This window comes from Mercenaria mercenaria, chromosome 7 (genome assembly GCF_021730395.1).
Source record: "Mercenaria mercenaria strain notata chromosome 7, MADL_Memer_1, whole genome shotgun sequence".
Taxonomy (NCBI): domain Eukaryota; kingdom Metazoa; phylum Mollusca; class Bivalvia; order Venerida; family Veneridae; genus Mercenaria; species Mercenaria mercenaria.
Window position 1 is genome coordinate 55,566,373 of NC_069367.1, and position 136,199 is coordinate 55,702,571.

The following is a 136,199-nucleotide window of genomic DNA, read 5'->3' on the forward strand; positions in this document are numbered from 1 at the left end:
TTTCCAGAAACGTTAAGTTTACATTTAAAAAAGTTAAACATTTGGACATTTTAGCGAATAAGATTTCTCCACCTTAATTAAACATTTCTTTAAATAGTTTTTTTTTGTCTTACAAGATCAGCGAACGGCAACTGTTACAACCTTATCATAGATGTTACAATCAAGATTTGCGTTACCAAAGTAACAAAACCTACTCTATCTGTATCCTGAGCGGTTTCAGTGTAAAAATTTACAACAGATGTTATTTTGTTTTGCTTCAAAAAGCTGTTGCTGATCAATAAAAGTAACAGCAGAGAGTGTAAAATTTTACGAAACAGTTGATACAGATAACCTCAGTGTACATATCATGGTCTTGTTACACACGAATATACTGATATTACTTTATCCAGTTATCACATAATTAGAAACGCTCCCATCATTGGCCCGTCATTGGCCAAGCTACATAGAGTGATCATAAGGGGCTGACCATTTGATATTCTGTGTTTGTGTTTGTGTGTGTGGTGGGGGGGGGGGGGGGGGGGGGGGGGGGGGGGGGGGGGGGGGGGTGTAAATTTCCTGACTCCCGAATCACTGAAAGTACAATTTCTGGCTCCAAGCCATATTTTTTTTTAATTCCATTACTCTGAAACCATATTCTTTGCTTTGAAATTGCTTTTAGATTTAATATTTTATAGCTATGTAAAAAGTTTAGTATCGATATCATAATTTGTGACATAACATTTTTCCTCGTTATTAAGGAAGAGCAGCATTCTGGCTACAGAATTATTCTTGACGGTTTAAATACGACATTTCAGTAAAAAATATTAATTCATTAGCAAATATAACTATTTTATTGAAACAATATCTTGTAACAAGTAGCATAATGTTACCCACAACATCAACATTTTATTGAACACTGCTGAAGAGAAGTGCGCGACTGATTTGAAAGAGGTGTAATTTTATTCAGCAGTTGGCTTTAATCAACTACCGTACCATTTCCTACAAGGATTTTGCACCCTATTAAAAACACTTTTTTCCAAGGCTTATTAACATTACATAACTTAAACATAAAGTAATCGACAACCATATTTTTCAGTGTTGAAATTCCCTTAGAGTTCAGGATTTGGCATGCACAAATTGCAAACTTTTATGGGGGAGGACCCCCCCCCCCCGCCCCCCACACACACACCCCGCCATCATCATACAGACATAATACAACACTTTCTCAAAATAACATTACCATTTTATTAAGAACAACTCTCAAACACACAGACCAAAGAATGTTAATAACATTATTTATGATTTTCAATTCTTTATAATAAAACTTTCTTTTACAATACAAAATTTTCTTCGGGTAACAAAATGTTAAACACTAAAGTCTTGTGAAACTTCAGTTAATGACAGAAATGGATTTCTCTTAAAACTCAGCAATATGCAGGATTAAGTGTTCAAAATACAAAAATATTGCAGGATGGGATTCGCCCTCGAATAGTCTCCCCACCCTCCTACACCCTGGCATACATACACACATATATAATACTGTGTAAACACTATCTGAGTCAAGTGCACCCAACACACCATTGTTCCTAAAAAATCTGCAAGTACGTGTATATTTTATTAAAGCCTAGAATTCAGTTCTCAGAGCATTTTAAAAGAATTTTTCAGCTCGCTGCGCTCGCAAATCCGGTATCATTTAAGTATTATATTAAGCCCAAGTCCAGGAATGAGCAGAAAACGAACTCGCTGTCTTCTAGCTGTACATGATATTTTGCTTCTTCTCCTTTTCTATACCCATCAGACTACTTGTACCTTGTATAAGGTCACCTTTGATTTACATAAAAGAAGTTATTGTTCAAATATACTTTTGCTTGCATTTACATCAGATAAGCCACATAAGATCCAGAGGCCAGGGCATACACCCACACACCCACCCTGATACCTAATTTGTCCCGATAAGTTTTGACTGACTTTGTCCATTGGGGCTCATTTATCTTTTATAATTCATTCATGTATATGAACATTAAAAACAACATTTTTTTACCATTTTTGCTTAAAGAAGTATGTCACTGTGCTCAAAATATGGAACTGTGATTTGGGTCTTATTGCTTCTTATTTAAAACTTTGACCATACAGACCTGCATTTAGCTATTTCATGTGTACTTACTGCAAATTACTGAATACAGAATGTATGTCTTTATCGTGATTGTTAGTTTTGAATAACATAAGTATAACAAAAAATCTGACAAAAAAGAAATTATCTTTGGTTTACTCTGAAAACATAATCCGGCCTTCAAGTTCTAAAAAAATCTGACATTCATAGGAGGCAAAAAAGAATCCAAGTAAAATCCCCCCCCCCCCCCCCCCCCCCCCCCCCCCCCCCCCCCCCCCCCACTTCAAGTTCGAATGGTCGGCTCCTTAGGAAAATATGACTTGTATAAACATTTCCTCTCCAAATGAGAAACGATTAGAGAGCACGAAGCATTGGCTAGTGGTCCTGTAGTTTGAACAGCATTTATACAAGCCTCATACTGGAGTTACTAAACTAAGAATAGACCAAATAATAATAATAATAACTTCATCTAATGAAGATAACATATTTGTCAATAGCTAGTATTTTAATATGTAACATAGACGATTAAATGAGAGATATGAATTAGAACAACGAATATGTGAACAAACTAATCCTTAGTGACAAAAAAATATCGAATAGTAGCATTCTAATTAATATAAAACATTGACGAACAATCCGACTAAACATGTCATTACCTACCGCACGTTCGTTCATACGCTTGAAACACGTTTTCTATTCTTCCGTTATAATCAGTGCGGCAGATTGCTTATATCACTTTCCAGTCATCACATATGTTCAATATGGTCTATTTTACCGACAGTTCTACATGTTGATTAAAGCATTTTTTTCTGAAAGGCATGCAAAATGTAAATGAAATGTTAACAATAATCCTTATACGCGGCACCTTATTAATGAAACTGTATATTGCTGAATAACATGAGGCTTTGTGTAACTTGTTTAGAACTGACTTCCTTTAATTTCTTATGCATTTTATTTTGGCCTTAGTATAATATCCGAGTATTGAGTCTCTTGTATTCCTGCCTTTTCAAGAATCGTACTCGATGTATATTTCCGTATCCTATAAAATTAATACCATAAGTCATGAAGGGCTGAGTTGTGCAGGTGGGAATATATGAACATAATATAAAAGCAAATAATGCGAGTTCCTGAACTTTGTGTAACAAGGACGGTCTGGGAACAATCGCTAGTGGTTCCCTACCAAGTTTGTCCAAGCCTGGTCACTAAAACTTGGTAATTCTTGACACATTAATATGTACGCAGATTTAAGGAAACAATTTTTACCCTCAAGGTTTTGAAAAAGACCAAGTATGTTTAAATTCATCAATCTTATTAATTCAGAAAACACTGTTATAGTAAAAAATCTTGCAAGCTTTGTAGAAAAAGCTTTTGAATTAAGATCTCGTTTACTTTATATAAGACAGTAGTCTGTCACATTATGTTATATAACATCAGCATCAATACAGCAGCTCGAATGATAATCCAAATATTAACGTGATTTATAAACTTTATTGTCTCAGTATTTTGTATAACTATTATGCAGGTAAATTTCATGCACTTAGTATTTAGGTTTTGTAGCATTTCCTATGCATATGAATAACCAAGTTGTCTAATCTTGTCAGTTTTCGCATCCTGACAAGGCGGACTTGTCAACTTTCGCATTCGGACAAGATGGACAACATAATGGTAAATAGTGTGTTGATGTTATACATGATCTAGTTTGATTGTGATGTATGTTTTTTTTTTTTGAGATTTTCTTGATATTTTGTAAATATAATTCAGTTTGCAAAGCATTTTGTAAACAGATGCATGTCTCACTGTTGTTATCTTGTCAACTTTCGTTTTCGGACAAGGTTTACAACGTAGTGGAAAGTTTTGAGTGTTGATCTGAAGTAAGTTTTCATGTCTAGCTCTTCTGTATTAGTATTCAGATATTTAATCATATGTTTCACAATATAGTCATTTTTAGTATAGTTAGTATACTGACACTATGTACTTGAAGTAGTAGATACTATTATGTTATTAGTGCTCGCATTCAGGTACACAAATACAGAGTACATTACAACCGATTATATTTATTTTCAATTTCAGTGTCTCTTTCTGACCAGTCCGTGGCGATTTATTAAATTTCATTCTAAACTTCTATACTACTAATTGTCTAACGTTTTACTTGACGTTATATTTGATATGACCAATGTCTATATTGCTACAATCAATTGTATTACTAGTTATAAACTTTAAGTCACATTTGATATGATGACTGTATATACTGTTAACTTTCGTTTGCTGTCACCATATACTTATAAATGCTGTATTTTGCCACATGGGTCTATGACCTTCTGGTTTGTATGAAATAAAATCTTGAAATCTTGAAATCTTGACATATACATGGATCGGTGCTTGTTTATAAGATTCCGCATAACAGAGGATAATATGACAAAAGTACATTGTGATGCATTTCAACAGGTTTAAGTTCAAAAAGAAAACAACAACGTGTGTTTTATATGGAACCGCCCAGGTGCAAGTACAGAATTTGCAGTAAGTCATATGTATGACTCACAAACTCTTTTGTAACAAACTTCTAATTGGGCTAAAAATAATAATCTTGGGATGTCACAAAATATGATACAATACTGAAGTGAGTTGTCTGCTGTTCTTAAAAGATATTCATTGTAGAAAAAGCCGGTTCTTCTGCAAAACAAACAAAGACAAGCATAAGTAATAGCAAAATTATTAATAAACCAAAATATTTTTGTTGGGTTTAACGATACACCGACACAGCTATAGGTCAAATGGCGACTTTCCAGCTTTTGGTGCAGATGCCCCCCCCCCCCCCCCCTTGCATTATTTAATCGCGGGCGGGCATCTGGGTAGAACCATTGGCTTTCCGTAAGCCAGATGGATTGCTTCCTCACATGAAGAATTCAATGTTCCGAGTGAGGCTCGAACTCACATCGGTGACGGAAAGACCAAAAATAAAAGATTAAAGAAACATGTAAGAATAATATACTTTATATGAGATTTTCCTACAATTAAACTGACAGACTTGAAAAATTGCTGATCTAACTTTATTACTAAAAATGGACTGAAAGGAATTTAATCAAATGATTCATGAAAAAAGGGACAGGACTACGGCTAACCCAGGTTTAGTAAGCTCTAAAAACCTGTGCATCAAAAAGGGTTGTGGCTGAGAAAACTACATGTTCTTCACACAATAAAAATCTGTCAAGTGACATGACTATTGCAAATAACCACCAGACAGGTGAATTTAGTGCACAGCCAATCAAAACTTGTTTATAAGTCACTCATAATTTTAGGCATGATAATATCAAATTATTTCCATGACTCTGACATTCTCCCCTGCCTTTAAAATGTCTACTGACATTTCAAAACAAAAACATGGTAATTCCTACATTAACTCGTTATAATAATATTTTATCAGCATAATTTCCTACAAATCTCTCTGCCGGCACCAGGATATACTTCCATACCAGATCATTAGTGCAAAGGGCGAGTTGTTTATTAACTTAAATTATTATTCCAATTCGAAATTTTGATTTACAGTACAACTAGCATTAAGAGACCACCTAAGAGAATGGAAAAAGTGGTCTCTTAACACAACTGATCTCTTAATACAACATACTTTGTTCCTTAGCAACACAAAAAGGACTGAAAAAAATCGGTCTCCTAATTTCTCTCCAGCAAGTATGACTGTATGTAAATAGAACGTTTAGGCGTTCCGAGTTGCTAACTCATTTATGGACGTAGATGTATAAAATCAGATACTCGACATTTCGAGTAGCTAACTTTCATATTTGGACGTAGTTTTGTAAACCCCGGAAAAGACCAAGTATTTTTGGTTGCCCTTAGGTAGCCCTAGAGGGTCATAGAAATAGACTGGTTGGTGTTTACACTGAAGAAAACATCACTTGTGCTATTGTAAACATGTTTTTCACTCAATTCTGGTCCCTTTGGTAAATGCGAAGTTACAAGTGTTGGCTACCGCCTTAGCTTCAAAGGGCAATGAAGGTCATAAAAGGTTACTGGTTAGTGTTTGAAATTAGAGCTTTTCACCATTTTGGACAAATCTGGATGCTTTACGACCTGGTTCGAGCCCTTACGCCCTTAACCTATACACATACTATACGTGCACACACATGTATACATATGTTCTGGCGACACTTTTTAAGTATCATCAAGGTTATAGGGTATGGTACTTTTGAATATACACATGTTCTAGGTTACGTTTCGACCCTTTCTCAAGACCCTACATACTGGGTCCTACAAGTACCACCCTACATACTGGGTCCTACAAGTACCACACTACATACTGGGTCCTACAGGTACCATATATGAGGTGTAGGTAGATACATCCACTTTACATTTTTTATTTTCTCTGTGTCAATAAACGACTTCCAAACTGAGATGTTTAAGAGAAGTACGTAGCTATAACACACTTGTTTTTAAAATTTTGATATTTGGCAGGCAGGCCGAAAGTTTGAATAATGGCGAAATACTAAATGCTTAGTTCATTCCGTCCAACTTTTTTTTAAATCACTACATTTCATAAATACATGTGAAAATATTATCGTATAACGGAGATCGATACAAATAGTCTTCATAGTATTAAAATGAAATCTCATTGTCTGTAATAACGCATGTAATTTTAACTTGATCATGTTTATAATTGATTTTAGAATTCGTACATATCAACGCCCTGAACATTGTTTGGTACACGAAGCACAAAGATTTGGAGTTTTCCACATCGACCAAATCGACTTCAAGTCTGCGATGAACGGACACATGGTTGATGCTTCTGCAAAATGAATTTTAACACATGGTAGCAATTGAAAAAGCCTTCAATTTTAAGGTTTACAATTAATTATACTTTTTCAGCGTCGCATTCGTTGGGATGTATAGATGCTTGAAGGCTACAAAACATGTCTAAAAGATTTTATTCAGAATGTTAGCATTATTTATTCAAATACATTTAAATAAGAATAGAACAGAACAGAAAGTTTGAAGTGAATGTTTAAAAAGTACAAATATAAAAGGATTACATGCATTTAGCAAATATTATTACAATGATATAAGTGAATGTACACACTTTACACAATCATGTCCCATTCAATTTATTTTGCTAAACACTCACCAAAAGTGCGCGCTGACTAAAATCTCCTTGTGCAAGTTTCCGCCGTTGTGTAAGTCTAAATTCGGTAAAAACAAAGGTTTTATGTAAATATGTTTGTTTGAAAATATTTCACTTTGTTTGTACATGTTTATATTAATTGAAACAAATATTGTTTAAAGTACGATTTCATTTAAACAAACACATAATGTCGATGAAAAAAAAGAATCTACGGTGTTCTATTTGGACCATCGATATTTTTATTTCTGAATCCCATATCTCGAAAATCGAAATCACGAAACTACGGTGATGAAGGTCGAAAACTCGTTGGTGAAAGTCGAAATCAGGATGGTGAACTCGAAACTCCGATGATGTAAATCGAAGTCACGAAACCACGATGATGAAAACGCAATATCATTTCGCGTTTTCAACATCTTGGTTTCGTGTGTTTATCATCGTGCTCTCGACTTTCGCCATCGTGATTTCGACTTTCACCATCGCGGTTTCAACTTTCATCATCGTCGTTTCGTGATTTCGAATAAAAAAATCTCGATGCTCCAAACGGGACACCGTAAGAATCAGTATTTCCTTATAATGAATAAATATTTCATAATATCAAACTCATATTTCGCAAATGAAAAAAGAATTAAGATTTCGATAAAATTATATAAAGCATTAAGTGTGTAGGATGGATAAGAAATAAATTCTGCAGTTCAAAGCGCGTTCATGTGTGATTTTAACAAACATACAGAGATTTTCTACACGTATGCATATACACGTGCAATACTCGTATAACAATAAGCTTTGACAATGAATCAACCTTAAGTAAAAAAATCATAGCATTTCAGTACAGTATCTCAAAGAGAAGGGGAGATGTATTTCTTTTATAAATAGTATGTCTGGCCACAACTCTCCCATTTTCTGTATTCCATCGGTCGTGATTATCTGGAAAATTTTGGTGATAATAAAATACTTCCTATAATGCGAGAAGCTTTCGGGCATGAAAATTACAGGGCAGTATTCTTGTAATTATTGTGTAAGCAAAACCTCGGACTAGCATTGATACGGCACTATGCCTTGCTTATGATCTGGGAAAAAAACACCACAAAATACAAATATACTTTTGTTGTGAAAATATTGTACGTTAACCGGATGATCAGTTGGCTATTTTTTTCTATAATTACCATCCTCTAGTACAAGCGACAGTTTGAACGTGCGTGATCTTAGGCTGAAGTATTTAAACAAGACATTCTAGCTGTAGAGACAGCAATACACAATATCTGACAAATGATATGCTCAGCTGTATATTGACTACTCTTTCAAGAATTTTTGCATACAGCTGATGGCTGTGATTTCTTTCCAGTTCTTATTGATCAATTTGCAGGGTTAGAATGTATTCCCTTCACTATGTGGGGGAGTGTTACTACATGTTGCTTTTAAGTCATTAATCTCTTAAGTACAGTCGGAAACGCTTTACTGTTTACTAAAACCGCTAGATACTGTATTGTGTATCGGCAAAACAATTTTAGGAATGCGCTTTTAAAATGAAGCATTTTTTCTCTTAAATCCAAATGGATGATGTTCCCCGCTATTGCATTTAACGATTCATTAACGTTGAGGATAAACTAGTTTTTCGGAATTTTGTTCAACTGAATGCATTTGCCTGCGGCTGAATGCAGCACAAAGAGATAGAGATATAATTCTAACGGTCAATGTCATTTAACGATCAGCCAGATAGCGATAAAATCAGCTTCTTTGATAAGTAATAGGGGGAGAGTGTGCACTAAAGATTATCAGACTTGAAGATCCATGGCGCATGCGCGATCATTTGGTTTCAATCAGAAGAGTTTTTCGAAACCTCCAAGATGGCGGTACCTCTAGGAGGTGTTACTGAATTCAACAAGTTGAAAAAGTGGGAAATTTAATCAAGTAAATGATGGCTTTCATATAAATCGGTAAAAAGCCGTAGGAAATATAGAACGGAATACAATTCTCACATCTGTTCCACAGGATTATCGTTATACAGTGTTAATGGCGTGCTAGCGCAGAAATTAGAATCCGTGATTTTAACATCACCGTACACAAACTATTATTCGAGAAGATATTATTACGGATGAAGTTAAAACGTCCTCTGTGACGGGAGACATTGTTTAATGGAATCTCATGTGCCCGTTCAACGCTGGAAACGAGAATAAGTAATGTGATCTCATTTTAATGCATTCGCTGTCTGGATATTTTTTTTTCTTTTAGATTTATGAAATAGAACTTTCTAGGCAAAATATAGATATTGAAAATAAAAATCACGCGTGAACATTTTACGTTAAATTTTCTCTTTGCGTTGAGTTTCTATGGTAACTTGACCATTTGTTCCTATTTTATACAATACACACGAATCAATGTATTTAATAACAGCGTGGATTTCTTGATAAAACGATAAATTAGTTTGCCTTCAGGTCTCATTTAGCTATATGTATTAATTAAACATTGGATTCCTGTATAGCGCTATCATGAAATCTGCTTCCAGGGAATATTCTATAACAATAATTAGTAATCAAGGGCAGAATGTTTACAGCAAAAAGTCTGGATTTATATGTGTTTATACGTTACAATCTGGATCACTTGTCTACATGAACGGTAAATGGTTTTAGCTTGTTTCTCTTTCTGGTAACACACTTAATTAACGTAATTAACGTTCATAGCTATTTGAGTGATTTTAAATATATAAAAAAGCATTGCTGGTATTTCTAAAGAATACTTTATATGTCGAAAGCTTAGCAAGGGTTTTTTTTCTTTCAAAATACTCTATAGACTTATTAAGTGAATTGATTAGATATACATTTAATCAAAAACTCAATTTGATGGTGTTTCTCTGATTAAAGAAATTAAATATTTCACATAGAGAAATTATTATTACAAACAAGCCAAAGTGAATACAATTAATCAGATAATCCATGAAACGTCGTGTTCCCCAGTTATTGAACAAAATACAAATATAAATACAGATTTTAACGAATTTAAAAATTAAAAACATTTCTTATAATTTTATACTTCCACATTTCTACATAGTAGAACATTAATTTCAAAAATTTGAGAGTCGTATGTATACTTTTCTGCTCGTAAATATGTAGAGAAGTCCTCCAAAACTAGGTTTTTGTGAGAAAAAAAAATGTTTCAAATTTTCTTGCGCTCATTGAGTTATTTGCACTTTTCTCAAAGGTATTGATCTGTGCGTGTGCACTTACAGGTATCATCAAGTACAAAACTCGATAAAAACTTCAATATGGAATCCTCCACCGCCAAAATGAGCTGTGCATGTACCTAGATCTATAGGTAAATAGATTAGAGTATCTGTACAGAGCTGCTGGTCTGACATACCGAAGGCATATGTGTAATCGTAGGTAATTCAGGCTTGGATTTATGTTTATTTATCTAGGAAACATAGCAGAATAATTTGCCAGAACGTATACTACCGGAAGATTTTTAAAACTTGGTGAAAAATAGTGGATCTAACTACTGGATGTAATATACCCTAAGAAATGAATTGGTACACCAGGAGTTGAACAGTTTGGAATTTAAGTGTTTTCTTTATCAAATCTTGGAATTAGAGTGAGAAGTGAGAAGGTGTGCTGTGAAATTCCGAGAACCGGCACAAAATCGTTTATTTATGTGGAATTTTCGTGTCTTGTAAAGGTAATGAACATAATGTAAAAGTCGTGAAACAAAGGAATATACACCTGGATGAGAAAAGAACTTGTTTAAAAAAAAAGTACGTGTACGTGTTTGATTAAAGTAGTATCACGTGTTTGGCAGAAGGTCAAGGTCACTTCACTACACGTGATATGACGGAGCCCTGTAAAATTGACCTGGATGTGTTCTCAGTCGCAACACCGTTACCCTGGAAACTATGGTCAATACAGGACGACATGGAGACATCAAGTTAGAGTATAAACCATGTCAGAAGCACAGCGCATGCTCGGAATATATTGTACAAAGAGGGTCGTCTCCTTTGTCGCACAATCAAAACGGGTCAAATAACAAAGTTCATGCACACAATACCTCAGAAACAGCTCGCAATAAACAGCCACCTGACAACATTACATTGTACAAATATCATCAAATTGCACCGGAATCACCTTCATACAGCTGTATCTCCCCTACATGTCATGTGGGTGGGGAATCAAACAACCAGTTACTGGATACATTGCCATATCTTGAAATACCCTTATCACATGGGTCAAGGTCAGTAAGTACTTTTCGTTCAAAAAGTCCAGAATTATACTCAGTACCAAGATTATTTGGAAGTTCTAGACTGAAGCTTGCCATTTTAAGCATAATCATATCAATGTTGTTACTGTGTAAGGGCTGCACGTGCTTCTGCTCAGAGAATTTGGCTGTGTCGGTGCCGTTAAATCCGTATTTAACCCAATTCAATGAATCCAATATGGCGGCCGTTTCCGGGCAGTGCCTTACAGTGACCGGAAGTTTAGTGGATTCAATATGTGAACAATCAAAAAAGGAGAAAAGTCGTAGTGCATTGCTCCGTGATTTAAGCACAGATTTTTGTGGGCTTCCGTTAGATAATATTTTATCACCGCAAGAAAAAAACAGTGTGCAATGTGCACGCGATAATGGCTGTGGACGAGTGATAAATCGCGTGCAGGAAATAGATGAGGAATTACGTAAAATGTATTGTCAATTCTCAGATGTACTAGAAAGGATAGATTGTGGAGATATGTTCCCAACAACTGGTGATTGTGATCTATGTAAGGTAAGAAATTATCTTTTCTCTACTATATACAGTATACCTTGCTACATGTGAGGGGGTACAGTCATGCTTCACCTACTTGACATTAGTCTGGAAAAGGAAGGGATAATAATGTTTGACCTATTTGTACTGAAAACTGTTTTACCTCGCGGGTATTATACTATGGTTGTGCCACTGAAATACATGTTATTTCTTGTCTATCTATGAAAATTACCGTAATATGATTTATTTTCAGCAGCTGTGTTCATATATTGTTAGTGTTCGTTTTATTACATTCAGCTCTCAGATCTTTTGCAGAGAATTACGTCATATTAAAGCGAGTCTCAGTTTACCATGAAATACGAGGCACACAATATATCACCGAGACTACAGTTAAAATAATGTACACGATATAGCAAAATGTCATGTTTTATTACATCTCTAAACATGTTAGATAATATTTGATAAACATATATTAAAACAACATTTGATTTGTTACAAGTGGAGTCTATTAGTTTGGTATGTGTAGCAATTTTGCTATAACATACTTATAAAAGTGGCATTATACAGTCTACTCGGGTGTTTCGAAACGGGCTATAATGTGGTTTATCTACACATTTACTGTTGAGGACAATAGATACCCTGACAAAAATAGGAAACCGTCATTTTTGTAAATTTCAAGTGCTTCTGGACCTTAAACAACGCAGATTATAACATTTTCCGGTTTGTTGTTGTATATTGACTAGAAATATATATATAGCTACTCTGGTCAAGGGACGCTTACTTTATTTTCCGATGATATACGCAACGTAAACAATTAATGGACATGAAGTAGTTATCACACTAGAAGTGTATACATTTTGAAATATTTGTTTGTTTGTTTGTTTTGGGTTTAACGTCGTTTTTCAACAGTATTTTAGTCATGTAACGGCGGGCAGTTAACCTAACCAGTATTCCTGGATTCTGTACCAGTACAAACCTGTTCTCCGCAAGTAACTGCCAACTTCCCCACATGAATCAGGCGTGGAGGACTAATGATTTCATTCACAATGTCGTTTATCAAATAGTCACGGAGAACATACGCCCCGCCCGAGGATCGAACTCGCGACCCCGATATCCGTAGACCAACGCTCTTACCTACTGAGCTAAGCGGGCGAGCTTAATGAAAAGGATACTCATAACACAAAATTCACAACATAATTATGGATTATTTAAATCACCATATTTCTGTTCTATTCTATATACCAAATACACATGTAGTTGTTTATCCATAGCTTTTGTTTCGACTCTCATTCACCATCCTTAAAACCCTTAAATAGTCACCAGTGTTTCAATATGATTTGAAAGATCGCAGAGTCATGTAGCACTCTGAATCTCATTTCACTAAACTTGTACGCAAAGTAGTCCTCTACAGGTAGAAATGAATAACAGAGTAATTTGAAGTACCGGAAATCATATATATGTTGGAGCATAAGTCCCATTTAAATATTCTCAAAACTGGTTCAGAATACCCAAGTAGACTGTTTCGCTGTTTATAGTTTTACAAAATTATGATATAGTTTGTTCTTTTCCAATACTGGTGTAGTTTTAGAACATGCGTAGTTCAACAGCAGAAATTCATTGTGTTGGTATATTTCATTTTTTACTTCATGTTTTATCAATATTTTACTTCTATGCAATCCCTAAGCGCCCCTTCTTTTAATCTATTCTTGTCTAGACTCAGTTTGACTTAAAAATGTTTTAATTTACATTTATTGTATTACTGTTATATAGATGTATCTGTAACTTCACGTTTATAGATCTACAAAGACAGGCAGACGGCCTCTGAAGTCCCACAATTGTCTCATTTTGTCAATAAAAATCAAAATATCCTACTCTCAGATCGTAAGTGTATGGTTATATATATGTGTGTAGGAATGGGGTGTGGACGGTTTGGATGTATGTACCATGTACCATATAGTATACAACAGTTCTTGGAATTTGATTGATTTTTCTTAAGAACGAAGGGTTATATTATCATCAACAAAGAGAATCTATAGACCAAATTCCATTTTCTCATATAATGAGTATTTTGTCCCTTGGTAAACATTGACGTTTCTCTGTGGACGGAAAATACTTTGTTTGGTATAATTTTCAACACATTCATGCATTCTTATTATTTAGCCGCCATTCTTAATGAATTTACGACTAAGCGACAGTGTCGTTGCAATGTATATAGGAAAACTTCCATCTACGAGGAGATTAAACTGTTGGAAAACATCAATTCCACAGAGTGTCAGTTTGAAACGGGTTAGATTCTTTGCTGTTCTATCAACTCTTACCCGTTATATAGACTTCAGTCAGAGAAAATTTGCAAAGGTTTGGAGACGGCTTTTTACATAATTTCTTTTTATTGTAATATACATTTAACAAAACTGCTGACTCCTCCTCAATTTTAGTATCTTTCATATTTAAGGTTGTGATTATTTTTTATTATTACTCATGAAGTTTCAGGCTCACGTGTATAGAACAATGTGTTAAATAAATTCCAGTCTCGATCAGATTTTAAAAAGTCACAAAAACGAACGCAATTCCTTATAAGGCAGAGGAAAACGAAATTCCTTGTAAGACAGAAATATCTTGACAATCACAAAATGACTTCTTTATCCTGTCATATCTCAGAATTAAATGTGACTGGTGAGTTTTGATCGTACATCATAAATGATTCAATTTGTACCCCTCAATATCCCAATAACCTTATAAATGGTATCTACACGCTAATTAAAAACAAAATACAGATATTCTCGTATTTTGCAACTTGATTAAAATAGAGATTCAGTTAAATGCATAACTACTTTCCTTCTTAACATGTGAGAAAGTTCGTATATGAACCGTACGTATGTTTTGTACTTACGAAAGGTATTGCAAAAACTACCGAAGTCTAGAATTTTTGCTACGTATACATATATTTTCATGTTAATCTTCAAAGAAAACTGAAATTTAGAAGAAGTTAATGAATCAGATATAAACTATGTTTACGAATGCATATTTAAAGAGCACAATTTTATACCAATTTAAAATCAACATATATGGGATAAAAATAACGTACCGACCACTTAATTTACTTAGGAAAAAAATACAAGTCTGTCTTGAACATTTCTTGATTTTCCAAGTTAATAAGACTGTGCTTGATTTATGGCACCATTTAATTCTATATCTGGCATGAATGACATATTGATCGTGATACTGAAAGAATGTTGATACAATTGTAGATCTTGGTAACATGTGCGTATTATATAGCCCAGAGAAACAACTGAAAATAAATAAATGGATTTTTTAAAATACGGATCCGTTTAAAACCATTTTAGAGTATAAAACTTTCTTTGAAATGGAAGTACAGAGTATATCTGAAAGTTAAATAAAATGAAATATCGATTTGATTTGCCGTATCGTGTACAAATATGAATGACGATATCAGAGACGCCCCACATAAAAGAGCTTTAAGTTAGAGTAAAAGGGATAGGATCATGGAATAGATCTTTTATTGTTAGACACATATTTCAAAGTAACGTATCAGTTCATTTACATATCATAAGATGGTCATGAATAAATGTGGTCAACAGGGTTGTGTTCGCACATTTTTAAAAACGAGCACTGCCAAAGTAAGATATGATAAAAGTATCAATACAGTCTCGATGTAACCGTTTGTCTGTGCATGTTTTGTGTCTGAGCATTATATACATGTATGTTTGCCATTAAGACTCTATCGCGATATTACAGTAACAAGGTATCGGTATAATGTCCATGAAATGCATCACATAAATGTATAGACATAACAACATCTTAGATAATGATAGTTATACATAAACAGTATTACGTTATCACAAAACTTGTGGTAACACGACCATAGAAAATTCGAATTCGGCACCTCCACGTGAAGAGTACACCACCTATCTCTTCTGGTCCTGGTTGGAGAAAAAGAAGTCCCTCTGTATTGTGCAAAACGTCACGAAGGCTCAGTGAGATACCGATATAATTTGGTTGTGAAGTTAACCTCTAGACTGCTGGCGGCAAGTGATTCTGCCTTTGCGACCAGTGCAAACCAAGATCTGCATGCACATCTGTGCAGGCCGATCACGGTCTGCACTGTTTGCTTATTCAGTCAGTAAATTCAATGAATATCCCTTCAAATGATAATGGTACTGCCAAAATTGGATGATAGACCAGTCCATTTTAGAAAGCAGTGTAAATGTTTATACGACAAAACCGTTTTATTAGTCAGTATCCATTAGCGGGGCGAATTTGAAACAGAATTTACGGAATATGTCATAATACACAGTTAAGAGGAAATATCCAGTTAACATCTCTATAGGGAACTCACAGTAATTGTTTTACAACTAATAATTTTCGTTATGTACTAAAAGTGTCTGTTATGAACAAGTAATTCGGTCGTCGTACTGGGACTGTAAAGTTTCACGAGAAATACGTGCAAATAAAGCACATAAACAATGACAATCTTAACTTATATTAAGAAAGCTAGATCATTCTTGACAGAAAGACAAGGTATAAAATTCATCTTGACATTTCATAAGATGTTCCCGAAACGTAAAATAGTCTTTAAATTTAGTTTTAAACATTCCGAACAGTTTCTGAACAGTCAGTAAAGTTAACACAGGCACAACAAACATCTTGGGCATTTTCAATTGTGATAAAACGAATCATCAAAAATAGACAAAAATTCGGAAATTTGTTTTTGAAGTAAACTTACTGATATTGATAATAGTATTCATTTTCTTAGAGATTTTTCTATCATCTAAATATGGTTATGGGGTTAGGGCTGGAGATTTTGCGATCCAATTACTATCATTTAATCGTCATATATTTGCTAGGCTTGAATTAAAATTTGTCGTTAATAAAACACTTTTGAATGGCTTAGCCAATAAGTATATAATGGTCTTGTATTAATGCCTAGTCATTTCACACATCATAAATAAATAGCACTAATGATCACACGAGACATTTTATATACATGAATATTATACGTGCAGAACTGACCTAACTGCAATTTCTGTTAACGAGTTGATGTTTTTGTCGTGAGTAAGTTTATTTATTCAATTCCAATAGGCTAAAAGCCCACGAGGACATAAACAGGCACAGTTTCTGATGAACAGTGAAATTAGCATGCATACATAAATAATTGTGTATATGTGTCTACACAAACTACTCTTGATAGATATTTGGAATTATATCAATCCACGATTATATGTGTTATATACACACAAACACACACAACGCGATTCACAAAAAACAAAAAGAAGAAGAACTAAAGGCTTTTACCCCATAAATTCAGAGTTCATCAGAAAAAAAAACCAGTTTGTTCTTTGCGCCTTATTTGTGTTAGTAATTAGCAAACCTTGCTTCTACAGCACTTATTAATGATTTGGTGAGGTTTTATTATGACAGTTAATCGCAGACAGGTGCTATTAGATCACTTGAACGCTCCTATTTAAATGGATTTAAACTGGTTACACTAGAGAGTACACTAGAGAGAGAATTTCTTTTGCAATGTTATTCATGCTCAATTTAAAGATTACAAATGGTACAAAAAGGCGTAGCACTGTGCAGATTTTACATTTCATACTGCTGTTGGTTATCGCATCTATCAAGCGTGAGTTGTTTTTACAATGCACAGTTTGTGTAAACAAAATTATGCACATGTTTGCTGCTTTAGTTCAAAATATTCCATATAATACTTATACTGCTGTTATGGATGACTTAATATCTCCTTGAAATATTCTAAATTTTGAATACGTATCGAAAGATTTTTTTAAGTGTGGAAAGAAAATTACTTGATCAGTTCACAAAAGTGTACATAATATGTAAGGCAATTTCTAATTAATGAACAAAATAGTAGGCGTGCGAAACATCAGAGAGAATTGTACGCGTATGTGTAATAAATTATCCGGAAATTAATTGGGAGTTCCGCTGCACCTAACTTGATTTAGGATTAAACGGCTATTGTTTTATTGTGCAAACGTTTGAACTTTTATTACAGATGTATCTTGGAATAATTGTACCACAGAGAGTGTTCTAAAAGGCTTGAATATATAATAAAATGAAAAACATACAAAGTATCGGCCACCATGATATCTTTTACATTTTGTCTATTTTTAGAACACCACTATTTTGCATTTAATTATAAAATATTGCAAGTATATAAGTTACAAAAAATATAAATGATTCATTATACATGTCCTTTATAATAGAGGTGGCAAATAGTAATCTTCAGGGATCCTTGTTATATGTATAATTTGTTGAATTTTAATATTGGCCGCAAGGGTCGTCAGTTTGTGAAATTTGGAATATCATTAATTCCTAGAAATATATAAATGTTTCAATAATAAAAATACTAGTGTAAAAAAATGTACATATCTTCTTGTAAACGTAGTCTCAGAGCTATGAAATCCTTATGACTGAATATGAAATATGTTTGCTGAAAAAAAAATCGTCAGTGAAATGTCTATGAAATAGAGGATATTTGTTTATTTCGGTGTAAGATTGAAATATCTTTCACGAGTAAACACCAGATAGAGTGGCATAGCCACGAGTGAAATGAAAGAAATGGTGGTCATGAGTAAAGATATTTTGCTCTCACTTGAAAAAAAACAAACACATTTTCTTTTTATTTCAAGTTTTGACTAAATTTACCCATTCTATAGCTTTTCACCAGTGCAAAATAAAATTGATGTTTTCCACCGTGAAAATACCATATATATTTCACTCTAATATTTCGATAATTAACTGAAAAAAAAAAAAAAAAAAAAAAAAAAAAAATTGTTACAATATAAAGTATTGTGCACGTGACAAATTTCAAAGGTAAATGACATCTTGATAAATATGATTTTTTTTTCGTTTTAACCACACGAGTTGAAAGTTAGGCATTTTTAAAGTGCTAGCGCCACTATTCGCTTAATTCATATTGATATTTGCAACATTACATAACAACATGTGATTATATTCAAGTGGGTTATTATCTTTGAAACTATTTCAAGATAACTCCACATAATGGCTCACTGCAGTCTCAGAATGTTTTTAAATGGCGTCTTTAAATTACTAGCATGCTTGCTTTTATGAAATATATTCTACGGTCTCTTGTTAGGGGCTTCGGTTTTTTTTCGACTTTCGTATAGTCGTTTTCGCTTTCATATGTTGGGGTTACAGTTGCAATCGCCTTCATCTCATCTTTGATTATTGTTGGGGTTGTAGCTGTTCATCTCTTCATTGTCATCTGATTATGTTTGGTTACAATCTCCATCTTGATTATTTGATTATGTGGGATTGTCTGTTTCAGTCGACCATTTTTTATTAATGTTAGTGATGTGCCTGTTACAGTCGTCCTTCATCTTTTGATTGTTGTTGGAGATGTGTCTGTTTCAGTCGTCCATTTTTTTTTAGGAGTCGTCCTTCTTCTTTTGATTATTGTAAGCGATGTGCCTGTTACGGTTGTCCTTCTCTTTTGATTATTGTTGGGATTTGTCAGTTTCAGTCGTTATCATCTTTTGATTATTGTTAGGGATGTGTACTCTCTCTTTAACAAGTTCGTCTCCATCATCTTTTGATTATTGTTAGAGATGTGCCTGTTAAGTCGTCTTCATTCTTTTGATTATTGTAAGGATGGCCTGTTACAGTGTTCTCTTGTAGGGCTTCTCGTCATATTTTTGATTATTGTTAGGATGTGCCTGTTAAGTCGTCTTCATCTTCGATGTGATCTTTGATTATTGTTGAGGATGTGCTGTTCAGTCGTCCTTCTTCTTTTGATTATTGATTAGTAGATTGTGCATATCGTTGTTTAGAGTCGTCCTTCGTCTTTTGATTATTGCTGGGGATTTGTCAGTTTCAGTCGTCCATCATCTTTTGATTATTGTTAGGGATGTGCCTGTTACAGTCGTCCTTCATCTTTTGATTATTGTAAGAGATGTGCCTGTTAAAGTCGTCCTTCTTCGTTTGATTATTGTGATGTGCTTAGAGTCGTCCTCATCTTTTGATTATTGTAGGGGATTTCATCAGTTTCAGTTGTCCCTACTTTTGATTAATTGTTTGGAATGTCTTTAGTCGTCCTCCTCTTTGCATATGGGAGTTGCGTTACGTCTTCTCTTTTGTATTGTAAGAAGAATTGCCTGTTAGAGTTACTGCCTCGCTTTTGATAATTGTAATATGTAGGCAGTTCCAAAACATCATGATATAGAACTACAGTCGTCCTTCATCTTTTGATTATTGTTGGGGATTTGTCAGTTTCAGTCGTCCATCATCTTTTGATTATTGTTAGGGATGTGCCTGTTACAGTCGTCCTTCATCTTTTGATTATTGTTGGAGATGTGTCAGTTTCAGTCATCCATCGTTTGAATAATGTGCCTGTTACAGTCGTCCTTCATCTTTTGATTATTGTTAGGGATGTGCCTGTTACAGTCGTCCTTCATCTTTTGATTATTGTTAGGGATGTGTCTGTTACAGTCGTCCTTCATCTTTTGATTATTGTTGGGGATGTGTCAGTTTCAGTCATCCATCGTTTGAATAATGTTAGGGAAGTGCCTGTTACAGTCGTCTTTCATCTTTTGATTATTGTTAGGGATGTGTCTGTTACAGTCGTCCTTCATCTTTTGATTATTGTTGGGGATGTGTCATGTTACAGTCTCCTTCGTCTTTAAATATTGTTAGGGAGTGCTGTTACAGTCGTCATTTCATCTTTTGATTATGTTAGGGATGTCCTGTTACAGTCGTCCTTCATCTTTTGATTATTGTAGAGGTATGTGTCTGTTACAGTCGTCCTATCTTCTTATTGTTTGTAGGATGTGCCTGTTACAGTCGTCCTTCGTTTTGATATTGTAGGGATGTGCATGTTCAGTCTATTTGCATCTTTTGATTATTGTTAGGGATGTGTCTGTTACAGACGTCCTTCATCTTTTGATTTTTGTTGGGGATGTGTCAGTTTCAGTCATCCATCGTTTGATTATTGTTTGGGATGTGCCTGTTACAGTCGCCCTTCATCTTTTGTTTGGGATTTGTCTGTTTCAGTCGTCCATCATCTTTTGATTATTGTTAGGGATGTGTCATTTCGTCCTTTCATCGTTTGAATAATTTTGGGATTGTGCTGTTTAGTCGTCCATCACTTTGATTATTGTTGGGGATTGTCAGTTTCAGTCGTCCATCATCTTTTGATTATTGTTAGGGATGTGCCTGTTACAGTCGTCCTTCATCTTTTGATTATTGTTAGAGGATGTGTCTGTTTACAGCGTCCTTCATCTTTTGATTATGTAGGATGTGTCCTGTTACAGTCCTTCATCTTTGATTAATTGTAGGGATGTGCCTGTTAGTCGTCCTTCATCTTTTGATTATTGTTAGGATGTGTCTGTTACAGTCGTCCTTCACCCTTTTGATTATTGTTGGGATGTGTCAGTTTCAGTCATCCATCGTTTGAATAATGTTAGGGATGTGCCTGTTACAGTCGTCCTTCATCTTTTGATTATTGTAGGGGATTTGTCAGTTTCAGTTGTCCAACATCTTTTGATTATTGTTGGGGATGTGTCAGTTTTAGTCGTCCTTCATCTTTTGAATAAAGTTAGGGATGTGTCAGTTTCAGTCGTCTTTCATCTTTTGATTATTGTTAGGGATGTGTCTGTTACAGTCGTCCTTCATCTTTTGATTATTGTTGGGGATGTGTCAGTTTCAGTCATCCATCGTTTGAATAATGTTAGGGATGTGCCTGTTACAGTCGTCTTTCATCTTTTGATTATTGTTAGGGATGTGTCTGTTACAGTCGTCCTTCATCTTTTGATTATTGTTGGGGATGTGTCAGTTTCAGTCATCCATCGTTTGAATAATGTTAGGGATGTGCCTGTTACAGTCGTCCTTCATCTTTTGATTATGTTGGGATTTTGTAAGTTTCAGTGTCCATCATCGTTTGAATTAATTGTAGGGATTGCTGTGTTACAGTCGTCCTTCATCTTTTGATTATTGTAGGGATTTGTCATGTTCAGTCGTCTTCATCTTTTGATTATTGCTTGGGATTTGTCTGTTACAGGTCGTCCATCACTTTTGATTATTAATAGGATTTGTCAGTTTCAGTCATCTTCTTTGAATAATGTTAGGGATGTGCCTGTTACAGTCGTCCTTCATCTTTTGATTATTGTAGGGGATTTGTCAGTTTCAGTCGTCCTTCATCTTTTGATTATTGCTTGGGATTTGTCTGTTACGGTCGTCCTTCATCTTTTGATTATTGCCAGGTATTTGTCTGTTACAGACATCCTTCATCTTTTGATTATTGCTGGGGATTTGTCAGTTTCTGTCGTCCATCATCTTTTGAATAACGTTAGGGATGTGCTTGTTACAGTCGTCCTTCATCTTTTGATTATTGCTGGGGATTTGTCAGTTTCAGTCATCCATCGTTTGAATAATGTTAGAGATGTGCCTGTTACAGTCGTCCTTCATCTTTTGATTATTGTTAGGGATTTGTCTGTTACAGACGTCTTTCATCTTTTGGTTATTGCTGGGGATTTGTCAGTTTCGGTTGTTCATCATCTTTTGAATAATGTTAGGGATGTGCTTGTTACAGTAGTCTTTCATCTTTTGATTATTGCTAGGGATTTGTCTGGTTTTAGCAGAGAGCAAGTTTGTACTGTACTGCAGAATGAACTCTGGAACCATTCATTGAATAATCGTGCTGTGGTATCTAGATTACTTTATGTATTTTGAACCTTAGTAGTTTAGATAACATACTCTAGAGAATAGAATTCTAATAATATCATTTGTAAAGAGAGAAATGTTTTACACACACTGAACAATACTGAGAAACATATCTGCTACATCGTATTATAAAAACTGTTATTATTTACACCTACGTAGTTAGATATGAACCAGATATGATACGTATGGTTTTTAGTCTGTAATTGTTTTTACTGAAATGAAAATTTCTCGAGTATTGTAACAATAAAACACGCACGCATGCATACACGCACACACGCAAGCACGCACGCACACAAGTTACATTTTCATAATTTGAACATATGTGGTGGTAATGAACAAGATTATATAGGTCTGCTGTAAACAAAGTTGTCGTCTGCTCTGGAATGTTCTGGAAATAAAACTATGATTCTACCGATTAACCATTTTTCGAAACGTGTATTTAGTCATGTAAAAATGTGATCACTGACTACCGACAATAATATCATTTTGTCGTGATAATTTTGGCTCTTCGTAGTCTATTACTACTAGTTCTCTCAAGATAGTATTTATCTATAACCATTGCTGGTTTCCGGAACAAACACACAATGTCGTTATTGAAGGTGCCATAAAACGTCAAGTCTTATTGTCGTTAGGCCGTAGCGGGAGCAAGGGTCATCCACACGATTTCTAGTGTCCGCAAATCGATCTCTTGTCGTGTATAAACAGCAATAACGGCCGTTCATTAATATACACTGACAGTGAATGCCTCTCATTTGCATTACAGTGTCCACGGACAAAATCACACGCTATTTTATGACGGAATCGTATTGCTATTACAAATTCATACTGTTTTACTTCCCTATAGTCCATTGTAATTGCAAAGCCATAAAACCACATTGTACAAGGCAGTGATTCTGTTCTCATTGCTTAACTATGTGATTGGACCTTGATCATGTTCCCTTAAAATACACTGTTAAAAAATAAATATTTGTATGATACAACAAATATTTATACCTACTTAATGTATGAGGATAAACTGGACTGGCCGGTTTCCGAAGCAGACAGCTGGATAAAAAGTAAATTGAAAGTTTCGCTTTTGTATTCAGAATTTAAAATTTCCAGCAACAGCAGCAGCAGCAACAACAACAACAACAACAGCAGCTACGACAGCAAGAAAAGAAAATCGGATTCAAAGTACATATATCATATTAATGCATACTGTATTATATTTTCCAGTAACATAAAATGTTACATTTTATATTTACATGTATAGTCAAGCTTATGCAATGGAAACCCTAGTAACATGACGTCCACTCGTGCTAAGACCATTATTTGTAAAATTGTTCTCTAGGGTATAATCAGTTTCATAACATAATAGCCCAAGCATTTTGTAGATTGGAATAATTCAGATATAACGGATAGTCAGATTTCAGTGTTAACTGTTCCAGTGGGGTTAGCCTATACAATTTTATGTATACTTGGCGTGAATTTCATATGATGGTTAATATTTCTGTATAAATTGAGAAATAATTCACGCATGCGCAGTTACAACGTGACGAACATCAAATAAAGGATATGCTTAGTAATCAAAATACTGTTCCATTTTGTAAAATAAAGTCGAAACGCAAAAACAGTGCGATCCCATTTTCATGCCTACTTTGTATATTTGCTTTTGTTAGGGCACAATTTATGTAAAATTAGAATATTTTTGAAACGTAGCTCTATATAGAATATTTTTTATAAAAGGTGAACAAAATATTAAAGCCGAACAACTTGGAACATAGTCTGGCTCCCTGGCTGCATGGTTATTTGTTTTCATAAATGTGGCAAAACATTTTATGAGTACATTTGAAGCCTCTAAAATAGCACATTTCTATCTTTTGGCTGTACATTTAAAGATATCCAACCATTAGTTATCTTTCATTATTTTGATATTGACTTCAAATTTAGAAATCCTCATCAAATGTAATTAATTTTCCTAATTATGCATATTGTGTATGTATAGCTACACTATTAAATGTCATGCAACAACAGTCTATTGCTTAAACTTAGCGGTAGTACACATTTATACTGTTTTCCGCTATACATATATTCAGCGTGTTCTATTTTTAACCTTATGCATAGTATGTTAATGCAACTCACCGTGTTGTTGTACTTATAATATAGACTGGCTCGGTTTATAGGTTGGTCACGGCTACGGATATGTATTATATTTTGCCATCGAAACATTTCTATAAAATGCTTCTTCCCCTTCCGTTTGGATCCGGCCATGTTTACAAACACGTTTGTTTATTTTATGGGCTGCACACATAGACTTTTTATTTTTATGTTTACAAACTATATATAGTACTTGTTCATGTTTTCAAATATGAAGTTTGGGTCTAGTATACCTGCTGGAGTTACTTCCACTGCTAAAGAAGAAAAATATCATAGAACAAACAAAGGGATGGGGACCAGCCAACTAGAAACAGAAGAACAGTTTCTGTAATAACACTTTGGTCATGTTTGACATAATGATCTTATCTTTCTCAGATTTCAGGTTTAATAGCGATACTAAGATATACAAAATTAGACTTTAATTTAAAAGTATTTATTTTTAGATTTCAGTTAAAATTCCAACTGAGTTTCGACCTGCCTTAATGATATTCGTTAATTTAATTTTTGTATCAATGTCCATATTAGGAACGCGATGACGTCATAGTGCTCAAAATGGCCGTCGCTGCTTTAATAGAATTTTGAATTTACTTTATCGTCAAAAATATTTATCCAGTTCTCTTGTGTTTTTAGCTCACCTGAGCACAAAGTGCTCAGGGTGAGTTATTGTGATCGCTCACTGTCCGGCGTCCGTCCACACTTTCCTTTAAACAACATCTCCTCCTAAACCAACAGGCCAATTTTGATGAAAGGGATGTTCCTTGGATGGTCTTCTTTAAAAATTGTCCAAAGAATTGAATTCCAAAAAGATTTCTGGTTGCCATGGCAACCAAAAGGAAAAACTTTAAAAATCTTCTTCTCAAAAACCAGAAGCCCTAGAGCTTAGATATTTGGTGTGAAGCATTGCCTAATGGACCTCTATCAGATTTATTCAAATCTTAACCCCAGGGTCAAAATTGACCCCGCCCCAGGGGTCACTTGATTTTACATAGGAAAATCTTAAAAAATCTTCTTCTCAAAAACCAGAAGCCCTAGAGCTTAGATATTTGACATGTAGCATTGCCTAGTGGACCTCTACTAAAATTATTCAAATCATACCCCGGGGTCAAAATTGACCTCACCCCAGGGGTCACTTGATTTTACATAGGAAAATCTTCAAAAAATTTCTAAAAATAAACCAGAAGGCCTACGGCTTAGATATTTGACATGTAGCGTTGCCTAGTAGACTTCTACAAAATTTGTTCAAATCATACCCCCGGGGTCAAACTGACCCCGCCTCATGGGGTTACTTGATTGTACATAGAAAAATCTTCAAAATAAACCAGAAGGCCTAGAGCTTAGATATTTCATTTGTAGCATTGCCTAGTGGACCTCTACAAAATTTGTTCAAATCATGACCCCCGTGGTTAAAATTGACCCCACCCCAGGGGTCACTTGGTTTTATGTAGGAAAATCTTCAAAAAATTTCTAAAAATAAACCAGAAGGCATAGAGTTTAGATATTTCACATGTAGCATTGCCTAGTGGACCTCTACAAATTTATTCAAATCTTGACCCCCGGGGTCAAAACTGACCCCGCCCCAGGGGTCACTTGATTTTACATAGGAAAATCTTCAAAAAAATTCTAAAAATAAACCAGAAGGCCTAGATCTTAGATATTTGACATGTAGCATTGCCCAATAGACTTCTACAAAATTTATTCAAATCATGACCTCCGGGGTCAAATTGACCCCACCCCATGGGGTTACTTGTTTAGCTTTAGAAAATAATTTTTTTCAAGAGAGCAATTAAATTCAGGTGAGCGATAAAGGGCCATCATGAACCTCTTGTTTTACTTCTGCCTGCCTCTGAAGCTTTTACAAACGCGTTGAAATATATTTAACAACCCCAAAACTATCTTTAACGTATTGAAACTATGTACACTTCAATGTGCCAGAAAATGTAAAAGCGTGTTACTGTTTAAATTCAACATAAACATGTTTAAGATCACTGTCCGCTTATATACACAAGCTTAACACTCACCGTCCATCTATTGATTGCAATGTCTCTAAATTGAGATAACAGAAATCTATAAACGAGGCTGTAATTAAGCAAAACCGAAGATTCTGTCAAGATAACACACTAACATACTATAAAAAGGCCAATAATATAATATTGTTTCCTGTCTTGCGCCTGTAAAAGCGTCCTTAACTATGAACCAGTCACTTTCATCTGTATTTCCTTGACCTGGAAGAGCTCTTGACTGACCCGTTGGTATAATATAAACCAAGAGCCCGACTCCGATCCCCACGGAATACAACCTTAAAGTTCAGAAACAAATACATGTACTATTGTTGATAAAAGCATACATGTAATTATTTCATGATTAACCACTGTTTCATACAAGTTGTGTGAACGACAAAGTATTTGGTAAGAGAAATTAGCCAGTTATGCATATATAAGCAACATATTTTATCTCTCTTTGTCTAAATATTAATACAAGTAGGGTCCTGTCATCATAGTACAAAGTAACGTTACTGCGTACTTCTTTGTTTCCTCAACACATGCCTCTTCTTATGCTTCATTCATGAGTTCTAGAATTTGTAAACGTTTTTTTTTACTTTAATTTATTAAGCAATTAACTCTCTCTCTGTCTCTCTCTAACATAGTTGTAAGATTTGAAATAAAATTAGGTTTAATTGTTGCCAACAGCGATCACATTTAGCGTTAAATAAGTTACGTTTACCGCAGAACTCATCAGGCTGTTCTTGTAATTAAAAGTTATTTGTATATCGCAATTTTCTACGTTAGGGTCAATTTTGTTCTACAATTAAGAGTTTGACAGTAGATTGGTCCGACGTGGATTCTTTAGGAATATCACAGTTTCGATGACATTTTCGTAAATGGAAATAATTTTTTAATGATTTTTTTTTCACACGTGTAAACCAAGATCGGCAGTGTTTGTTATACGGTCACATAAAAGTTCAAAGTCCGTTTGCTTATTTTGTAGGTATGTACGCATTTTATCAGAGTAACGGATATAAGATTTTTAAATTATTTCACGTGTCATCATAAATTTCATAAGATGGAAGTAATGTTCCTGTTTTATAAAGTCATTTTATGCACAGGTTCTATTATAAGTTATTCTGATAAAAATTACGTCATAAAATGACATGATTTTATGACGTCATGACTTCCGTTTTATCAAACGGACAGACCTGTCCTAAAATACATACCAAAGTCTATAATATCATACACGAATTTATCAAGTTAGGTAGATATATTAGGAATAATTAAAACAAGAAGTATCTATAAAAAAGATACACGGGCGAATTAGTTAATGAACACTTTATGCTACGGAAAGTGCATGCATTCTGCACTTTTACATACTATCGGGTATTTATAAAGCAAAACAAAATGTAGTATTTAAAATAAAATGTTTTTTATGTAGAATATATTTTACAGAATACATATTTTACGTCATAATTATATTAATCATAATCTAGGGGAGGAATGACCATTTTTGAAATCGTCAAGGGATACGAAATGACAAAAATGGGGACGAGTTGACTAGGGGACGAGTTGACTGTAAATCGTTTACTGGAGATCACACCGTATCATAGTTTTACAAGCTATTTCCACAGGAACTTTCATCCACCAATCGAAATGTACAGTTTTAATCAGCTGTTAAATGATCTTCGCTCCAGGTATAAACAGGAAATAAATATGAAATCAATACCGGCCTGCGGCCGGACAAAAACAACGAGATGTCCATATTTACAGCAACTCACGACGCGCACAACTGAACTACATTATATTTATTTTCCTTTTTATTAAACGGCTGTATGCTTTGTCGAAATAACTTTTAGCCGAAGATACTGAACTTATTTCTTTAAGGCAGTAAGCAACGAATACTCGTCTTTTTTCTCAGAATTAATTGCAACTCTTGGCATTTTGTTTCATATAATAAATCAAACGAAAGTTCGTGCATTCTATCATTCACCTGTGTATGTATTAACGTGCGGTATTCATACCTGACTTCCTGGCAGCCAATCAAACACATACCGTATATATCTTTCCCACAGGTGTGAACGAAAAGGTGCTGATGACGTCACTAAGCTGCAATCCTTCCCAGATGGAACTTATACGTCATAGGATTTTAGCTGCTTTGAAAATGTCTAGCAACGTTTGCTTGTCATTAAACCTATGTGAATGTTAACTAAAAAGAGACTGATTTGATAATTGATAGTCCCGACTTGAAAGAATATTGTGATCCAGCGAGAAAATCAGTTATGTATAATTATATATCTTAAAACGTCAACTTTAATTTAGTTTAGGTAAGCAGTTTTCATGGGCAGTTGGTCGTGTGGAATTTATACAGTAATGTTTAGTATTTGGTGCGCCCTGTGAGTTCATTATAAATAGCTGTCGAAGGTTACATTATCCATTTGTTATCGAGGTTAGCCTAATTAATCCTAGTGTTGACAGTTATAAAAATCAAGGGAACCATTCCTGTCCGTAACGATATCCTGTCCGAGATGACCGAGGCTGTTTACTGTGCTGACAGTTGTTACACTATTCAGACCTGTTTCATTGGCTGGCATTCGTTATACTTTTCTAATCCGGTTGACCGCTGTTGCGTGATCCTCACCGGGTAGGCAGGAAAATATAGTGACATCCGAAACAGTATCCTTATTTTGGCCTGACCGAAGTGGTTTACTTTGGGACTATTTGGGAGCAGTTTACTGTAATAACTGTTGTTAAGTTATCCTGATCAGTGAAAGCATGGCTGTTTACTTCACTTCGCGTTTCCGTTTCATTGTACAAATCAGGAAATATAGGTTTTCCATGTGTTGATTGCCGGTCAGCAGACGGACTATTTACGAGGGACTGTTTAGGGCTTATTACCTTAGTCTGGGAATAAATAGCTATATACTATGAGAAAAGTATTTCTGAACCTAATGCCCCCGTAATTAGTTGCGGCATTTATACCTCTCATTTTCCTCATCTGTATCTACTCTATAAGTAAATTGTGTCCTCGAAGACACACCCCTTTGATATCAATTTTCAAATTAATGATGTTATTTCCCGTATGTGAAAATAAACTTTCCAAATATAACAATCTTCATGTTTGCTCTAGGCAAACAAAGACCACGTAGACGGTAAAAGTCAGGCATTGTACGTCGACCTTTCTCTACATAACTAGACAGATTAAACGCACACCACTTTAACATTTGGTCGTTGTTTCCATAAATCTTTCCTATGTTTTCCTAGCAATGTTTCTTTTTTTAACTCCCACAAATTGATTTCAACTTGAATTGATTGTCACAGAACGCATAACGCTGTCAAATTTGCATATGCTTGCCCCGTGGCACTGGTTTACGTAACCGTATACAATAAAGCAAACTTTCTGATAATGATATCAGACTACTAGATGAAACAAATTCTGTTAAAAATAGTTCCATTTTGCAATAAACTGTACTAAAGCATAAATCAACGCTCCTAGTCACAAAGATAGGAGCGTCATAAACTATGAATGTATAATTTCTGTCTTGGACCAACTAAATCATGACGTTTCTGATGACTTATACGGACTATGAAAAGACGCATCTAATTCCAGTGCATGCCGGGATAAGTAAGATCGCCAGAAATAATTTTCATTTTACGTACTCTGTTTGCAGGGTTCTTAATTTATAAACAAATAGATAAAAAATAGACACAGAACAACATCTGACATTGCCTATTTGTGCAATATGGTGTACATACATATGCAGTTATTGAAAAAATCCTTGCCACTCATCAGAGGCTTGTACACATTTCAATATTGCAAAGGTCAGTGTTACTCTTGAGGTTCTTACACTTTTCAGTATTGCAAAGGTTAGTGTTATTTTTGAGATTCTTCCACATTTCAATTTTGCAAATGTTAGTTTACTCTTGAGATTCTTACACATTTCAATATTGCAAAGGTCAGTGTTATTCTTGAGACTCTTACACTTTTCAATATTGCAAAGGTTAGTGTTATTTTTGAGATTCTTACACTTTTCAATATTGCAAAGGTTAGTGTTATTTTTGAGATTCTTACACTTTTCAATATTGCAAAGATTAGTGTTATTTTTGAGGTTATTCTTACACATTTCAGTATTGCAAAGGTTAGTGTTACTCTTGAGATTCTTACACTTTTCAATATTGCAAAGGATAGTGTTTTGTTTTAGATTCTTACACATTGCAAAGGTTAGTGTTATTTTTGAGATTCTTACACATTGCAATATTGCAAAGGTCAGTGTTATTCTTGAGGTTCTAACACTTTTCAAATTTGTAAAGGTTAGTGTTTATTTTTGAGATTCTTACAGATTTCAGTATTGCAAAGGTTAGTGTTACTCTTGAGATTCTTACACGCTGCAAAGGTCACGATTCTTACACGTTGCAAAGGTCAGTGTTACTCTTGAGATTCTTACACATTTCAATATTGCAAAGGTTAGTGTTACTCTTGAGATTCTTACACGTTGCAAAGGTCAGTGTTATTCTTGAGATTCTTACACATTTCAGTATTGCAAAGGTCAGTATTACTCTTGAGATTCTTACACATTTCAATATTGCAAAGGTCAGTGTTACTCTTGAGATTCTTACACATTTCAATATTGCAAAAGCCAGTGTTATTCTTGAGGTTCTTGCACTTTTCAATATTGCAAAGGTCAGTGTTATTTTTAAGATTCTTCCACATTTTGCAAAGGTTGGTTCCACTCTAGAGAATCTGACAAGTTTTAGTATTGCAAAAATCCTTGCAAATCACACTTGAATAATTGTACAAATCTAATAATGGCAAAAGACTTTCGGTTAGTGTTACATTTTTTAGATTCTTCCACATTTCAATACTAGTATTGCATAAGTCAGTGTTACTCTTGAGATTCTTACACATTTCAATATTGCAAAGGTCAGTGTTATTCTTGAGATTCTTACACATTTCAATATTGCAAAGGTCAGTGTTATTCTTGAGATTCTTACACATTTCAATATTGCAAAGGTCAGTGTTATTCTTGAGATTCTTACACATTTCAATATTGCAAAGTAGTTAGTGTTTATTTTTTAGATTCTTCCACATATTCAATTATTGCAAAGGTCAGTGTTACTTTTGAGATTCTTCACATTTCAATATTGCAAAGGTTTCAGTGTTATCTGAGTCTTACATTTCAATTGCAATGGTCATGTTATTTTTGAGATTCTTCCACATTTCAATATTGCAACGGTCAGTGATATTCTTGAGATTCTTATACATTTCAATATTGCAAAGGTCAGTTTTATTTTTTAGATTCTTCCACATTTCAGTATTGCAAAGGTCATTGTTATTTTTGAGATTCTTACACATTTCAATATTGCAAAGGTTAGTTCCACTCTAGAGAATCTGACAAGTTTAAGTATTGCAAAAATCCTTGCAAATCGCACTTGAACAATTGTACAAATCCAATAATGGCAAAAGACTTTGCCAATTTTCGACGATTTTTCCATGTGTTTTTATTGCAAAAAGTCTCTGCCACTCGCAGAAGATTTATACACATGCAAATAGCAAAACTCCTTGTCACTCTTTGATGATTTATTTTAATGCAATTATTGCAAAGTCTTTCTCTACTCTTAAGACGAAGATCTGAACATATGCAATAATAGCTAGAGTCCTTGTCATTCTTCGAGTATTTGTACAGACCTAACAACGGCGTAAATGATTGAAGGTCTGTACATAATGCAGTTATTGTGAAAGGCTTTGTCATCTTTTAACGACAGTCAGACAGACAGTCATATATTGCAAAAGAAAATGCCACTCTTTAAATATGTGTACATATGCAGTAATTGCAAAGTTTTTGTCACTTTTTTTAGAATTTGCAAATGGCATAGATAAAGGAGAAAGATGACAAATACTTTGTAAAAACTGCGTAGGTGAAATAAAAAGATTCAAATATTTGTACAATTACTGTCAAGTTAAAAGAAAAGAATGGCCTTAAACTGGTTGCTTTCAATGCATACGACTAAAAGGAGAAAGTAGCAGGGTCGACGTACCTTTTAAAACATTACTTTTTATCTTTTCTTAGAAATCTCGAAAAAGAATATAGTAACAGCTTCTATTATAAAATTGTCAGGAAGTTTTAGATTGACAACAGAAACCTCTTGTTGTTTTAAAACATATTTTTGAACACTCCGATTTTTTAGATGGTTCCGTTTCTACACTACGAGGCGTATAGATGTTCCTGTCTTTTCCACTTATAAGAAAGCATGATTAGACATTTTTATTAATGGAAACTGAAGTGCATAGCTAATTTGTCACTTTATCTACTATATGCTTTAACTTGGATAAAGGAAGAGAGTACCACTCCTTACCTTTATGAGAACTTTGTATGATGAACGCAGATATGAATAACGAATAACTTCTGTTTGTTTTCTTTAATCAAAAATTTATGTTTTATGTCGCTGTAAAGAAACCATGGTGTTGAAATATCTTTTGAAATCCCCATTCATTAATGCCTTCACAAATTAATTAGAGCTCGCTCACTCAGTTCTACTTCCAAAGACCTCTCTTTGAATTTTGATATCATGCCAAGTTCTCATTTAAAACTGTCTCTGTACATAAATTGAAATTAGATCGGCAAATATTTCTATTCAACGTTCGAATTATACGACACGACGTCTTAATTTCAACACCGTAGCTCTCCCAATCCGGTAAAGCTAGGATCAAATTTCTTGACTTCAGACCGCTAATTCGCAGTTAGAGCCGCAAAAATACAAATCGATAATATTACTTTAGATGACAATTTTATGTCTGTTTTGTGAGCAGTAACTTTAAAGAGACTCTTGGTTAAATGGGTCACAATTTGAAAATCAATGAAATTTGTCATAAAATAAATGATGCTAGCTTCGGTTATAAACACTTTAAGGTAGACGGATAGCTTAATGTAGAAGCTTAGTGTGTTTTAACTTTAAGGTATTATGAACACTTTAAGGTAATAGCAGGATTGAAAGACAACTGATTACATACTCTACGAGGTCGTTTTATACAAAATACAGAAGTTGATTTTCTTATTTCACCGGAGTTCACGTTGATCTGTCTTACACCAGAGGTAAAGTTATTTGAACATGGAAATGAAATGAAAATTTGAGTGAAATAAAACATGTATCTACTGTAGTCACGCATATATGTACTCGTTTATTTATAGAAATAAACGCATCTGCTCTGTATTTTATCTTACCGTATTTTGGTATCATATTAAAGCATACAAAAACATCTACAACCTACTTTACTTTAAATCTAAATTTACTTTAACTCTGTATAACATTCACCTCAACATCTTATCTTATTTTACTTCGAACTCTTACTTTTCATAACAACAGTATATGATATATCTCAGCTTTTTACTTATCTTCAGTATTTGTCTTCACCTCAATAATTTTACTGGACCTCTTTGTCTTATTTACGTTCCTGTCGTTCAGAATTTTCCTTAGTGAGACTAATCTCTCACGCTCACACTTCACCGCTCTCCTCGTTTTATGCATAGGAGGTTAGAATGATCCCCATATCGCGTGCTGGGACCTAATTTAGTCTAGTTTTGTGTTTGATTATGTATGGAATAAACGATAGAATGTGTCTTGTCGCAACACGTGTTCTCATAGTCGACCACTACGGTGTTATTTATTTTCTCTTCGATTATCCATAAAACCTGCCTGAATATCCGCGCTACTTTACTGATATAGTTATTTAAAGCAATCTCTTTCACGTTTCAATATGCTCTAGTGTTTTATGTATGTCGGTTGCATGTCCTCGTTAGCTGGGTCAACGAAAGAGGCGGATACATGTATATGCAACATGTTTCTTGCTCGTCACATTTGAAAACGTTGCTACAAGATGCTTAATCAATCAATATACCCTCTTAGAATATTTTGAAAATGTTATATCAACATGCACTGATAAGTTAACCGTTTTGTATTGGGGAAAATGTTTCTGTACGATCCTTAATTTATTTTATGGAGTATATTAGATATTAATTTTTAAGGAAATAATTTTGAGATTAGTTTTCTTAATTCAATCTGCACATCTTATAATACCACACGATCAATTTCAAAATAAATATTCATTTATGTCAAAGTTGGTTTGTCGATTAAAAAAATCGGGCGTTGAGACTTTGTAGAAATAATAATGTACGTACTGCGAAACCTGAATACCAGTAATAAGTAGGGCTGGCCTTGTGTTATTTCACACTACAATAAAATAATTAATCTGAAAAAAATGGTTGAGAGGTACATAGTTTTAATTTTCACTTCGTTGCAGGCGTTGTAGGTATTAAATTCTTACTAAGCGGGAAGAGAGTATTGAGAACCTCCCACGTGCCTAAGTAAGCGGGGGCTTGTATTTCGCACTTGTTCGTTGACATTTAACATTTTAGACTAGTAAATGTAAGAAGTATCATTTAATTTACAACAAAACCTGATGACAGAAAGTGAAACTTTATATAAAGATTAAATGGCGTGTACGCCCCCGATGTGTTTGTCATTTGAATTATCGGTCATATTTTACACCACGCCAGTGATCTCTTGCAGAAGCTCCGGGATTATTATTTCTGAGCTATGTAAGTATACAAGACATGCTTGAGATAAAAAGTTACAAATTAAGAACTACTCATTCAAACTGAGAGATCATTTTCTATTTCCTCATATACTCGCATTTTGAAGTATTATATGTATAAGGTAAGGGAAAAAGGTTAACAAATGTTACACTAGAACCTGTTTGAATGGAACAGTATCGAGACCGACAGAGAAGAATCTGAAGTCAAGAAGAGCCTAAACCATAATAAAAAGATTTAACTATACATAACATATGAACCTTCAGTGTTGAGGGTTCATATATTCTGTAGTTTATGGTATACACTGTGTACAATATAATGTAAATACGCATTTATGATGTTGCATTTGTTCATAAATTGTTAATCATACCTCCCAGATACAGAGTAAGTGTTGGTTATACTAGGAGCCACGCGTGGCTGTCAGTCGATATATCTGCCCACCTTTTTCCAGAGCCCTTTGATAGATTTTCAAAAAGTGCACATGAGAATACTATAACGAAATTTATTTACGACCGGGATCACTAGGTCCAACTGAGAGATCAGATGTGAAATAGCTTTATTTTGTGTTAGCTCTATATGATCCTAATAGCTATAACCCATGGATGATAGATCTACTAGCCTTATCCAGGTCGTTCATACTATGTCCTTTTAAGTTGCAGCTGACTGCTGACGTGTTTTAAAATGAATTTTAAAGAAGTATATTATATACCCTTCTCAAATGCGCTCATTTGATTGGTCGAAATGAGTGCACGCGCGGGTCTGCAAAAAGCGATATTGACCTGCAAAAGTGATAATGACTCTTGTGATATCACTTTTTCTTATATGTATGAAATATGGGCCGTTCAAATGAATGAGAAGGGCATATAATATAACAATTATAGACTTATGTTTCGATCAATATGTGTTTTAACGGACCTGTAAAAACGATATTGACCGAGGACGCACTGCGTCCTCGATCAATATCGTTTTTACAGATCCGTAAAAACACATATTGACCTCAACATAAGTCAATAACTGTATCATATCCGATCATATCGAAATGGTACAGCTATCTGAAACGAACTCGAATTCAGACTACGAAAATACAAAAAAAAAAAAAAAATATCGTTAGTCCTCTCCGGTTTCTCTTGTGGTTTTCCGCCGCTCATACCTATAGGTGTCCATCCGTCCGTCAGTCCATCACACAGCATGGTATATGGATAAATGACAATATGGAGAATATGCATGTTCTTCCATTTTATTTAGTGTTGGATTAAGACAAAATTCAAAAAAAGGTATTTCATCACGAAAACTTGGACATAGATAGAAGGCAATATGGAGAATCTGCACACGAGTTCGTCATTTTCTCGAAGTTTTGTCAATCTGTTCGTCTATCTGTCAATCACAAAAGGTTGATTATGAGTTGTTTTTAAAAATACAAAATATTTTGTCAAGAAACCAGGTTTAAAAATGGTGTATTATTTGGAGAATGTACAGATCCTTGAAATTTAGTTTTAGCATATACAAGAGTGGTTCTGGTGGCAGGACATTTGACAAATGGCCCTATATTGCTAGGTCATAGTTTTTTTCATATGCTATTATTCTGAAAGTACGACACTTGCTTCAATTCTTTTACCGTCCAGTTCTAAGTTTTTCGATTTAATATATCATTGCATGCAAGTAGTATTTCTAACATATACCGCCAAAATTGTCCAGATGTGCTCAAATTGATAGATTAGATAATAAGAACGTTAAATGTCGTGTTATGGTTGGAATGAGACAATAACTTATATATACTTTACGAAAGCATATTATATATCTTTCTTCAATATCTAATCAGGAGTTCCTTAACAGCTTCTTAAGATAACAAATGTTTCTTTCATTTAGCTGCGTCTTTCGTTGAAATTACCTTTTTCCGACAGTGAATTATCGATTTTGCTAACATGATCACATATTGTCACACACTTTGGTCTATACACTTCGCGCCAACCTTCTCTCTCCAGTCATCAGTTATGGTATGTAATTACCATATGGAAACAAATTGATAGTGGCGAACATTTGCCATCAGTGTTTTCTGGACCCGTATTCTTCAACATTCTGTTATATGTAATTTATACAGAAACATTAGTATCTCTAATTTTACTGAGTTACAAGTGGCATAATGTTAGAAAACAATTCTTTAAGTTACAGGTGTTTTATTTTAAAACATACGTACATTATCTTGTTCATATTCTGTTGCTTAGCATAAATACATTATACTGTAAGTAAGGATTGGACAGGAAGCTATATAAGACTTAAGATTGCCCTTCCCTATCACAACGAGGTGCATACTATCATGACATAATAATGCTTCTAATGCATTGTAAGATTATAGGCAATTACTAAGAGATATAACCAAACGGAAAGGTATATAATAAACAGCTAACAAGATAATATAAGAACAAAATAAGAAGAGATAGACAACAAAACTAATAGTGTTCAATTAAGTTATTATTGTTACAATCATTTGATACAATTATGAACGTTGAAAAACTGTTTCTGTAATAAGCTTTTTTCTTATAAATGCATTTACAGAAAAAATCAAAACCTTTTAGATTTGACAATGTAAAACGGAACAGCGGTAAAAATTGCAGCGTTTGATGCATCTGATGAAACAGAATTACCATTTAAAATAATATCTAATGTAGGAATGCAAACCTGGGGTTTGACATTTGACATGTCTATTCAAGATGAGACTATCGCGGGCGTACGAATAAAATAGTGATACGTGGTTTCTACTTCACCGCATTCACATACTAGACACTCACTAATGTCTTTGGCATACAGCTAAGAAGAAAGAGAGTTGCGTTGGGTGTATAAAATATTTGGTGTACTTAAGGAATAGTAGGAATGTCATTATTTAACATACGCTGCAAGGCGCTAGATAACAAGCATAGCGTATTTCGTCTGAAGAAGCATTCAAGTCCATAAAGATTGCTTGTTTAACGCTTTGTGCACACTTGTCAAAAAGAAAATCGACAGACTTAAAAGTATATGATTTCTAAATGACTATGAAAGAGTTTCTATCAAAGTAAATCTATAACTTTTCATGATATTTGTTGGCGTCCAAGCTTTCTTTGATACCTGAGCAATTTGTTTAGTCCACCTAAGGTCATTTGAAAGAAAAATACCAAAACGTTTGTGAATATAGGCTTGGCGTTTATGTTGACTTTGCACTAATAATGATATTATGAACTTTGTTATATTTGCGGGACACCAACAATAACTCTGGTTGTAGAAGAATCAAACTAGCACTCCTGATAGGCAGTTTGAAAATGTGAAGATCAGAATTCAAGATAGGTAGAAGTATTTGAGTTATCAACTCGTGTCGTCTGCAAATAATTGATATGCGCTTCAATATCTAGAACTACATCATTGATGTAGATGAGAAATAGGAATGGTGTAATGATTGACTCTTGGGGAACTGTTGCAGTGATAACATTTTTTGGCAGATGTGCAACCAGGGAAAATGACACTTTGTTTCCTGTTATGTAGATATGACAGGGGCGTCAAATTCAATTGTCCGTATTGCCCAGGTTGTCCCAAAGCTTGTACGGACAAGTGAAATTTGACAAGAATTTACTATATAACTATCATACGGACAAGTAAAAAATAGCAAATGACAAAAACGGACAAGCAAGTAAAAATCAGATTTTGCCGCCCCTGTATGAAGAAAACCAAGATAATGTGGGTCTAAATATTCCATAGACTTAAGTTTAAAAAAGGAGACCATTGTGCCCATCACGGTCGAATGTACAGGCTATAGCCCTTATTTCGTTTCCAGAATCAATACCTTGTAAAAACGAGTCTTGGATTTAGGTCGGTTGGTTTACTGAACAACGACCAGAGACAAAACTTTACTGCAGAGGAGGAGAGAGAATGTTACATCCCGAAGAAAATTGATTTGTCTAAAAAAGTAGGTTCCTGGTGGGGGAGATTGTAAGACAGACTTTAATTTTCATGGAGAAATGGCGATACTTAAAGTACGTTCTTTGTCAATATATGGTAGTTGTGGTTGCGGGGTGCTTAGGTTTTATGTATATGGGTTTGTTGATCAGCAAGTAAGCTTTATCTGTGGTATCTTCAAAAAAATATTATCATTTGACAGAGGAGGAATAGAGGAAGATACAGGCGGTTTAATGAAAGCGGTTGTAACTTTTTAGAAAGAAGATCCACCTATGGTCGACATGTAATCATTAAAAGGATATGTGTAAGAGTCGGAAGGATCCTTGAGAATAGCAAATGCTACACTGCTACCACTGCATGAATTAAATAATAACACTATCGAAAACAGAAATCTGAATTTAGATTTCTCTTATGGAACCTAGTGACTTGTGTTTACCACTTAAGTAATTATAGAACGCAGTAGGAGAAGCAATTTTGAAGGTCACCATGAGAGAGTGAATAGTAGTATATAGTGTAGCTTTAGGGTAACATATCAAGAGGTAGTACAATACATAACAACACTGGTTTGATGTCCACACAAAGAAGAAAGAAAGCAAGAAAGAGAAACAAGACAAAGATAAAGGATCATATTTGTGGAGAGGAAAGACATGTTATGCTATGATTGATAAAAGGGTAATGCATTAAGGGAATAGGATTTTTAATAAAGTAAGGACGTGGTATTTTGTCTAGCGGTTGCAGGCCTTATATGGTTTGTAAATATTATATTTTGAAGTAAAAGTACTAATCCTATATAACTATGAATCATACAATTAACATTTAATAAGCAAAAATAAGAAAACAGCTCTGAGCAGATTGAGGCACAAGAAAGAGTAATTACATGATATCAGTTTATAGTCTGTTACCTTTGTACATAACATTATTCAGTTTTAATGGCCGATGTCTAATTTAAATCTAGATCTAGTTGCTTGATTTTAGTTGCTCAGGAGAATACTAGTAAGTGGAAAGAAGTATTCTATACCGTATTAATGCATTTAACCCATATCATGTTAAATTTCTATAATGAACTTGTACATCATTTAATTTGGACAGTACCATTAACTGTTAAAAGGGGTGCTTGCCAAAAAGATACTGACTGAATGACGAACAGTGCTGACCATGATCAGACTGCACGGATGTGCAGGCTGATCTTGGTCTGCACTGGTCGCAAAGGCAGAATCACTTGCCGCAAGCAGGCTGAGGGTTAAAAAAATGTGTTTTCCTAATGGCGGTCTCAGGCCAGTTCAGTAGAATGAGGATATACCAGTGGGAGATATTTATTGATGTAATTATCATTTTATGATCTCTTTTAAATAAAACTTCTTTAAATTTACTTCGTCCTCCATTTAATTATCCTAGTAAAGTAGTTTACGTGTGACACAGCCGTAAAACTACTCGCTGTAAAGTGGCAGAGCCAGTTTCGTATTGTGGCCCTGGACACGTTTCCTGAATAAAAGAGATATATGAGCCGCGCCATGGGAAAACCAACATAGTGGGTATGCGACCAGCATGGATCCAGACCAGCCTGCGCATCCGCGCAGTCTGGTCAGGATCCATGCTGTTCGCTAATAGTTTCTCCAATTCCAATAGGCTTTAAAAGCGAACAGCATGGAGCCTGACCAGACTGCGCGGATGCGCAGGCTGGTCTGGATCCATGCTGGTCGCAAAGCCACTATGTTGGTTTTCTCATGGCACGGCTCATATGTATTTTGTAGGCATTTATATCCAGTTGGTTATTAATGATGATTAAAAAACTAACGAGTTCCACGAGTAAGTAATTGTTGAGTAAAATAAAATCTTGAATCGATTTTCCTAGATGGTAGTATTCAAAGTCAGGCCGTGCTGAAAGTTTAAATACGGTGTAACTGGCTTCTTCTTATAACGAATAACATTTGAACAGGCTGTATATATTTATCAACTTTCTAATAAAGCATGCTTGTACATGTGGGAACACTCCATCTTTTTCCATTACATTTACTTCCTGTTTCCAATCAATATCTGTTTGATTTACATTACTTGTCTAATTTATCAATTACAGTATGATTTTACACCTGTTATACACAAGGATGTTGTATTAGCAAATAATAAAGTAGTACAGGTCACCACTGTTAGTCGATCAATGCATGAGATAAATATTTGTTAACCAAGCCTTTATATACGATCTATCAATATTGCATTCAGGAGATGCCTAGATGAGAACTCTTTGTCCTGGTAACATGAAAATCAACCAAGGTGCCTCGCCCTCTCCTGAATGCACATAATTTATTATACTTAAAATAAATTAGTCTTAAAATAGTTCCTGAAAGTTTTAAAAGAAGCAACGGATATAAGACCGTTACAATACCACAGGTGTATTGTGGGAAAGTTTGAAGAGTACTACTTCCGGTGAGTGACAGGAAAAACATCACGTGCGAGAAGAATCCAAATTGCTCATACAGGAGTGCGATATGAAGCTGCAGGGAAAACCACGTGTTCGCAAAAAAATAGTTAATTGAGCATACATTTAAGCCGCACCATGAGAAACCAACATAGTGCGTTTGGTCAGGATCCATGGTGTTCGCTTTCAAAGCCTATTGTAATTAGAGAAAGCTTTAGCGAACACCATGGATCCTGACCAGACTGCGTGGATGCGCAGGCTGGTCTGGATCCAAGCTGGTCGCAAACGCACTATGTTGGTTTTCTCATGGCGCGGCCCATTTATGCTTTTGTTCTTGTTATTGTTTTTCGTTTTTTAATATGTGTAAAAATATGGGTTCCCTTTCGTCCAAACATCACATAGCAAATGATACTTTATAAGAACATGATTTCATTTAATGGCAATATAATAATTTACATATGGGAATAAGCATTTAATAACAAATCTTGAAAAATGCCACTATGGATTGATTAAAGCTCCCACGGCCGTGTATACAGTAAAATTGTGAAATACAGGTCTGCTTAACTGTTTTAACATTATAACATGAATTATACTGCCAGGCAAAGAAAGGAAAACGTTATATATGATATTTTGATATTTATATTTTATTTAAGTCTCATCCATTTACATGCAATAAACACATCACAAATTTAAATGGCCTAAGAGTTGCAGGATACTATAGGTACTTACTATTATGAAATCATTACATATATACCGGTATACAACTACGGCAGTAAGGATATTGTATAAAGTCGTAAGAGGTCTATATAGAATCCATAGTTCATTAAAATGCTTATATGATCCGTATATTGATGGAAAACTCACGGCTGAGGCGAGTCTAATTAGATTCTTTCATTTTCTTTTTACAGTAAAGCATCGCTCCCTGTGAACTTTATCAAGATGCACATTCAAATGGAATCATTAAATCTCAACGGGGATTCACTCGCACAAAATTTGTTTAAATATTCTAGTAATAGACATAACAAGTAATTTGTGTGAATGTAAGACTTCTCAATACATGTAAAGTTAGAGGTTTATCTCCTATAAATCATCGTAAAGAGATGGTTATCTGAAATATATTCGTTTGAAACAAATCGATAATTCTAAAAACAATACGCGCGCGCACACACAACACAACGTCACTTACAATGTAATATCATATTTTAAGTAAGGTCCACTAAACATTTTAGTATGATTTTACTAACAGATAAAAGCCGCCACATAATAGTACTTCAGACCTATTTACGGTACATTTAACTGAGAATCAAGTCGGTTGCAAAACCCAGCGAGTAAGTGAGACTCAATTTAAATTCTCTGCACTCATTAAAATATATACTCATTAAAATATATGGTGTTCTAACACTAACTATTACTTTCGGATTTCTTTCTGAAGTGATTGAAGAAGAAAGTCCGAATAAAATGTCTGCTGATATACATAGACAATAGTTACGACAGCATGTGTATATCGTTTCAATGTTCAACAAGTGATTGGAATATGAAAAAAAGTATAAAAACGTTCAACTGAATCGCATTTTCTCAGTTTAGTTTGTCGTAGCCGTTACAAAACCATTTACGAGAAATATCTCGGTTGTCTCACAGAATTTGGCATGTAAAGACATCCTGTATGTTACGCCTGGTATTCCGAAGTTTGACAGTTTGTAAAAATCAATAGTCTATCTTCCAATGTCGCTTGATTTGTATGCGGGAAATACAGAGAATTTTTCGAGACTTTATCCTTCCCTGGCGTTCTCTACAAAATTCCGAAAGCACAAGATTTAGTATGCAAATTTGCTTTGTTTTATATTCTAGGAAACAGTGTTATCTTTTCATCTTGTGTTTTAATATTCTCATGAAGTATTCCTAATTTAAATACATATATACATACATGTAGCAATAAGAAATACATATAGTAAAATTCTACTAAAATATGCAGCAAACGTTAAAAAGGTTGAATAATATCAAGCAGTTGTAAAACATAATTTTCTTAGTAAATTCCTGTTGCTTCTGCTTTCGATAGGCATGTTACGTTTGAGGGAAATTACTGTATTGTTCAGTTATAGAGCTCGTTGCTGGGCTATTATTGTCAGAAGATTAAATTCTGTTATTGTCAGAAGATTAAATTCTAATACTGATTCTTGATAAAACCTGATCAAACAATGAGCTCAATTAACCTACTATATCAGTCTTCAAGAGAAATTTTATCAGTAGTAAAATACCTTATATAATCATGATTTATTTTATGTTTTGTGACAGATTGACCTTTGTCCTGTTTTTGTTTCTGTAGCAACATCTTTACTTTAGACACAGAACCAGAAAGAATACTCCAGTTCACAATGTACGTGCAGTTAATTGATTAAACTTTACGCCGTCAAGTGAAATAATGCACGTGTAGTTAATTGATTAAACTTTACGCCGTCTAGTGAAATAATGTACGTGTAGTTAATTGATTAAACTTTACGCCGTCTAGTGAAATAATGCACGTGTAGTTAATTGATTAAACTTTACGCCGTCTAGTGAAATAATGTACGTGTAGTTAATTCATTAAACTTTACGCCGTCTATTGAAATAATGCACGTGTAGTTAATTCATTAAACTTTACGCCGTCTAGTGAAATAATGTATGTGCAGTTAATTGATTAAACTTTACGCCGTCAAGTGAAATAATGTACGTGTAGTTAATTGATTAAACTTTACGCCGTCTAGTGAAATAATGTACGTGCAGTTAATTGATGAAACTTTACGCCGTCAAGCAACCATGATAATAAAAACATATTTTTGCTGATTAGCAGTCACTTAAAGTGTTCTCGCAACAAGTAGGTTATGTACAGTCTGTCTTTTTGCAAAACTGTACCCTATACTTTTAATGTGCCGTGGCTTCGGTAAAATTTACAAAAAGGATACTGATATTTTGCTACTTTGCAAACTGTTCGGTTGTTATTAGGCCAACCACTAGAATTATAAATTGTCACAAAATTTCAGATTTTTGTAATTCTTTCATTTTATGTTATAGTAACATATGTCAGTTTATTTTAGAGATTTCCTCGGAGAACTGATTTTCATATTATCAGATATTGGACAGAAATTATAGACTGGCTATATTAGATTCACAACTTTAAGAATAAAATACAGAAAATGATATATCACAGTCTAGGAGCTAGGTTATGTGTTCATTGTTAAAAGTTAACTCGTTCTTTTTGTTATAACTCTTCAGCTATGTATTTTATGTCAGACTATGAATAGTTGCCAAATTGAAAAGGTTCACTAGATCTGTGAATGCCTCAGGAGATCGTTAAACCATGTAAAACAAAGAGAATTGGCAGTTAGTGAGACAAAAAGCATAATAAAGTATTCCCATATGCAAAGTTTTATCATTTTGTAAAAACAGTAAATTTAAAATTTCACAAGCTTTTATAGCCGATATAGATTTTTACGAGAGAAACTTTATGGTTTTCATCACAACATGCGAGCTTTCTTTTCGTACCATTTATTTTAATCTCGTCTTAATCGAACTCCGTGAGACACACTTTGGTGCAAACATTAATATAAAATGAGAAACATCGTTAGGATTACATACAATGTTTCATCAACACTCACTGACGAACTTAATTAGAATCTGCACATAATATAAAAATACACTGGAATTTCCACACATCAAGTGAAATGTCCATATACGTTCTTTTCCCAACATAAACAGCATATTAGCTCAGGTCAGTAAAATATAAGTATATTTATATAATTTCAGCAGTGGTGTAATTATTACAGTATTATTATTGTTTATCCCCGATGGGGAACTGATTTACAGCAGCTGACTGTTTCATTTATGTTCACGTATAAAAAACATGTAAAACAGAAAACGTGTACCAAACATCAGACTGTACTAAATCTGACGTAGACACGCCATAATCATTCATAGTTACTTGGAAGCCCATCACAGTATTTCCAGTCCTGCTTCGAACTGACGCAATTGTGAGTTGTGACGTAAAAAGAACCAATTTGTGTATTGTATTATATGTATAATCTCATGTTGTATTAACAAGATACATATGTTGTTTACGTTAATAAAATATCTGTTCTGGACTGTTCTGCTATATTTTTGTATATACGAAATTCTATTTAATTTAGATTTGTATAACAGGACATTTCACTAATTAAGAAAATATAGTGTGTTAAACAGACATTAATAGGTCTTCTCCCTACGATCTTAACTAATGTTTAAAGTTGTTTATCTACAAAGTGACGTTGTTTTAACTTTGCAACGATCATAAACGTTAATAGATCTAGTAGTTATGAACAATACGTTAAATTAATGACGCTCACAATAGCTGTATATTATACTACGACTCTTGAATGGAGATATGCAGATTGAGTGCAAATATGGAATTCCTGTTTAACATTGTTGTCCATTTGCTAATGACAAGCCTCTGATAGCCCACCATTCATCACATGTCGGCAAATGAGTACCGCAAACAGTGGGGCGTTAAATGAATTACAAGCCTGTGCTCTGTGAAACCTATTGATATTTGCTGTTTCGACTCTCTGAAATGTCTCCGGCCGCTTTTGTACAATGAAAAATGAAACAGCCGGGGTTACAAGAGCATGCGGCTGCTGTCCTCGGATTGCAATGAATCAAACCGAATTTCATTAGTGGCAATTATAAATACATCTGAATGATATATTACCCAGTGGTATACAGCCTATATAGTTAGATTCTATGAGCATGGAACTTGCTTGATGCGGGGATACAGGCCTCATTTCTAGAAACGATTACACATAAATGCCGATCCCCGAGGAGATTTTCGTGTCATAGGCGGGTAGACGGTATATAGTGGTAGACGAAGATATTGAGCATTTATTACAATAAATAGTGTTGTGAAGCAGTGTCTATTTTCACAAAGAATACCATCACACAGATGCTGATTCTCATTTATATTTATTTTTTCTCTAAATATTCGTAATTGTTTGTATCGAAAAAACAGCATGAAGAAATTATAGGATAATTTATCTTTATTATATTCATCATTTCGTATCTTTCTTGTTTCATAAAACAATTCATGTTCACGATGACAAATGACGACGATGATGCTGCTAATGATGATGATGATGATGACTAGCTACGCATCTTACCTTATTCAATATCATCATCATCGTCCTTGTCATCAACATCGTCAGGCGTCATTATCGTTCACAGTTTATTAATGGGACTTTCAATGGTGTAGAGCGTCCTTGTTCTTACCAAGCGGTTGCAGGTTCGAATGCCGATCCTATCGGCTGAACAGACTCCGTAAACAACAATCCCAAATAAACGTGCAGTGCTATTTTCATTCCAAGCATTCCGTACACATCAGAAAGACTGTATCAGTGTAGATATCTCTGCAGATAGAGCTGGCTGGTTGACTTCTTGTGAACAATAAAGGCTGGGTGCTTCATTCTCATTCATAAAGATGACTGATAAGCTGACGTCATAAATGCTTGTACGAGAAGTGTTAATTGTTCTCCACTACAACGCAAACTTCCAGGGAACATTTATAAAACAAATCGACCTATCGACTAAATGATACATTGTCTTGCGCACAAAAAAAAACACACACGCACTATTTCATGCTTTGTACTCAAATGCCTTCTTCAAGCTTCCATGTTTTCAAATAGTAAAAATTGTTGATTTTTGCGTCCCCCACCCCTTTTATTCTTAAATAGACACAGCTCTATCGAGGCGTTTTTTGTTTTTGTTTTTTTTGTTTGATTTAACGTCGCACCGACACATGATAGGTCATGGCGACTTTCCAGCTTTAATGGTGGAGGAAGACTCCAGGTGCACCTCCGTGCATTTTCATCACGAGCGGGCACCTGAGTAGAACCACTGACCTTCCTTAAGCCAGCCGGATGGCTTCCTCACATGAAGAATTCAACGCCCCGAGTGAGGCTCGAACCCACATCGATGAGGGGCAAGTGATGCGTTTATCCGTAAGAATGTTCATAATTGTTTGGGGTTTAGATGCGAAGGAATTACGAGGGCGCAGCCCGAATGATATAATTATTCGCATCTAAACAACAGACAATGATTTTATTCAACGACAAATCACTGTTTGAAATATATTATATCGATTCTAACACGTTATCAAGAATTACTATGTACATCCTTGACGACATCCATTAAATATTTGCCTGTGTTCTGTTGGTTTCTTTTTCAGTGCGCCACAATGCCGTTTGACGCTTTGACGTAACAATTGTGACATCAGAAAACAAATGAATTGTTGCATAATAACACAAACTTTTTAGCCTTCTTTGTTTAATATGGAAGCAGATAGGGTCGTGTTAGAATACATGTCCATGTAAATTTCCAGAAGCCAACCCAGGCATTGTATTATGAGTTACGTATTTATAGCTAAATATGACAGTATTATTACAATACATTAGGTTATAAACCATTTCATCATCCCCTAAAGTCGAGTATTTAATGTTTTCATTTAACATGATAAAGTATTTAATTTCATGAATATTCTATGGTATTGTTTCTAGGCAATAGGACACCAAAAGACGAAGATGTAGAATTTGCAACTGGTGTAATTAATAGATTTGTTAAGAAATTATAGCAGTGGTTACATTATATATTGAATTCATTACAGTGTTCAAATTCCGAAAAAAATGAGCGACATTTGACGGTTAGTGAACCTTCAGAAGTGTAGGAACTACCGGTTAAGTATCACAATAATATGAGCCGTGCCATGAGAAAACCAACATAGTGGGTTTGCGACCAGCATGGATCCAGACCAGCCTGCGCATCCGCGCAGTCTGGTCAGGATCCATGCTGTTCGTTTTTAAAGCCTACTTCAATGAGAGAAACCGTTAGCGAACAGCATGGATCCTGACCAGACTGCGCGGATGCGCAGGCTGGTCTGGATCCATGCTGGTCGCAAACCCACTATGCTGGTTTTCTCATGGCACGGCTCATTTATTTGTATTGAATATAAACAACTGGCAATTTCGACTTTGGATTTATAGCCATACGAAATCAAATTTGATAAAACGCTCAAGAAAAATTTCTACGAGTGTGCCTTATCTATAAATCCTCTAGCAGGGTATCGATCGCCACGTTTGTTTGGAGACCAGTTAACTCCAATATCACGCAGGCTATGACCAATAAAAATAATTTGTCTATTCTTTTTCTTTTGCCAAGGATTAGTTATAAAGCGAGGTGTTTTTATGACAAAAGCAGTACTATGATGCTATTTTAGATTAAAGTTATACAGGAATCTCATTTCGCAAATGTTAAGAAATAGCCTTTGTAGTATGTCCATATTAAGTAAACATTTTTTTTTTCATGTGGAAAAGAACTTGATCTTTGACTTTCCTGTCATAAAAACGTGTTTCTACGTTTACTCATTATTTGTCGCATCCACAATAGCATTTTACAGAATAGTATGCAAGTATGGAAACCAAAAAGACTTTTGATTTATAGAAAATGACATATTTCTGTAAGACAAAAGTCATGTCTAATATACAAATTTTATTGTTTTGACACTCTGACAATATACATAATTTTATGTATTAACCCATTAATAATCAATATCAATCAACCTGTTAATATTATTATTGATATAAATGCTGAAAATGTGACTTTCATGGTGTTTATCTTCAACATATTTGTTGAAACAGCCTAAAGAATTATGAAGTTTGTTTGAAATAATATCATCCATGTTTTTTTTTTTGTTGTTGTTTTTTTGTTCACAAAAACCTGTCTTATTTATCGTTTCATTAACAATAGCTTTCCAAGTACTGGTCGATAAGAAAATTACAGAGAACTATAAACAGAGAGCATCGTCTCGAAATTAAAGGAAACTGGCATCAATGACCTGTCACAACAGATGTTGTTCAAACAATAATTGATTTCCAACTCGTTGTCTCTTGTATTCTTGTGTGACGTTACATTGTCTTATCTCGTGATTTCATTCTTCATCCTTAAACTGTTTGAACAGCAATCAGTGTATAATCTACCAACACCGGATTATTGGAACTCAATTTGTATTTATTTCTTATCGATGAAGAATCTCGCTGTTAAAATCTAACGACAGAATTTTCTTCAGGTTCCTGTTCGATCCGCTTACAAACTTATTCAGACGATAATATCTGCCCAGGTTTCCGGCCGATCCACGTAAACCAACCTAATCCGGCGGCAGAAATTCGCCCAGGTTTCTTTCTGGTCGCCACTATTACCAATTTAAACGTTTTCTTTGAAACTGAACACGATAATTTTAAAAACGCATTTCACAAAGTGGCGTATAACCAAGTCACATTTTTGAAATGATTTTGTCTAATACTTTAGATATATGATAGATCTAATGAGCAATATGTATATTTTTACTTGACTTGAACTCACTGCGACCCTGGAAATGATTGATGTGCAAAATAAGTACGTTCTTTGAAACAGAGTAAAAATAATGTTCACAGGTATTTTATTACACATATGCCTCATGTTCAATCTTAGCACCAGCGTCTGATAGTATTTATAAGTGACCAATAAAAAGTTCACATACTGATACGGGTCAAAAAATACAGTTTTATTACTTCGAGGTGAATGTACTGGGTATGTAGCAAGGTGAAGAAATTCAATGCAAAACACATGATTGCTGATTCGTGCTCGTACCATTATTCTAGGACCAAGTAAATATCTTAATATGTTAAAATCCGACATTTAAAAGCGTTTGTTTGCTAGAGAAGTTTGGCCTATAGATATATGCATTAGACTGCTTATGCTACTGAGCGTGTCTGACGTCAATTAGGTTCTGCGAAGTCTGGTGTTAGGAACTGTTTCTGCTTTCACAACAACACACGAATACTTCTGACAGCAATTTATTGAATTTGGTTATACTAGATTAATGTTATCGAATTTGTTCATATCAGCACAGGAAATGTTTATAGTTGTTGCCGTGAAAGATAGAAATACTTTATTTCGCGCAGGGATACAGACGTTCTTGTTTCACCTCCGTCCCACCAAACACCAGCATCTCTTCTCCTCTGGTTCAAATCTAGGACTTAAAACGTTGAGAGATATGACCCTATTTGCTTCTGTTTCAGTCATTTTAATTGTTTGTCACACTGTTAACTGTACTTCAAGAAAAGGTCTTTTTTAGTTTATTTCGAAAATAATTTGGTTGATGTGTAAGCATACGAGAGCGTGGAGAGAAAAGCAAATCTCTTAGGGCTCATTAACCCTGATAATAACCTCTTTCAGCACGTTGGCAAATCAAATTGTAGAACGGTTGATGTACTGTGTGTCTGACAAATCTATTCCAGCCAGTTATCAACACGTCCGCTAGGTATTCTATCCAGAGAACCCAGTCCTACAGATGCAATTGTTAGTTCTGTTATATCAGCCGAGTGTTCAGGAGTACAGATCGCTAGTTCGATTCCTGGCCTGGAGAATACACGTAGTGGCGATTTTCTGATGGCAATACCAGTTGCGTTTCACACGACTGATGCGGGGAAGATGTCATTGACTTGCTAAAACAAGTTGATATTTGTACCTAGAGACACTGAAAAGGTTGATCGGCTGCCGGGCCGTTGCATAATGAAAACTTGTTGAAAAATGTTTCGATCAAACCAACAAAAAATAAACAAACACACAGACAAACAAAAATGATTATGCTGGCTTTTTACCAGTAAGCAACTTTGTGGATTTATGAATCACTTTATACCGTTCGTCCGTATGTCAAATTCATGTTAGTGCTGCTTTTGAGACACAAACTTTCTGTGTTGGAATGAATCATCGTTTGTGCTAGAGCTTTAGCTTTTTCAACATTTTATTGGCATAACTTAATCAATGGAACTTTTAGGCAAAGAAATTCAGAGAAATTAACTACAACAATTAAATAAAAAAAAATCAGTTTGCACATTTCAATTTCATGACGATTATCTGTTCCATTTTATGATAATACATTTAAACAAATTACTTTTGCAGAAGTTTATTGACATTTGTCATGAACTCGCTTGTCATGCGTGTATTCCCATAGTGGTAATATAATAAAAGTATAATTCCTTCGTAGCTTCTGTATAAAAATGAAACATCTTTTTCTGAGATGTAGTCGGTTGTGCTTACAGAACGTAAATTGTATACTGGTGGCTTATCCCACTGAGGTATCAGAATACGCTTTCCAGTCATAATATTTCCCTCCCGACAGTTAACAGAACTAAATTGAAATTTAAACGAAAATTGACAATTTCAAATGCTTAATATGATTGACATTTTCAAATGCTTAATATGATGTCGTCTGCTAAATAATCGGACGTATTTGGACTTCACTGTCATGAACAGTGAAAGCGTATTACTATACGGGGAAGAATATTAATCGTTCTTGGACCTAAGACCAGGTGTCTTGGTGGAATTGTCAAAATATTATTAGTTGAAGCTTTAAAGGTAGCACATGTGTTCATGAATTTGAAAAGCAGATAATTATATATACTGATAAAAAAACTTACCCGTCATTTATTATTTTGGCCAATTGATTTCATTTATAGTGAAATGACTTTCACTGATTATGTTTTGTAACAAAACTTAAGTTGGTATATGTTGATTTTTTGTTTTCATACAAATCTGCTTTCTTGAAAAGGGGTTAGCTAGTGTTTTGGCATAGTCTTATTTTAGTGAAAATAATGGTATTAGATTGATGGGTAAGGTGTTGTGATTAGCCTGGCTGTAAGATATACAATAATGCTTCTATGTAGTTGCACATACTGTAAATATTTAAAGGGAAAGGAATGTTGCTTTGATGTTAATTTCATCTGCTTGGATTTCTTTAATCATTTAAAGAAGTGAAAGAATTTTCAAAATCGACTTTAAAATGAGCAAGTTATGAGCATTTAAATATTGGATCAAAATGGCGGCCATTTTATTTCCATGGCAATAAAAAACAAACTGGTGGATTTATTAAATTTCTAGACACATATTTGAACTGTATTTACTTATTTCTATTAAATAATTTCTCTATTTTTTCAGCTATATGAAAGAATTATCTGTTTTACATCTTACATCATGAAACATTAAAATTTATCTATTAAGGGTTATTGTAATAGAATTCAGCAGTTTGTAATGACGTCATAACACACAAATGGCTGCCTCCATGATCAGCAATTTTCTTAAATTTCAAACTGTCATATCTTTTTCAATAGTGGACCGATTTTAAAAACTCTTTCAACATTATGAAAGGCTTGAGGATGGCTTTCATATGAAATTAACTTGTTTTCAGGCTTTTCTTGTCCTTTAAAATACTCCAAGAAAGCCTTGGGTCGTTTCCTTTTATGTTGTGCTGACAAATATCTGCATTATTTGGACAGTTTACAAATATATTTGACAGGCCACAGAGAAAATACATAAATACAACAGGTTAATGTCATTGTTAATGGTACAACTCATTTTATTTACTAGAAATAAATCTGATTAAAAAAAAAACAAAAAAAAAACAACAACATTCGTTTTCATCATTTTCCTTATTATGATCTAAGCTCTAAGCTTTATAAGCATTATGACTAAAAATACTTTCCACTTAATACAAAAAAAAAAAAAAAAATTTCGAAAAATCTGTAAATCAAATTTACATGTAATTTACTTATAAGGGTATACACTCGTTCCAAAAGAAAGTGTGCACTTAGTTTTCTGTTATTTTTTCTCGGTTATTTCTGAAAACTTTAATGTTTGGTACAAATTAAATCAGTTCGTAAACAAATTGGTGTGCATTTTAGATTTTGAGTTACTGAGAGTTAGTGTATGAAAATACAAAAAGTCGGGGAATTTTTGAAATTTAAACTTAAAGTGCACACTTCTTTTGGACTGAGTATATCTGTAACACGAAGTTCGCGTCAGCTTTTACATTTTCCCGCTTTTTTTCTTTCTTGAGAAGAAGTGACAAACTGTTGAGTAGTTTCACCAGGCAAAAACTTGACATTTCTTTTCTGTCTACAAAACACAATCACGGTACAGAATGCAAATCAGGGAGAGGAATTAAGGATAAAACCTCACCGCGTGATTTGCCTCTGAAATAATTAGAATCTTCCATAGCAGACTATACTGATGGGCGATCAATGCCGGGAACATCCGAATTATATAATCGTTACTCCCTTTCATCATTGTTAATGTTACATTTGACAAATCAATGCAGTATAAGGTTATTATAACTGGATCTTTTATCACAGTAAAGCGTGTTGACAGATCAATTTTAAGGTCATTTGGGATTTGGGATTGATGTAGGATTATATTTTCTGGGTATCATATTGTTTTGTCTCCCCTAATTGTGTAGTCATTCCAGTCAACTTTATATGTAATCATTTTACAGTTAGGTGGGGCAGTTTGCCTTTAACAACGACCAGGATATACAGTTTTGTCTGCAAAGAATGGGTTTGGTAACCCGTCCTTGTATGCCATTTTGTTACTGGCCAGTTTCTAGATTTTGATACGAAGCAAGTGAAATATTATGTGTTGTTGTTGTTGTTATTCATAATGATACTATAATTACAAAAAATTATCATCACCCCATCATTGTTATTATCATAATCGTTATCATTATTGTAGTACATGTATTTTTTATTCCTGTCCATCTGAAAGTGAGATCAATAATAGGATTTCTTCAAACTTTGGATATTGAAGGACAATCATCTAAGAAACAAAGATATGCAATAAAAGTCATAGGTCACCAGTAATGAAAAAGAGTTATCTACTCTTATAAACGGCATTTTTAGGAAAACAAGAATGAAATCGCAAGTTCTTAGTATATGGTTTACTTTTAGAGCGGATACAGTAGATTCTGTAAGCATGAAACCCGTGACTTGTTCCTGGCATCTATAGTTACAGGGTTGGCAGTAGTATACACACTATAGGAAAAATAAGTCCCGTCTCTGACGGCTGTTTTTTGTGAATCGCGGCGTTTTTGACCATCTTTGGCAGCGGTTAATCCAATGAGAATGTTTCTGCAAAATCATTCTGAAGTCTCAACAATAGTTTCAAAAAAGGAAAGAAGATCTCTTTTGAAATTTCCATCAGTACTTTGCGTAGATGTAAATATTCATTTCTTTTTCATTCCGCAGTTGACGAGCTTTGTAACACTTAAAGATGCAGGCATCTCGGCACGCCAGTATTGAAGTGAATAAGCCAAAAGAGGTGATATACTTAGGTGGTTGCCAAATTTAATAAAATAACTTGTTCTAAATTTAGCTCCGCTAAAAGCTATTGATACCGTTCTTTTCATATTCCTAGACTTTTGATTAAGTTTATATCACATTTTCCCAGAGATATGTTGGTCTTTATGTTTTATATTTGATAAAGGCACGAACATAAACCATCATCAGATGTGACCCAAGGCATCTACTGTCTAGTAGAATTATAGCTTCTTGCAGAAAAGCTTTTCATAAATACTTTAGGTTTTTATGTTATACAACTAGCATCTGACTGGCAGAGAAAAAACACAACACTTTACTACATGTGATAAAATAAAACCGCAGTCATTACGTTGCTTTTGTCTTTGTAACGGTCATGACGTATTTCCTGTTAATGGACGTAAAGTTCCTGCGCTTTGTTTAATTTGCTGGTGCAGGTAACCTGCAATTAATTGACGAAGATTCCGTACAAATACAGAAATGATCCAACAATTCAGATTATTATTCAACGACACGATATTGGGTAAATTAAACAAATAATATGAAATAAATTAAACTTATACCAAACTCAACTGAGCCAATATGAGAAGTCAGGGCCAATACGTAAAAAACAATCAGGGCCAATACAGGATTCAAGCATTTTGATCGGTTCTAAGGAGAGGACCAATGCGGAGACGTTACTTTTGTTTGATTTTTAAACGACGCCATTTTTATTTACACAAGAATGATACAGTTACATTTTCCACAGTTTAGACAGAAGTTTTATCGACTAGATTCATGTAATAACCAAGTGCGACTCTGAGCAGACGTACGATGTCGATGTAAGTCTTATGTAGATGATAACGATACTTCCGGCGTCTGTGATAGTTTAGTTCGTAAACAAGTCTGACATTTTCTTGGAAAATATTGAGAAAACTTTGCAAAACTCAGACTAATTAAAAGGATGACACTTATCTTATACAGAAAACTGAACCTAAGAGCTTACCCGCCAACAAGGAAATTTTACAAGTTATGTTTAAAATGTCACACACATTTTAAATGCTCTTTTACGATGAAACAGGACAACGCCATTATTTGGTTTTTGTTGTCATTTTCTTTCCTTATAACGTTTTCGCTAGTTTGTAAATTCTAGATGTTTTAGTGTATTTTTGTGACGATAAAGTTGTACAAAGAACGAATTTATCTGATAGCATTTTTTTTTTTTTTGAAATCATGAAATTTCAAAACTGTACGTTCAGTAATTTATAACTTACTGGCAAAAGAACTGACGGCGGGTTTGCTGTTTTGCTCATATCAGTACCTTTTGAAAGTTAGGCAGATTATCTGTGCAATTGCAATAGCGATTCGCATGCTAGAAAAAGGATGCATAATTGGAGTAGCGAATAACTGTAAAAAAAATTAGATGAGAATAAAACGAGTTATATGGGTGTTAACATGTACTTGGTCAGATGTTTTATTTTGATCAACACGTGTGTGTACACTTTGTGTCTAGTCACCAGCAGCCTGCAAACAAATGACATTCAAAGCAGTTTCTAGCACAGCTCAAAATCAAATGAACCGGCTCAAATCACTAGAGAAAATAAATATGGTAAGTTACCCTTATTGCTAAGTTACCCTTATTGCTGATTTTATCGAGGCATCACAATATACTTTGAGATTAATTACAAGTACCTACACACAAACCTATCTTTTTAAGTTGCAGAAGTTATTATTCTGCCATCCGGGATTAAGTTAATAATATTAAAATAATTTGACCTGAATGTGCATAATTGCCATAAAGTACTAATAAACTTTGATAGTGTGGCAGTTGAGTCTAATAAGTCCAGGGGTGTTAAAAGATAATCCGTCAAAGATCTATTGCAAAGCAATTATTGGATTTACCTGTATTGGAAAATAAACAGTGTCGATTGTAATGAGGTCAACTGCCACATTATCAAAGTTGATTAGTATTTCAAAGAGTTCTGAGTATTTAGAAGTTGAATAATAAATATAGTATCATCATTATCAAGTCATTTTTACATTGGCCTAGTTATTTGTCCTCGGGTAGTCGTGTTGGCCCTCGACCTTCGGCCTTTTTACGCGAAGAGTAGAAAATATGAGCTGCACCATACATTGTGGCTTTGCGACCAGCATGGATCCAGACCATCCTGCGCATCCGCGCAGTCTGGTCAGGATCCATGTTGTTCTCTAATGGTTTCTCTAATTGCAATAGGCTTTGAAAGCCAACAGCATGGATCCTGACCAGACTGCACGGATGCGCAGGCTGGTCTGGATCCTTGCTGGTCGCAAAGCAACTATGTTGGTTTTTTCATGGCACGGCTCAAGTTATCTTTTCAGTCATATATACCATGCATGTAATAATAGTAAGAGACACTGAAGGGGTGTTATTACAGACCATAATAGATCTGCTGTTGGTGTCAGCAATAAAGGATGTTATTATATACAGTAATAATTGTATTTAATCTTGGTATTGAGATGTATAAGTATGTATCATTTTACATTTCGTAAGGTTCATCGTAACTGGTGTCATGTGACTCCTGAATACAGGAAACAATTAAAGATGTTTATGATATGAGTCGCGCCATGAGAAAACCAACATAGTTGCTTTGCGACCAGCATGGATCCAGACCAGCCTGCGCATCCGCGCAGTCTGGTCAGGATCCATGCTGTTGGCTTTCAAAGCCTATTGCAATTAGAGAAACCATTAGAGAACAGCATGGATCCTGACCAGACTGCGCGGATGCGCAGGCTGGTCTGGATCCATGCTGGTCGCAAAGCCACAATGCTGGTTTTCTCATGGTGCGGCTCATATTTTCTACCCTTCGCGTAAAAAGGAGTCATCATACTGATTTACGTTTTGTAATGAAATGGCGTTTGAATACGTAAGCTTCTTTCATATGTTGTAGGTGCAGATGGGGATAACCTGTTCGGGGGTCACTGTTTAGGCGGTCACGAGGTTCTGCCGAATTACCGCGTAAATAGTTACCCCGAGAGCCGGGTATTTCCATCCGCACATACTGTCAGTGATAGAATATTTTTCTTGCTTACCATATTAAAGAAATTGTAGTAAAAAATCAAACTAATGGATTTCTATATAGCAGCGTATTTACACAAAGCGCGGGAATTCAAAGTCTGTAAACATGGTTCAAAGATAAATAACATTTTTTAGCTCCGGTTTTGTTTTATCAATGGCAGTGTAACGTTATGGATTTTTTGATAAAATATCGGATTTGAAACAAAATTTTAAGCAACAAAGAGGAACTATCAAGGTGTTTGATTTTTATTCGTGCAATGAAATACAAGTTACTGTAAAATTCCTTTACTTATATGTAGTTCGTTGTACGCCATTTACAACACATGGGGGCCTCTGTGGCCGAGTGGTTAAGGTCGCTGACTTGAAATCACTTGCCACTCACCGATGTGGGTTCGAGCCTCACTCGGGGCGCTGAATTCTTCAATTGAGGAAGCCATCCAGCTGGCTTACGGAAGGTCGGTGGTTCTACCCAGGTGCCCGCTCTTGATGAAATAATGCATCTCCAAAGCTGGAAAGTCGCCATATGAGCTATAATTGTGTCGGCGCGACGTTAAACCGAACTAAAACAAAACAAAACTATTTACAACATAAAAGTTATCTGACGATGAAGTTTTCCGGGACCGGTGAAAATACTGGAATCCACATCATGCAAGAATCTAATGTTGTTATAAGTATACGTTTCTGGAAGAAGAAAAAAAAAAAAACAAAAACAGTTCAAAAATACCTAACTAGTATAGTTGAAATTAATTAGAAAATCTCTTGGTTGAAAAAATGATATATTGTTGTAAATAATATGGAAGGGCATTGCCAAAAGCTAAATGCTAAACGCCAAAATGACAAAGGCTACATAACGAATACTATATCACTTAGTTAAAAATGTTAAGTGCCAAATGTCAGATATTTAATGGTAAATGCCAAATGATAAATGCTTTGACTTAATGAGTTTCATACAGTACTCTATCTATAATAGTATCTTTTACCAGTAATGTGAACGTGGGACCAAAACTGTCTTAATTTTTTAAATGCGACGGCCACTGACTACATTTAAAGGATGTATTCGTTAACTTGTATGTTCAGCTCTTTATCTAACTAAGCATTTGGTATGTATGTTTTCTCATTTTGCAGTTTACAATTAGCATTTATCATTTAACAAGTTTGAGAGTCAGTATTTGACATTAAGCATTTAGCAATTAGTATTTGGCATAAAATATTCCGCACTCATCATTTGGCAGTTAGCACGACGAATTCGAAGGTCCTTCCACACTATTAAAATGTGAAATTTACTTTGCATAAGGATTGTCAGATACAACAGTGTCGCTGCACGGATTGCAAAACCTTTAAGGCATAAAATTCTTTGCCCGGAATTCCAGTTTAATCTTCACACTTCACAACAGCCAACATGTGGCACATTGTTCAATAATTCCTGTCACCAGAATGTGGCGCTATTTGTACGGCTGTAACAGCATCACGACACAAAATGCAAATGAGACAGTACTTGTGATTGTAGTTGCGTCCCAAGATTGTTTTCTCCAAGAAGATTTCTGGAATTTTTGCAAATCAATGGTTGACCCAATGTTATTATGTGTGTTATTCTCAGATAAGAATTAGCCTAACAAGCTTCTACGTTGAAAAGTGGATGACGGATCACTGTGACGGTAAATGCCAACTATATGTCTTCTGTTTTCTACAACGTAAAACCTTCATTTAGTTTCGTTTTTTGTTCGAGCAACCCGTGCATTTGTTTGATTTACATCAGTTCTTTTTGTTAGACTTTCTCATAAATATGAACGTACAGATTAAATAAAACACATCTCCTTCACAGATTCTATTTCTCAGAAGAGAGTGTTTCATATATGCTAAAATATTAATTAGTAGAATTATTTGTTATGTAAGTGATTTGCAATGTAAGTATGTTTTAATTTTGTGAAGATGAAAGACAAGCACATACCCGTATCTAACAAAAACAATTCCGCAGAAAAGTAACAACAACAACAACAGCAGCAACAAAATTGAAAACAGTTGCCGTGACAACGTGCATAAACATGCAGAAAACAATTTAGCTTTATTTAAAAGAACTCAGTTGCGTTTTTGATGTGGTTTTGATGTTAAGACTAGAAATAATAGTAATATAATGTTATACACCGAAGACTTTATATATAATTCTTAAGTTTTGACCTAGTGGTTACAGACCTATAAATCTTGACCTAGGGGTTATTATAAATCTTGACCTAGGGGTTACAGACCTATAAATCTAGACCTAGGGGTTACAGACCTATAAATGTAAATGTTTGACAAAAGCGAACTTGCGAGGCTGTTCTATGTGTTTGATATGCTAAGTTGTCAAAAACGGCTACAAGGGTATAATTGTTTTCTGCTATAAAACAAACAAATTTGAGAGAATTATGAAACATGGTCATAAACTTATGGCTTTATTAATATGTTGAAGTAATGGAAATTTTAAAAAAAATGCTGCCTTTTTCGTCAGTGATGTCATTCAACCGCCAAATCGTGACAGAAACTCATGGATTTCCATATAAAAAAGTTGATGATTCTGTGTGTAACAAAGTTTGTTCAGCAAAATAAAGTTAAATGCAAAAGGTTAGTCACAGTGACTCAAAACATTAAACAGTGATTCTGTGTAAAACTATTTATAGGTATGTAACCTTAGGGACATAGATCTTGTGTAAGGAAATAGATTATTGTAAATACGTTGTTATTACCAACTAGTTACGACCGCCTTGTGTTCAACTACCGACCATAGCAGACATTACAAGGCAGTCTGTATAGCGGTTATGGCCGTGTTTTATTGCTTCTTGACAGATAATTCCATCAAGATATTGATTGAAATGTTTGTCACAAATATTATCTCCTACAATATATTATTAGAAGGAAAATACGTTTACAGTGTCTTTATTGTCTGATCCTCAGTTTAAGTAACAGTTTTTTTGTCAGAAATTACTTGAACCGATATCGAAAAATGATGTGAAAGTTTATACTTATCAATATATATATATATATATATATCGGTAGTATGAAATTTGCCGAGTAAAAGGTTACAGTGGCAGTACGGTTGAGTTCAGTAATTTCTAACAGCACATTGTTGCAAAATTCTTTGCCAATCCTCGCATATTCATTAGAATATGAAATGCTATAACGTTCAGAGATGCCTTCTAATTTTGTTGAGTCTGGTGAAAAATGGCATTTCCATGCCATCGCGTATTCCTCGTATGCAATTTCGGCATGCTCCGGTTGTTATGAAAAAAAGTATTTATCTTATATGGCTGAATGATACCGAATCTGTATACTAGAATACGTAATTGTACGGAAATTGCCGAGTGTCATTACAGAACCGCTACCTTACTGTTAATTATAAAGACATTTATGAATATCTGAAATGTGAATACTCTCACAATTCCATCATTATGTTATTTATATCTTGAGACAAAACCACAGTCAACTAGACTGTCAAATCTGCGCTAAGCGCTGTCTGAAAACAGCGAAAGTCTGTACTTATTTCATTTCCTGTATATACTTTCGCAGTGTATTCAAAACTGTGAATAAAGATGTTTTTGACTATCATGGATGCTCCTTTAAGCTAGAATCACACTGCCCCGGATTGGCTTGCGGATGAGTTCTGGATTCCCATTCCCGGATTGCTTCGGATCCGGGACATAGTGATTCTAGCTTTTAGCATAATAGTAGATGGCGCTTCGGATGCCAACAGCAGAATAATATTGTCATCTGTTTTTTCGCGACCTAGAGAAACGTTCGATAACAGTAGGCTTTAACGCTTGTTTCCGTATGTATAATTATGAACAAGTTATATCAACAAAACAAAAACACACACAAAAAAAATCATTATCTTACGCGTACGTTTACATATCTGCTGATCACTTATTTGATATCACGTTTGTACAGAGTTTTAAAAGATCCGGTTTTAAAACCAAAGATTGGTTACAGCTTCTTCGCTCGTATATTATTTTGTTTACGCCATGTTTTTTTTTTGTTTCAGGATTATTACAAATTATTAATTTTCAGTTTACTATTTTAACCTATGCAGCGTTCGTGGATGTAGAACATGCACGTAAGTTATAAGGTATCAGTGTGATGATATATTTATATGACGTCACTTTAATCAGCTGGTTTCTTATAAAACTGAGTCAATTCGGGGTTGTTCATTAATAAATGACAGCATAGGTATTTCAGAAGCATTCTAATATGCTTGTTTCTGTTAATATACGCTTACGCTAAAATGACGTCACGTTAACGTGCGATGACGTCAATGTTTTTGTTGCGACCAAAAAAGAGCGCTGCTATATTTTATGTACTGTTTTAGATGATGGGTATATTAGAATCGAAATAATGTAAATCAAAATCGTGTTTTACCTAAATTAATCCATCCAAAATGGCTTATACGTCGTCAGAATAATTCACTGGCTACGCCCTCGTGAAATTATTCCGTGGACGTATAACGTCTTTCCGTGTATTAATAACCGTACGTTAAAACACAGTTTTTCTACACATTATTTCTTAATTGCTTGCTGTAACGGTTTCACTGCCTTCGGGCCATTATTCGCTAAAGGGTGGTTACCGTTACAAAGAGCAGCAGCCTGTTATTAAACTTCAGTTTTTATCGTGTCAGTTGATTTAATTACGATAGACAAATCTTAAGGGCACAAAGTTATGACAGTCTTGACTGTCTGAAACAGAAGAGCACACAACAAGAACACTTTATTGCTTTTCTCAATTATTTGTCCACGTAAAAAAATAGTTTACCCTTATCTGTAGGCAAAACAGGAGTGTTGAGAATTTTGAGTTCAGTGGGAGTAGCCTTAAAACAGAAAGTATCAGAGATATTCTACCTCGTTGACATAAAATAAAAAATTTACGACTGTCTGAGACTTACAAACAGGGAATGCATGTTTTTAATTAATAGAAATACTTCAGTTAGATAAAACTTGGGTGTTATTTGTACGAGACTGTAACTACAATGGAATTTAAGAATCGAGTTAAAAGCTTTCATCAATCATAGTTTTGCTATCACCATAGAAAGTTCTTTGATGTAAACTTTAGTGGAGTTTTGACATAAGACTCTTTGATGTGAATACTTAGAATTCTTGTTGTTTTTTTCACGGTGTATTTTCTTTCATCAGAATATATTGTTTGCTACACATGTTCTTGTAAACGGTCCCTTAACATCATTATGCTATAAAAATCTTTGTTTCTTTTACTTAAAAACAAAGGTATTAATATTTCCAGAGATTTTTAGTCTTTCATCTTTGCCAGAAGTATAAAGCAATGTTAATGATGCATCAAATAGAACAGAAAAAAATCAATACCTCAAACAGAAAGAGAACGATTATAACCGGAAGTTCTGATGATAAAATAACCTCGAAGAAAAGCAAATGCAGCGAGTTTATTGGCAGGAATAGTGATTTGTATTTGAGTGATAAATTGTTGCGCAAATACGGCCCGGTAGGGCCATTAACCATTATGTTCTAAGATAGGATTGTGTAAACAAATTGTCGTGTATTTAAGCGCCTTATGATTTCTAAACTAGAGGATTTTCTGTCATTGATCGATACTCATGACAGGATGGGGGGAAACATGAAACATCGCACACGACAGTAGAATGATGGATGCAACTACATGCTCCGCTGTTACACTTGTTACACGAACCTGGTCTTTTTGATATACGTGTGACAATGTCATATGTTACACCGCCTCAGCATTTTACTATTCATTTTTTATCTTAACTATATCTGTAACAGCCTTATATTTTAAGGTTACTGGCTAGACGATTCAGACCCGTGTGATTAAAATGGCGTTGAATCGCTTACTCCTTTCAGAACCCAGCTTTGGATATAAAATAACTTTATTAGGAATAATTGTGCCCGCATTTGTCTGATCTAATGTGCGTAAGGTTCGGGGTCATTATTCACGAGAGGGCGGCTATCACGCAATAACTAGTATATATCAGTCACCGGTTATTAAACTCTGTATTTGTTACCTTTAGTTTTTATTGGTCAGTTGATTAGATCCTCTACATTAACGTAAGCAGTCATGTGACCTACATTGTGTAAGTAAAAATCCAACAATAAAAACCACTGTTACAGTCAAGATACCGGGAAAAGTTAAAAAATAATATCATACAGTTATTTTTTCTTCAACGTTTGTAAGAACTTTACACTGCTCATGATACAGATAGACTTGTAACAATTTGATAGTAACATATATGGTAATGCTTTTTAATTCGACAGGAAGTGTACCGATAGTGATATAAATGTCTGCGATGTAACAGGTCATATTGCAGCGATATGCACACAGACGAACTGTGTCTTAATAAGATGTTTTATGGTTAGCAAGTTTACAAGTTATGTACGTTGTCTTGTCTGTGAATTTATACATGTTCTGGCAGTGTTGTTTTTCTAGTTCCAATTTTCAGACATTCCAATTTTCAGACACAGATGAAAACGGTTTCTTTTCCGGAGATGTTCTAGTGTTTCATGCTGATCAATATATCAAATATATCTGTGCAAATTTCTGCATTAGCGCTTTCTCCTGCGCTTCACCCTGAAGATGACATATCGTTGATCTACGTGAGGTGAAATCATTAAATTACTTAAATTAATTACAATTTAGCCTGGTTCACAAAGATCTTTTAACATCGTGTTTACCAATAGCATCGCGAGTATTCTTTATTAGGATTTAACTCAATAAAACAGAATGAAGACTGTAAGAGAGGGTTGCTAATTCGCTGAGACGATCAATTTGCGCATACAAGTGTCGGTTTAATGATAGCAAATTAGAAAACCCCGTAAAACAGATACCAAGTAGTTTGTTTTTGGTATCTTCAAACGAACTGCTAAGTAACTAAGAAAAATGAAAAACGATACAAAGTTATATGCATGTGTGTATTTATATAATTAGCCCGATGTTAAATTGAATCCTTTTGAAGTCAAGCGGCATCTGTTTACATGTTTTCTCAACCAGAAAAAAAAGGCAATTTTCTGTACAATTTGTTGTGAATTATTTTCTTGTTTGACCTAATATAGTAAATGGTTGGTCTCAGGTTCTTATTGTGTGCACATTCACAGTCCATGATAGAATCATGATAGATGATTGCATAATTGGAGAAAAGCAAGATTGTCAGTCAGATAAACTAGCTTTTCTCTGTTACAACAGTTCATTTAGTGCCTGCCACATGGGTAAATTGTATAAATGGGTTTCAGACCATTAGATGTGTTAATTATTGTATCTATACTGCCTGAGGAGCTCGCAACAAATATAGTAATTGTATGACAAGTGTAAAGTAGTTCGCATTTTATTACGATTTTTTGTAATACATTTTGTTATTTGATACATGTACAAGTTTTTGCTTAATTGGTCTATTTGAAGTTTCCATAACGGGACATGTTAGATATTGTTTTTAAACTTAAATTGAACTTTTATTAGTCTATAATATCAGTTTTGAAAATTTATAGCTTTATTTTACAGGTCTGTCATGTAATACAACTAAATTAAAAGTTTTTGCTTCAGACATTTCATTTATCAAATTTGTTACGACAAAGGCGGTTATCACGTGGTTATCAAGTAAATACCTGGGCAAACACATGCATTTATCATTATTACAAAAAACCGACATGCATTGCACAAATCAACGCCTAGGTATAACTGTTTTTTTGTTTTTTTTTTCGAGGAAAATGCATTCTCTATTAACACTAAAACGCTGATTGTTTAATATTTTACAACAGTTTCCGACATTTGTCAGTGGGGAGTAGGCCCTTGTAGCAGTTTCGGAGATTATTATTTTCATAGAAGTATATGTACGTCTTTTCATTCCGATTCGCGTTTCATTGGTAGGGGTCTCTCATCCTTTTCTCATGTAAATATATTTTAAGTGCTGCATGACATTTATCACAATTTTCAGAGGAAGCTAAAATACAATATTGCGAAAGGTTGTGTTAGAACAAAAATCACACCACCTCAATACTTGAACATTCAGCATCTTTCATCATACAAATAGGAAAATAATTTTTGAGAAGAATAGTATGAAAGTACAGAGTAATTCGCTGAAAGACATTGACTTGTAACTGTGTTCTAGATTTTTAATCATTTACATTTCCCCATGTTTGCCATTACAGGTTTGTCGGCATGTCTAACTAGTATCATGCAGGATTGCAGAATAAGATCTGCAGATACGGTTATGAATTCCCTTTTCTCATAATGTATTCCATTCAATATACAATTAGCGGGATTGAAGGAGAACTATAGTTTGAGTGGCAGCTCGGCTCCATCGCTGATTTACTGGTGGGGATTATGTGTTAAAGGAAATAATTCTGGAACTGTCTACGCGGAATGGCAGTGTCTGACAGTTTACGACTCGTCCTGTCATCAGGGTAATCAAAGTTGACAATAAACACTTCAAAACAATACAAGTATTTTGACTTAGGAATCTGTAATAATGTCTCTAGCTTCGTGTCATAACGCTACATCATTTTGTAAATGTAGAGAGATAAAAATCGGGGAAAAAAAAAATAAACGCTACATGCATGTCTAAACTTTCGGTAACGAGTAAGAGCTACATCTCTTGCAAATCTAACCTAACCTTTCGGAAACAGATAAAGGCTACCTATATTGTTAATTTAGTCAAAACTCTCGGAAATGAAAAAGGGTTACCTGTATTGTAAATATAGTCAACACTCATTTCTTGTAAGTATTATAGTAAATACTTCGTGTCCGTGTTGTAAATACAGTCCCTAATTTAAAATGCAGACTCGTGACTTCTGAGCTTTTAGTGTGAAGTAATATATAAGCCGCATTTTCCTTCTCAAGTCAGAGTATTTATTTTTTCTGGTATTATGTTTTATTTCTGCTTATAAAACCATGCTGTGTGTTTTATCTAATGCTTGCCGATAAACTAATTTGCCGGGAGATAAGCATCTTTTAGTGTGCAACAGACATTTCTTGTGCTACCTGTACCAACAAGCCGCTAATTTCTGTCTCTCTAGAAACTATTTTTTACATTAATGTACAAAACATCAGACATCAGTTACCTTTGTACAAATCATACCCCCTTTCATCAGCGCAAAACATGTTTGTATACACTTTGGAACGTTCAGATGTTTTGTAAGACATGAGACCAACTTATGTCTTGATTGCCGAAGTTGTACTGTCTTTTTAATTACCCTATTTTTGTTTTTGTAAGTTATCTCGAGAACATCTCATTTGTAGATGCCTTGTAACGTTCTTTGATGTTTTAAATTGATAGAAAAATGCATGAAAACTTGGCAATGCAAATAGAAAGCGGTAATGGTGTAATTGATCAAGCACGTGATAAGATGGGGTTATAACGTCGTCTGTTGACGAGAGGCTGGCACGGTATGTAGTATTTTATGACACAGGTGAAACGTTTTTATTGAAGTCTTGTAAAATTAACGTTCTAATGGGATGCCGCTCACTTCTTAGCAACCTTCATTTTTGTGTAGTATCTGTGTCGTTCCTATCTAAACTGGGAAGAAAAAATGTTTGACACAAGATGTTCATTTTCAGTTATGATGCCCCCAAAAATGCATTCATAAAATAAGAAAGTATTCTAGTGTGCAATTCTATATCAAACAGAATTAAGCTTCCTTGAATAGTGAAAACAAAGGATGATGGTAATTGGCGGATTATTGATTTATCCAAAAATATGAGATGTTTTAATTATCACAACACAGATTTTATGCTGCATGTTTATAACGCGCTTAATCGACAAATGGTAAACTTCATTTTCTTACACCATTTGTATTTTAATGAGGACAATAGAGGATAATGATAAAATTAATATACATGTATACCAAGTCTTGAACCGTTTCCAGAAAACTTAAACTATTATCATACATACACCACATCAGAGTGTCACACCACTTCGCTACTTCAACTCCTACTTCCTGATTCAGTGACCGACATACCGAATGCATGTATTTCCCGTCATTCATTTTATTAATCAAGACTTAATTAATTATGTTGTCAATTATTTATGATGGAGAGGATACTGGTTTTTCAACAAGACGTGCAATAATTACATAAGCAGATGAAGAAAATAACTATTGTTTCCAAGTTCTAAGAAGAAAATGTTCACTTAAAATGCATCACTTTTGGCAAATATAGAGTGGACGCTGTGGTCCGGTGGTAACACTGACTACGAAATCAGGGGTCGTGAGTTCGAGCTCCGGCTCCTCCAAATAAAAATACTAACATTGGGATAAGAGTCCCGTGTATAGGTGCTTTACACCTGGCACGCTAAAAAAACGAGGGAAGCTTCTGAAATATTGGAGCTTCTTCTGTATCTTGCACTATCCTCCCACTAACATTACTAACAATCTTCTGGAGGAGTCGCCCATACGGGTTGCCGGTGGCCACTATAAATAAGCATACATACAAACAAACGAATATAGACACTGAAGTTTTAAAAAGCGGGTGATCAGAAACATTTACTCTACTAGGAAAAAAAGCCACTTCTGTTTGTAGTTATCTACTTGTACGTAAAACTTCTGTTTAGTTTTATTGATATAATTAAGCAAGGTAATTCCCGCAATTTCTTTTGATGTTCTTTCAATATAAGTTTTGTTTGTTTAATATTCATTAAAACTCTTTAATGTATGATGTATAGTCTCCCTGTAATATTTTCTTTAATGCTAACCGTTCTGTATGTGATGTGTTTATAATCTACTGAGAACAGAGCCAGTGCCTAGAAAGTCACCTTGTGATGCAACATGGTGTATTTAGACATTTAGACTGCAACGTTGTCATTTTTGTAGCCAAAGCAGGGGAATCGAGTCTAGTAGAAGCACTTTTAAAAGCAAAAAAAAAAAAAAAAAAAAAAAAAAAAAAAAAGAGAGAGAGAAAAGAAAAACATAACTAAGCAAAACAACAGCAGACCTAGTTAATGCTTGAACTAGCTATTCTCAAAGAAAGAATATACTTTATAATGAAGAAGTGGCTATTACGGTTGTACATCCTTTTCAGAATAAGCTTTGAAGGAATGTAGTTGATCATGATGTATTCTGTTGGGACCTCGTGTACGTGTTAGATGCTGTGATAACGGGGATACTGCTGCGAGAGAAGATAAGACCTTCGCGATAAGAAAGTACCGGAATGCCGCTGTAGCTTAACAAGAAATAAATAACCTGTTTGTTCCACTGTTATCCACAAAATATAGCAACTCCCTTTTATTACATCAAGGTAAATACAGCAACTCTATTTTATTGCATCAAAGCAAAACGTCAACTCCCTTTTATTGCATCAAAGCAAACACATCTAATCCCTTTTATTGCATCAAAGCAAAACGTCAACTCCCTTTTATTGCATCAAAGCAAAAACGTCAACTCCCTAGCAAAAACATTAACTCCCTTTTATTGCATTACAGCAAAAACATCTAATCCCCCTTGTTGCAACAAAGTATATACAGTAACTCCCATTTATTGCATCACAGCAAGACATCAACTCTCTTCCATTGCATCAAAGCAAAAACGTCAACTCCCTTTTATTGCATCAAAGTAAAAACGTCAACTCCCTTTTATTGCATCAAATCAAAACGTCAACTCCCTTTTATTGCATCAAAGTAAAAACGTCAACTCCCTTTTATTGCATCAAAGCAAAAACGTCAACTCCCTTTTATTGCATCAAGGCAAAAACGTCAACTCCCTTTTATTGCATCAAAGCAAAAACGTCAACTCCCTTTTATTGCATCAAGTAAAAACGTCAACTCCCTTTTATTGCATCAAAGCAAAAACGTGAACTCTCTTTTATTAAGATGGGCCGGCGGTCTAGTGGTAACACGCTTGACTGTCAGTCCAGAGGTCCAGGCACTGAAAATTTCTGAGATGCTCTTGAGTGTCTCCCGCCTAACTAGAGGCCTGTACTGGTTCTTCCAAGGAAAGACGGCTTCGCGTGTATCGGTGCTATACACCGGGCACGTTAAAGAACCAGGCTGTCTATTCGAAAAGAGCTAGGCTAAGTTAGCTGGACACGTCTGTATTTGAAAAGTTCTCTCTGTCTGTTCTGGGGGCTTTATCTCATTCTGTCCTTCTAGTCAGATCGCTCTGTGTCTGTACTAGTAGAGGATGATTTCGCGCCCTGTGTGGCTGCAGTATATGTAAAGCGCCTTTGAACGTGTTTATCATGAAAAGGGCGCTATATAAATCTGGTATAATAATAATAATAATATAATTGCATCAAAGCAAAAACGTCAACTCCCTACCAAAAACATTAACTCCCTTTTATTGCATTACAGCAAAAACATCTAATCCCCTTTTTGCATCAAAGTATATACAGTAACTCCCTTTTATTACATTACAGCAAAAACATCTAATCCCCTTTTTCATCAAAGTATGTACAGTAACTCCCATTTATTGCATCACAGCAAAAACATCAACTCTCTTTCATTGCATCAAGCAAAATCATCAACTTTCTTTCATTGCATCAAGTAAAAACGTCAACTCCCTTTTATTGCATCAAAGCAAAAACGTCAACTCCCTTTTATTGCATCAAAGTAAAAACGTCAACTCCCTTTTATTGCATCAAAGCAAAACGTCAACTCCTTTTATTGCATCAAAGCAAAACGTCAACTCCCTTTTATTGCATCAAAGCAAAAACGTCAACTTCCCTTTATTGCATCAAAGCAAAAACGTCAACTCCTTTTTATTGCATCAAAGCAAACACATCTGATCCCTTTTATTGAATCACAGCAAATACATCAACTCTGTTTTATTGAATCAAAACAAATACATCAACTCTGTTTTATTGAATCACTGCAAATACAGCTAATCCATTTTATTGAATCATAGCAAAACATCAAATCCCTTTTATTGCATCAAAGCAAATACATCAACTCTGTTTTATTGAATCATAGCAAATACATCAACTCCCTTTAATTGAATCACAGCAAAAACATCAAATCCCTTTTATTGAATCACAGCAAATACATCAAATCCCTTTAATTGAATCAAAGCAAATACATCAATCCCTTTTAGTGTATCACAGCAAATACATCAACTCTGTTTTATTGAATCACAGCAATACATCAAATCCCTTTTATTGAATCACAGCAAAAACATCAAATCTATTTTATTGCATCACAGCAAATACATCAATTCTCTTTCATTGCATCAAGCACAAACGTCAACTCCCTTTTATTGCATCAAGGCAAAAAACGTCAACTCCCTTTTATTGCATGACAGCAAAACATAAAATCAATTTTATTGAATCACAGCAAAAACATCAACTCTCTTTATTGCATCACAGCAAAACATAAAATCAATTTTATTGCATCACAGCAAAACATCAAATCCCTTTTATTGAATCACAGCAAAACATCAAAACATAAAATCACTTTTATTGCATCACAGCAAAACGTCAACCCTATTTTATTGAATCACAGCGAAACATAAAATCCATTTTATTGCAAAAACATCAAATCCGTTTTATTGAATCACAGCAAAAACATCTAATCCATTTTATTGCACCACAGCAAAAACATCAAATCCTTTTTATTGCATCACAGCAAAACATCAACTCTCTTTTATTGAATCGCAGCAAAACATAAAATCCATTTTATTGCATCACAACAAAAACATCAAATCCCTTTTATTGCTTCACAGCAAAAACATCAAATCCCTTTTATTGCATTACAGCAAATACATCAACTCTCTTTTATTGAATCACAGCAAAAACATCTAATCCATTTTATTGCACCACAGCAAAAACATCAAATCCCTTTTATTGCATCACAGCAAAACATCAACTCTCTTTTATTGAATCGCAGCAAAACATAAAATCCATTTTATTGCATCACAACAAAAATATCAAATCCATTTTATTGCCTCACAGCAAAAACATCAAATCCCTTTTATTGCATTACAGCAAATACATCAACTCTATTTTATTTAATCACAGCAGATACATCTAATCCATTTTATTGAACCACAGCAAAACATCAAATCCCTTTTATTGCATCACAGCAAATACATCAAATCCCTTTTATTGAATCACAGCAAAAACATCAAATCCCTTTTATTGTATCACCGCAAATACATCAACTCTCTTTTATTGAATCACAGCAATACATCAAATCCCTTTTATTGAATCACAGCAAAAACATCAAATCTATTTTATTGCATCACAGCAAATACATCAACTCTCTTTCATTGCATCAAGCACAAACGTCAACTCCCTTTTATTGCATGAAGGCAAAAACGTCAACTCTCTTTTATTGCATGACAGCAAAACATAAAATCAATTTTATTGAATCACAGCAAAAACATCAACTCTCTTTATTGCATCACAGCAAAACATAAAATCAATTTTATTGCATCACAGCAAAACATCAAATCCCTTTTATTGAATCACAGCAAAACATAAAATCCCTTTTATTGAATCACAGCAAAAACCTCAACTCCCTTTTATTGCATCACAGCAAAACGTCAACTCGATTTTATTGAATCACAGCGAAACATCAAATCCCTTTTATTGCAAAAACATCAAATCCATTTTATTGAATCACAGCAAAAACATCTAATCCATTTTATTGCACCACAGCAAAAACATCAAATCCCTTTTATTGCATCACAGCAAAACATCAACTCTCTTTTATTGAATCGCAGCAACACATAAAATCCATTTTAATGCATCACAACAAAAACATCAAATCCCTTTTATTGCTTCACAGCAAAAACATCAAATCCCTTTTATTGCATTACAGCAAATACATCAAATCCCTTTTATTGAATCACAGCAAAAACCTAAACTCCCTTTTATTGCATCACAGCAAAACGTCAACTCTATTTTATTGAATCACAGCGAAACATAAAATCCATTTTATTGCAAAAACATCAAATCCATTTTATTGAATCACAGCAAAAACATCTAATCCATTTTATTGCACCACAGCAAAAACATCAAATCCCTTTTATTGCATCACAGCAAAACATCAACTCTCTTTTATTGAATCGCAGCAAAACATAAAATCCATTTTATTGCATCACAACAAAAACATCAAATCCCTTTTATTGCTTCACAGCAAAAACATCAAATCCCTTTTATTGAATCACAGCAAAAACATCAAATCCCTTTTATTGCATCATAGCAATACATCAGATCCCTTTTATTGAATCACAGCAATACATCAAATCCCTTTTATTGAATTACAGCAAAACATCAAATCCCTTTTATTGCATCATAGCTAAAACATCAAATCCCTTTTATTGCATCACAACAAAAACATCAAATCCCTTTTATTGCTTCACAGCAAAACATCAAATCCATTTTATTGCATCACAACAAAAACATCAAATCCCTTTTATTGCATCATAGCAAAAACATCAAATCCCTTTTATTGAATTACAGCAAAACATCAAATCCATTTTATTGCATCACAACAAAAACATCAAATCCCTTTTATTGCTTCACAGCAAAACATCAAATCCCTTTTATTGAATTACAGCAAAACATCAAATCCCTTTTATTGCGTCACAACAAAAACATCAAATCCCTTTTATTGAATTACAGCAAAACATCAAATCCATTTTATTGCATCACAACAAAAACATCAAATCCCTTTTATTGCTTCACAGCAAAAACATCAAATCCCTTTTATTGAATTACAGCAGAACATCAAATCCCTTTTAGTGCATCACAACAAAAACATCAAATCCCTTTTATTGAATTACAGCAAAACATCAAATCCATTTTATTGCATCACCACAAAAACATCAACTCCCTTTTATTGAATTACAGCAAAACATCGAATCCCTTTTATTGCATCACAACAAAAACATCAAATCCCTTTTATTGCTTCACAGCAAAAACATCAAATCCCTTTTATTGAATTACAGCAAAACATCAAATCCCTTTTATTGCATCACAACAAAAACATCAAATCCCTTTTATTGAATTACAGCAAAACATCAAATCCATTTTATTGCATCACAACAAAAACATCAAATCCCTTTTATTGCTTCACAGCTAAAACATCAAATCCCTTTTATTGAATTACAGCAAAACATCAATTCCCTTTATTGCATCACAACAAAAACATCAAATCCCTTTTATTGCTTCACAGCAAAAACATCAAATCCCTTTTATTGAATTACAGCAAAACATCAAATCCCTTTTATTGCATCACAACAAAAACATCAAATCCCTTTTATTGAATTACAGCAAAACATCAAATCCATTTTATTGCATCACAACAAAAACATCAAATCCCTTTTATTGCTTCACAGCAAAAACATCAAATCCCTTTTATTGAATTACAGCAAAACATCAAATCCCTTTTATTGTATCACAACAAAAACATCAAATCCCTTTTATCGCTTCACAGCAAAACATCAAATCCCTTTTATTGAATTACAGCAAAACATCAAATCCCTTTTATTGCATCATAGCAAAAACATCAAATCCATTTTATTGAATCACAGCGAATAAATCAACTCCCTTTTATTGAATCAAAGCAAAACATCAAATCCCTTTTATCGCATTACAGCAATTACATCAAGTCCCTTTAATTGCATCACAGCAACATCAATTACATCACCTCTCTTTTATTGCATTATAGCAAATACATCACCTCTCTTTTATTGCATTACAGCAAATACATCACCTCTCTTTTATTGCATCACAGCAAATACATCACCTCTCTTTTATTGCATTACAGCAATTACATCACCTCTCTTTTATTGCATCACAGCAAATACACCACCTCTCTTTTATTGCATTACAGCAAATACATCACCTCTCTTTTATTGCATCACAGCAAATACATCACCTCTCTTTTATTGCATCACAGCAAATACATCACCTCTCTTTTATTGCATCACAGCAAATACATCACTTCTCTTTTATTGCATCACAGCAAATACATCACCTCTCTTTTATTGCATCACCTCTCTTTTATTGCATTACAGCAAATACATCACCTCTCTTTTATTGCATTATAGCAAATACAACAGCAAATACATCACCTCTCTTTTATTACATCACCTCTCTTTTATTGCATTACAGCAAATACATCACCTCTCTTTTATTGCATTACAGCAAATACAACAGCAAATACATCACCTCTCTTTTATTGCATTACAGCAAATACATCACCTCTCTTTTATTGCATCACAGCAAATACATCAACTCCCTTTTATTGCATCACAGCAAAATAGTCTAATGCCTTTTACTGCATTAAAGTAAATACAGCCACTCCCTTTCGATGTATTACAGTATATAAATCAACCTCCTGTTATTGCATCACAGTAAATTCTATACATCGACTCCCTCTTACTGCATAGTAAATACTGCAACTCCCTTAAACAGTTAAAACAGCAACTCTCTTTCACTGTATTACTGTTCTTACAGCAACTCCCTTTCACAATAGCACAGTAAAAACAGCAACTCTCTTTCGCTGCATCAAACTAAATACAGCAACCTCTTTTACAGTAAATACAACAGCACCCTTTCACTGTATCAACGACTCCCCTCCAAGAAGAGTTTCGATTTGCTTCGCCATCTGCCAACACATCAAATCTAGAAAACGACTTAGAGGTCTGTAGAGGTCTGTATTTTCAGATACAACACGCAACAATAATTTGGATAACTATTTTCTTCCTATTTCCTGGATTGTTGTTTTTCCATCACATGGTCACCAAGTGGTCTATTATTTCTGGACATTATGCAGGTGTTTATGTCTAGTAGTTATAGCAATAGCAGTTTACAATGTATGGAGATTTTTCTACCTAATGTGAACCAAAAAATGTACGATTCATAAAACAGGAGAAAGTTATAAGACTGCGGAAGAAAAAAGACACAAACTTACTTTTCAGCTCACCTGAAAATGCATGCACTTGTTTCACTGCCAGCTTTCACAGTCTTTAGATAACCATCCCTCGTCTATCCACGTTTGTTTTCACTAGCATACTGTCTTGGCAACGTAGATTGTTACAGCCTATGGTCAGAATTGCTTTGTGTAATTAAGAATTAACTGCTTTTTTTGTGCGTTTATACGGGTATAAACCTCGTTGAGATTTCTTGCAAATACAAGAATCGCACTTTGATGATTTAGAAGAAGTCCCAATGCAATGACGAACAAAAGTTAAAGTAGTTTAATTCTTATATTTACGATAACTTGCTACAAAAATAAGTAGTTTGCTTTCCATGAGTATCAGAAAATCAAAATAAATATCAGCATATCGATGTTTTTCTACATCTAAATAGTACATCCAAAAAAAAAAAAAAAAAAAACCCGCCCATGTTCAATTGTAATTCCCCTACTGATTGGGGTTTTTTTTTTAATTTAAAATATCGTTACCGTTAGCGAAAAATCATAAAGTCGTATCGGTTCAATTACCTTTACCGTCAGGAACAAATTAAAGCTATAATTCAATGTCCTGTGTTTGATATCTTGGCGTCCAATTTTGATATATTTTTTTCGAACAACGCCATTTTGTTCGTTATTTCTTTCTTTTTTTGTGAATCGTGTAATCTTGCGGAAAAGTCACGGTCCGTGATATTATACATGTTATAACAGCAATGTCGTTAATATGAAAATAAGCGTTTTTTTTTTCACTCTTTACAAAATGTATAGAAAATGTAGATATTTACGTTTACACTCTAGCACCTCTGTTTCTCCGCCAACATTAAATTTAATTCGGCAGAATATGAATGCCTTTCTGTCCTAGTTAAATTATTTATTAAATCGGACCAATAGTTCTGCAGTTATACACCCATTTATTACTAAAACATATTGTATTTCCCCGTGTTTACATTTGATATAATATTTACCCAGCATGTTTGTGCCTGTGTGATCTCGTTCAGGTTTTATCAAACTAGTAAATCTAATGTTTTATTCCCTTAATTTATTAAACAAATGCAATAATTATATTATTTCAAACATTTTCATTTCTCCGCCAACGATGATAACCATATTAGGCAGAATGTAAAGTCACAAAACTTGGGACAGGTTGTTTTTATTGGCTAGATAGCACAGGTTTTTCGAGAGTTATGGTCTCTTGATAAAGCACACTCGCGTATATTTTATCCTTTAAAGATATAAGCATATTTAGGTTTGTAGACTTTTAGTAGTTTAGTCTATTTATTGAGCAGGAAAGCGCTCTTTATTAAGCAATAATTGGCAAGTGACTTATTGGACTGTTAGTCCTAAATGACAACATGTATAACTACACCGAACTAGGTATGTGACCTCATTTTTGGATTTTTATTGTGCTATTCTTAGTCTAGTACTGAGAGAATAAAATGTTTACGACATATAATGTGAACATCATTTATTTGGCACGCGACCGCATGATTTCCAAGATCCAATCAAATAATCCGTTTCAAAAATTTAGAACCGCCCACTACATTTTACCCCATATATAAACAGCCCACGCTTCAGGAGCGATCTTTTTTCCTGCAAATTCCAAGAACGAGAGGTAGACAGTTAAATGTTTTTAAAATTATACATTTAGAAAATAAGATGTACATATTTAAAACCGGTACTCAGGTGAGTGAAATAGGTCCATCTAAGTTCTCTCCTAAAAAACATCCCTCTCAATACAATTATCTAGTTGCATTACTAGAATGCCTGGTGTTAGATAAAACGGCATGGCAACAATATATTTTACTCAAATATCTACAGGTTATCAGTGATCTGAGATCAGATAGGATGGATCCTAGATTCTTTATAAATCTCTATCTTGAACGTAAAATTGTTGCACTTCATGTTCATAGAATACTCACGAAAAAAAGTAGTTAAGTCATATTGTTCTCAGTTTATATTTTGTTGGATATTTTCTTATTTTCATTGCGATGTCTTGCTGAAATAACACGACGTGTCTATTACATTTTGGTAGCATTTTCACCGTGAGATCAGTGCACTGTAGAATTTGTCATTGAAAGTTAAGCTATAAACTGCTACTCTGAATGTTTGTCTCGATACAGTGTGTTTGTTTGGCCGGAAATAGTTTAGCATCAAGCAAGACCCTTTGCTTTTCACCTCATCTGAACCGAAAAAACCAGTGATCTATTAGTATAGGTGAATGGTCCGGGGGCATCGGTCTTCATCCATCGTCCACAATTTACATAAACATATTCTTTGAAACTGCTGATCAGAATTACACCAAACCTTGTCTGTAGCATTCAGGCAATTTCCTGTCTGATGAATCCGCTTCAGCATTTGGTATGCAGCATCATTGATGGACCCCACACACACACACACACACACACACACACACACACACACGTTTGTTCAGATGGTTGCGCTTGACTGATTTTAGGGGACCTGGGACGGCCATTTGTGTAAGAAAATAATTGGAACCACTGTCTTACCCTTGCATGCCGACTTATAGGGTCAGAACACTTGCTTTTGTGCACGTATAAAATATTTTATTTCATACTTTATTTTTTTCGATGTAAATAAGATGTGAAACCAAAGTTTTGTGTCCTGTTTGGTTCCATTATATCTGTGCTGTGTTAGTGTGCCATAAAACCAAAAAAACAAATCAAATTAAAGCTCTTAGGGACCGCCAGAGCTAAAACCAGAAAGAACCTCTCATGATCCACTTGATGAATTCTGTAACAGCCATATTAAATGCTCTCTCCAGTTTGTTCAAATTGTTTCGCTTGACTAATTTTAGGAGCAGCCCGAGCTAATAATAGAAAAAGCCTTTAAACAACTTCTTCTCATAAACCTCTTTTGATCTTCACCCAACTTGATCTGAAGTAGTCTTGTGTGCTTCTCTGTAAGGTGGTTCGGTCTGACCTTTTTAGAGGCAGTCTGAGCTTTTGTGATCTTTACGAAACTTGGTCTGTAGCATCATTAGACAGTCGTCTCACAAGATTGATTAAGTGGTTTAGTCATTTTAGGGGCTACCAGAATATAAACAGGGAAAGACGTATAGACGACTTCCGAAGAATTGTTTGATGATTATTATAGATCTTTTCCTCCAGGTATAACACACGTGTCAGACAGAAATCTCTCTTAAAAGATACATGACCCCTACTAGTCTTTTTTTTTTTTTTTGTAGTAATTTTTTTAATTGAGCCTGCTCTCAGAAGGGTGTTACTTTTACATAGAACATATAGCAAATTTATTTACTCCTGTGCTACCTCTAGCATCTTTGTATGGTCTTCACTCAGTTTTGTTCAAATGGTTCTGTTTGTCCCCTTTTAATATAACTACCAGAGCTAAAAATATGAGGGGAAAAAACCCAACTTTAAATGATTTCTTGTCATGTACCACTTGATGGATCTTGAACAAACTTGGTTTCTAACATTTCTTTATGGACCTCTCTCGTATGTCTTCATATGGTTCTGCTTGATTGATTTTAAGGGCTGCCAGAACAAAACATTTGAATAACTTACAATGAACCACTTGATGGATCTTCTTCAAACATGGATACAGACAAGGTCTAAAGATCATGGATCTCCTCAGGTGAGCGACTTAGTCTCTTTGGGTCTCTGTCTATTGATGAGCATTTAAAACAGGTCCTGGGATGGATATGTGGAGACAAAAATACAGGCAGAAAACCAAGATACTTCTGTTATAGATCTAGAGAAAGCAGAACTAGGAAATACACTGGCAGAGCAGCACTGGGTTCATACGATAACTTGTGACAGTCCACTCCCTGTTGCATCAAAAATCACATCTTACTGATAATTCTAAAACGTTTAGAATGTCAGTTATTAACATAATTGTATTTTTACATTTCCTGTACAGAAAGGAACGGCATTTATCGAGGAATTTCATTCATTGAATCAAGATCATACAGTAAAAGAGACAAAGATTATTGAAAACGAGATGTTCTCTGGGGAATGCTTTGCTTCTGACAATTCTGATAGGATCATATTCGCTCATTTACATTTAATGTTCATCTCCAGATACGACATGGTTTTTATTCAGGCCTAAATTCAAGAAGGTTTTTATGCATGCACAGCGAAATTTTAAATTAATGTTTAAATTATCTGGAATATTTCTTTACAAGACATTCACTAGAATTTTATGTAAGAATTCGCTCCAACAAAAACTATTTGCTTCTGCAAAATGTACATTTGTAATAACACAATGCAAAACACACACGCACGCAAACACACTCGCGCAATATTTTTCCTTAGCTTACCATTATGCGTTTTATAACTGAAATTGTTTTTACAATAATATTTGATGTTTAGTTATATCGATAAAATTCCAGTGATGTAATTTAAGAAAAAAACATATTTCATATCCAAATTTTATATGCATATTCAAACCGAAGTTAAATTATCAAGTAATGAAAATGCCAGTTTAGATATTAAATGGTGGAAGAATTTAATTTTGATGTTTTATTACCTGTCTGTAATAAATTTCTTAACAGTTATCAGGGAAGTAAGAATTTCCGAACAAGTGACTAATTCTTCCCGATAAAAGGGTCCATGTTGCAGAATGAATGACGCCTTTTTTAAGTCTTTTTATCAAGGGCTCTCAGTTCATCTAAACCTTACTAAACAGTGTTTCTGGAATCATGACCAGTTTAAACAATGTTTCTGTAACTATGACCGGTATAAACAGTTTTTCTGGAATCATCGCCAGTATAAAAAAGTGTTTCTGGAATCATGACAGGTTTAAACAATGTTTCTGTAATTATGACCGGTATAAACAGTTTTTCTTGAATCATCGCCAGTATAAAAAAGGTGTTTCTGGAATCATGACCGGTTTAAACAGTGTTTCTGGAATCATCGGTATTTCTGGAATCATTACAAGTGTAATCTGTGTTTCTACAATTACAACTAGTATAAACAGTATTTCTGGAATCATTACCACTAAAAACTATGTTTCTGGAATCATAACCAGTATAAACAGTGTTTTTGGAAACATCACCAGTATAAACAATGTTTCTTGAATCATTATCAGTACAAGTAGTATTTCTGAAATCATTACAAGTATAATCTTTTTTTTTCCGGAATTATAACCAGTACAAACAGTCAGTATAAAGAATGTTTCTTGAATCATTACCAGTATAAACAGTACGGGTTTCTGAATTACAACCAGTATAAATAATGTTTCACCAGTACATGTATAAACAGTGTTTCTGGAATCATCAAGAGTATAAACAGTGTTTTTGGAATCATAAAGAGTTGAAACGGTGTTTCTAAAATTATCACCAGTGAGAACAGTGTTTATGGAATCCTCATAAGTATAGACTTTGATCATAACCAGTATTTATAAACTGTATTTCTGGAATTATTACTTGTATAAACATTGTTTCTTGAATTATTACCAGTGTTGACACGTTCTCCGCAAGTAGTTGACAATTTTAAAGTATGTTTCAGGGGTACAGGAAGAATAGTTTTTGATGTTTCGTCTTCAGTATATTACCACAGACAAGAGATTTATTTTCGAAACCTCATATATTGTACATAAATTACATATTTCCTGTTAAGTACAAACAAGCAATCAGATCAGTTCTGCTCTCCAAGTTTGAAACAGAAGGTATCGGGGGACTAAATGAATTCACATAAAGTATGGAAATGCACTTTTTGAACAATAAATGTCTAGCAGTGGAGGAATAGGCACTAGGTTGCTTGAGTATCGGCGTGGTAATTTTCCCAAGTTATATTGCCTGCCTACGGTTTTGACACTAGAATTTGACCATCAATAAACTTTTGGGTTTTACAGTGTTCGCTCAAAAATTAAGATAAAATTTAATTTAAAAAAACCTTGTGATGAATCAAATGTTGAACTTTGGTAATATTTTTGCACCTAAGGTTTCTTATTTTTAGTAATTTTGTTATTAAGTAAAATGTGTACATGCCCTTCTTATTTCTGTATAGAAAATCTGACCGCTATCGATTAGTGGCCGGAGGAATATTCTTCGGTATGATATATTTTTTTTCAGCTAATAGAGTTTGCTTATCGGCAATTCTTTTACTTTGTTGCACTGAATTTGTTTTCCCCTTAACAAGTTCATGGGCAATTTTAGAAGCGACTTAGAACATTACATTATGTTTTTTTTAGAAAAGTAATTGCGGTCAGTCGGCATTTTAAAGCCACAGCGACACCTGATTGGTGGGCAGCTTGTGATATGTGATATTCTGCGATCTTTGATGGTCGTGCATAATACCAGAAACATTGTTTAAAAGTCATGAAAGGATGCTCTTAAACATTTAAAGGAATTCTGGAGATGACTTTGGTAATGACTTACGATAATGTTTACTGACACGGCGCTCTTTGAATAAACCAATTATGTCGCGGCCAATTTAGTTCTTTATATATACTCTGCTAAATTGCTTAAATATGGAAGTTTCAAATAGGTTTCGTTTTTATCTTCTCATCAATATTTCTAAACATCTTGTTGATGATTGATAAAACACGGTGTGTGCGTGTGTAAAGAGTAAAATATACAAGAAAGACTGTTTATTATGTTTTAGATTACAGATATGATACGACTGTATGCAAGTTATAGATAAATGGTCTTAATATCTATTATAAGGTCGGTAGTGAAAAATCCTTATCTTTTTAGAACAGTTTTACATATTTTTTCCACACTTTTTTTATCTGGCCTGACCATATTGTGAAATCCTTACTTTTCATTGGAGACTAATCTTCGTGCATATTTTGTTTGAATCAATCCGCGAAATTTAATCCCAGCAAATCAATAAAATTCCCATACATTTTATGTTTGAATGTCAAAGTGATGGAATTTACAGCATCACGAAATTTCCGTTTCGACAAAAACCATGCCCAAATGATTTCAAGGTAGTATATGTATAACGAGTAGTAAATATGTTTTGTAACACAATAATGGCAGAGCCTTTTGAACGGTTTTGAATTTCACTTGTGTTATTCTTATTTGAGAAAATAACCTATAAAAGCAACATATTTAAACGGTAGAAGTAACGACCTTGTTGCACCAGACAGTAGATTTATATTCCCTGAACCTCTGAATTTATCTGATGCTTATTAAACGAAATTCTGTTTCATCCGTAAAAAACTGACTTATACGATAAGACAATATGACCTAGTCTATATGGCGATATCTGAGAAAAATCTGGAATTCGAATTCCCTAGACTTATTTATCATACGTAAAACACTGAAGATATAGTTTAGTAAGTTTATGCTCAATTATTTCAGCTCGATTGAGAGAAATTCTGAGCTTATTTGGAATCTATTTTATTCATTTTTATGTCCGCGTTGTTTTCTTCAAAATGCAAAGATCTTCATAATCTCCATTCATCATCATCATCATCATCATCATCATCATCATCTTCGTTACCACTCCCAGCTTTATAACAAGCAAATGTTTCTTCGTCAGTGTCATCTGTTTTATCTTCATTTTTAACGTTTGCTTCCAGACGGACGGACAAAGCGTGCACCCCACCCCAGGAGAATATAATATTTACGATGTATTGTTATTCGAAACAACGCTTTTACATGTAAATGCTTATTTATTCGATGATGTTGACTGTTATGCTGATGGTAGTAATTATGTTACATGATGAAAATTATTTCGATGATGCTGGTGATGATTATGTCGACATGGTTTATCCTCATGAACTTAATGATTTTTAAGATAAACCATCCCCTTTACAAATTACCATTTTTATTGTTGCTCCGGTGTTCATTTTCCATCATTCATTGTCAAAATTTTTTCAGAAATTGTGGGGTATATGTTTTGGCGCATTGCTGGTGACTTCTATTGCTGTCAAATTTTCTGCGCATTCAGCCCTGCAATCTTTATCGTTTGTTTAAAAAGACGTTTCCTGTTAGTAAATTATGAAATATTGATTATCAAATATGTATAAAGATTGAAAACCTAGTAAATGTACCCTAACGTCGTGTTTTTTTTTCTTTTTGAGCATGTTTGCCTTAATTCTGAAACTTTACAAAACCCGGCTGAAACGAATAGTTTTTAACAGAGAAGTACATATACACATCTAACCTTTTATTTCACATTTGTTAAATGTAATGACATTTAAAATAACCTGGAGAATATTTAGTTCCAGATAGGGCATCTCCTTATTAACAAAACAGAAAAGTATTAAGTTTGTATAACTGGTAGTGCTATTAGCTTTTTCTTCAGTTCGAAATAAATATTTCTCAAGTTTCAAATTATTTATGCAGTTATGTTCCTCAGATAATAAGTTCATACAGGTAAGTTTTTAGTTTGTCTGCTGAGATTAATTTCAAAGAGCATGTAATGCTAAAATTTAGCCTATATTTACAACATGTTCAGCTAGCTATTTTGTACCATTTTTCTTAATTCACCATTGATTCATGTTTAAATGCAACAGTTATAAAAGTTACACGAATTCCTTTGTAATAACTAGAAAATTTCATGTACAACCAGTGTATTTAGATTTAATTAAGGGTGCGCCATTTCTTATACCCCTGTATTAAAATATTCTAATTAAGGGTCTATGTACTCAAGTTTTCATGCAATTAATTTCGCATTTTTACATGAAACATAAGCACGGGATTCAATTACTTTTCTGAAATGGAATTTTTCAAATCTTGATTGATTAAGCAACGCCCTTTATGGCAAGGATATATGTTACTACATATAACCAAACAAAGATCTATACAATATAAAAATAAGAATTCCTATATCTCGTACAGCCTAATGAGATCTCATTTATCAATGAAGACGCTTGTCTTGCTTAAAATAAACGTTTAGGTGTTTCATTGCATTGATCACAATGATATCATTTCAAGAGAAAACGATATTTCTTTGCTGGTCAGCAATGCATTCATTGAATAGTTCTGAGAAATAAAAGTCAGTGCGAACAGGTTAAATATACAATAAAAAATTACCAAAAGTTGCACAATCACAGCCAGACCATAGTTTGCTTGTTACCGGTCTAAGCATTACACTTGGTCCAAGGATTTCATTGACTTTATCAATAGATCGGACCCAGTGGTCTAGCGGAAATTCTGTCTACAAAATCAGGGTTAGTGAGTTCAAGACTCCACTCCCCTTCAAATAAATGTTACTAACATTCGGAAAATTCCGAGTATGGGTACTACAATATGCTAAAGAATACTTTGAAGCTTCTCTTCTTGAGGAGTTACTCATATGGGTCACCGGTAAACAAGCAGAATTGCTAAAAACGGTTCACCATGGGGTGAACGGTTTTGGAGTGAAGCCATTACCGTTCTAGCTAATTTCGTTGATGAAGTAGCACACTTGACTTGTTAGCTATTACAAGTCGTTCATAAGTAAGTCTATATAGATTATGAACGTATAAAGATTGAATACGAAGGCATTAATTGACATTAATATCCCATTGTCTATTTCTTTATGTTTCTCTACCTGTTACTCTTCTTCCGTCGGTCAATCAGTTTCATTCATAGTCTTCATAATCTATGTATTTTTGCACTGTTCGAGCTACTCGATGAATAAGTTAGCACATGATTGATTTCTCCCGGGCTCCGTGGTTGACTTTATATTTTCACTTTCCGTTAGTTACAATAGTATAACTAGTTTTTAAGAACATAAAGCAGATAATGCCTCACATATGTTAAAGACAGTTCCTTTTATCTTTGCTTGCAAAATGTCGTCTGCTTTTCGTCTGCTTTTTATCAAAAGTGACCTTATTGATATTGAATTGTCATTTATCTAATATACTAGCAACATTATTTTTCGCTAAATTACATCTTAACCAACAGGCAGGCATTTCTCAGCGAGCGGTATTGACTTTCTTATAAATTTGTGTCTTTTATCATCACATTTGCGTGGTAGGGTAGTTATTTCTGAATGCAATATCGAGAACGGTATGTTGACTGTAGATGGCAAGCAGCAAGCGAATGGAAATTGCAACAGCAGTCAGTCGCAACGAAAATAAGTATAGTTCTTAAAATTGTCAAAATTGATGTTCATATGTACAGACTTTACCGCCTATAATCAAATGTATTTGCAACGGTGAAAGTTCTAAATTGTTTACTTTATAGTCAGTTGTAGATCGAATTGTCGCATCATTAAAGACACGAGTTTTCACAATTCTAAATGCAATGTTGTCGCATCACTAAAACGCGTTGATTAGACTGAGTTCTCTGCTGTAACAAAAACTATGACTTGTATATGTACTTTTGGGACATTTCCTGAATTGTATTTGAGTGCGGGAAAGCGCATGCTCTATATTTTGCCTTTGGTGTCTAACGAGAACCTTTAAAGCCGCTCGTGCGCACTTTTTGTAGGGATGGGTAGGAGTACAGATTTGTTTAGTTTGAATGATACCATATGAATCATGAATGAAAATGTGGCAAAAACACTGAATTGCGATAAAAAGATTGTTAGCTCGAGGTGAGCATGACTAACCACGAAATTGATGGGAGTCAGCTTTCCTTGTTCAACCTGCTCGCCATGATTTAGGTTCCCGTGCCGAAGCATTCTTCAGTTATCGACCAGAATCCGATTTGCAGTTCAAAATCACCACGACCTTAACCTTTGTTCCAACTACATCAAAATCAATAGGATCATTTGAGGTCATGGCCAACCGGCGTATGAAGTTTGAGATTTTGAGCTGAAGCGTTAGATACAGCTTACCGCGACCTTGACCTTTTAGCAACCGACCTCAGAATCGATAATATACATCTGCCTGTTACGAACAACCTGCCTACCAGGTTTGAGATTCCTTCGCCTAAGCGTTCTACAGTTATTGATACGAACGGACAGGCGGAATGTCCGATTACTATATGCCGTCCAGTTGGGCATAAAAACAATGTTTTTAAGAAAGAAACGTCTTAGAAGCAAAGATATTTGATACCGTCTTCACTTCTTTTGTTTTTTTTTTCTCACTGTCATAAAAACAGATCAAACGAAAATCAGTGTGAATGAAAAAAAGTTAAGAAGTCTTGCCGTTTTTCTAGGCGACATAAAATGTACATCTCCTTTAACACCTCATTTAGAAATCCGCGATTGCAATTTGTCATTTTCCAGCCACTGTTGAGAGAGAAAAATCGTCGTGAAAGATATGTGCCAAGTCGATAAATTTGTTTCTTATGCGACAACAAAGTAGTATGCGGTACATTGTGAATATTGTGTGCCTCTCCTCACCATGTCTGGAGTATCGCTAATGATCTATTGATCGGGTAATCTCGTTACTTTCCATTTGTCAATCATTACAGCAACAGTCATGTAAGTAATGTCCACTTTACTTCACTTAAGATTATGCTCTGTTCAAATACATTTCCTGGGGAAAAATATGGATTGTGCTTTCTGTCTGATTACACTCCATCACATGGTTTGCTGTACCAAAAACGTTGTTTGATTACTTACTGTCACATGGTTTCATGTAGAGTTGTTTTTTCTTCTTCAAATCGAGATGGTTTTGTTTGATTACGCTTGATTTTTTTTCTCTCTTAGTGTTGTTTGATTGTGCTCAATTGTTCTTTCAAAAGCATGATAATGCTTTGAATAATGATATTAAAATTCGTGACATAATTTCGAACTTGCACGTGGAATTTATGTAAAATTTATAGAACAGTTTATGAACAATACACAAAATGACGCTTTGTGTGCTATAGACAATAAAATAAACTGTAAACGATATAGGAACAATATAGATTGACCTATACTTCAGTTTTTTGACAACTATGTCACTTGCAGTTTAGAAACGGTTATATGTATTTATCTTTATTTAAGTTTCTTCCACATACACATATACAACAACACTATGCTATCAAAATAACCAGTTGTAACAAGTATATGGCCATTCTATACAGAATTATAAGAGACTATTCAACAATTACACGTTATACTCAATTATTTCATCTTTAAAACCAAAATATTGTTCAAACTGCCTCCGTGATAAATGGAGATATAAAATGGATGAGGTGATAAAATTGGAAGGTTTGTTCGCACATTAACCATGTTTGTGAATATGGACAAATAGATATATGTGTATACAAACATATTCAAAAGCATGATTTAGAAAATGTTTTAAAGGTATTCGTAGTCAGGTTATTTTCTATCGAAATACCCATGGAAATCACCATTATATAATATCGGTCACGTGGGTCTGCAATTCGATATTCGACTTTCAAAATGCAGTCTGCTCAGCTCCTCCCTATTCGAATGTCCTAGTTGTTTGGGAATCGAATTGAAAACTACTGTGCTGTCAAAATGCAGTCTGCTAAGCTCCTCCCTATTCGAATGTCCTAGTTTGGGAATCGAATTGAAAACTACTGTGCTGTCAAAATGCAGTCTGCTAAGCTCCTCCCTATTCGAATGTCCTGGTTTGGGAGTCGAATTGAAAACTACTGTGCTGTCAAAATGCAGTCTGCTAAGCTCCTCCCTATTCGAATGTCCTAGTCTGGGAATCGAATTGAAAACTACTGTGCTGTCAAAATGCAGTCTGCTAAGCTCCTCCCTATTCGAATGTCCTGGTTTGGGAATCGAATTGAAAACTACTGTGCTGTCAAAATGCAGTCTGCTAAGCTCCTCCCTATTCGAATGTCCTGGTTTGGGAATCGAATTGAAAACTACTGTGCTGTCAAAATGCAGTCTGCTAAGCTCCTCCCTATTCGAATGTCCTGGTTTGGGAATCGAATTGAAAACTACTGTGCTGTCAAAATGCAGTCTGCTAAGCTCCTCCCTATTCGAATGTCCTGGTTTGGGAATCGAATTGAAAACTACTGTGCTGTCAAAATGCAGTCTGCTAAGCTCCTCCCTATTCGAATGTCCTGGTTTGGGAATCGAATTGAAAACTACTGTGCTGTCAAAATGCAGTCTGCTAAGCTCCTCCCTATTCGAATGTCCTGGTTTGGGAATCGAATTGAAAACTACTGTGCTGTCAAAATGCAGTCTGCTAAGCTCCTCCCTATTCGAATGTCCTGGTTTGGGAATCGAATTGAAAACTACTGTGCTGTCAAAATGCAGTCTGCTAAGCTCCTCCCTATTCGAATGTCCTGGTTTGGGAATCGAATTGAAAACTACTGTGCTGTCAAAATGCAGCGGCTAACTCATAAATAATGTTTCTATATTAGAAACAATACGTTACATACTTGCCTCTGGCACTGTCATTTCAGCTTACGGCTCGAATTCTTTAAGCCATGCCGTATTGAACAGTTAGGATCCTGTATTCATTTGTCGATAGATATAGCAACCGATATTGTTCGAAGAATTACCAAATTACAAAACTAAATTACCACTTGCTCAGTATGCATAGTACTCATGTACCAAACTGTGCGTTTTAGGTGAGAAATGCGGGATTAAAATGGGTTAGTATATTTTCCCGTTCATGACCATGGTACTTATGGTTTACCTGAGGGTATTGTATAGCATGTACAGGGGTTTATACAATTTAGTCTTTTCAGTTTAGGCAGTCGTTGAGCACCATTGCATTACTGGTTGGAAAACGAATAGACGGTAACGAAGAAATTCGGTCTTTCATAAATGTCCGTAGTAACCTCGGTAGTTCTGTCAAAGAGTCTTCTGCCGAAATTAGTCGTGTTTATGAGTCTGGTAATGTGTCTTATGAGACGGTTCGTAGATTGAAACAGAAATTTAGTGCGATGTAGGGTCTGTTTGAAACGCAACAAAATAAGGTCCACCGAGGTAAGAATGTGAGACAAAAATGGATTGAAGACAAACGAAATTCTTTAGAATTATGCTAGATATACAGTGCGTAATATTTCACGTATTGCAGGTGGTTTATTTCGTCTTAAAGAACATGTGAAAGATATGAAGATTTCTGCTAGGTTGATGCCCTATCTTTTTACTGACGAAAAGAAAGAGGTACATGTTGAAACTGCCAAAGAGTTGCCGAAATCTTCCCTAAATATTAAAAATGGTTGATGCAGATGTTTTCTCACAAGCGTGATACATTAGTTTAAACCGATGAGATATACTGGTCACCAAACCTGGAATAAGTTCGCAATTTAAGTGCCAAGTAGATTTCGTATACCATATTCTCTAGCGAAATGTTAAGACGTCGCCCAGTCACAGGTTTCAAACATATTCGACTGTAATGCTCTAGCGTACACATTTAGTATGGTAACACTATTTTTGAAGTTACTGTGCTACCAAATCTTTCTTATTCCCCAGACCTGGCACCACGCGACTTCGATCTCTTTTCCTTTATAGTCTTAGATTTCGATCTCGTAGATTTTGATCTCGTAGATTTCGCTCGTAGATTTCGATCTCTGCAAGATTTATCAGTACTTTCGTAATATACAAAGCCTACCGTGACGCTTTATGGAAACGGATCAATAGACGGGGAGTACTTCGATTCTGCAAGTTTCGATCAGTTTTAATGTTATAAATCAAATAGACAGTTATCTCAAACGTCCCTCATAAAGGTCAAAGATTAAAGGCATTTATCTTGCCCAGACTATAACAGTTTGTGCACAGTTGAATATTCGCAATAACATTCGCCGTAATAAGACAATGTGTCACATGATCGCATTTTACGATAAAATATAAGTCCATCCCAGACTTGTAGATCTATACATGATTTCTGTATGTTTAAATAAACATAAACAAGGCTGAATGTCCTCTGCAAGACTTAAGACTTAGATGAAAGGTCACTCTCGACATCAATATCATTAGAAAATCGTGCCCAGCAAGAATTTGTTGTATTATAATGACTTAGCACAAACATCCACCACAAGACACACACTCTTGTATTTTACATGATGGCAAACAGACATATTTCTAAAGCCAACATCTGGTTGTTTTGATGGTCATATTCATCCGGCTTATTTGGGACTTTATTATTCTAAAGGGGCTGTTTTCCACGGTGCAAAACGTTGTATGTAATTGTCAAAATTGGCACTGCAGAATTCATACTGACATTACATAAGAACAGTGTCTTTCTGGACCTGTATCATACAGCAGTAGATATTACTAACATATTTTTATCCACTACATTAACATATTTCAAAGTACTCGTATTCAAATGAGGACGAATGAAGACGGTAACATGTAGATATTCTCCTTTTGTCTAGCAATAGAGTATTTTAGAGTACAGTGTTTCAATCCATTAATGTTTGGTGAATACGTAATAGCATATTGTCTGAACATTGCAAGACGAATTGTAACCAAATGCCGCGTCCGAAAATACAATATGAGGACAAAAATAGTTCGTGTGTCGTCTTCTGTAAAGTTTATATTTAGAACATCAGGACATATCAGTATTATTGAGGATTTACTGGGAAATTTCTTCGACAGCAGTTGATTGCTTGAAAGTGCTAAGAACAGCAAAACGGAGAATATTCGTCCAAAAAAAAAAAGGCAACATGTCGAGGTGGATGTCATCATTTTCATAAGTTTAAGACAGACAATAAAATATATATATATCAACACAACTTTAAAAGCAGTGCTTTTTACAGTATGGTGTCAAGTACAGCCATCCTTTCACGTTTCAACAGCGTGATAAACGCGTTATGGGACAATAAGCAAATACAAGAGTGTTTTATAATTTGTTTGGCCAAAGCCAGAAAATTTGAAAGTCGTATCCAAGACATTAGGCAAAGTGAGCTATGTCACGATGTTACACAAGAAAGGTTTCATGTATCAGTACTCTTCTTTTTATTGTTGATATCAATGTAGGCTAATTTGTATATTGTTGACTTTTAATGCGTAAAACTCAAATGTTCCAATTATTTCTTTATAAACAATTAAGATTACCATGACTCCTTATTAAAAGATATACATTATGAATCTTAACAATATTTTGGTTATATTGATAACATGAAAAAATCCAGTTATTTCGATTTCTTAGTTACCATAATTGTCAAAAAATGTAACTTTATTGGATATAAGTACTTTAAGTTGTAAATCTAGGGAGAGAACATCAAAATTTGAAATTAACTATTACAGCAAGACTTTGATTACATTAGAACAATTACGTAGTAAAACAATATATGAAAGTCAGTATTAATTTGTAAACGATAGTCGCTTCAAAGAGAGAATTCCGCATTTTTCGCATACCATGTTAATTAAAATGTGTGAAATTTTGTTTGAGATACAATAGAACGCAACATTTGACCTTAAACTATCCAAAATTGAACGTATTTATGACTGAAGTAGATGAACCTTTGCTAATTTCTCTAATTTCTGGGTGACGAAATCGAAAACCTACTGACCGACCGACCAATTATAAAACAATTAAGTGGTTACTATATTGACATATAATCCTCCAGACCAAGGTTCTAAAACGTATACTGAAACATACCTTCGCAATATAATGTATAACGTTATTGAACACTTTATTTCAATTCTACAGCTGTCTGGCGAAAAGCTATAGTCACTGACAGTAAGGAGTGTTTTTGAATGAAATGTTTTGAAGTAATTCTCAGTGGTTTTATTTTCCCTTAAAAGGATGGGATAATCCTTCAGAATGAACAAAAATATACCAATGTCTGAGAACATTCATCAAGCATTTAACATCGCATACTTGTTTACCAAATGTAATCACGTGTTACAATTCATGACATAATCTGGAACGGTGTTTGCCTAGTTTGTCACGAACATTTGGCATTTTGCGGATAAACAAAATGTGAATCGCGTTTTATGATAGTTCGTGGAGGTAATAATAATAATGATAATAATAATTATTATAAATACAGATAATTATGAATAAGAATTATAACAGGAATACGTCTACTGATGATATGACCATCAAAACTGATGGCATCATCATAGTCTTCATCAGCTACCTATCATCATACTAACCTTAAATTTAGGCAGAGTAAAGAACGGGGGACGTGTCATATAAGGCTTACTTTCTTGAAATAAATGTACCATGAAAAGATAGTAGAATATTGTAAAGAAACTTCCTGTTGAAATTCTAGGCAGCTACCTATGAAAAAAATTCAGAATTCAGAATCCCCCGTCTCCCGTAAGAGCCTGATACAAGGGACCACAAGAAAGACTGCACTGTCATTTTTGATGGAAGTGCAAACACGAGAAACAACTTACTTTTTCTTGTCTGCACAACTGTGTTGAAGAACCATTTATAATAATAATCAAATGTGATAAATCCTCATTTCGATGACATCAGTTTATTATCCTGTATATAATTTCCTATTGCTTGCATTAATGTTCCTGTACAGGTACATTATCTGGTATAATTTGATAGGCACTTGGGATGAGGACGATAGAACCATTATGTCATCAATACAAAAATAGCTCTTATACTATTTCCCCTTAGCAAATATAAACAACACGTGTTCTGATTCTGTCCATAAATCATCGCTGATAAAAATCGTGTCCAACGAAAGGATACGTTTTAGTACTCAAATTACGTTTTTCATTTTTCAGAATATTGCTGTTCTTCGGAAAATTATTGAGTGCTTAGTAGTTATACGACTGAATGGTTAGAGTGACGAAATACTCGCCTCTCGCTGTTTTGTCTTTGAGACTTCACAAATGATGTAGAGTTCCTTCATTTTAAAACCGTCCAGATTGCTTTTGGGTGGTCAACGGTTTTTAATTAGATGCCCGCAAGTGACCGAAAAAAATGCTCGATTTGGTACTTGAGGTCATATCTTATTATTAAAAGTCGGAAAGTCGCCATGTGACCAAAATTTTGTCGAGGCGACTTTAAACACGCAAATATTTCAGTGCATATATATGAAAAGAAATATACTATAGTTTGTTTTACAATTGTTTAAATAATTCGGGTTAAGAATACCAATATTGGAAATACAGTTTTAAAGACCATGCTAACGTGCCGACAACAATTTCAAAGACACTGACAATGACCATTATATCAGATCAATTTGATATACTCAAATAAAATGGCATGCAAGTCTAAAAACATGTATGATTAAAACCACAAAACGCGTGTATTTTGTTAAGAAATTTGTTATTTTGTTTTAGAAAAAAAATCTGGGTTCGCCATTGGCACATGTCGAACACATGTAGGATTAGCGTGTTTCCTTAAAGAATCTAAATACAAGTAGCAAGCTTTTGAGATGCACATACTAAGTAACTGGCGCATAATAGTAACATAACTTTCTTAAAAACATATAGGCCTACATGTACTTCAGTAGTAGTATTTTTGACGTCGTTCTGACAAAGTTCCGTGAATTACGAACACAGTAACAATATTGGCACAGTTTTGTGAGACCTATTGTACTATTGAGATTGCCTCTTTAACTATATTGACATGTTACATGATTTATTATGTCTTCATGTTATATAGAGATCCTAAATCACTTGACATTCTAATGGAAATATCATTCATAGGTTTCTTGTTTACAATCTACCGTATAAATTACTTATGAATTATAGTGTTTTGAAATTCAGTCTTTCTTTGTTGTGTTATGAATTGAGCAGTGCCATGAGAAAACTAACATATTGGGTTTGCGACCAGCATGGATCCAGACCAGCCTGCGCATCCGCGCAGTCTGGTCAGGATCCATGCTGTTCGCTATCAAAGCCTATTAGAATTAGAGAAACTGTTAGCGAACAGCATGGATCCTGACCAGACTGCGCGGATGCGCAGGCTGGTCTGGATCCATGCTGGTCGCAAATTCAGTATGTTGGTTTTCTCATGGCACGGCTTAGTTCATCTTGACGGAAATGGTGAATATAGGACGGATTTAGCTTGTTATTAGACTACAAGTCATGTTTTCTCAGCTTTAAACGGAAGAGTGTCTTCATCATTAACCAAGAAACTCAGTATTTCACATATATTTGGTATTTTAGAATGTGAAAGAAAGTAATAAACAGTGTTTTGTAAATGCCATATAAAACTTGATACCTTCAATATCATGCCATCTTCATTAAACTGTAGAATGTCGGTCCCGTCTGTCATGTATATTGAAGAGAAATTATATTTTAACAATATCTTTTAAGAGACTGGCGTTCAAAAGGTCAATCATTTCAGTTTCGTGAAACTCAAGAAGTATAAAATACATTTATTTTATAGCTCTTTGATGAAACTTACGCAGATGGTACTAATATCATCATAGTCTAAAGTTAAAATATGCTATTAATACTGACCAATAGCTAAGTTGCTTCTGTGTCTCTGCTATTTGGCCAATGCACGGAAACTAACAAATCTAGTGCTAAAATGAAAAAAAAAAATTGTTTTTCGAAGTTTTCTAATCGTTCTGAATTTGAGAAATACTTCATTTTATTGTTTGGAAAAATGTAGTTTAGAAATCTTTATACAGTCATATTTATTCTTTATTAAAGCCTCAATCTTGCATATACATTCACACAAACTATTATATTTTATATAGCTGACGTAGCAAGACCATTCTAAGATAAAATTATAAGAGACTAACATGACAGCATTTACAACAACATTGCAAAGTCTATCTAACTGAAGTTAAAACTTGAGCTGTTAAAGCTAATCCTGACTTAACTATTTTGCATCAATAAGACTTAAAACCTGCCATAAGGAAAAATAAATAAAAATGATAGGCAACTTTTGGCAATAAAGTGCAAAAGAAATGACATACATAATACAAATACTTGGATCGGCATAAAACCATCGATTAATATAGGCCTATCATAAATTTGATATTTTGAATTGTGAGACCTTTAGAATGATATGTTCTTTACATCTGGATCTCGCAAAATAAGGTCGCAATTTGCGAACAATCCTGTTTGCGTGTCCTTTATTCACTTCGATAATTATTAAAGAAAACGTTATTTATGTCTTTTACTAAATCTATTCATACATTCTTGTTGAACAGATAAATGTCATATCTAAGAATGAACAGGACACCAGTTATAACCTGAGCCGTGCCATGGGAAAACCAACATAGTGGCTTTGCGACCAGCATGGATCCAGACCAGCCTGCGCATCCGCGCAGTCAGGTCAGGATCCGTGCTGTTCGCTAACGGTTTCTCTAATTGCAGTAGGCTTTAAAAGCGAACAGCATGGATCCTGATCAGACTGCGCGGATGCGCAGGCTGGTCTGGATCCATGCTGGTCGTAAACCAACTATATTGATTTTCGCATGGCACGGCTCACCTATATATGACCTGTCAATCTCTTTACAGATATCTAAGGCAATTACCGTCTATTAATAAAAATGCTGTTCTGGCTAATCGAGCTTATACCATAAATAGAAAACTCGTCGTCAACTGCTCAAAATTGATATTTACAGATCAATATTAACTATAGAAATGGAAATTTTCCTGAATATATCTTTTACTTGATATAGCTAATTAAGCTTTTCAAATGCTTCGGTTCATACAGTAATGATCATTGCAATATGTTTGTAATACGACTATCAACGTTGAGAGAGATATTTTTGAAAAAGAAATTTGAACGTCACTAAATCACAAAAAAGAAAGAGATGTTTCCCGTGAAAACTGAATACATTTATATATTATTCTACAAGAAAAAATACTCTTTTTTTTTTAATTTACCGATATTTTCCGGAAAAGAACTGCTTGATGAAGGAGCCACACTTTAGACAATTCAACGCTTTTAAAAACTTGCCATTTTTCAAAGAATTGTTACATTGCATTTGCAGTAATGCCCTGTGCTGAAATTTCACATAATTATGTTTAACATCATTATCAGCTTCTTTGAAAACGTTTTTATATTATTTCTTTACAAATGGCATTTTGGTTTAATTGGGGAACAACTTTTGAAATTATTGTAAATATCCAGTAGCGTCAAAATTTGCGATTTTCAAGATTCTCTTGTTGGCTGAGTTCAGTGTTATACTGTGAAGGCAACCTGTTCCTTAACTCTGATATGTTTATGTCTGTTGCACGTGCTGCAGTAGTAACAGTATTTATACAAATGTCCGATGGATTGTGGGTGATTGTCCGCAACTCCATTATTTATTCTGTGATTTATGCAAATTCAGAAAGACATATAAATGACAGCTTCATGAAAATTGGACAGACATATGCAAATATGTGCGTAGATATGCGTTTGTTGTTATAGGTTTTCTTATATGTTATGTTTCATAATTTCCCCAGTGTTTTGATTTGATTTATATCCCAAAATAAATACTACACGTTGCAACACTTCCAGACGCAATCATGCAGTTTCAAATAGCTGTAAGATAGTTTCCTTCTCTTTGAGAGATTCATCTTTGTTTTCTTCTAAATTTTGAAACTCACGTCATGGGTTACATCTTCCGGTTAAAGTACCTTTTAATGAGATAATAAAAGTACGATCATATTTTTTACAATACCTTATGCCTTATAGCGATTGTATTGAAGAATGGTAGATATTTTATTCAAAACATTATTCGTATATTGAAAGGTAAATCTTGTCTTATAAAATATGAATAGTAAAATCATGATAAATTAGATAATACGATCCTAGCACAGATGGCCTCCAAGCCAAATAATAGCTGACTCGTTCCGATTATTTTGATCCAGACAATTACTATTCAGTCTAACATAGAGTAATGTAAAGAAAATTAAAAAAGATATATACAAAATCACATAAAAATTCAAAATTTATGCTTTTTTGTATGCATATACATATATTTAATATGATTCTCCGATGATCCATGCTTATGGTGGAACCGGTTGAGATTTTAAAGTTGTATCTTTTGTATAGTAATACCAATCGATCTTTTCTATAAGAGTACACTCAGTTCCAAAAGAAAGTGTGCACTTAGTTTTCTGTTATTTTTTCTCGGTTATTTTCATGAAAATTTATAATGTTTTGTACCAAAATTTAAATCAGTTCGTAAACAAATTGGTGTGCATTTTAGATTTTGAGTTATACCAGAGAGTTAGTGTATGAAAAAATGAAACAAAAACGTCGGGGAATTTTTTGAAATATTTAAACTTAAAAAGTGCACACTTTCTTTTGGAACTGAGTATATGTATAAGATCATTGAAATCACCTTTAAACAGTAAAAACGGCAACAGATAATTAGACAATTCACATACTTTCGGGATGGTTGAGCTTTCTATGATTTTGTTTACATGAACACAAATTTCTGGCCAAAACAAACCGCGCAATATAGAAAAGCCACATGTCATATGGACCTGTTCCAAGTTAATGTTATAAGACTAACTTCTTTAGTCGTCTAAAGACATAACCGGTAGGCAGTGGAAGCTAGCTAAATGTATGCCCAGCATGGAAATACATGCATACTCCTACGTATGATCAAACAAATATAACTATGGATGAAAGTGTGCAAACCAGTTTACATTTTATTTGCTTTTACTTCTCAGCATATTCTGTGATGTGCAGGATAAACATCATTTGACGGTCTACGACTGTATTGAGACAATATTTTGTCTACGAGAATTTAGGACAGCCTGCATAAATGTCAAACAATATGATGATTGAGGTACATCTTTCAGACAGCCTGGTCATTACTCAAGATTATACGCAGTTACTGAACGACTCTCTCTCTCTCTCTCCCTCTCTTAGTCTGGTGGTGGATATCGATGTTTCAGAAGTTCAGATTTTATTTCCTATCATTTGTTGTAACTTCACAAGTTGTTCATGTCTATATGGATAACTCCTCCAATGTGAGACTTTTAACTATGAATGAGATATAGCGTGATGTTCTTGACGCCACCTGGACACACAGTTGGTTGTTAATCTTCTTATTTATTTATTTTGTTGGGTTTAACGTCGCACCGACATAATTATAGGTCATATGTGGACTTTCCAGCTTTCATGGTGGAGGAAGATCCCAGGTACCCCTCCGTGCATTATTTCATCACGAGTGGGCACCTGGGTAGAACCACCGACCTTCCGTAAGCCAGCTGGGTGGCTTTCTTACATGAAGAATTTGATGATCATACTTACTTACGTTTAAATGTTTAGTAGGCCTAAGTCAGCCAAATATTAAATGTTTAGTAGGCCTAAGTCAGCCAAATATTAAATGTTTAGTAGACCTAAGTCAGCCAGATAGACTGTCATGAACATTTTAAAAATACATGTATACCGATAATGGAAGTCATTTTTTTTCCGTGACAACAAAAGACAAAATGGCGGATTTATTTTTTCAGATACATGAAATTTATATATGAATTGAATTTTTCATGGAATGTTGCACTGGTGTTAATACAATCATGGTAAAGGGTTTGGAGATGTATATTTATGGCATTCTAACTATTTTCATGAATATATTATACATGTCTTCCCTCAGTCAAAAGCAAATGCTTCAGAATTTACTTATTTGACGGTGAGAAACATTTTTTCAACGCTTGTAGTGTGTTGCCAGCCATGACTGTACTATACTGTCAATCTATTAGAAAACACACTTGATTTTGTTTCATCTCTTACTTAGGAAAGAAGTTAATCTTGTTATACTGTCTGCCAAAGCATCGTCTATATGTACATAATTGACACGTATCATCCAGCTTTTTTGTTTCTCTTGTTTGATTTATGTGTCGTCGACAAACACGTTTCATCATTTGTTTTTAGCCTACCTGAACCTTAATCAAGTAGAGCTATTAGTATAGGCGGATGTACCGTCGTCCGTCGTCACCATTTTAATCCTCTATAACTGTTGGTCAAAATTACAACAGACATGATTTATAGCATTTTGGCAAGTTTATTCAAACATTGACAACTGGCTGTTTTTAGTGGCCGCTATTGATACAAAAGAAAAAATATCTTAATGACTTCTTGATGGATCTTTATCAAAGTTGGTCTGTGGCATCATTGTACGTTTCTCTCCCAGTTGTGTGCAAATGGAGACACTTGGTCCCTAATAGGGGCCGCTAGACCTAAAACTAGAAAAACAATAATAAAGGATTGATGGATCTCCACCAGACCACTACAAGGCCTTTTATCAAATTTGTACTAATTTTGAAAAAAGACGGAAGTTTTCATAACAGGTTTACTCTAACTGAAATGCACAATCTTGTCAGATGTATGACTTAAAGTTATGAAATCTTATGTCAAAATGTTTTGATTCGTGATCACCTTAATGTTTTATTTTCTTCAGTCAATTGGTACAATATAACTGTCTAGGGATGATCAAATCTGGGACACAGTTAAGTGTTTGTCGTCTGTCCTTCACAAACATAAACCGTGGAATCTGCTTACATGATCAGTATGCTGTAGTCCTACTGTGTGCCTGAAAGGAGTGGTGTAGCGTTACACATGATAATACTTTAAGAAGGTCTTTGCCTGTCGAAAGCTGTAATTACTGGATTTGAGTATCACAACGACAGTTTTTAGCATTTAATTGGTATCTGCTTCTTTCGAGAAATAAAGCTTCCTCATTTCTTTCCTTGACCGATGAGTTCTGATAAAGCGATCTGTTTCAAAGATAGCATTGTAAAAATTAAATTACATTTTAGTCAAAGTATGTTAAAGACGACTTTAAAGAGCTGAACGTTTTCGGTTTTTAACTAAAGCAATTTTCTGCACTGGGTTTCATATTAGTTAGCAACGGTTTATTGTTTCTGTATGTAAGAAAGACATTATTCTTGTCAAACGTGTACTTATGGGAAAAAAATGCAAATTTTCACACAATCATTACCTGATTCCATGATAGCTTCCCTCCTTCCGGATGGGCTACTATTCGAGTAGGATGAAATTAAAGCATGCATTAAATTGTTTAAGCGATAAAATATAAATACAATAAAATTACAACAGTACATAAATGCCATATATTTTGTGTAGTCTTAATTGGCGTTATCAAAACCAAAACGTAACTAAGTTTGTTTCATTATTAGAGAAAGACCGTAGAAAAGTGATCTCAGTCTGCTTGCTAGTGGTTTTTTTTTCACCGGAAATGGAATAATTTGATCAGCTGTTTAGACGTATCTTGGAGAAAAGTTAACAACACGGAAAGGTCTCGCTATTGCGTCTCTTTATTTATTATGGGTGTGAGATGTCAGGCAAAAAGATTTAAACATACAGACACAGGTGGTGTCGTCTGCAGCAAATGGAACGTATCAATTACATTAAAGATTTGGCGGTTAGAAGCAAAGTGTTCGGATAAATATAAAAAAAACAACATCATTTTCTGCTGGTAAACATTATATATGTCACATGACTTTGGCAATAAATTATAAAGTAGACTGGTGATAAAATACGTCAGTTATTTGACTGTATATTTCAAGGAATATGTGCTTTTCTGTAAAATATTTACAACAACAAAAATGTTTTTAGGAAAGTGTTGCAAAATAACTACCCCCAACCACCTCCTCTAAACGAATCTTGTACATATTCATGTCAATTATTATTAAGCCGATTTTATATTTGTTGCTAGCAAATTATTGTATTTACAAAAGATATTTGATTTGAAAGTGTTATTGTAATATTCTGTTGACTCTGCCTATAGATCTTAATGGAAATAAAAAAAAAAACGACTTTAGTCTTTGGAATAAAACACAAGAAAAATACAATTACCAAATGATGAGTTTATTACTGATCGACAGTGGGCAAAGTATCACCATCATGGCAAAATCTGCGACCTCAGGCTCAGAAAAAAGGAGGAATATTCCTCCACCGGAAGCGAAACATGCTTGTTTACAGAATAAATATTGCTTTGGCACATTCCCCGTTTCATTTCATAGGGTATTGTAATCTTTAATGATGTACTGATGAATATCTTAACTGCAAAACTTAAGTGTCTGTTATTCCAGTGGCAAGAAACCCGCTAGCATCAACCATTCTATCCTTCCGTTTAAAGAGAGACAAAAGTGTGTGTTTAACCGTGCACACACGGACATGTTGCTCGGAAAGAAACGGAATATTGTGGCGGTAAACTATGGAGGGAAGTGCTGGAGAAAAAAAAACAGTGATTTTCTCCTGATAGATAATTTGTCGGACACTTAATTATAGTCCATAGGTGAAAATGTCATTTAAAGGTTTCCTGCTGTCAAATTATATTTTATTGATAATGAGCTATGTTTGTTTTTAATACTAGATGTATGCGCATGTAGTTTTAAATCAAGTACTTTACCGTGAACTATCATGACTAAATTCATAATATACTTAAATACCAATAACAGACAGGATTTAAACACAAGGGTCACTATTAAAGTTTATAAACTTTCTGGCTTCTTGGTATGTGTGATATTGTTAGATGGTCATTTAAGCAGTGACCAGATACATATACAAGTAAGATTTATTATTTAAGTTATTGTAAATTTCATCAATTAAGAAACTGAAAAAAAACCCATATCAAAACATATCACTGAGCACAATAACACGATTGCCAATACATTAGTCCATGTTTGAGAACCCTAAGAGAGAACTCATGCGAAAAGTATTATTCTTCTGCACAGTGAAATATCTTTAACGTTATGAAAAAAATAATTTATGCACTTTTTATGTACAAAGGAGAATAAATTACTTTGCCTAAATTTTTCAGTTTACCTGTTCCAACGAACAGTCTCAGTGACACTGAGTCAACTAAATGTGTTTTGGTTGTGTTCTATGCTTCCAGCCATAAAGTACCGTGTGTCCGCCGTAAAGAGTCTCCCCGTGCTTGGGTTATTGATTCCATTAAAAATTTGTTTGAAATACAATTCCAATTGAATGTGCTAAGGGCATAAGAGGTGTTGACTTCATGATCAGGCTTTGCTATTACCATGCTTGACTGTGCATCCAAAAGATCTTCTTATAAATTTCCGCATTCGAATTGTAAGGCGTGACATCAGTTAATCTTCCTCAGCCCAGCAGTAAAATCTATATAAATGAATCTAAATCTTCCAAGTCTATTTTTCTTCTCCAAGACCATTCAAGTCAATGTATAATTAATAAAAAGCTGGCCTCGGATATCTACTTGTAAGTTTTTAAAGAATCAGACATCTGCCTGTCTTGCTATAAATGTATGCACTTTGTTTTATTTTTCGTTGTCAGACATTTCAGGAATATTGAATGTGATTAACATAATCAAAATTTGTTGCTATAGCAATACTGATAAACATCATTGATGGTTTATACTTGTAAATCGTAGAAGCTGAACTTTTCTCTAAATTGGGCTGGCAGATAGCCGCAGAATAAAGCCAATCCATTTATGAAAAAAAATCCTTCTAGTCTAAGTAAGTCGTGAAGATAAACGTCCCTGTGATTTGTTTCTTAGTCGCCAACATCGATTTTATGTCATAATGCAGAAGAGGAACTCTCAAACAGGGGGTAAACTAGTTTGTCATTCACCAAACAAATACAATTCAATTACGGACATGTCCCAAGCGATACAGGAAGAGAAACGTTCTGTCTCACTTTTGGCCAATAGTAGTTTTTTGAAATGGCGTGTTATTTAATAAACCTCACACTTGAATAAGACGGCTGTAATAATCGAGTAATAGTTGGTTAATCGTCTTATTGAACAAGACTGTTGTAATAATATAAGTTTTTTCTTTAAGTATCGTCAGCAAACGGGTGTGCTTATCAACTCAGTATCTTATCAACTTAGCATACCTCCAACACCGGAAAAGGGGCGGAAAATGATTTTGCTTTTTTTCTCGCTCCAATTAAGTACTGCAATCAGCGGTTTTCACCGGTTAACTTGATTTTTTTTCAATCACGTTTTAATGATTTTACGTATGTGAAATTTAAGTGGTACTCTTTTTTTTTTTACCAGAGTCATTTTAGATCCAGTAGCTTGGATAGCCAATGTGCTAGTATATTGTAAAACCAAGAGTACTTATCCTTGGCCTGCGAGGTGATTAACAGTTGGATGGAACAGACAGGCGGAAGACGACAAAATATTACTTTCCCTCTACGATATGTAATTATAGTCCCAAATTGGATAACGGAGAAACAATGTATTTTTCTCACATCATCTGTTAACTAATTCCCATACGGGAGTACACAATGTATATAATTAAGTAAAGAAAACATGAAGTTTAACAAATAATAAATATAAAGGATCAGGGAAGATCTATTCACATTCATTGTTTTCTTCACATTCATTGTTTTCTCCTACATTTTCTATATATGTTTTTTGTTGATATTTATTTATTTGCTTTCGGATTTCTTTCGGATTGTTCCAAGTCTAATTATAGAGGGGCATTTTCTAAATTGCTGAAGGAACTTGACTAAAAGGTTTTGACATTTAGGGAAGGGGTTGAGTCATTCTGTGGTAATCGTGTACACGCTTACATATATCATCTTGAAGATATAATAATCCTTTCGAACGAATGCTTACGTATATTTAAAAGTTAAAATGACAATCTTCTGGTATATATTATGTTCTCGGCTGCTCAACACGGGGTTTCCTGGTATGTATCTTATCTTCGTATGACAGCAGTTCTGGTTCCTTTCTGAAAGCTGTTTTATATACGATTAAAGTAAACCTATTTTCAGTGGAATTATGTCGGGGGAAAAATCTAAAGATCTGTTTTGCTGTCGTCCATTTACTTCGATACTAACAAGGAGTGGGATGAGCTCTAGTAATCTCACTTACTGTACGGGCACCTGTTGGTAACCATAATTGTTTAATTGGTGACTATAATTCTGGATCTTGTTAATACGCTCCTTCGTTGGACCATATGTTCCACAAATCTCCTTTCATAACAACTAAGTTTCTATGAGAGAATGATCTGTTTTGTTTACAAATATCATTCACAGTTTCTATGAAACTTGTGATCGATATCTCTTTTTGAAGTTTTACATTGTAGTTTGTTTTTTTAACAAAATTCGGCTATTTCTTGTGTCGACGCTACATAAGAATCCATAGTGTAGAGATACGTACAAGTTCACAGTGTATAAACTAAACCGCGACTCTTCCCTATCACAGGAAGTTTGATCATCTATAAAGAAAGTGTGCACCAATTTATAAATGATTTGTGTAACAGTTAAGTTATTCGCCCCTGTTCCTGAAAAATGCGGCTTTATATTGTTTTTAATCTTTTTAAAATTTTGTAAATATTTTATAGCAGCTTGATGTAGCTCTAAAAACCTTTGCAACTGCTGTACAACGAACTTTGCATACCAGCTTGTTACGAATATGCATTTAAATACCACATTTATATATTGGACACATCAAAACAATAGAGTAAAATTTACTATTGCAACCCCAAACAATTTTATATTAATCCTCCAAAATGTACAAGCAGCGCTTTCAAACGGCGTGCAAAGGTCTGGTTGCGTATCTTTTCTTTCTTTTTCTTGGCAGAATATGATTAGGAGTTATAACTTGCAAAAGACTCCGGTAAAGTCATATGAAAATGTCATTGAATGCAAGCCCCTATTTTGGTCACTGACCTTCCTCACTTATCCTAAACGTGAAGAATAAGCAGGATGTGTAGAATATGATTTGTTAAGATTCGGGGGCTGTCTGCCAGGTCCCTTTAAAATCAGATATACCCTCGCTATTGAGCATTGACTGGAAGGTTGTGACTTTGAATATAAAGCAGCGTAGCTTCCGTTTGCTTACATATATTCAGATAAAAAGAAAAAGACACATGTCTTAAACTTTCTCCAAAACGTTCCATTTTTCAAATGGAATAAATCAGGAAAAGACACGAATGTATGCCAGAACACCAGTCAGAATGTTTCACTGCAAAAACATGATATAAAACTGTCTCTTTTTCAAGATTAGATGCGCTAAGATATGAAATTAATTCGTTTTTCGTGATTTGCTGCTTTAAAGGGTCATTAAACAAGGAAATTCCATTTAAAATTTGGAAGGAAAGTTTTTTTTTAAAAAGTCGTGTCTTTTGTATTAGCATGCATTTTATCGTAGAGACGTTTTGATAATCATTCAACTCCGTATTTTAGATTTAAGCCTGCTTGATGCACCACATTAACGATGCTTTTGTCAAGGTATTATTCTTTGGGATTTGGCGAATATCTGACTGATTTTGTAATTACTTCATAACATTTTATCATTTCCTTATAGGCCAGACACAGCTATTGATTTTTTTCTCTTACGATATGTGCCTAATCTATGTTCCCTATAGCGGGATGACCCACGAAACAATGTTGTTGTTGTTTTCTTCTACGAAATGGAAATTAGAAATAATATGTCCATCTACGGATAACTGTAATTTTATTGTATGCTATTTCCCTTTAAAGATCCCCATAACAGCGCTGAGGGCTTCCGATTTGGAAAAAAAAAAGGTATCGCGAACTTCTTAAAAAGGACACCGGGCATTTTACACACAAGTTGGTTTTTTTCATTGTTTTTAACCGATCAGGTTTTGTCCAATTTACTATTTAACAGCAGCTTTTGAAATTTGTGGTGAATACAAATTGACTGGAAAACTTTACCGGTGGTTGTATACTATCTTTTATTCAGTTAGAGAAGCTAACAGTACTTTTTTATGTGGTTACGTGTCAATTCGCATACGAGAAGCTGTACATTTGGCTAGAGCTGCTGGCTATTTTATCGGTTCTTAATCAAAGCTGTAATATAGTTGTCTGCATATTGGTATATTGCACATCATTATTTATAAGAGAAGCGGTTGTATTCAAGCAGATAACGACGTTTGGTGGTTGGAAATCTTTTTTGGCTCTCCCGACCTTTGCTATTAGTTAAGACGGATGGTCCGCCGTCCAGTATCAGTTTTCCGTTATCCATCATCCTGATCCTGCCTCATTATTTTTACTTGAACATCTTCTCTAAAACTGCTCGTCAAGTTACACCTAACTCGGCCAGCAGCGTCCTGATATGGACCTCTTTCAAATTCGTTCATATTATTTCGCGTGGCCCCTTTTAGGGGCCATCAGAGTTAATAAAAAAATAAAACAAGATCTGCTCATGAACCACTTGATGGATCTTTATCAAACTTGGTCTGTGTCATCGTTGTAAGATTCCTTCCAGATTTTATTCAAATAGCGCTTAATAATTCTAAGGAGCCCCTAGAACTAAACAAAGAAATACCTGTTCAAACAACTTCTTGATGGATCTTCATCAAACTTTGTCTGTCGAATCCTTATTAAGTGTTCAAAAAATGGCGCTTGGTCCAAAAATAGAAATAGCTTTTCTTTTCTTCTCTCATGAACCGCTTGATTGGTCTTCATCAAATTTGTTCTGTAGCATTATTGTAATGGTTCCACGTCCCTTTAGAATCCACCAGAGAAAAAAAAGAAAAATAAAATACATAAACATCATATTATGAACAGTTTCTTATAATGAAGTTTGTTATAATGGTTACGTATTTTTGTGTCGTCACATAAAAATATAGAGAAAAAAAACATTGAATAGCTTTTAATGAACTGGTTAAAGAATGTTAACCGAAGTTGTCAGAAGCAAGCTCAGATGGCCTCAGAAGAGCTACTTAGGCCAATTTGGCTCTTTTGTTTTATCAGAAAACCTGTATGTTTAACCTGATTTCGCTTTTTTTTTAGCTCACCTGAGCACGAAGTGCTCAAAGGTGAGCTTTAGTGATCACCCTGTGTCCGGCGTCCGTCGTCGTCCGTCGTCCGTCCGTCCGTCCGTCCGTCCGTCGTCAACAATTTGACTGTTAACACTCTAGAGGTCACATTTATGGCCCAATCTTAATGAAACTTAGTCAGAATGTTACCCTCGATAAAATCTTGGACGAGTTCGATATTGGGTCATCTGGGGTCAAAAACTAGGTCACCAGGTCAAGTCAAAGGAAAAGCTTGTTAACACTCTAGAGGTCACAATTTTGGCCCAATCTTAATGAAACTTGGTCAGAATGTTACCCTCAATAAAATCTTGGACGAGTTTGATATTGGGTCATCTGGGGTCAAAATCTAGGTCACCAGGTCAAATCAAAGGAAAAGCTTGTTAACACTCTAGAGGTCACAATTTTGACCCAATCTTAATGAAACCTGGTCAGAGTGTTATCCTTAATAAAGTCTTGGACGAGTTTGATATTGGGTCATCTGGGGTCAAAAACTAGGTCACCAGGTCAAATCAAAGGAAAAGCTTTTTAACACTGTAGAGGCCGCATTTATGACTATATCTTAATGAAACTTGGTCAGAATGTTAAACTTGATGATCTTAAGGTCAGTTTTGAATCTGGGTCATGTAGGATCAAAAACTACGTCACCCGGTCAAATCAAAGGAAAAGCTAATTAACACTGTAGAGGCCACATTTATGACCATATCTTAATGAAACTTGGTCAGAATGTTTATCTTGGTGATCTTTAGGTCAAGTTTAAATCTGGGTCAGCTGGAATCAAAAACTAGGTCAGTAGGTCAAATCAAAGGAAAAGCTTGTTAACACTCTAGAGGCCACATTTATGATGTATCTTAATGAAACTTGGTCAGAATGTTTATCTTGGTGATCTTTAGGTCAGGTTTAAATCTGGGTCAGCTGGGATCAAAAACTAGGTCAGTAGGTCAAATCAAAGGAAAAGCTTGTTAACACTCTAGAGGCCACATTTATGATGTATCTTCATGAAACTTAGTCAGAATGTTAAACTTGATGATCTTTAGGTCAAATTCGAATCTGGGTCATGTTGGGTCAAAAACTAGGTCACGGGGTCAAATCAAAGGAAAAGCTTGTTAACTCTCTAGAGGCCACATTTAAGACTGTATCTTCATGAAACTTAGTCAGAATGTTAAACTTGATGATCTTTAGGTCAAGTTCGAATCTGGTTCATGTTGGGTCAAAAACTAGGTCACGGGGTCAAATCAAAGGAAAAGCTTGTTAACACTCTAGAGGCCACATTTATGACTGTATCTTCATGAAACTTAGTCAGAATGTTAATCTTGATGATCTTTAGGTCAAGTTCGAATCTGGGTCATGTCGGGTCAAAAACTAGGTCACGGGGTCAAATCAAAGGAATAGCTAGTTAACACTTTAGAGGCCACATTTATGACCATATCTTAATGAAACTTGGTCAGAATGTTAATCTTGTTGATCTTTAGGTCAATAGGTCAGGTGGGCGATACAGGGCCTTCATGGCCCTCTTGTTTGGTAGTTGTGTTGTATAACTAAATTGGAGGTGCTGTAGATTTGACAAGAGTTTTGATTATGAGTCTAGGGGTCCGGGGTTTGAATCTCTCTCTCTCCCTCCCTCTCTCTCTCTCTCTCTCTCTCTCTCTCTCTGAACGTGTTTGCCATGAAAAGCGCTGTATAAATCTAATAGAATAATAATGGTAAATGACTTATTATTAATTTCAGACTATATTGCTCTACTAGTATTTGATGTTTTTAAAGATCCTCAATTTTCGTCTTTTAAAAAGTCCTAATCAGATGTATTAACTTTACTAAATATTACATTGACTGTGTATGTAGAGCTACATTCTGGATTAAATGTGCAGTAACAATTTTACTCTAAAAATCCAGTTTTTAAGTAAGTGTTCTTATTTTCAACTTTGAAATCAGGGCCTAGTATACCTTAAAGTTTAAAGTAAATAACTTTGTATATAATCTCATGCTGTTCATGTCTATAATTTCGAGCTTTTCAAACTTGATGTTTCTATTTAAGAAGTAAATGGCTTGTTTCACGTTTCAGACTGCTCGTCCTTATGTTTAAGGACATTTATGTTGAAGTAAATTGCTCGTCCTAATGTAACGTTTAATTGCTTGTTTCTTGTTTCAGACTCTTCGTCCTAATGTTTCAAGATGTGAAACAAATTGCTTGTTTCTCGTTTCAGATACTTCGTACTTGGTTTATAGATGTCTAGTATAATTCTTATTTTTCTTTTCAGACTGTTCAAACTTGATGTTTGTACACACGTCAAGTAAATTGCCTACTGTTCGTACTTTAGATTTATGGATCATAAGTAATATTCATACTTAGTGATTCTATGTGTAAAGTAAATTGCATGTTTCTGGTTTCAGGCTGCCTATAGGCAATGGTTGTGCTCAGTTTATAATACCTACTATATCAAAGGTGAACAAATAAAACCATGTAAAGACGTCTGTGATCACGTGTCAGAAACATGTCCGTTCTTCCGTCCGCACGGAGAAACTCTCATAGGAGAACCGGGGTTCTTATGCAAAGGTTAGTATTTATTTTCTTTGTTCAGATATATATATTTATATTTTTTATGAAAGTCTCAAGATTACAGAAAAATAACTTCTATAACAATGTGAAAAAAATCAGCTGTAGTTTTACTTGAGCCGTCCCGCTCATTGTCCAGCTTGTTTGAGATCATGTAACCATACGTATACCTGTACGGTGTAAGTTTCATGAATAAAGACCATATTATCGCATCTGTCGATATAACATTAGACTAATTATATTAATATTTTGATAAGGTGCAATAAGTTTCTTGTTTCACAGGAGACTTTCAGTCTCATTTGGCATGATGCTTGCTTTAATATTTTTAGTTTACCTGAGCACAAAGTGCTGTGATCACACACCGTCTGTCGAACGTACGCCCGTACGTCCACGCTTTTCTTCAAAGACCTCTGAAACCATATGATGGAAGTTGATGAAACTCTGCCTGGGTTTTTCTTAGGTTGTTTTCTTCAAAAGTTTTTAAAACTGTTCCACTTGGTTGCACATTGAGGCCGTCAGAGCTAAAAACAGAAAAATCTACAAACGACATCTCCAAAATCTCTAGTCCGATTTTGAAATGGTCCTTCGGTGACCCTCTACCAATATTGTTCAAATTATTCCGGCATCCATTGGGCGTGGTCACCTTTTCCTATATGTATATAGTGAAACTTTAAAAACCTTCGTATATATAACTGCTGATCCGAATTTAAAATTGTTTCATACATATGGTCCCGGTGTGACCCTCTACATGTTATTCATGTTATTTCGATTCGTCAAAATACATGGCCACCAGAGGGCGTGGTCACATTTCACTATAGTATGTATATTGTGGAAAATTTTAAAATCTTATTATATGAAACTACTGGCCTGATTTTAAAATAATTTCAAGTAAATGATCCTTGTGTGATCCTCTATTAAGATTGTTCAAATTATCTTAATTCATCAAACATATGGCCACCAGAGGTCATATTCACTTTTACCTGTATGTTAATAGTGGAAACTTTAAACATCTTCTTGTCAGAAACAGCAGGTCCAGTTTTAAAATAATTTTACACAAATGTTCATCTGGTGACCTTTTATAAAGATTTTTCAGATTATTCTGTTTTGTCAAAGAACATGGCCGCCATGGGTGTGGTCACTTTCCCCTATATGTATGTATAGTGGATATTGTCATTTAGTATCCTATGTCATCATACTCCAAACGTCTTACCCTACCTCTCCCCATCCCCAACGCACACACATATGATCTTCCCATATTTATCTAGTTCCAGAAAACACTGGCACTATTTCAGAATAATTTCACTGACATATTCCTTGCATAAACATTCCCAAAACTGTTCAAGCAAACGGTGTAACTCAGGTGAGCGATCTGTGGCCATCATTGCCCTCTTGTTGCAATTTTATGTAGATATATATTTAATGCTTATGTCACTCTGATAGAATATTTACTTACTGAAAAGTTATTCCTAAAAAAAATGAGATCAGTAAAACTGTTGATGGACGCACGAGGACGGACGGACGGTGATGCCACTAGCAACTTTGTGCTAAGATGAGCTAAAAACAAAATGCCAGGTCGATCTTTGAGCTAAATAGAAACTTTTTTTTCAAGGCGATGTTAACTAATAACTGTCTTTTGGATGGACAGAGTAATATATCACACAGATTTATTTACCTTATCTCGAGGGTGTTTAACGAGACCGTAGTCTATAAGTCCGTTACTATACCGGCATAGGGGGATACCTGTGTCCCTTCCACTTTATATGCGACAAGGTCAAGAGACAGTGGTGGTAAACTTAATTACCGAGTGATAACTAATTAACAACATATCGAAGACGCTGCATGCTTTTACAAAAAAAAAAGAAATTTACTCACGAGCCGAGCCTCGCGTTTCCCAGTAACCGAAGAATCTTTCCTATGTACAAAACCTTTTACCAATTTTATACACAGTTTATTAATATTTTAAACATCTCATTAAGTTTCTTAATTGTCGAAGCAAATTCATTATTACACATTAGCAAGTTTATTCATTTTCAAACCAAAACGTTTTAATTAGATTTAATTATGATTATGGTTGATTTTTGGCTGGAAAATGTTTCATCGCAAGCATGCAATTAAAATTTTAAAATGTTGGATGTATGAGTTTCGTTTAAGCTGTGCATTACGTGCGATATATGTTTTTAATATGCTTGTATATATATATGATGTTAAGAAATAACTGGTCGAGTCTCTTCTTGAAATATTGAATATATATTATTAAGAAGAAAAAAAACGATCTCAATCAATTAAATAAAATGCTGAAAACATATTGATACGGCTATGTCCTTTCAGTGTGTTTAGGGGTCTCCGTGGCCGAGTGGTTAAGGTTGCTCACCTCAAATCCCTTGCCCCTACCGGTGTGGGTTCGAGCTTTACTTGATTTCTTCATGTGAGGATTTTATCCAGTTGGCTTATAGAAGGTCAATGGTTCTACCCAGATGTCCACCCGTGATGAAATAATGCACGGAGGGGCATCTGGGGTCTTCCTCCACTATCGGAAAGCTGGAATGTAATTAATAGTTCTTCGGGAAATGTTTCAAATAATTTTATTTATTTATTTGGGTTTTACGGCGCACCAACACAGTATAGGTTATCTGGCGCCAAACAGGACTACAAATTTTGGTTTCACATATTTTTCAAATAAAAAAGATTGAGCGAACATTTTAGTTTTTCTTGTCAATTTTTTATTTTCTTAGAAGCGGACATTTTTCGTATCCTTTGTATTTCAATTTTAATGACATGTGTTCAGATGATACCTTTGTATAGCATTAACAAGTCTACGAAAGTGGTATAATTATAAACAGCCTGTAAAATCTATAAATTTACATATTTTTAATGTATAAATTTACATGTCGAATGTAATGAATCTGCAAAAATTAAACTTATCCTAACTAAAAATTGCAAGTTGAAATTAATTTTCTTGTTTATTGTATGAATAAATAAGATCATTTGCGAGTTTCCAATACTATATGGCAAAAACATTTTGTACCAGAAAAATCAGTTTTGTCAAATGCAAGAGCAAGGTTTCTGCGATTGCTGATTGAGTGCAATGTCATAATTTTAATTTCTGTAAAGCTTCACGCCTTCATAACGTATATGATGCAAAGAGCTCCAACAGTCCGTTTCATCAATACCAAGGCCTATAATTTTGTTCATTCTGACGGAACCTTAGGTTGAATATTCGGGTACAATTATTCTTTCCTAACAAATATTTTCATATATTTCATATTTCATGTAATTTTTCAAATATCTGAACAGAGTTCGAGATATGTCGACAGAATGACGAAGTCTGGATTGTTTATCGAATAAATAGGTGGCGGGCGAGTGATTCAAAATCAACTACTCCCAACCACATGGCAAATCTTGACGTTCTCCAGTGTAGTCATTTTGCCAGACTGTATGCATTTCATACTTCTTAGATGACAAGTTTATCTGTAGGAAGTGATCATTTCACTAAAATCATGAGAACTTATAACTACTGTTTCTACTGGGCAATGTGTTCTAAAAGAGTGTAAAAGGGGTATCAATTAGGGTATATATATTACTAACTTTTGAGAATACAAGCAGCCCCAATCCTAAAGAGGGCCTGGTTTGGTCATTTTAACTTTAAGTAGAAGCTATTGTCCAAAATCGTTTACTGATCAGTTTGTTGTTACTGATAAACCTTACTATTTTTTTTTCGTTTTTATACCCCCAGATACATAGTATATGGGGTTTCTATGTTTGTTATTATGATTTGGTTTGTTATAGTTGGTTTGTTCGCCCGTCCGTCCATAGTGACCGTTCTATATCTTCTTAACCGCTCGGAAGATTTTTGTAAAATTGGCATCAACTGTCAACCTCATCTAGACGACGTGCACAACTCAGATCACTAGTGAAAGGTCATTTCACACTTGGAGGTCAATGGTCAAATAGCTTAACTTCGTGTCCGCTCCTCCCTATATCTTCTAAACTATCGGGAAGATGTTTCATAAATCTACCAGCAATTGTTAATCTCACCAAGACGACGCGCAGACCGCACAACAAAGGCCAATAGGTCAAAGGTCAAGGTCACACTTGGAGGTCATAAGTAAAAAGTCATCTCCTCTATCTGTTTCTGAAGTCTTAGAAGACTTTCGAAATTCTCTCTCATTTTGTACACTATAATGTTCAGAGCCGCGTTTTCAATAAAAAGGATATTTTGCAAGGAGAACTACAACATTTTGACGTCATTTCCTTTACTGAAACATGGCTAGGCAATAATACTGAGTCGGGTTCCATTAGCTTTGAAAATTTTACTGTTCCATTCAGAAAAGACAGATCAGGAGATAACCATGGAGGGGTTCTTGTTTATGTAAAATGTCATATACCAGCTATTCGAAGATTGACCTGGAGCCGGATGGAATTGAATATATTTGGATAGAACTCGGAACTGGTCACAAGAAATTTCTTTATGGAACATTCTACCGTCCTCCCAATTCCGCTCCTCTTGTTTTGTCCAGCATAGAAAACTCTTTGACACGAACATAAGTAACATAATAATTTCAGGTGTCTTCAACTTAGATATGCCCAAGCCTATAACACAAAGAAAAAATAATGGCATAGCCACACAATATAATATGACACAATTAATAAATGAACCCACACATTTCACAGAATCATCTAACTCTTTCATAGACCTTTTTCTTATTTCCTCCACATGTAATGTGTACACGTCAGGTATTGATACATATGCAATGATGTCACTCAACATACCATTTCCATATCAAAAAACATATTCCTAACGAAATAACTACAGTTAGACCAACCGACCCTCCATGGATGCACATTGAAATACGAAAACTCATCAGAAAAAGAAAAGGCGAATACGACAAGGCGAAAAGTACACAGAGCGAACATTACTAGACCATATACAGACAAATAAGAAATAAAACAACCCAGCTCTTCAGAAATGCAAAAACACATCATTCTCAAAAACTGTCAGATAAATTAAAAAATGAAAATCTGAAACCAACAGATTACTGGAAAATATTAAAGAAATTCATATCACCATTAACTAACCCAGCAGTTCAAACATTAAATGATAACGGAAATCTTATCACATCAGACACTGACAATGCAAACCTACTTAATAACTTTTTCCAATCGCAAACATTACTTAACGACGATAACAAAACACTGCTACACATACAAATCAATCCGAATCACACAACACTAAACTCTATCAATATCAAAGAAGATGAAATAACTGCAACACTCATGTCATTTTCAACAGGAAAAGCAGCAGGACCAGACAATGTAAATGTAAATAATAGAATCCTAAAGGAATTATCACAGCAATTAGCAAATCCATTTTGTAAACTCTTTAACATGTCATTTCACACTGGAAAAATACCATCACAATGGAAACTTGCACACGTTTGTGTGGTCTTTAAAAAGAATGACCTACAATTAGTATCAAATTATAGACCAATATCTCTACTTAGCACCATCAGTCAAGTACTAGATAAAATCATCCATACACATGTTTTCAATTTTTTATCAGAAAATAACTTTATTTCTTCACTTCAATCTGAATTTGTCCCTAACGACTGAACTTTCTGTCAAGCACTAGATGAAGGAAAAAAGTCCGTGCATTCTGCTATGAGATCTCTAAAGCTTTGGATCGCGCCTGGCACAGCGGTCTTCTTTTCAAACTTGAATCCACAGGTATCTCTGGACGTCTTTTAGACTGGTTTCGTGACTGCTTTTCACAAAGAAAACAAAAAGTAGTTCTTCCTGGTGGCTCTTCTGATACAGTTGTAATCTCTGCTGGTGTACCACAGGGCTCTATTCTGGGGCCTCTTCTCTTCATTGTTTTCATCAATGATATTGTTCATGACATACACTTTACCAACCAACTCTTTGCTGACGATACAAGTCTATACATCATTGTAGATAATCCCAATATCTGCTTCCGAATCTTTGAACTCTGATCTTTTAAAAATAACAAAATGGTCAAATGACTGACTAATAGACTTTAATCCAAGAAAAACAGTTTCTCATCTTATCTCTCGTAAAGTTAATAAACCTTTACATCCTCCTTTTATCATGCATGATGTCCAGATCAATGAGGTCGAATCCCACAAACATCTTCGAGTGGTCCTTTCTAACGACGGAACATGGCACGAACACGTAGATAGTATCAAAGAAAAGGTATGGAAACGTATCGGTATCTTGAGAACCTTAAAGTTTATTCTAGATCGCAAATCCCTCGAAACTATCTCTCTGTCTTTTATACAACCTCTTCTTGAATATTCTGATGTAGTATGGAGTAATATTACCCACCAGGAATAATTTGAACTTGAGAAAATTCAACTGGAAGCCTGCAGAATCATCACTGGAGTAACCAAATCAGTTTCTTTTGAGAAGCTGTACAATGATACTCGATTTGAGCCCCTTAAAATCAGGAGAAACAATAATAAACTAATCCTGTTCAACAAAATGTCTAATCTTCTGACTCCCCTTGGTTCCAGACGACGTTGGCCAAATATCTGTATACAATCTAAGAAATGCAACATTATTAGAAACTTTCAGTGTCCTAGACAGTTATATGCTTACTCTTTCAATCAACCATAACAGAATGGAATCAAATACAACTAGATCTGCGAAACTCTGCCACACTAGCCATCTTTTAAAGGAGACTCTTTTTCTGGAGGACATAACTACTACTATATTGGAGACCGCAAACACCAAATCCTCCATAGCAGACTCAGGACACATTGTAGTTCTCTAAATGAACACCTCTTTTCCAAGACCATCGTTATTAGCCCGCTATGCACATGTGGTGAGGTTGAAAATACATACCACTACTGTCCTATTTACAAAAGTGAGCGCAAGCGTCCGACTGATTTCCAACATAACACTACAAACATTGCTATATGGTAATTCTTCAATCACCAACACACAAAATGATTCTATCTTTCTACACGTACAAAAACACATACAGCAAACAAACAGATTTGAAACATAACACAACTCCAAATAATCTAATTTCTTAACTTAGACCCTTTAAGTGTATGTTATAACACAAGTCCGTCAAACATAACCAAGTGCTCTAAAGTGACCAGTACAACCTGTCTTTTCTTGCTTCTTGCTTTTCTGGCCTTTCCTGTACGATCTCATAGATATGTTTTTGTCTTTAAGTTTGCCTTAAATACAAAAATGAATACACGTTTTATGTCTAACCAGTAAACATACGATACTGTTTATTGTGAAGTTAACATATTACAGGAACAAAATATCAAAATACGCAAGGAGAGAGTTTCAAATAAGCTTAGCTTTTTACTCAATCCTTCATGCCGTAATTATGTAGCGTTTCATGTTGTATATATATATGAATAAAATACTGTTTAAACCAAGTCAAAAAGTTTAACTTTGTGTTACAAATGAAGCATGTTCTCATATATATATATTTTTTCGATTTAGAATTTCATGTGGAATGTGATAGATCTAAAGTTTGAAAATAAACACAAAATTTTAGTCATTTAATAATAGCATTCTCCGTTGTTTTAAATCTGTCTGATGATTATTGATATATTAAGTTAATTAGAATGTATGTCAAGTTTCATTAAAATATATTTAAAATCATCTTTAAAAATCATGACCTGGTTCATCAGTCGTTACCATGGTAACTCACACTTCTAAATTTCCAAGGCCCAATATTTTACTCAATTCTTTTAACATTGTGAAAAATGTATGGATGAGAAAAATAAGAATGACAGAGTTTAGTTCGAAAGATTCCCTATATTTACTACAACCCTTTGTACTTCACACATGTTTTTATCGACCCGTCCAGGGACTTAGGGCAACCATTAAGAAGATTTGAAAAAGACAGCGGCTATTCATTCGTGCACTCCACACAATTGTTACTGGAAAGAGTCATTGTATTCCGCCAGCCAACACCCACCCCGTCCCGCAAGCACTTAGTTATATAACCCAGGCAACAGAAAAAGGAAAAGCATGGATTTTTCCTGAAATTGAGTTTTAAGGACATGTTAGTGCAGAATTCTGATCATTTCAAAACTGCAATTTTATGATCAGTTGTAAAATCCATTACTTTCACGAGTAATAACAGCCTTAACATCACAGCGATTGCATTTCCGAATGAAATTTCCTGTAATATGACTAAAGACAATAAACAAGGGATTTGCCAAGCGTTAAAATGCATGACACTTTGCAGTAATAGTTAGGTACATTTGTAAATAATTTAAGTGTTGAAAGGCAGGTATTTTTTTTCTTCTCGTAGGAATGCCTTTTGGTATCTTAAAAGTCAATAAACTGTCAAGCAAAAAGAAAGCTTTCCCTTACCATTAAAGACCATCACTCGAAAATATTTTAACAAGATACACTTAGTTTTTTTCTAACTCGCCTGAACATGAACCGGTGTGCTTTTTTTGGCTTTTTATCTGTTCGTCGTTAACAATTTTAGTGATAATACATCAAAGGGCTCACATGAGTAATGTTCATGACACTTTCTAGTGAGTCTTGAATATGTAAAAAATGTCATCTTTGCATATTGACAAGAGACTACATTTCTCAATTCAAGCATGCCTCATTGAAACTCACTAACAATAAACCTTAATTATTTAATTAATTAACGTCTGGATTTAATTAAATTCTACATTGTGGAATAAAGTTTTTCGATGCAACTGGTGTCTAATTACCATCATGTACAGTTGGTCTTTAAAAACGTTAAACAAACGTATTGTGAAAATGTCCAGAGTTTAACCAGTTTGTTCAGTGAGTTTAAGAACTTGTTGTGTTTTTTTTTTTTCAGATTCAAAATCTGTTGCGGATGCTGCTGCTAGTGTTTATGGTCCGGCCGGGTGCTGCTATAAGCCGTATGAGGTATTCGAGATGTCCGGTACCGAAGAAATTAACTATGCGGATACAGTGACTTCAAATTGTACAGCTATATCAAAAAGTTCATCATCTGTGCATAGTTCACCAAATCGTGTTTTATATGTGTTGATTATATGCTGGATTACAAGCTCATGGTTCCGACACATAACATTTCCATGGAATAATAGTATAGGATTAACATAGCGTACACATTACACATATGTAGGTATATTATAATTATGTGACTTGTGAACATGTTTTGTTTTAGACAGTTTTATTGCCCTGCATAGATATTCCCAGACGAAAAAACTAAACGAATATCAGCATAATGACTTTTGTATGTACATTTCGGGATTTAAACTCATAAAGAGACAGTTTTAATGAAATTTGTATATCATTTTCTGATGTTAATGTAAAGGGATAGGCACCATTGCTCGTGCTGTCTGCCTGTCTGCTATGTGTTTGATTATTCAAGACATAGACTTTATTTTCAGAAATGGCTAAAATGAACACTGTCGTAAAAGAGCAGCCGTTTTTTTTTTTCAATGCGACGTAAAACAATATGATTGATTGTATTTTTTCATTCTGAAAAAACGATTTTCTCTTCTTTTTTCAACTAGAACTATGATGCTTTACATCTAAAACCAAAGCTAGTATAGTTACAGGTATTTGAGAAATAAATAGTTCCGTATTGTGTAAATGACAAACAAACAATAAAATGGTTTCCTCCATGCTTACCCATTTTCTTAAACTTAAGGTTGCCTCTTTTTTAATTAATGGACCAATTAAAAACTCTTAGTGCTTTGATGTTAACTTTCTTATATAACCGTCGTATGACAAATCATCTGCTCAAAATGTTTCCATCAATTATGAAAATTAAAGAGTCGTGAATAAAAAGCATTTAAGGGGGGATATCTAATTTTGATATCCTATTAAATAGAGTTGTCAAGTTTCAGCAAAGTCTTTTTTTGCAAACGAAGTTTAAAGAAGCGTTTTATTCTCTATCATGTTTGTTTACTGTAACCCCCTTTAAATTTGTGATTGCCTGCTTTATTCTTTTCAAGTTATCATTGCTAAATAATTTCCATTCGTTTACTTCCAGAATTTCCATTCCTAAAATTTACTCCAAAATTTTCATTCCTGTCATCCATTTCTGGAATTTCCATTCCTTAATCTAATACGGAGCTTTTATCACTAGAACTATTTCAGGAATTTTCATTTTGGAATTTTTTATTTGAAACCATAGGCATTCGGCACTTGTGTTCCCCGCGTAGCTGTATTTTATTCATGGCTGTTTAGTCGTGACATTCGAATCGCCACGATCGTTTACGGCTAGTGCAATTATGTTTAAAAAACTTATTTCTCAGAAATGAACAATGACATGTAAATGATCTAACCGGGAACTGGATGATACATGCGATGGGTGTTGTTGGCATGTGGATATTTGGCCATTTCTATTTTGGTTGAAAAACGAAAGAGCGTGAGACGAAGGTCGCCGTAAAATGCATTTCAACTTTAATTAATTAATACGCCGGTATAGTAAATGGGTGCTGGATTTATTTTTGGGTCCTGGACTGTCTATTTATGTTTTTATCATATTATTATTATTGACCAAACAAATGTGCCGAAGCCTACTTCCGACAATTGGGCATAAATCATATTTTTTTCAGGCCAGAAACAGTAGGAACCGGCCTTGCTAAACTTATACTCCTCAAAAAGGAGTATAACAATGCATTTTGATAGTTCAAATCGCGTTGGCATTTAGTGTATAAAGGTATCAATCAACTTAATGGTATGAATCTATGTATGGCAATAAATCTTTCTGAAACAAACTTATTCATTTAGAAATTATATATGTATTAATTTAAATAAATGAGTATTGACATCAAATATTTTACATGATATATGACGTTTTAAAATTGTGTCACAGTATTTAAATCATTGCTCGGTCCGGGATGTCCAAAAAATGTATAGATCATTTTGTACATTCATAGACGAATAAAATGTGCAGTGATTCTGATTGTGTGACTGGCTCGGGATAAATCCTACACAGTGCCGTCCGATAGTTCTGGAATAAGAGGAGACATTGCTGTAAATTTACATGTTGGGTTTATTTATGTGTTATGCATGCATATTGTTGTTACGTTTCCCTACTGAAAATGTTCTTTTATTTTGACCAGGTTCCAAGGTTATACAACTGAGCTTGATGTCTAACTTCAGTTTGGTTGATTTTGATCGTACCCTTGAAAATGACAAATGGCAAGGTTTAATTCCAAGAGTGTTTTCAAATCCATCTTCTGAGCTTATAAAACGTTTTGGGACTAGTCTCGGAACAAAACCGTGCCATTGGTCCATAGTCCTGTTCAGATATGCTAGGCATTTCAGGCTTTTTTCTCGAACATAGCTATACTTATAATTTAATGGTTATATGTTTAAGCTAAAGACACAGCCCGACTAAGTGCGTAGCGCATACAAATTTGATTTTTATTCTGTTCTTCACAGATACTTTTCTTTCATGTAACAGATGAAGAAAACACATATTTCACATTTGTATAAAGGAGATTAAGTCTGATTGTTAGAGTAATGTGTTTGTGAGATAGAGGAAAATTCCATCGTGATTAATCGATGCTATTATCTTTTTTTGTCTGCTAGAGTAATTAAAGAACGATCAGGGCAGAAAGAAAAACAACACTGTGATTAGTCTCTTGATTGGTTTTTTGTTCAAAATTAAATGAGACAAGACGGCGACCTATATACCATCTCAGACCTAAGGTATAAGGACATACCTTTGGCATCATCCGTCTGTCCGTCTGTGCTATACTGTGAACATCTATTGCCTTTCGTAACGATTATATTTAACTTCAGTAAAATTATATATCGAGGGTTGAACGCAATACTGTCGTAATTCCTATTAAATAAAGAAGGAGTTACGGCAGTATTGCGTTCAATCCTCGATATAAGGAACCAAAAACACTCAAAAGCTTACAATATAGTAAAAGTACGGCAAAACATATTCAGGACTGTAAAACGCGCGGTAGTTAAAACAACATGTGTGTACCAGTATTTGCAGAATTCTTGCATTTTTCATAATTTTGTAATGTAAACAAGCCTTAAAATTTAAAGCCCTGCTCCACGGCTATTCAAATTCTATTGTGTGTATGCAACTAATGATTACAATAGGTAACAGTTAACGGCCACGCGCCACACTTTAGCACGCAAAACCACAGGTATTTTATATAGAATTTATATAAAATAGACTCTATTCTGACAGGCGTCACTGTTCATAGTTAGGATTTTCATGCTTTTTTCAGTGACAGTTTAAGGTTAAAAAGTAGGACTGGAGCAGGTCTTTAACACAATTGTTAGATTATGCTTAGATTTGAAGATTCAATTTAATGACTAGCTGAAAATGTCCGGTATATAGATATTTACCAAAGATTGCATAAATGCCAAGCTTTAACTCGATCCAACTTACCCTGTATTATTTCGGGCAATATATACATCTATAGTATAGACATGGTTATATCCCTTTATAGCAAATTTAGCTCATTGAAAAAGTCGTACGATGATGTTCTTTCAATTTACGGATGGGTAGAATAGTTATAAATGCTCAATCGAGTTACAAGCATATCTTTCCAGTGCCTGGGAAAACTTCAAACGTCTTGTCGTTGTTTTTCTGTCAGTAAGTTAAAATTAAGTGGTTTATGTTTTGTTGACATTTTGCTATAAATCTTTACCTCTTAATTTTGCTTGAAAACTTTTGGAAGACATTGTATTTTATAGATAAAAAAAATATGTGTGAATGTACATCTTTGTAAATATTCATGTGCAGGTGAAGAACCCGAGGGGAAATTGTATTCAATCATTTTATAAGAAGGGATTGTGTATACCGCTGCAGTAACACCAGAACCCTTTATGAGACCAGTTTCAAACTTGTTTCTTAGCGCAGTTTTAAACTCTGATCGCACTATTAAACTTGTCGTCAAAAAACAGTTTTAAAATATTGAATATTTTAGCAATTAATTTCAGTTTCGTTTCAAATTCACGGATTTATACATACAGATGCATTTTGTTTTCTTGAAAGGCAGAAAGGTTTGTCATTCCCTGTTTCAATGTTTAGATGCTTTAAGACTCGGCAATTAAAGAATGTGTATTAGTTACTAAAAGAAGAAAATGGGCCTACTTTCGGCTGCCTTTGACCTATTCCACATTTTTATTCATCATTGCACCATTTCTTACAAGGAGCGAAGTTATAGTAAGAGGAATAACTCAATATGGATTTGTTTGCATGCTTAAAGGTTACTTTTCTTGTTACGCTCAAAGTACCTTTATTTCTTATATTGTGCAAGAATGGCAAAACTGATGGCCTTGTAATTTTAAGCTGATCAAAACTAAGTAATATTCGACCTTACATAGTTAAAGAAGCGTACCATGCAGCCATTTACCAGTTCTATATTTTTAATCATATATGTAACGATTTCTTTTGCTATATTTTTAATCATATATGTAACGATTTCTTTTGATGGCTATCTATTGAAATTAATAATTTGATTCTAGTTTTCTGTCCTATGTAACATTTTCATTTCTGATGTCACATAAAAATGAAAACAATTCAAAATGCCTACCTCCCTTACCTATAAACTTTGAGAACGTGATACATTTTGTTCAGGTTATAAAAACGTGATGCACTATACACTGTGCGAAACGGCCAAAACAACCTCTTGCTCTGCGCTTTTATATATAACCATTTTTTTTATTTCTACAATTCATATTGACATCTTTATAGTGGTACATATATAGGGGTTGATATTAGAAAAGTTGCGATGTCATACTGTACTATTTTATCACAAAAACTAGTACAATAAACGTCTGAAATGTCAGAATTAATATCACTACGTCTAAGTCGTACACATTTAAGTGTTCTTGTAAAACTTTAACATACATTTTAACTCAAAACTCTTAACGCTTATCATTATGTATAGCTTGCTATTGACACTACGTACACGCCCACGTCCACGTCCACGTAATAGTACATATATGAAATCGCAATCTCTCTGATGTTCAGTACATTTTTACGTACATATATGAAATCGCAATCTCTCTGATGTTCAGTACATGTTTACGTACATATATGAAATCGCAATCTCTCTGATGTTCAGTACAAGTTTACGTACGTGTATGGCCTCCTGGCATATCGTCATACATTAGAGTAATCATATATATTACGTACGGGTACAATCAGCAAGTGTAGCCTCTTTGTCATTTACATAACAAATATTTCTTATGTTGTCATCTTAACTAGTCTAGAACAAAAGGGCAATTCGAATAAATGAAATGTTCATTCATAGTTTAAACGCGTAACGACAAAAAAGAGACTGGCCCCTTTTTCGTACGTTTTTAATCTTCTTTTTTTTCATTGGCCAAAGAAATTATTAACCTGAAGACAAATCCTTTGGAAAGCTTAAATGTGTCTAAAAGGGTGGTTCTGCGGTGAAGTGTGTGTGTTGGGGAGAGAAAACGTGGGGAGGGGGGAGGGGGGGGGTGTAAATATGCGTCCTAGACTCATTTTTTCGTTAGTTCGGGAGGTTGGTGGGCAGGAGTTCTCTTGAGCGAAAATGTTCTTCTACTTCGTTATTACTGGGAATCTTTCTGAGTATGTTTGTGTATATATGTAAATTTGTAATTGTAAATTGATACGTGATAATGTGTTACATATTGATACATACATGTGACAGTTGATGAGATAATTGTTGATGTAGTTATATTATAATTATAAATATGAACAAAATTGTAGATTATTATTATGTTGAATGAAAAACGTTTGTTAAATTAAATGTTTCACATGTTTCAATGTGTCATTTCCTGCAACCATTTACTTGACAAAAGTAGTTACTTTTCATATAAGGAAACACTAGCATTGAAAAGGAGGTACCGAGAGCTTTGTTTTGCACTAAAACAGGAATGTTCTACCATAGCACAGCGTTGTTTTAACTATATCCCAGTAGCTTAGCTGCCATCTTTATTATCTATCTATATATAACGGATCTTCTGCCTTAATTGTATTGGTCACTTGATAGTGGCTTAAGAGATTATTTCAATTTCGAAGATATCCTCTATACGTCTACGGGTATTCTTACATGTGGAATATAACCACCTTTTCGCAAACACATTGAATGACTTACTCCACCTTTGCATGACTTTGACTAAGAGTCACAGGAATCGACTAATGTGTAGCGTCCTATACGGAGCATCATTCACTGAGCCCACGGAGAAATGCCTAAAGCACTTGCTGCACATTAACCTATGAGGATATTCTTTGAAATGTGGACATTTTATTATCAGGCCAGGTATCGAACACGGCCTGAACTTAATTCTCTGAAAGCTGACGCAGCGGATCTGTAAGAAAACTGTTTCCTTTCGAAAGCTTGCATCAGTTATTGATAAACATGCACCATTGCGCACAAAAACCATCATTCAGAGACCAACTTGTCCCTGGTATACACAAGAACTTCATGATGCAAAACATTTAAGGCGCAAGTTGGAACAGAAATGGCGCAAATCAAGACTGACAATAGACCACCAGCTTTACAGAGAACAGTGTGCAGCAGTAAAAAGGTTACTAAAAAGGCAAAATACATTTATACTCGGATAAAGTGGAATCTTGCCAAAAAGATTCAAAGAGTCTTTTCAAAATCACAAAGCATCTGTTAGGTGCTACAAATAACATCACTTTGCCAAAAGCTGCATCTTCCAAACAACTCGCACAAGACTTTAGTAACTTTTTCATAAACAAAATAGACAAAATACGGACAGACATAGCATCCTGTTTTGTATCTGACATTTCTGGCGACACTGAAACACAACCACCAATGGGGACTGCCTAAACAGTTTTACTCCAGCTACACCAGAAGAAGTGAAGAATATTATTCACGCATCTCCATGCAAGTCGTGTTAATTAGACCCAATACCAGCTTGGCTTTTAAAGACATGCCTTGATGAGCTCCTTCCAGTTTTGACAAAAATTATCAACACATCACTGGAAACCGCGTATGTTCCAAAAGAATTCAAAAAGTCACATGTTAGACCTTTTTTGAACAAAAAAACAGACCTTGACTCCAATGAACTAAAGAACTACAGGCCTGTATCAAACCTATCTTTTGTCTCAAAAGTGCTGCAAAAAATAGTAGATAAACGTATTGAGTACCACCTGACTTCGAATAACCTATATGAACAGCACCAGTCTGCATACAGAAAGCATCACTCGACAGAAACTGCACTTCTCAAAGTTCAAATACCTGGATCAAAACGAAATCACAATTTTGGTAAACTTGGATATGGTGCTGATGTCTCTAAATTGATATTTCTACTTTTAGCATGTGTAAATGTTGTGTTCTGCTCAACCCGGGGCTAGAGGGCGTGGACGATAGCATGCATTTCCACTACCGTCCATGAACAGGCTCAATCAAACCGAGCCTGCAACATTTTCGTTTCTGTCGTGTTGGGCGACCTGTGAAGCTTCCACTATTTTCTATTTTATTATCACAGCAGCGTTGTTTGTGCCGTGTGGCGGCCGTAAAATGTCTCCCCGTACATTCAGTCAGGGCTGTTACATTTCGATCTTCTCAGATCGTTCAGCACGACTTTTATGTCATGTAATTGGTACTGTTTAGTTTCTCAACATGACCATTTCGGCATGGGTGGTTCCAATACTCCCGCTTTCATAGCCTTTGGTATTGTATAATCACCCCTTGGATATGGTGCCTGCTTTTTAATTTTGTCTTTTGACAGTTCCTGTGATACGCAGGCTCCATAACCCAAGATCCCCTTTCTAAATTCCAGTTTGTTTAGTTCCGCCCATTGTTTTCTCGTTTGGGGCAAACCCTTTACTTTATCTGGGGACCAAACGCCGCTCTTCATGGAATTACACGCCTCAGCACGTGTATCATTGAAGGTTCCATGTTCACCGCCGTTTGAATACATCTGCGGATTAAATTGATATTTCTACTTTTAGCATGTGTAAATGTTGAGTTCTGCTCAACCCGGGGCTAGAGGGCGTGGACGGTAGCAGGCTCAATCAAACCGAGCCTGCAACATTTTCGTTTTTGTCGTGTTGGGCGACCTGTGAATCTTCCACTTTTTTCTATTTTATCAGCTGCGTTTAATACTACCGACCATGAAACGTTGCTGAAACGCTTGGAAAAGAAGTTCGGAATCATTGGAAAACCATTAGAGTGGATGACTTCTTATCTGAATGACCGTTACCAAACAGTCTCAGTAAATGGCGATCTGTCTACTCCAGTCCACATGAAATACAGTGTACCAGGACCGAAAAACCACTTCATGTACACAAAACCCGTCGGTTGAATCTGCAGAAGCCATGGACTGAATCATCACTTTTATGCTGATGACTCACAACTATACTTGTCGTTTAACCAAAAAATGTTTCCTACCAACATGAAGCCCTATCTCGAATTGAGATCTGTCTCAAAGACATAGTCTCTTGGATGCATCTGAACATGCTGAAGCTCAATACTGACAAAACTGAGGTCATTTTATTTCACACAAATCACACAAAAATACCCGAAGATATCTGCGAGAGTCAAACATGGTCATGACACATCATGTTAACTCTCTATGTAGAGCTAGTTATGCACAACTTCGGCAAATAGGCCACATTAGGCAGTACATCACAGCTGATGCTACCATGTCTCTTGTGAACTCTCTGGTTACATCGAAAGTAGACTACTGTAACTTGCTGCTGTATGGAATTGACACAGCATGTTAACTCTCTATGTAGAGCTAGTTATGCACAACTTCGGCAAATAGGCCACATTAGGCAGTACATCACAGCTGATGCTACCAAGTTTCTTGTGAACTCTCTGGTTACATCGAAAGTAGACTACTGTAATTCGCTGCTGTATGGAATTTCCAAAGACACACTGAAAAAACTTCAATGTGTACAAAACACAGCGGCCCGCATCATAACCAAGACTCCGCGATACAATCACATCACACCAGACTTGAAGGAGTTGCATTGGTTTCCAGTTCAGCACCAAATCCAGTTCAAAATCTTGACACTTACATACAAAAGCCATGCACAATGAATCTCCCAAGTACGTTATCGATATGCTGAACATGTACAAGCCTCGTAGAGACTTGAGGTCGGCAAATGGCCCAGTGTCTTTGGTTGTACCGAGGAGTCGAACAGTAAAGTATGGTGACAGAAGTTTCAAGCATGCAGCTCCAAAGCTTTGGAATGCCCTCCGAGCAAGCATCAGAGATTCAAGCTCAATGTCCGTATTTAAAAAAATCTTTGAAAACGTATCTCTTTCACACATGTTATATAAAATAACAAAATCTGAAATACTGTTGAAAATGGCGTTAAACCCAAAACAAACAAACAAAATAACAAAATCATGACAGGTGTGTTTCGTGCTGAGAAAGAGATTGCTCTCCTTTAATAGTGTATTTAATGTAATTATTTTAACGTTGAGCATACTTTATGGATGATCTTGTTTTAATAACTATTCCTTTTATTCTTTTACCAATGTATTTACATGTATATATATGTATGTATGTGTTCTTTATGTCTTTGTAAAGCACTTTTGAACGCACATACTTTGTATGAAAAGAGTTCTATATAAATGTGGTATAATAATGATAAGCAACTTCCCATAATGCAAGCTCCATTTCAGGCGTAGACTTGACACGAGCACTTCTTAAAGTAGAAAATAATTTAAAATAAAAATGAAAACGTTAGTTATGAAATGCACTTTAGCAGACCTGTTGTTGTCTCGATGCGATGGTAAACGCAGTGGAAACGATGGACATGTGTGTCAACTGTTCTAATTCAAATCTAGTTTTCTCAGGTTATATTAATTTTTACAACTATAAATACACAAGAATGCAGCAGTCAAACAGCCCTCTTTAAAATATCTTCAAGGGGAGCAGTGGTCTAGTGGATAAGGTATCGGCCGCTCAGTCCAGGGGTCGTGGGTTCGAGCCCCATTGGGGTCACGACCATGACTCCTCATATGACACCAGTACTGGGTTTTCCAGGAAGCGGACTCGAGAGTGGTTCCTATAAGCTTGGAGCTTTCATCACAATCAAGTGAGCTAAATCAAATTAGTATAAACTAATATGTCTTTATATTGAAAGTGGGATCGGGTAAGGGTCATCGGTTTCACCCAGCCTCCGCGCAGGAATATTGTCAAACACTCATCCATGCCACCAAGTTAATCACGTGTCCATGTGATCGTAAAATGGCGACACGCTGGGCAATGCCTAGAAAATCAAACGTTTGCCATAACCTTCAGGCAAATATCTTTTATGCTACAACTTCTAAGAACATGATGAAAATATTAGACATTTTTATTCGTCATATTTTTCTGACGAGTAGGCTGGTTCCTTATTCTCTACTCTGAGAATACTTTGTAAAGGCAACGAGAAAATGATCCTAACAGTCGGTTAAAAACTTACATCATAACACGAACATGTAAGATCGAAATGCCGAATAAGGAACAAGGAACTGGCTCCTTATTTCGTTTTCAAAAGTCGAAGAAGGAGTAGAATAAATTAAACAATTGCCTGTCATGAAAAGCTCAAGCGAGAGTTGCAAAGTTGACACGGTAATAGATGCTGAAAGTGTATGCCTTGAAATATAAATACAAAATAAAGTCCGAAAAAGCATTGTACATGTGGAACGTTTAGAACCCTATAGTTATTCTGTTTTTTTTATAAATCGTCTTGTTGCTTTAAAGCTACAGATGTTTGTGCAATGTAGATATGAAAGCACTTAGATGTAATACAAGTTGAAAACTTTGAAGATGTAAGCGTAAAAGGGGGATTTCTTAGGGCTTTACATTGGTAGCCAGTTGATCGTTTCGGGACAATACGACCGCCAAAGCCTGGCCAAAGGTGGTTTGGGTCAAACACGCTCACAATGAGAAGGACACTAGTAAACAAACATCCATCAATTTCCAAACGATCTATGGAGGCACCTCAACATCCGGCAACGGGTAACTCCATTTCTAGTGTAGTCATATCCCTGTGCGTAGAGTTTCTGTCTCCCCGCCGGCAATGGGCGACAACATTTCATATACTTTTAACAATGAACCATGTGAAGTAAATATAATGAATCAACGGATGACTTGGGGGGAAATATACACTCAATTTGTCTGTAGCAGGCAAAATGGGTTGGCAACTTCCTCTTGTAAGACAATGGAAAGAAAAGTATTGTCAGCTAGTTACTGGTCACGTCTTTCAGATACGAATAAATGGCGTTGTAATAAAAGGATTGCACTACGGGCAGATGTCGAAGCAGGTCGCTCATGTAAACCATAATTTTGTTTTCAAAAAAAAATACTGGTGTAATATTTCACAGAACGCAATATTTAATACTGTGGAGCCTATGCCTAAAGTTGTATTTGTTAAATTGATTGAAAATGCATTTATGTGGAAAAGCTGGCAATTGCTTGTGGACAAGGTAATACTGGTCCAGACTCCCAAAAATACTGCTGCCGTTACATAAGTGAATTAGTGTTGAAAAAATCATGCCCAAACCAAAACTTCCCCCGCTTTGAACTGGCATATCGTAGTTGGATTTTTCATTGAAAGTATTGGTTTCCCGACTGATAAAACTTTGAAGGGAAATTATTTTCAATAGTTCTTTTCATTGTGGATATTTTAGCAGGTATGACAGTATACAACAATATTTCTTCTCTTCAATTTCATATGAAAAAAAAACTTATTCTAACTGAACATCTCCATGCTTCCAATTTTGTTTTAAAAGTATCAACTTCACATACATTCAGCTTATAGATCACTAAAATTTTCAATTTCTTCCACTTGAGAGGCAAATAAATCATGTATCCCAAATATAACAACTTATTAGTACATATATAGGTATGTATAAATACATGGTGTTAGTTTACAGAACTAAATATAACAACAATTGACAATTCATTCAAGGGATATGAAATAACAATTTTCATAATTGTCTAGAAATATTAGAAGATAAAAGAGAACAGAACAGAGCTTTAATTTCACCCAGTTGTTTAAGGAAATGCAACTTTTGGTGTGATAACAGTACGAACAAGTAAACATTAGTATTTGTTTCATTTTAACTATCCAGTTAGTATACTACAATATAGCTTAGACGGGTAAAATGCATGTAACAATTGGATATAAGCAAACTGTTTTGTGAGTTCGAATCCTCATGAGGATTTTTAAAAGATTTTTTTCGTTTTTCCTATTCGTTTTCATTTTTGATCCCATATTTTCGTTTCTTTCTTTGATGGTTTGTATGTCTTACATTTATATAACATATTATTATTTTCATTATTCGCTCAGTAAGTGCATGCGTTTAATGGATATCATCTACGTTATGATGCTAAACCCTTCTCATCTGCCATATCGGCTTTAGATATTTCTCTGTCGTGTTGTCACAGAGCTCATGAAGGAATCTATTTTTTTATGAAAAATGAAATAAAAATTAAATGTCGATGTTGAGTTTCGAACCCACACTGCAAAAGATCTGTTTAACTACCCCTCTGAGCTAATTTGTAATTGGTACAAAATCTAGAAGTATTTAGATTTTAACTTGTTAGAAAAATGTAATACTTACCTCGTGCTTATTCAGGGACTGAATCCGTACAAAGTGGTATATAATAATATTTATTTTTATACCTTTTTGATCCGTATGACAGGGTTGGAATATAATAACCTACCAATAGCTCATTCTTATTGTGATATGTGATTTATATATGTCTGTAAAGACAATCGTTGACAAGTAGTCTCTCAACAGTGGTAAACCTACACTATGTATGGTTAAATGGGAAGAGAAAACAATGGGCTTTGTAAGCAGGTTTCATAGAAGTGGCCTTTACTTAGAGTTGGTCTTAAGCAAGGTATGTCTAGAACTACTCTTAAATTATCTATCTATCTATACTGCCACGCCCTCTTTCAGAGTAGTACGTGCAGGTGCGCGAATGTGTGAATGATTTAAAAGAAGAAATGTACAGGAGGGTAAAAGTAATACTAATGTATTTGTGAAGTGTTGAAAATCAAGATGACAGTGTTATTTAAAAGAGGAGTATAAACAGTTAAAAAGAGATTAAAACGGCATTTTTCACATTAGATCGGGTGAGAACCTTTGGTCACTCCCTGACTAAATTGTTCCAGGGAAGGGACCTGCACAACTTCGGTTGGAAGAGAGTTCAATAAAACTATAGTAGCTGGGAAGAAAGAGAATTTGGAATTTGTAATAATTACAGGGTGTAATGATCTGCTTGTAAGGCAGGGGATGCATGTGTCTAGTGAAGCGGGAAGGGGTATAACGTAAGGGGGCATTGGCACTGCAACCAGTCCGTTTACAATTTTATAAAACATAAGTAGCCTTGCATCTGATCTTCTGTCTTCAAGCGAACGCCACCCCAGTTTGTTTACCATTTGGGAGACACTGCTGTATGTGGAGTAATCGTTGGAAACCCATCGTGCGGCCCTGTGCTGAACCATTTCAATTTTATGGATGTTTTGTTTAGTATATGGACTCCAAACAGAGCTGGACTATTCAGTTGGGGTCTGACTAGAGGTTTGTAAGCAAACTCTTTTACATTTGGGTTTTTAGTGGGGATGTTAAGAGTTTGACTTGATTTGGAGGAGACCTGATTAATATGTTTGTTCCAGTTAAGGTCTAAGGAGATAGTGATTCCAAGATATTTTGCATCACTTACTGTTTCAAGGATTTGGCCATGGAGTGAGTATTTGGACCTATATGGGTTTTTTGACCTAGTGATATTTATCACTGTACATTTTAAGGGGTTAAACTCCATGTCCCATTTGCTCTCCCAGACCTGTAACCTGTCAAGGTCTTGTTGAAGGATACTTTCATGAGAAGAGTTTTTGACGGTGATGTAAACAGCAGTGTCGTCAGCAAATAACCGGTCCTGTGAAGCTATATTTTCTGGCAGGTCGTTTATGTATAGTAAAAAGAGAAGAGGGCCTAGAACAGAACCTTGGGGTACTCCGGATGTTACTGGGACTTCATCTGAAGTTTCCCCATCAACTAAGACGGACTGGCGCCGGCCTATCAGGTAGGTTTTGACCCATTGCAAAGACTTAGTGTTGCCCTGGACACCATGTTGATGAAGTTTAAAAAGAAGCTTTAGGTGGTTGACCTTATCGAACGCTTTCGAGAAGTCCAATAGTACTAAGTCTGTTTGGTGACCTTTGATTAAGTTTCTTGACAAATCTTCAACTAGTTCTAGGAGCATACAGATAGTAAGGCCAAAGCAGATGTATTTAATCGCCAGTTTCAATCAGTATTTACACCAGTGTCACCAACTGTGCAAAATGAATGTACAAATAGAACTCTCCTTAGCAATGTCTTACCCCAAAGCTTAAAGTGTACATATCCTTTAATGTCAAAGGTCACTGTTGATGTTAAAGGTGTCCAAAATTACTGTCAATCCTAAAAACTGACAAAGCTTGTGGCCCTGATGATTTAAAACCAATTGTTCTTAAAACTTTATGTGTCCAAATCGCCCCACTAGTTACCAAGTTATTTCAACAAGAGGGCCATGAAGGCCCTGTATCGCTCACCTGACCAATTGACCTAAAGATCATCAAGATTAACATTCTGACCAAGTTTCATTAAGATATGGCATAAATGTGGCCTCTAAAGTCTTAACTAGCTTTTCCTTAGATTTGACTCGGTGACCTAGTTTTTGACCCCACATGACCTAGATTCGAATTTGACCTGAAGATCATCAAGTTTAACATTCTGACTAAGTTTCATGAAGATACAGTCATAAATGTGGCCTCTAGAGTGTTAACAAGCTTTTCCTTTGATTTGACCTAGTGACCTAGTTTTTAACCCCACCTTAAACAGATTTGAACTTGACCTATAGATCATCAAGATTAACATTCTGACCAAGTTTCATTAAGTTATTTCATAAATGTGGCCTCTAAAGTGTTAACTAACTTTTTCCTTTGTTTTGACCCGGTGACCTAGTTTTTGATCCAACATGACCCAGATTTAAACTTAACCTAAAGATTATCAATTTTAAGATTCTGACTAAGTTTCATGAAGATACAGTCATAAGTGTAGCCTCCAGAGAGTTAATAAGCTTTTCCTTTGATTTGACCTAGTGACCTGGTTTTTGACCCCACCTGACCAAGATTTAAACTTGACCTATAAATCATCAAGATTAACATTTTGACAAAGTTTCATTAGGATATGATCATAAATGTGGCCTCTACAGTGTAAACTAGCTTTTCCTTTGATTTGACCCGGTGACCTAGTTTTTTATCCTACATGACCCAGATTCAAACTGAACCTTGAGATCATCAAGATTAATATTCTGATCAAGTTTCATGAAGATACAGTAATAAATGTGGCCTCTACAATGTTAACAAGCTTTTCCTTTGATTTGACATGGTGACCTAGTTTTTGACCCCAGATGACCCAATATCAAACTCGTCTAAGATTTTATTAACGATAACACTCTGACCAAGTTTCATTAAGATTGGGCAAAAAATTGTGACCTCTAGACTGTTAACAAGCTTTTCTTTTGATTTGACCTGTTGACCTAGTTTTTGACCCCAGATAACCCAATATCAAACTCGTCCAAGATTTTATTGAGGGTAACATTCTAACCAAGTTTCATTAAGATTGGGCCAGATATGTGACCTCTAGAATGTTAACAAGCTTTTCCTTTGATTTGATCTGGTGACCTAGTTTTTAACCCCAGTTGATTCAATTTCAAACTCGTCCAAGATTTTATTGAGTGTAACATTCTGATCAAGTTTCATTAAGATTGGGCCAAAATTGTGACCTCTAGAGTGTTAACAAGCTTTTCCTTTGATTTGACTTAGTGACCAAGTTTTTGACCTCAGATGACCCATTATCAAACCCATCCAAGATTTTATTAAGGGTAACTTTCTGACCAAATTTCATTAAGATTGGGCCAAAAATGTGACCTCTAGAGTGTTAACAGTCAAATTGTTGACGACGGACGGAAGACGGACGGACGGACGACGACGGACAACGGACACAGGGCGATCACAAAAGCTCACCTTTGAGCACTTCGTGCTCAGGTGAGCTAAAAATCCCTTGATACTGGTTGGTACCATGCCAGCTGACTGGTCCAAAACAAACGTCACTCCTCTTTTTAAAAAGGGGGATAAAGGTAACCCTGCCAACTATCGGTCAATTTCTTTGGCATGTGTTCTCTGTAAACTATTAGAGCACATTGTTGCATCCAATATCACAAAGCACTTCCAGGTCAACAATATTCTTTATGACTTACAGCACGGATTTAGGGAAAAGGTCATGTTTTGCAGTTTTTGTGAGGGATAATAATTTCTTACGGGAAAAGTTTTTACCTGTTTGAGGGTTATCTAAATCTATATGATCAGTTTGGGATTCCAGGATATGTTCTATGTAATCATTATATGCCTGTTTGATGTTTCTACGGACTTGATTTCTGAAGTTATTATAATGTTGCTTGACCTTTAGACTGGTATTCTTTTTAAGTTTTTGATATAACCTGTTTCTTTTCCTTATTTGGCGTTTTATGCTTTGGGTTATCCAGGGAAGGGTTGGCTTTGAACCTATTCTTTTGGTTGGGATGAATAGTTTCATACCTTCATGAAGAACTTCCTTAAATTCTGACCATATGTCCTCTACTGACTTTGTGTTGTAACCTGTGAATAAGGATGGGGATTTGGATTCAATAAATTGTTGAAACTTAAGCCAATCTGCTTTTCGGTATAAGGGGACTAATCTGGGTCTTTGTTTGTTTAAGCTAGGTTTCACATCCTATAACAGGTGTATGGTTTCATGATCATGTTTATGTCGGTCAAAAGCTATACATAGCTTATGTTTATAATGTTATTTTATCTACCGACAATAAATAAATATTGATTTGACTTGACCTGATCAGAGATGCCAGATATGGTGTTAATGCTGTTACAAAAGTGGGGTTTGATGTAAGGAATAAATCCAGGGTGTTATTTAACCTAGTATTAAAAGAAACAAAAATGTTTTTCTGACATTTCCAAAAAGGAAACTTTTAAATTTTACACAAGATAACACAGATGTTATAAATAAAAGCTGTGACTAAATACAGAGTTGTTGCGCCTATGATATATTAAAGACTCCGGTATATACCGGATTAACTAAATTTGAACGAAAATATCTTAAATGTATATATTTTGTAACCATGGTGATACTAACCCTAACCTTTAGTCAGTTTATTATGCATTTTATACACTAAATGCGTGCGGACATGCAAAAAAAAATGAGTAATTTTGCCGTGCGCTCCAATGGATAATAATTATGCGCAGGCGCAGAACGGCTGCACCAACTCTGCAATGAGAAACATTCATAAATAAAAGATGCAAAAACAAGAGCTGTCACTATAATAGTGAAAAATGGAAGATAGATCAGACTACTGGTCGTCATGATTAGCGACCGAAAGCCCTACTGAAGACACTAGATTTATTCCATGAATCAATGCCTTGTAAATATGCATCATTCCCAATGATCCGATGTCTATTGACAGCAATCTAGAGTTTTAGGACACTGCGCTATGTAGTCATAGACAGAGAACTGTATGGTATAGCAAATAAGCGCGACTGT

General features: G+C 34.8%; 1 protein-coding gene across 4 annotated transcripts; it reads left to right on the plus strand.

Annotated features, from left to right (window-relative positions):
- The first annotated feature begins 8,698 nt into the window (after positions 1-8,698).
- LOC128558611 (uncharacterized) lies at positions 8,699-119,141 on the plus strand. Of its 4 annotated transcripts, none has more exons than XM_053548444.1 (4): positions 8,699-9,830; positions 10,441-11,964; positions 109,494-109,656; positions 118,490-119,141. In XM_053548444.1, the coding sequence occupies exons 2-4, from the start codon at positions 11,101-11,103 to the stop codon at positions 118,756-118,758; spliced, it is 1,296 nt and encodes a 431-aa protein (XP_053404419.1). In that variant the 5' UTR covers positions 8,699-9,830; positions 10,441-11,100; the 3' UTR covers positions 118,759-119,141. The 4 variants fall into 4 exon arrangements, with proteins under 4 accessions (XP_053404419.1, XP_053404420.1, XP_053404421.1 ...); XM_053548445.1 differs by having other exon boundaries at positions 10,630-11,964; XM_053548446.1 differs by having other exon boundaries at positions 8,699-9,391.
- Positions 119,142-136,199: the final 17,058 nt, after the last annotated feature.

Bases quoted from the DNA above. Each gene is read 5' to 3' on its own strand.
- LOC128558611 (XM_053548444.1), top strand. From the start codon at position 11,101: ATGGTCAATACAGGACGACATGGAGACATCAAGTTAGAGTATAAACCA. The intron at 11,965-109,493 runs GTAAGAAATTAT...TTCTGGTTTCAG, and splicing joins GTGATTGTGATCTATGTAAG to GCTGCCTATAGGCAATGGTT. The intron at 109,657-118,489 runs GTTAGTATTTAT...TTTTTTTTTCAG, and splicing joins ACCGGGGTTCTTATGCAAAG to ATTCAAAATCTGTTGCGGAT.